A 118,473-nucleotide genomic window follows, 5' to 3' on the forward strand; every position below is an offset into this window, starting at 1 on the left:
ATATTTCAAGTGTGTCACACCTTTAGACATGCCCCTGGCACAGAGTTCCTGAGACAAGATTGCGTTTCACCTGGTTGTTACAGGTAACCAAATCAAGACACATGAGAGAAACACACACACACATTGACTAAAACCACTTGTCCCAAGCAGGGTCACAGTGAGCCGGGGCCTAGCCTGGCAATGCAGGGTGCAGGGCTGGAGGGGGAGGGGACACACCCAGGACAGGATGCCAGTCTGTCACAGGCACCCCTAGCGGGACTTGAACCCCAGACCCACAGGAGAGCAGGCACAGGCCAAAGCTGCCGTGGCATCGCACCGCCCTCATAAGAGAAACCACCAGATATAAAATGAAATGCATTGTAACGGAGCTAGTGAGAACTGATTTATTTCAGTATAAATAGTTGTAATTTATGTCTATTTTTGTGCCTAGTTTGGTGTTCCATGCTGATTGATTGTTTTGTTGTTCATTGCACAGTTTGTCATGAGGGGAGCTCCGCGGAGTTCTAGGGGTGGTCCCTTAACCATTGGGCGTGGTAGGGGGGCTGAGAGTGACTTGGGGGGGCTCTCCATCATGAGAGTGAATTGTACTGTCTGAAAAGTCTTTGTCAAGACTGCTGCCGAAAGACATGTACTCTGTAAATAAGAGTACATTCCTTTTACCCTGACTCCCGCGCCTGTTTTTAGTGGCTCTGTAGGGCCGGGGTACTCGAGAGACGGCCCGTCGGCATTAATTCTGTGGCCTGCGTCATGCTGAAGATTAATGCATTTTTCTTATAATTTGCGCTCAAAAGTAGCGCAAATATTAGGCAGTGTGACTTTATGTTTGCCTCATTTAAATGCGGTTGATACTCCTGACACTTTGCATTGTGTCAATTGTTAAATATTAAAATATAAAGATAATATTAGCCTATATTTAACGGCGGTCAACATCCCTGGTCATGAATTTAATCAGAAGTCGTGTGAAAACGGTAGTGCACCTTTTAAGGCGATGGCTACGGAAACCGCGAAAGTTAAAATAACGCGATCGGCGACAAATCATCACGACTCCTCATCTGTCATAAACCTTGTGAAAATGTGTGTACGTACTGTACATTATCTAATGATGGCGTCAAAGAAAAGGAAGATTGAGGATGAAAACAGAGTTTTCAACCCTGCGTGGCAAATGGAATTTGCCTTTGCGGAGATACTAGGTGGCAAACCAATGTGTCTCATTTGTCAGCAAACAATTGCTGTATTAAAGCGAGCTAATCTGCAACGCCGCCATGAGCAACTTCTTCATCCCGACTTCACCGTGTGCTGAAAAAAATCCTGACCTGCTTTGGATCTACGTATGTGTGTGAAAGCGCTTTCTCTGCAATGGGAATAATGTAACGACCCGCGTTACTTGTATTTAGCGGGGAAACCCGTCTAATGTGAATAGTTGCATTATGGGGAATAATGTGAAATGAGCGTGTGCAACCACTGGAGGCACGTAGGGGGAAAATAATGGGGTGGCTGTGTTTCGGAAGAGTTTGGGAGTGCTAAACAGGCTAGTAACGCTGGCCGTAAGTGCAGATCTGGGAGAAAAAGGGGTTCTTGACCCGAGAGAATGTGTTCCTGGTGCCAGTGTTCAAATAAACTGTTTACGATAAACATGGTCTCTGTGTTCCTCTTCACCCCATCTGAACCCATGGTGCTGCGTGGCACAATAACAAAGTCAAGGTGATGTCCTCGTCTGACTGACAGACATTTGACAAACTGTTTTAGAGCAGCGACCATTGAGCAACAGCCAGACTTGAAACCGCTTGTGAAAAGAATCATGCAAAGTCAGATTTCCCACTAGGAATAAGGACTTCTTTTCATCAGGGCTTGTGAACTATATTTGGTCAAGAATGTTTTGAGTTTGAGTACAAATGCATTTTTTTTTTATATGCATTAATATAGCAAAACAAACTTAGTTCACTTTTTTGTTCCAGATTGTTTTTTTTTTATTTTCATGTTCAGTACTATTTTAAATAGGACAAGGACAAGCAAGACTTAGATAAGATAAGATCGATAATACTTTGTTTGCACAAAAATTTGTGTTGCTTCACCAGCTCAGCAATCCGTTTACCTCAGACATCACACAAAACAATAAAACGCGCGCGCACGCACACACACACACACACACACACACACACACACACACACACACACACACACACACACACTATCAGAACCGCTTGTCCCATACGGGGTCGCGGGGAACCGGGGCCCAACCCGGTAACACAGGGCGTAAGGCCAGAAGGGGAGGGGACACACCCAGGACGGGACGCCAGTCCATCACAAGGCACCCCAAGCGGGACTCGAACCCCAGACCCACCGGAGAGCAGGACTGTGGTCCAACCCACTGCGCCACCGCACTCCCCTCAATAAAACGCCATTACATAAATACAAATCCATATTTCCATAAGTAATAAACTGCTTTTCTAAATCAGTAAAACTGCAAATGTTGTCTTAAATAAAGTCTTGTGACGCAAATTGTAATTTGCATTTTATGTGGTTTAAATGTGGCCCGCTTGGTCTCTGAACTTGAGTACCCCCTGCTGTAGGGGGAAGCTACAGCATTTTTAACATCAGTATTAGACGTGTGAAAGCGGAGCATAGTTTGGTACCTCGGTGTAATAGCATCCTCTTCTGGCACCAAGCAGGAACGATCTCCGCATGTTCGACGTCTCCACCTGATTGACGGCCGCTGCCATGTCGTAGAGAACAGTTGTAGAGTCGGAAGCAATTTTTGGGTTGCTGGAGTCGGTGAAAATGTTCCGACTTTGACTCCACAGCACTGGTCCAAACAAAGAAACTGACTATAGAAGAAATCATCCCTGCTTATCTAGGTGTACTACTGATGTAGCTAAAAATGTAACAGCAATTCTTCCCACCCAAGTCAGTGCTGGAAAACTTTTCTGCAATGAAAATAGTTACATCAGATTTAAGGGCTTCTGTGAAGGAGGATCTGGCAGAAGCAATTCTGTTTTTAAGAACAAGTTGGTAGTAAATTTTGGATTTGGACTGAGGGGCACGGTGATGCCGCGGGTTTGGCTGGGGCCTGGTAGGGGATCGAGTCTTGCTTGGGGCGCCTTGCAGCAGAGTGGCGTCCCACCTGGGGTGTGTCCCCTCCCCCTTCAGCCTCGCGCCGTGTGTTGCCATGACCGTGCTCAGGACAAGTGGTTGTAGACATCGTATGTGTGGATTTGGATTTTTGATTTGACCCCTATTCTATAGATACAATGTTTCTTTAAAAATTTAGTAGGGATGAACTTTTCAATCTTTTACAATATAATTATTTCATTTAATGTAATCTTTCATGCTACATTCAGTTAAATTTTATATTCAAACAATGCTTTAATCTGGAAAAGGAAAGGTTATGTACCTAATTGAGTTTATTTTAAAATGGTCATTTGTTAAGTTGCTTTAAGTTTTTTTTTTTTTTTTAAGTTTTCACTTTGAAATCTTAGTAGGATGTACTTCAGATTTTTGAACTGGTGAAGAAAGATGTTCCTGATTTTCTTTTATACCCTTTTACTTTATAACCTTTAGATAAAAATATAACCTCTTTTTAGTTTTATGTTTAATATTACTTAATGTTTCTAACTTCTATAATAAATAATATAAAAAAGCCACAATGACATAGCTATAGCCTTTAAACCCAAACAGGTTAGGGTGCTAAAAAGTGGCCTGATTATTCATGCTGGCAGTGATGTGTGCTTTCAGTCAATATAGGAAATAAAATTAGTCTAATTACAAATATAGGAGTCAGAGGTACCATAAACTGAGGAGTTGGAATCTAAGGTTTTGTGTACCAACTCTACAGACCTGTTTCAGTGGCATCAAAATGATCCATTAACAGAGACTCTACTCAGTCACTTTAAATCAAAAGGATATTTTATTCAGTAATACCTTATAACGCAGTTGCATATCTTTGGCAAAAATAAAACTTTATAAACATTTTGTTAACAGAGGCTGGCATAGAAAACTCATAAAACTGGCGCACCGCTTGAGTGCAATGAATTGGCAGCTTTGGGAACAAATAAAAGTCCAAATTAAGCTCTTATAATCAAATCTCAATAATAGGCAAATAACATACAAGCTCTGTCACCGTGAACAACCAAACGGCCCGTAAACATAACTTTGTGAATACTGTGCAGAACTGAATGGAAGACCTGGTGCCTTCGTCCCCGGGATGCGACCCCACCCACAGCGGCCAGCGACGCCCCCTACAGATACCCGCGAAAGGGAGGAATTTGTGAACTCGCCCACGTGAAGCCGCTCCGAGCGTCGCTCCCGCGGTTACTGCACCTCTTTTGCACGTCCCGACTCGCAGACAGGAACAACGAGCGTGTTCACAGCTAAGCGGCCTGACGACCCCCCACTCCACCCCAACAGTTTCTATGGCAACAAACCAGGATGAGATAAATAAATACTGTATGGAAGTGAGCGGTGGCTCTGCTCGATGGCAGTGAGGAAACCTCCAGGGGAGGCGGGCTACATGTGTCGTCGAGGAAGGGATGGGGAGATCTGCGACCAATCACAACCCAAATCACGCGACCTGAGCACAAGCAGGTGCACAAAGTCTGATGTGGGCGTGGCCATCCCCCTCCCCACCCCTCCCTCTTCAGCTGTGCACCTTGCATAGACTCTTAACAGAAACACCCAGAAGCTCTGAACACTTGAGTTTGCAGTGTGGAATTCTGGACAGCCAGCACCACTGACTCCCGGAAACCAAACGTGACCTGAAATCCAAACATGCGGAAGGCATCAGAACCGAATTACCATAAGGACACTAATAAAAACAGAACAAATAGGGGGGAGGAGGGACAGGAGGCTCCGGAGGGTGACTGGATATTTACTGTGGCCATTTTGTACCCTTTCCAGCCTTTCCCTCCTCCGGCCCCTCCAGGTCGCAGGCCTCGTACCCCCAAACCTCACACACCCAGAACAAACCCAGTATCTGCCCCACCGCAGGGCAGATGTGAGCAAAGGAAGAGAAATATCAAACTGTGTCTCCCACAGCTGGGCACCAGTTCAACACCCACCACAGGGTCAACATGCAAACAGCGATACAAAAATAATATATATTTACATGCCTTAAAGGCTGTTATTGCATTTTTTTCCTCCTTTGAATCTCATCACCAAGCTCATAAGGTTTGATTCAATTTCCACCCTGACCAGGGCTTCCGAGAGCTGCAGTAGCAGACTAGAACCTACTTCGTCATCCGTGCCCGACGCCCCCTCCTTCCAGATGGGGACCATGCAACTCCTCATCTCACCAAACACTTTCCAGTTTTTCCACTTCGATCCTCCAGCACCCAATCAGAAACCATGCATCTTTCCTTTTATGGCTTATTCCACCAGTTTGAACAAATATATTGCCACGTGTGTCAGACTCTGGGAAGCATCAGTTTTAACGTATAGAAAAATGAAGACAACACTGCCAGGAGGAGAGGGAGGTCTGGGGGCAAAGGTCAGAGATGTCTACTTCCTGTTGTGCTTGGCGCTCTTGGCACTATAACAGGTGGTCTCGCCTTCGGAGGAGAGGCCGGCCAGGTGCAGCAAGGACCCCGCAGCCTCCTTCAGCTCCTCGTCCACCTCGACTCTGGGCTCGTGCCACACCCTCTTCCCCAGGGTAGGCGTGGCCCTTGGAGGGCAGGAATGCCCCACCCTCTTTGTCACAGCAGCCCCATCCTCCCCCGCATCTGGTTCGGAGTCTTCATCGCTGTGGAAGCCCTCGCTGCCGGCGCGGTGGGCCCGCGGGGAGTGGGAGGGTAGGGGGGCGGAGCCAGAGCGAGGCACCCGCCGCAGCGAAGGGAGGCTGCTGTACGTGTGGTCCTGCTTCGGGTCCCCGCCACTATCCAGAACCAGGTTCCTGCAGGACAGGTCAATGGGGCCATCCTGCTCGTCTGGGACAGGGTGACACAGAGACACAGACGAGGGTATAAACTTAACTAGCAGAAACACTCAGGCTCGCTGTCTTATCGCACTTTTACTATGGCAAGTGTACTGTTATTGTACGCTTCTGGCTTCTTTCTGTTCGTTTACTAAACCTGTACAGAAATATGGCAAAAGGTAATGAATCTCTGTATCTGTTACCACCTAACATACACGCACACAAGAAAGCAGCCTCTCGCCCAATGAGCGTGTGGAGTGCAAGTTAGTTAATGCAGGTAATCTATCGTTCGAAACTAAACAGATTAATGGAAACTTTATTGAACAGAAGCACAGCAATGAACTGGGAAGAGAAAAGTGTAAGAAAACCTCAATGACAGAGAGCCAGGGAACGTATGGCACAGGAAGCAGTGAGGTGCGGCACAGGAAGCTACAAGTTAAGCTCAGGGAGGGATAGAAATCGGGGGTGAGCTGACTCTCTTACATCGGTCAGCATGGAGCTCAGGGGCGGAGTTTAACAGCATCATGGCAGCGGCAGCATCAATGTCAGAGTCTGAAAGGAAAACATGCATGTCACACACAAGGTGTGTGTATGGTACGCAGGTGAGGGTGTGTGCGCGTGTCTTTCTACAACTGACGAGGGACCCGTAAACCAAGCACACCAGAGTGAAAGACTAATGGGAATGAGGGCACAGACAAATGTTAAGAGGATAAAGACACACCTTTTATGGGGCAGGTCTGTTCCCGCAGGACAAGGTGACGGGGAGGCGAAGAGGCGCTGTGGGCAAAACACACTTGAGTCACGACATCGATGAGCCGGCGGAGTCACCCCGACACCACATCACCCAATCATCCTTCAGATCCCACTGCCTGTAGCCCTGCCTGACCACCCTGTCCCCACCTGACCCTCCTGCCGCCATGGGCACATAGCCTTACCTAGGTGGGGAGGCTGGGGGAGTGCGGAAAGCATTGACTGGAGGGAAGTGCTGCTTCTTCAGGGCCTGGAGCAGGTAAGGCCGGTGCTCGGGATCCACACACCACAGGGACCCCTTTCCGCTTGGCTGAGGGGGTTGGGAAGGGAGGGAGGTTACAAAAAGTCAGAGTCTACACGTCTGTGTGCGTTGGGGGGGGGCGAGAGCAGCATTGAAGGAAACAGTTTGTGTAACACCAGGACTCTGCCCTGTCTGAACCACTTGCCAATGAAAAATCTTTACTGGTTGGCTGTCACTTATCAGTTGAACTGATTGAATTAACACACACAGCAGGTTACACAGAGGGGACATGTAATTCAAAAGATTCATTAGGGATCCAGCTGTAGGACCTTTGAGGATGCTGCTTAACTGAACTGCTTCAGTAAAATATCGAGAGAGACAAACTGGTAACAATGTTAAGCTGCTGTGAACAGACTCAGACACAAGTGATGTTCTTTTAAGCCTCAATCATTTCTACAAAGGTGGCCCTTATATTATGACATACGTGAGTTATGACAACATGGACTTACAAAGGCTGATCCATCGGCATTTTCATATTATATCAGAGTCCCGAATTTGGTCATAACGCCTAACACTGACCGCTCCACCTACCGTACGACACGACTGACTGTGCACGGCGCGAGGAACCGTATTTCTTTAAGACTTGGTGCGTCTACCAGCGACTGCATTTTATTTTCATAAATGTGTAATTTCCATAATGTTTTGCTTGCAATTCCATTCAAAGTTTTTTCTGAAATATCTAGCAAATGGTGGTGCAGAAAAGAAAAATTCAGAAAAACAAAAACAGCATAGATGAAACTACTATACTAAATGTATTACTATTCTTTATTACTGTTATTTTAACAAGAGAAATGTATGAAATTGGTGAAAAAAGATAAAGCCTTGCCGGACAACGAATAATTTGGGCATGTTAATATTTTACATATCCTTATGATTTATTTCCTTATGGTTTATATAATACGGCATAAGGGGGTTTTCAACTTACGACAATCATTGGATCAGAACCATGTTGTGAGCTGAAGACCACCTGAGGCCTGGTTTAATTGGCTCGCGGACCACTGCACGGAGGAATAAACATCACCTTGACTCGACTGCCAGTGATCTTGAACAGGACGGAGGATATGCGGACGTGTGTCGCTATGGCAACGGAAACCAGGTCGCGTGACTGGAGAGTTAGAGGAGGAGCCGAGAAACCATTAGTCGACATCTCCATAAGAGACTCCGAAGCAATACTGACCTTACCCATACCCTTACTATAGTAACTTAATCCATACATAGAGAGATTAATAACTACAAAAACAACCTGCAAGACAGCCACAGGAAACACCATCCATACACAACACACCACACACAGCCCTGCTGCACACTATTCACTGCAGTTCTACAGAACTGTGCAAATGAACAAGAAAAAGTGTTTTTATTAATTCTGCATGAATCTGTAAAAATCCAAGATGAGTCACCACATTGCAAACTGAACCTCCAGTTGCCCCAATTGGGAACGAGGCAGAAAGGAAGGAAGGAAGGAAGCGGGGAATGCGCCCTTGGGCTTTTCTAACGGCCCCTCTGGAGCAGTAAATCTGCTAAAACTCCCGAGGCAGAGGCTAAATTTAGGAGGGGGAGCCATGTAAACACGGTACTCGGCACTGGGCCCTATGGACCTCACCACTAGGTGGAGATGTTTGCGTGCACTGCTGTCCTCCACATCACTAGATGGAGCTCTGTCCTTGCACCCTTCTCTTCCAGATACCTGGGAGACAGGATCTCAGCTGAAACACAGCCATGCTAATAAGAGGTGTGTATGAAAAAGAGGTGATGTGTATCTTACATGCTCATTGTGTCAGACAGCATCTGTCATTTAACCCATTCCTCATATGCCTCTAATTATTCACATTGCTGACATTAAAACCTCACATCTCACCTTGGCCAGGCTCTTGTCCACCTTGCGGAAGCACTTGTTGAGGGAGAGGTTGTGCCGTACTGAGTTCTTCCAACCAGCAGGGGCGTTGGAGAAGTACGGGAAATGCTTCTGAATCCAGCCGTAAATATCCTTGACGGGGAGGGACTTGCCGGGTGACTGCTCGATGGCCATGTAGATGAGTAAGGAGAAGGAGAAGGGAGGTTTGGACTTGAGCAGGTCCTTGCCCTTGTCATGGCCCCCCAGTAGCAAGGAGGATGGAGAGACGGACGAGGAAGACGCCGCGGATGCAAGGACGCGTGGAGACCTGGACTCGCCCTCAATGTCGAACAGGGAGCCGCTGGCAGCTGATGCCTCGACTCCGCCCAGGGGGAACTTCTGCAGCAGGTTCTCATTGAGCCAGTTGAGGTTGGTGAGCTCCTCATCATCACTGTTGGCCCCGCCCACCCCATCCAGACTGGTGGGACAGGGGCTGGCAGCGGCGCTCCGCGCCTCGGGGAGTGTGACTGGCCCTAAGGCCAGGCCCCCGCGTGCCACCCGCTCCTCCTGCGCCGTTCCCGCTTTCTTATCTGGCGACATCCCGATGCTCGGGCCCATCAAACCAAGAGGGGCTGTGGAGGGGGGGTGGAGACAAATGCCAGTAAATTAGCATGAGAGTCATGGAGAAGAGCACCCCACCATCCCGCTAGAACACTTCCACCAGGAGAGCCGGGCTACCGATCCACGGAGCCTGTCTGTCAAGCGTCTGAGCGATCGGGAGAGCAGCGAGCACCCAGGGTCCGACACACATCTCTAGCATTCCGTGGCGGCTTGTTTCTGTGCGGGATGGTGAGGGGGAGGGCAGATTTACTTAGAGGAGCTGCCGCCATGGCAACCGAGCACAGCTAAACCAGTCGCCATGAGCGCAAGGATGATTCATCACATCCGAAACGGGAACGATGGAATATGTGAGCAGCGGGGAGACCTCCGTACACACAGCGCACACTGATGTGGGCCTCAGCGTGTGTGTGTGTGTGTGTGTGTATATCCGTGCATGTGGTCACACGGGGCTCGCCCTGTGTAAGTAGGACACTCTGAATAATGATCCACTCAGTGCATCTTCATCTCCATCGCCACCACCTGTTCACACACACATACGACAGATGGATTACCCAAACCCCCGAAACACTACACACTTGACACGAAGGATACAAGGACTGCGCGAACATTCAGCCCCACATACACACCATCAGCTCGACCCACATCAGCCACGCAAACCTAAGCTGCTCCGAGTGCTTTTAATCAGCTGCCTGTGAAAATTAATTTGGGCTGCTCAGTGTGTAGCGCTGGTGCCTTGCCACACCCAGGCTGTGCATTTGGACACAGGTTCGCATCCCTCCCAATCTCTGCGGAGTTTGCATTGTCAGCCACATAGCAAATGCACTGGGTGCTCAATGGGGGACCAGAGTGTTATTAGAGATGAACTTGTGCCCTTTTGGTGTTTTCTCTACACAAGGATGGAGTAGTAAGGAACCAGAACCTCAGCAAGGGTCCAGAACAAGGCGTCAGTTCATTATCTCTATCGCCCACACGCGAGGAAAAAGATGCGGCGGTGTAACTTTTAAAGTGACCTTCTGCTGCAGAGAGCGAGTTCGCCAATATTGAAAAGCCTGACAGGTCTAACCGAAAACAACAAAATAAACAGAGACCAAAAAGGCAGATGCAAGTTCAGCAGAGCGCAGTAAACGTATTTAAAAAAAAAAAAAAAAAAAATTCTAAAGCATAATAATCCTGAAACTGGAGTGTGAGTCACCGCAAAGACAGCCATGGCATTGTGGGGTGGGGGGATGTTCGTCATTGTGACGTCACCGCTGCTGGAGCAGGTGCCCCACGTGTGGCTCTGCGGCTCAATGGTGCGTTGCCGTGACAACGGAAGCCCTGCCCCCTGAGAGCAGCTGACACGCCGCAACGCCGAGGGAAAGAGGAAGTGGCTGTTGTGCTCCTTTGGCAAGCGAATAAAAAAGAAGGTCTTGGCACGGTGCGGACGGGGGCCTCCAGCCGCAGCCGCGCCATGGGGCGGAACCCGTTTCCCCAGACGGTGCACAGAGGAAACAGGACAAATCGAGTGTTGTTCCTGATCTCAGCTTTCCTCCCACTCTGTGACACCAGTCTCCTCCTGTAAAACGACAGGAAGGAGGAGAAGATGCAGAGGAAAACACTGTTTGCTGGAGGTTGAGTGGCTCATTGCTGTCCTAGAGGAACAACACCCCCCCCCCAACACACACACACACACACAGATACATGGCCACACAGCATTCCCTGCTTTAAAAAAAAAAAAAAAAAAAAAAAAAAAACCATTTGTTGAGGCCAGAAAGGCTGACAAAAAGAAGCAGCGTTGCCCAGCATATCCTCCAGCAAAGACCACGATGCCATCAGCAGGGCCTTTGGGGAGGTGGGGTGCGACCCCACATCCTACTGCAACAGGGGTGAGCTCAAACACAGCACCCAAAAACATGATGCCAACCTGGGAGCTGCTTATTTGCCAGCCCGATTGTAAAAGGTCCGACTCTTCATCACCACCCTGGGTTGTAGTGTTACCAAGGCAACCAGGGGTAACGACCCCCTTGGGAAATGTAACCCCCCCCCATCAGTCAATTCTACTGTTCCTGGACATGAGTTGGGAGGGGGGACAGTAGAAAAAGTGTACAGCCGGAGAAGAGGAACGAGTGATTGCTGAACACGGGTCACACGGTCAATGAAGCCTGTGTGCGAGTGTGCGTGCACGTGTGTGTGCACACGTGCCTGTATGTGAGCGCATGTCAAGGCTCCAACACCACAGCCTCTTCTTCACCAGACTCTTGATTCTGCATCATCCCAAGGACCCTGTTGCCTTAGACGTGACCCTATGACCCGTTACCCTTATGGTCACTCCTGCACACACCACCTTGAAACACACACCTGCTCCACGGCAGCCGCAGTGCAACTCCCTCCCACAGACCAGGTAACTCCAGGAAGACCCGCGGGGGCCACCTTCACCGCCATGTTGCCCATGGCAACCAATTTGCTTCCAGAGGGAGGGGGCAGTTGGAGCCTCTGCAAGTTGGTGGTCTCGATCGACGGCATAGAGGAGCAAACGGTGTGCTTTTACACCGCACTACAGCTATTGGGGTCCCTCGGAACAGGCCGATTCACGCCGAGCGCGTGCACACGCACACACAACTAATCAAACAATGTATCTAAATGTGTGGATTGCTTGGCTCAGGTTCAAGAACACCCCGACTAATTGTGCATGCCATACACCGGGCCCAGCACTTCCTGCTAGTACCCGTCAGTCAAAAAACCACCCCCCCACCACACTCACACAGCTCAAAGTCGAGGCATGGGACACCCCCCAGCAGGTGGAGGGAACACAGCCCCTTCGGGCAACATACTGTATTAACAGCCATCCATCTCGCACACGCTGCCAATTACAACTACGGCCCTTTACCACGTTCACTGGTGTGAGTGCACGCGTGCGTGCATGTGTTCCCTCTCCAATAAACAACATCTGTGAAGGACTACCTCGGGCTACAGCACTACCGCGGTAGAGGGACGCGAACACAAAACACAGATATCGTTTCCCCTACAACGGCAGCCTGCCTGGGAAGCGTTCATGTGATCACAGTGGAAACCGCTGCTGCCCTTCATGGTAAATTTAAACTGAAACTGGTAAATTTCACAAATGCTGAGTAGGTCATAAAAAGTGATGCTCTTGCGGAACAAGGGACCCACGATGCGAAGCGGTGAGACACTCGCTGCAGGGCGTGTCCTCGCTGTCCACCGTCACCGTCCACCGTGAGAGCTGCGGTGTAGCCACACCCCCCGTGCAACGCCCGCAACCCACTGCATGTTCAAAGTAACCTGTTTTACACCATCATAACTTTGTTTACACGTTTGAATACAAGGTGCAGGCTAAGCGCTCAGATTTTTGATGTGCCAGTGCTGTGGGGACGGAGGACAGTCCGCCTGCAGCAATGCATCACAGAGGTGACCTCCTCACTGGACCACTGAGAAGAGGCGGGGCTCCTGCCACTGAGAATAAGCCCCGCCCACCGACTCAGGCGGTACACAGTAATCGGTTCGAGGTGGAGCGTAGCTAGAGGTCCCGACAGAGTACTGGGTAACACACGTCCACTTGATACACCTGCAGGACGACACCTCCTCTCCCTCTCATTGTCTCTCTACAGCAGTGCAGCACATCAGCTGGACCAGGATAGAGAAGCTGAACGTCAGAGTGGACATTCGGATGCTGCGTGACCTCCAGTTAGCCCCTGTGTGTGTGTGCGTGAGGGAGAAAGAGTGTGTATGTATGTGAGAGCGACAGAAAGAGAGTGTGTGTAAGAGAAGGAGAGAGTGCGTATGTGTGTGAGGAAGAGAAAGAGAGTGCGTGTGTGAGAGAGAGTGTGTGTGAGAAGCAGAGAGTGTGTATGTCTATGTGTGTGAAAAAGAGAAAGAGTGTGTGAGAGAGAGGACCACAGTGGGGACGGCTACCACGTGTCCGAGTCACTCACAAAAACAATGAATCTCGCGCAGATGTTGCTGAAGCGAAGCCGCAACGGTAGCTGTACCACGCGGTAAAACCCCTGCGCACTGTGGACACACTGACTGAGGTGAGAGGAAACGGGAGTGAAACGGCTCTCACATTTCTACACATTTACAGCGATGTTCATCTTCAGGAGGAGAAGAGAACCGGGAGCGCGAGCGCGCACACAGATACACAGACACACACACACAGGCACGACTGGGTATTTTACACAATTCAATTCGGAATTCCTCCCCCCCTACACACACACACACACACACTGAGGTAGCAAGCCAAGGTTCAACGGGCACATCAGCCTTCCTGTGTGTGACACAGCGAACGACTCTTACTTCACTTCAGGCGCCTGAAGAGCCCCGCGCGCGAGCCGCCACACAACACAACAAGAAAATACCTGTTAAACGGCGCAGTCCGACCGCATGGCCAACTGAGCTCCGGTGACACACACGACAACTGGAGTCGCTCGCGCCACAGCGACGCGGACGAGCGAGAGGACAACGAACGAGACGACTTTTCCGCGTGCCCGAAACGCGCGCTCCTCGCGCTGTCACACGCAGTTCCGCGAGCTCGTGTACTCACGCTCGTGCATGGCATGCCCGTTCCGGAGCGCCGCTGGGACCCGTCCGCGCAGCTGCCCGCCTCGCTCCACTGTCACAAAGCAGCGCCGCGAGGACCACCCCCTTCCTCCCGCCGCCGTCGCCAGGGCAACGCTGCCACGTCAGCCAATCGCAGCGCGGCGATGCACCGACGTTCAGGAAGTGCGAAGGGTCGCGCGCCACGCGTTCGCCATTTCGGCTCAGGAGCGACTTGTTTACTCAAGAGTGGCGGGGCCGCGCACTGGCCACGTGATGACGTGTAACGTCCGTTTCCTCTTTTGACTCCTTTTTTTTTTTTCTTTTTTTAGTTCTTCGACACTTCTACCCCTCTGATCCTGTTCTTGGTGCACAGAAATGCGTTGACTTACTGTGTGTCTTCCGTTAAAACCCGTTCAAAGTTACCGTGTCGCTGACGGGGACCGGAGAGTCAGCGTCAGGCACGTGCGGCGCGTGCTGGACTCTGAGCCAATGAAAGAAGGGCAGGATGCCTCATGGAGGACCCGGGGGGGGAGCGGGTGTATCCACGAGCTCTGCAGTCCGATTGACTTCACGAGCAGATGACCCGTGTCAATTAAACACACGCTGCTCACACAAGGGCGCTGTTATCTGATACAGCTATCTCTCACACACTACTTGTTTTATATAACCAAAGTTTGACACAGATCGGTTGCGTAAACCGGCTGGTGCCCTTTTTCAGAACAGAATTTGCACAGAGTCGTATCAGAAACGGGAATCAATAATAAGAGACTGGACTGCCTTAAAAAAGTACTTCAGTCAAATGTTAAACGTTATTTGATGATTCTAAATGACACACATCATACTTGCATTGTTGTGTCTAAAAGAATATGTACAGTAAAAAAAACAGCATGATTCCACTTACAGACCTTCAGTCCTAAGTTCTCCGTTTCCTGGGTGTGTATCACAGCGACCACATCACACACAGTTCGCGTCTTGTTTTGTTCTTGTCCTGCTTATCAGTGTGTATGCTGAAGCTAATGAGATACAGGGCAGTGTGTGTGTGTCACCTCAATCATGGCTAAGGGCACTGTCTGTCTGTCTGTGACTGAGTGGGGGCGGGGCTAAACCTGAGCTCTGGCTCCGCCCACAGTCACCACTTACGATTTTCCCTTGCGGTTTCAGTAATGGAAATGTTGAGTCGTGTCGTGCTTTGTGCCTGAAGGAGGTACGGGGACTGGGCTTCGATCGGGGTCGCTCGAAGCCCATGAAGGTCACCCTTCGGACATCCATCAGGACTCGTCCTGGGCAGTGTCCATCGGTGTCCTTCTGGACCCAAGTCCAGTTCTCCAAGCCAAGGTGAAGAGCTGCAGCTCCTGTCCTGAGGGCATTTGAGGACCCCGCCACATGTCCCAGCAAGTGTGTGCCTTCTGAGTATCATCTCACATGACACAGATGGCTTTTTTGCGAGGGACAGTAAGACCATTGTGTCCAGTGAGGCCGTCTGGTCCCACAGCATCCTCAGCCTTTGGCTCGGGCCACTTTTCAGGACAGCTGAGGCTCTGCCCAGGGGATCCACATCTTTAACCCACTTTACTCACTCAACCACTCTTTATGTCTTATGATTTTAGTAATAACTGCAACAACTTTTTCCTCTGTTAAACAGCTCTCTTCATCTCATTGCTTGACCTTTGACCCGGGGACATGTTTTTCTCCTACTGACCAGCTCTCATTTTCCTGTGCAAACCAGATCTCATTTCATGTAAAATGTTTCAGCTGCTGTCTTTAATTTACGCTGATTTATTTAACACTTTTCTCTAAAGCAACTTACAGCGTGAAGCTTCTCACGCTGATTTACCCACTTATTGTAGCTGAGTAATTCAGGGTAAGCCTCGAGATCAAGGGTACTACAGCAGAAGGTGGGATTCAAACCCAGGTCTGTCCAGTCCAGAGGCAACAGAACTGCAATTACACCACCTGTTGTGTTGGTTTATGGTTCAACTTCACCTGAACTCAGATAACACACCTGTCTCAGGTGTGCGAGACCAGCCAACCCCACCTTGGTCTGCTTCTGTTTAGTTGCCCTTGGAGACCAGCTTCCTGACCATTCCTGTTACCGTGTTTATTAGGAATCATAGTCAGGCGTGGTCTCGGTAAAGCCACCATGGCCCTCTGGCCGCAGTTCTGAGAGGAAGGTAGGGCTACACAGGAGGTGGGGCTATGCAGGGGGGTGGGGCTAAGTGGAGGCAGGACCTCCCAGGGCTGTCTAGGACTTTTGATAGGAAAGTTCTTTTTAATGTTTATTTTTTTATAGTCTATTATTTGATTTTTTGAACAGCACAGGGTCAAAAGAGCATACGGAAAGACAGCACACTGAGAAAATATGTCCATGTACATAGAGTGAGGACTCCAGTATATCACAGCTATGATCAGGTAGTAAGGGGGTGCGGTGGCGCAGTGGGTTGGACCAGGTCCTGCTCTCCAGTGGGTCTGGGGTTCAAGTCCCGCTTGGGGTGCCTTGTGATGGACTGGTGTCCCGTCCTGGGTGTGTCCCCTCCGGCCTTATGCCCTGTGTTGCCGGGTAGGCTCTGATTCCCCGCGACCCCGTATGGGACAAGCAGTTCTGAAAGTGTGTGTGTGTGTGTGTGTGTGATCATGTAGTACTTTGTAATAAACTCTGGAAGGGTGTCCAGATATTCCAGAATTCATTAGAATTGTCATGTAGATCAAATGTTGATTTTTCAAGATCAATAGATTTAAACACTTGAGTCTTTCACATTTTCAGAGGAAATTTCTGGTATTGACCACAAGATTAAAATGCATTTTTGTGACAAATATGTACAAGTAGTTAGTCTATGTACCATAACATCATCAAGAAGTGAGTTTGGATTGTGATTTAATGAGAGAATATTTGGAGGGAACTCAAGTTTTCTGTTAGAAGTTTCTTGGATGGTTGTGTAAAACCCAGTGCAGTAAACTTGTATCTGACCGCATTCCCAGAATAAATACACCAAAATGCCTGGAGAGGCTTTGCATTTAAAACACAGCAGAGATGAACATACTGTGAAGGTGCACAGCAGTGAGGTAGATTTTACAGATGAACTTGAAGTTTTGTTCCTGGATACTAAGGGAGGTGCAGGCAGGGAAGACTTTAGCACATATATATGACCATTCATGGTCACTAAAAGACTTATCAAGGTCCTGTTCCAAAATCTCCCTCGGTGTATCAAAAGAGCCAGTACCAGTGCTTGGTAAAATGGTATATAATGGTAAACAATGGTCAACAGTGGTATACGGTATAATGCAGAAATCATAGTCCTGGAGTTATTTGGTGTAATGAGCTGTTTCTCATCTTTTGTTAATTCTGTCTATATTCTGTTCTCTTCTTCTAAAGGAACAATATAGTGATGTAGTTGTAGATATTTATACAAATTTGTCTTCGGTACATTGACATTATTTCTTAAAGGGTTGAAGCTCACCAGCGATTGGTCTGCAAATGGAAATGAAAAGTCCACAAACACCCCTTTAGGGAGCCATTTTTGGAGCCAAATTTGGCGAGTAGTTGGGGGCGATTCTGGGTCGGTTGAAAACTTGTAGTAAGAATCACTGACCTTGACATTTGCTCTTCAGTCAGTTTCTTACTTTTGATATTTTAGATTATTTTACTGTTTATGTATTCATGTCCGCAAAGGGAGGAGGGGTCTGGACCCGACAGCAAGGAGGGCCGTGTTCCTAGAGAGCAGAGCCTTTCAGCTGGACTCCTGGGTACTAATCCAGTCATGGTGATGATGATCTCCAGCCATCTGCCCTGCCTCTGGACCCCGGGGTACCAGTCAGCTGACCTGGGGGGGGGAGGGGTGTGCTCTGGGTGCTCTGGGTGCTCTTGTCTCGCTCTCCCACTGACTTATCTCCTTGCGTCCCGTATGACAAACGCAATGAAAAAAATTTAAAAAACAGCAGTTATATTTAGAAGCTGCTTTGCATTGAAAACAACAACATCAGAGTGAAGCAGGTTATATTTTCCTGTGGTCTGTCCTGCCCAGACACTGTTCCTGTTGGGGCATTTAACGGTTGTCTTGTGGCCAAGTGCTGCACAGCAGCTATTCTGTAAAAACGCACATACTAGGGAATGAAGAGGGTTTTCATTTTATCTCCTTATTTTATTTATTTATTTATTTATTTATTTTTTAACACACCAGCCTGTTTTAACTTTCAGTTCAAAGATCATATCCTCCCTCCCACACAGACAGACACCACTGATGTTTGACCCGAAATACACATAATTCCCATTTCCTGTCAATGAAAAAAAGCTCCACCCACTCTACTCCAAAAAAGAAAAAAACTCCCATAGCTAAATAAATTTTAAAAAGCACACGTCATAAATAGAGTTCGACACTCCCGGTTTAGAGAACGTAAGTAACGCAATATCCCATGATGCATCGCATGACGCCTGTTCGGCGAATGACGCAATCACGTCCGTCACGCTTTGCGGATATGTACGGTGGCAACGAGACGAATGACAGTTTTTTTTTGCGCACCACGATGGCGCCCCCTGCTGGACACAGAGGGAGGTGAGATTTTCTGTTTATCTACTGAATTTATTTCAATGAATGAGTTTTTATTTATTATTTTTCGTTACAAAATGTTCTTGCTCATAAAACTGATGTTAGCTGAGGTATCAGTTTGTTAGACTGTCTATGAGTTTGGCTTTCTACTGTATATGTTTTTGCAATATTTCATTCAATCATCGATCAATATTCTTATTAATAAAATTGTTCAATTGCTCTAGCAATTCGGCTGTATACAGTTTTTCATGCCAGGAAAAATAGAAGAAATGAGAGCGATCAGTTGGTATTTCTACCCCTGCGTCTTTGGCACTCAGTGATTTGGCGCCCCCTGCAGGAGACTGCGGGAGGAGCAGAGCGGAGACGCGCCGAGCGGTGGGCGGGGGTTCGTGCGCCGTGATTCCTTCTCACTCCGTCGCTGCGAGTAAATGGCTCCTCCTGCAGGAGAGTTGCGGAGCTGAGCGGAGGCAGTGAAGGGGGGAGCGGGCAGAAAGCGACGTAAATAAGACGGTGAAAGAGCGCAGGTCGCCTCTTGCTCCGCCACGACTCGCTGCGACTGTTCATGTGGAAACGGCCTGACTGAACGGTTCCGCTTCGCCTTTCCGACCACGACACGACTGAAGCCGCAAATGAACTCGCTGCGAGCCGCCAGCAGGAGACCCAGGCGAGTGTCGAGGCCGCGCCCGCTGCAGCCGGACAGGAACAACGGGGAAAGAGGTAAAAAAAAAAAAAAAACCACACACACAACTTGTTGAATAGAAACCTCGAAACAACGGGCGTGTGACGTGGTTTGAGAAACCAGCTGGTTTTAGCAACGCTGTCCGCGCACTGTAGACGTCCACGGTTCTGTGTGAGGTGCGGGGGAACTCGGGGCCTCGGAGCTGGGCGTGAGGAAGCAGGAAACCCCGAGGCTGCTCGCGTAGCAGCCGGACAAGCAGGCCGCGCTTTGTTCGGCTTCCCTCCCTCCCCCAAGCGCGGGGCCGCTCTTACGGCTCGGTGCGAGAGGGCGGGAAACACCGAGGCTTCCGGTGAAGCAGTGGAACAGAAAAGCTGCGCCGTGGCCGAATTCTTTAACTCCGTTAATCCCAGGGCAGTCAATTTGTAGCGCGGCTCGGAGGGCAGGAAACACCGAGGCTGCTCTTGTAGCAGCAGAGCACAGAGGCCGCGCTTTGTTCGGTTCCTCTGACCCCTCGAAAGCCGCGCTCCTCTGGCCCCTGGCCGTGTTTGCAGCCCCCCTCGGACTACCGGCTCCCTCCCCGCTCTGGACCCGGTCCGTGCAGGCCGCCCGCCGGTGTCTCTTCGACTTCGGGCCGCCGAAACCCCAACTGCGTTGTTGTCGCTGGCCGGAGCCGGGCTGCCATGTTCGGCGGTGGCTTTCGTTGCCCTTTACGGCGTGAAAAGCGCCGCCGCCGCCCGACCGCAGACATTTATTCGCTCTAAGGACGAAGAGCCGCCGCGGTTCCGGTGTCTCAGGCGCGTTTTTGCGCGGAACCGCGGCGGCGGGAAGAAGCTGCGCAGTTGGGGCTCGAGCGGGCCGCGGCTGGGTGTCTTGAATCAGTCCGCCCTGTCTTTTGTACTCTCTCTGTTTTTACTGCGTTATTACTGCGCTCTCCCTGTGAATGTGATTCAGTCACTGAATGATTCAGTTCGGTGTCATCACTGAGTTATCACTGTATGGTTACTCTGTCTGTTTTCGGACTGACTCGTTCCCCGCACTGAAAAGCCAGCGGCCCCCCGGCAGCTCCGCCGACCCCGTTTCTCGGGCTTTGTCCGCAGGCAGCGGTGTTCCGTCTCCGGGGCACGGAACCATGTTACAACATGGCATGTAAATCAGTGTAAATTACCCGGTTCGCCGGGGTTCAGACTCTCGCCGATAAAAAGATGGAGTCGGTTTGTAAAGGCGACGAGAATCAGTAGGATGAAGAGACACTATCATATCATGTGTTGTCCGTTTGTCTTGTGATCAGTTCGGTTGTCAAATCGCTTCAAGTTCATGTCAGCAGCTGATCCCACTGTTACCTGCTTGGTTAACTAGTCTCTCTTTACCAGCGAGTGTGTTGACAGACTGACTGTACCTGCCTGGTTAACGAGTCTTTGGTTACCAGTTGGTCAGTCAACACAATTGTTGCTATATCAACCTAGTTGAGTCACTGGTTACCAGCTGATCTGTCAACACACTCGCTGTACCTGCTTGGTTAACTAGTCTCTGGTTACCAGTTGGTCAGTCAACACAATTGTTGCTATATCAACCTAGTTGAGTCACTGGTTACCAGCTGATCTGTCAACACACTCGCTGTACCTGCTTGGTTAACTAGTCTCTGGTTACCAGTTGGTCTGTCAACACACTCGCTGTACCTGCTTGGTTAACTAGTCTCTGGTTACCAGTTGGTCAGTCAACACAATTGTTGCTATATCAACCTAGTTGAGTCACTGGTTACCAGCTGATCTGTCAACACACTCGCTGTACCTGCTTGGTTAACTAGTCTCTGGTTACCAGTTGGTCAGTCAACACAATTGTTGCTATATCAACCTAGTTGAGTCACTGGTTACCAGCTGATCTGTCAACACACTCGCTGTACCTGCTTGGTTAACTAGTCTCTGGTTACCAGTTGGTCTGTCAACACACTCGCTGTACCTGCTTGGTTAACTAGTCTCTGGTTACCAGTTGGTCAGTCAACACAATTGTTGCTATATCAACCTAGTTGAGTCACTGGTTACCAGCTGATCTGTCAACACACTCGCTGTACCTGCTTGGTTAACTAGTCTCTGGTTACCAGTTGGTCAGTCAACACAATTGTTGCTATATCAGCCTGGTTGAGTCACTGGTTACCAGCTGGTCTGTCAGCACAGTGAGTGCAGTATACCAAGCTGGTTAACTGATCATTGGTAACAAGCTGAACTGTAAATGCATGTAACATTCTGTACCAGGTTGGGTGACCAAGATCACTGATGTCACGTATGGAAAAGGGGTACTTAGTTTAGCATTGGGGTGAAATACTGTAAAAGTAATAACATGGTAATTAGTAGGATGGTGGGTCGTGAAATAAACGGGGGACTGTGTTCACTCAGCTCTTGATGTGTTGTTGCACCTATAATAAAATCGTTTTTATTATAAAAATATAACTGGTCGCGTAATGGTTAGAGCTTCTGCCTTTGGACCTGCAGGTCATACGTTTGAATCCCATCTCCAGCTGTCATACCCTTGAGCAAGGTACTTACCCTAAATTGCTCCAGTAAAATTATCCAGCTGTATAAATGGGTAAATAATTGTCAAAGTGATTAACGTTGTAAGTCGCTTTGGGGAAAAGCATCAGCTAAATGAGGAAATGTAAATATGCTGCTGCAGAAACACTTTTTCCACACATTTTACATCGTCATTGTTATTGTACAGTAATTTTTCACTGCTGCAGATCAATGAATTATTTACTAAACCAGTCAGCACCTCTGTCCATGTCCACACGTTTTTGGTTTTTTCTGTAGCTATACTAATAATAAAGGTAACAAGCTACTTTGTGTAATTTACACTGCTGTCTAAATGGGTAGATTATTGGAAGTAGCTTTGGAGAAAAGCATCAGCTAAATGAATAAATGAATGTAATGACAGTATAACTAGTGTTGTTACAGTGACCCCAAGTTAAACTGAAACCTTCTTTGAAACATTACGTTGTGCATTTAAGTTTCCTCTGAAAAAGACCAAAGGTTATAGTTTACATCAGTTCCTCAGTGAAGGTATATGCTTAGTAGGAACACTTGAGTACAGTGATCCCTTCCAGATGCTTTCAAATACAGATTGTTTTGGAGCTTGGAAAATTTTTAAATTTGTATGATTAATGAATAGAACAGTATGTATTAGTTTGACGTAAATAAAGGTCTGTACTCTCTTAATAGTTCTGGGATAACAGACCGTAATTCATTAGGCCTTTGAATATTCCAGTATCACACTTTCATCAGCCTTTGTATTTAAAGAAAGATATGAAAATACCTGTACACTGTTTTTAAGAAGTCAGAAATGCAATGAATCCTTTTACTGTGGTTAAGGTAAGTTACATGAATTTGAAACGACATTAATTCTAAGATGCTCGCTTTTGGTTCCTAACGTCATGGGAAACTTAAGTGGGGTAATATTGTTTGTACAGGAGTGTATAGTGTGGCAGGTGTGTGATGCGATGAAGTGACTTCATGTGCTGTGTGCGCTGACCTGGGAGGTGTGAGATGAAAGGTGTTCTGGAGGAGCGTGGTCTTCAGGTGTGACCTGTAATGTTTTATTGACATTTTAAATGACACCACAGATGACTGTATCAATAATGTACAGCTTCCTCTTCAACCTTTTCATGACATATGGTCATAAACCATGTTTTTGATTACCATCATTCTGGTGGAGCTCCTTGCTTGTGTGTGTAACTGCAGGTCTCCCTGAAACAGAGCAGGTAACCTTCTGGTCAGAAGTCTAATGCTTTGAACATGAAACCAGCTGATGCACGTACCATATTTCACTGCACCGTTTGCATTGAGGGGCAAAAACTCGGCTGACTTGACATGAATTGGGAAAATGGGTCAGTGCCCAAGGCCAGTCTACATGTCTTTTATCCCAAAAGGTTCTATCCTGCTCTGATCCTGTTCTGGTATCGTTTTAAAGCACATGCAGCGGTAGCCTGGAGGTTGCTGGTTCTGAGAGGGTTCCTTATGTGTTACAATAAATAATCACATCTGTAAATGTGCAAACTATTTGAAAGATAAAATTGCTGCTCTCCTACTGTGTCAGCCTGTTATATTTGTTTCTTTCAGATCATAATAAAGATGAGTTTTTAATAATGAGGTTGTTGAAATATTGCACACACATCTTTCTGCCCTTATGGTTCTTGTAATAAAGGTCTTCAGCTGAAGTCACGGATGGTTATTGTGCTTCTTGTAGTTTTTACAGCGGAAGAGATCCGGAATCGAGTCCCGATCTGGAGCGATTCCTTGTGTGGAAACTGTTCTCTTGTCATGCATTAACAAGCAAGGATCCTGAGCTGGTAGTAAGAAGATGGACAGTTGCGTAGTTAACCTAGGAAAATGGTCAGGTTAATCTAACCAAATGTTTCATTGATGCTTAAGTTGTTTGAGTGAAACACATTTTAATGAAGTTCCGCTGTACAAACACATTAATTTTCCATCTTTACAGACTAATGTACTTTGATTTAACCCTTTGACTTTAAAGACTTCAATAGAAACAATTCTGATGGGTGTTAAAATATTTATCTCCCAGAGGGGACACCCCAGGAATGAGGTGGTATGTGTATAACACCAGTGGTGCTTTGACATGAAATGAGGTGTAATTAAAAATGAAGATATGAGTTCATTGAAAGGTCTTGAGGAAATGATGATGATGATGATGGCAGCCCTGTAAAGATCTTTCTCCTCCTCATACATAATTAGTAGCTTCCGCTTTTCAACTACATGCTGATAGAATTTCTATGGTTTTCTTTACCATCATTCTTTCTCCAAGCGTTTTGTGTTCACTGGAATTGACGTTAGTGCAGTGGGTAATGCCAGAACCTCACAGCTCCCAAGCTCGTTCAGGTGTCGTTCGAGTCTGAGTGCGGAGTTGACGTGTGCACATCCCGAAGACGCGTGGAAGGAGGCGATCGCTAACCTCTTCTGTACCCTTCTTTAACAAGAAAACCGCAACTGGTCGCTGTGGGTTGAACTTGGCTCAGCGGCGCTTACCTTACTGCTGCTGGACTGGGAGGAGTCAATGGGAGTAAATGTGATGTTACTTTTATTAGTGTTTAATGTAACAGTGTGTGCAGGTTGGGCAGGGTTTGAGATAAAGTCAACAAACACAACACAGGTTTTATCATTTTGTCTGCTTTGTATGGATCATTGCCTCTTGAACCATGTGTGCTTTTTTTTTTTCAGTTAAATTCATTTATATTTTTTAGTGGGGTTTTATTTTTGTATTTTAGCAATTGATTGAGAAAATGACACAAAACAAATACTTTACTCAAGGATTTAGTTTGATTTTTCAGCAATGAATCAAAGAAAATTGAGGTGATTCCTGAATAAGTGATTGAAATTAATGTAAAGGTATGTGACTAAAAAGGTTACGCAGATACAGTATGAAATTAATACAATTCCTGTTATAAAAATTATTGAATTTTTTTTGCTTGCTGATATTTTCACTGTCAGTCTGCTTGAATACAAATAAAAAATTTGGTCTCCACATAATGCGTTCAGGTGTTTAATACTGTATCTTTTGATGCTTTCAGCCAACAGCTCCATCAATAATAAGAACTGTTTGCCAGGTTTCCAACCTCAGTCTGACCACCTTTTGTGTATCCTTTAGGGTACCTGGGGTAAAATGCAGTTCTCTGTCTTTAGTCTGAGACCGGCTGATTTTCCTCCCTTTGTGTGTGGCAGTCTGTGATTTGGAAGAAATGTAGAAGCTCGCTGTCCTCTCAATAGAGGAAACATCGTTTTTACTTTATGGTTCTATATAGTCATTTGAATAATAGAATTAACCTTAAGTATGTTGGGATTCAACTGCTTGTCTTTAAATCTTTCAGTTTAGCCAGACTTAACTTGGGTTCAAAGTTATACCAGAACATTGAACTGATGCAATCATGTTGGTAAGAGCCCCTGGTAGCATAGTGGTTGGAACTACTGCCTTTGAACCCAAAGGCTGTAGGTTCAAATCCCACCTGTAGTACCCTTGAGCAAGGTTCTTACCCTAAAAATGCTCTATTAAATTACCAAGCTCTTTAAATGGGTGAATAAGTGTATGTAACTTAACATTTTAAGTGGTTTTGGAAAAAAGCGTCAGCTAAATATAGTGTAAATATTGGAAAAGTCCAATTTGAGGGAGTTTACACTGGAGATGACAGGACATTATCATATCATCCATCTTTGGTTCATGGAACTATACAGTCAGAGGTGTAAACAAGCTGTCAAAGCTTGTTGGGTGGTTAGTTTAGTTTGCACATGCTTTTTACCAAACTAGGGTTACTGCCATGTATTTAGATATTTTACACTGTTTAATGATTGATAAATATTTTAGAGGCAGTTTATTATGCATATTTTGCTCTGGTTTATACTAGTTGACATTTTACTGAAGACTTTCATGCTGTTTGCTCGGTGGTCCTACCGCATGGCTGAACCTGGCAGCACTTCTTAAACGTGGCTCCTCAACCGTTTATTCTGCTTGTTCCCTGGTGCTTTATAACCTCCATCGCCTGCCAGTTTGAGGGGTGCACCCCCAGGCACCGATTTTAGTAATCATACAGCGCTTCGCCGCCTGTTAATGTAAGAAGCTAAGTGAAGTAAATTCAGTGGAATGTGAGGCAGGGATTGTGCTTGTTTTTAAAATAAATAATGGAGTGGAAACCTCAGCTCCTAATGAGGTTTCTGGGGGGAATCCCTACATGCAACTGCTTGAAACTAAGTGCCGTGTTTGCATTTTGATTGTTTTGGCTCTGTGTGAAATCTTCATAATTACAAGCATAAATAGCTCTGAAAATAGCAACAAGTTGCGCTGGAGTATTTGTTCCAGTAATTGTAGCAAGGGGGTGGAGGGGCTCCTTGTTGACACAGCTGGTGCTGTGGATGTTCTGGACTGCTGCTCCTGTACTGCGAGTGGCAAAAGTGGGGGCTGTGGATCCTACAGCTGGTGTCTGCAATGGACTCAGTCCTCATGTTCTTACTTCGTCGATTGGCTGGACCCCCGGAAAGTTCCCTGGAGTTGAGGAAGCTTGAGGGGGGAGGTACGATTTGGTGTTTCCGTCACTATGCTTCAGCTCATTTCAAGGTTTCTTTCTGAAGTTGTGAAGAGGACTTGGTGGATGTGTACCGCCTTTGACAGCGATTTCATTTGACAGTGTGTTGTTCCACTGGTAGATTCCTTCATGCGGGAAGTTTCTTCTTGCCCTGCCCATTGCCAGTTTTTCAACCAGTAGGAGTAGCACTTGAATGGCTGGATGTCTTTGATTGGCCTGCTCTTTCTTCCTTTTATTTCTTTCTTTATCGTTTTTCATCTTGATGCTGATGAAAGAAAAAATATTGTCATAATCTTATTTCCAGTTTTTTACAGGTGTAATTGGAAATTAGTTAATTTGAATAATAAACATCAGTGATGTTAATGCTATCCACAGTTGTAAACAATGCTCCTCTGCCTCCTTTCTCCCCAGCACTGTGGTCTGTGGTTCTTGTTGTGTCTCATTGTTTGAATTAATCCCGAGGGCCTTTTGACACACGCTGTGTCAGACCTGTTCACATCTCTGTCTAGAACACCTTCAGTATATGACCTGAAGTCATGGTGGTAAAAACTGAATTTGTGATATGTGTGAATGACACACAGGGGTTACACTTTTCTGTTGTCATTTACTGCTAAACCCTCTAAGGTCTGCCAGTCATTCGGCCTCCTTGACACCACGCTATGACCGCAGAGTTGGAGTATAACACTGTAACAGTCAAAGCTCTCTGAGTCACTTTATGGAGGAAGATGGTGAGATGAGGAGGCTTTAAGTAGAGGAGATGTCAGAAGGGGAAATTACTCAGAGCCGAGGACAGATTCAGTGATGTCTCAGTGACCCCTGCCAAAGGGGATGGCCATCAGTTTTTTTTTTTTTTTTTTTTTTGCTGAGCAAAATATCACAATCTGCTTGATGTGCCACAGTCTGAGACTTTGTATCTCAGATGTGACCAGGAACTTGTAGGTGAGAGAACATCCTCCTGGCTCGAGTAGGTGTTTCCTTTCTAGGATGGTGCCAGCGTGAGCTGCTTACTCGGACTGCTTGGGGATGCAGAGGTGGGGCATCACAGCAAGGTAGTCTACAATGGATGCTTTTTAAGACACAGATTAGAGACAGTCTACTTCCAGTTGTTCAATTCTCTGGTTAACGCTGCCTTCAACTGCTTCTCTTGTGGTTTTGTATGAATTGGATTGTTTGCTGGCTTCTATGTATGCTTTTCTCCAGCAAAAGGGTAGGTGTACAATTTTGTAAAGGAATGTGATCGAAGGGTCAATTCTTTTTGTCAAGGGGTTTATGTCATTCTCTTACTCGATGCTTGTCAGGCTGCGAGGCCTGTTCTGGTGCTGACTATGTTGGCCATGTGTTCTGCCCACAGAAGATGATGTTCCTGCAGACATGGTTGCAGAAGAATCCGGTCCAGGAGCTCAGAACAGTCCCTACCAGCTGCGAAGAAAGTCTGTGTTGTCCAAGAGAACTGCGTGTCCAGCAAAAAGTCCCATGGAGGTACGGTCTGTCTTTTTGGTCCTTTGCCTGCCTGTATGTCCTCTACTGCAGTCCCACCATCCTACTGTTTACCCTGGTTTTTAGTCTAGCTGAGCTCTGAATTATTATTGTTGCTTGATTGAGCTGTTCATTGAATAAGTGGCCTGATTTGAATAATGTTAAACTGAATGTTAGAAGAGATTTTTTAGTTTGTGGTGCTCAGGGAATATCAAATGGTATAAAGACCAGCTGTTTTCTGTTTTTCTGCTTTGAAATGAATAATGTGATGGTGACTTGGGATTTGTCTTTACGGTGCTGTCATGTAAACCTTCCTGGTGTAAAATATGGGTTGACTAGATATCAAGAGAGGTGCAGGATGGACACTGAACATCAGCTGATTGAGACCCTCTCATCGTTGTTGATACACGATGGCTGCCGGAGCTCAACACGTTTACCTTTTCTTGCTCTTTGCAGGGTGCTTCCACTTCCACGACAGAGAGCTTCGGCCCACGTGCCAAGCGTCCCCGTCTCTCTGGGAAGCCTCTGGACCTCCCAGGTGAACGATGCATCTGAATGTGGTATTGTACAGTGTGTATGGAGTGGTCGTGATTGAGGATGACCTCGAATGCTTCTCTCATCCAGCCGCCCCAGCTGAACAGTATCTTCAGGAGAAGTTACCTGATGAGGTGGTCCTAAAGATCTTCTCCTACCTGCTTGAGCAGGACCTTTGCCAGGTCGCCCGTGTGTGCAAGCGCTTCAGTGAGCTTGCAAATGACCCCATTCTCTGGTGAGTCCTCCATCTCCCTGATCCAAACCTCTATTCCACTGGTAGATATTGTCCTATGGCCTGTCCAGATCTAAAACCTGGTTTATCATCTCAAGGTTTTGGTGAAGATCCTGTGCCTCCTGATTAATGCTGTGTGTTTTGCAGGAAGAGGCTGTACATGGAGGTGTTTGAATACACGCGACCCATGATGCACCCTGAGCCCGGAAAGTTTTACCAGATAAACCCCGAGGAGTACGAGCAGCCCAACCCTTGGAAGGAGAGCTTTCAGCAACTGGTGCGTGTGTGTAGGCTGGAAGTCACAGTCTCTGCTTTCTACTATTCTTGCGTTCACATGAGATCTTGAAGCTCAGCCTGTTCACCCGACTGTGTTGTGTACTTTCGTTTGCAGTGTAAAGGGGCACACGTGAAGCCCGGCTTTGCCGAACACTTCTACAGCAATCCTGCCAGGTACAAGGGACGGGAGAACATGCTGGTGAGTGCCCATCTGTGTGATTGTACTGTTCTTCACCTGACTTCTGCTCAATCCCACTTGTAACCTACATGCCCAAAATGCATTAAAGTGGTCTGGGAACTGGAACTGCTTCTAGAAACTGTTAATTCGGTCGATTCTATTAATGCAGTGCTAGGACACAGCAATAAAAAGTAATCGGGGAAGGAAACATATAAATATGCAAACACAACCTCTTGACAGTAGGCTGTTATGTTTTCTGTTACGCCATATTGAGCTGCTTTGTGAATTGTCTCCCCTCAGTACTATGACACAATCGAAGATGCCCTTGGTGGGGTACAAGAGGCCCACTTTGAAGGGCTAATATTTGTGCACTCTGGAATTTACACTGATGAATGGATCTACATCGAATCGCCTATTACCATGATTGGTGCCGGTACGTGTTTTCACCATCCTGGCTTATAGTCTCCTGCATTTTCACAGAAAAGACCAAAAGACAATTCTGGGTAAATTCACTGCAAGTCATTAAAGCTTTTGGTTACACTTCACCCTGGTCTTTGTGTCAGAAATGGAATCGCTTGTTGAAAGTGGCCTCGTTACATGAGCACAATTTTAGTCTCGCATTTTTGCCGCTTTTTTGTAGCACCGGGAAAAGTGTCAGACAAGGTGATCATCGAGAACACCAGGGACTCCACGTTCGTGTTCATGGAAGGATCTGAAGATGCCTATGTGGGCTACATGACCATCAGGGTAGGTTCCTCACAAACTTCTCTGTATTACCAAGCTTCTACTCATCGGTCTGAGGGTAAGAATTCAGTGCAGTGCCTCAGTTTTCAGGCTGGAGGGACTGTCCACTAATGTCCGGTATGATTAGGGAAGAAGGCTCCTCCTAAAGGTTTGGGGTGGTAATGCTTCTATTTACCTGCGTTTCCTTTTCTGCAGTTCAACCCTGATGATAAGTCTGCTCAGCATCACAATGCTCACCACTGCCTGGAGATTACAGTCAACTGCAGTCCCATCATAGACTATTGTACAATCCGCAGTACCTGCACAGGTAAGTGCTTTTCCTTCATAAATGGACCATCTGGTCAGGAACCCAGTCCATAAGTAGTTCAACCTTATCTCCTTACTCTATGTTTACTATGCTGAGTTGGGCAAAAGCATTTACTAAGTGAGTAAATATAATGTAAATGCTTAGCTTTCTCTTTTGAAGTGGAAACCAGCAAAGTGTGTTTGCTGTAGCCACATGCCTGTGGAGCATGCTGGGAGTTGTAGATCCTAACTGTGTGCATGCTGTCCTCTCCTCAGTGGGCTCAGCAGTCTGTGTGAGTGGCCAGGGGGCATGTCCCACCATCAAGCACTGCAACATCAGTGACTGCGAGAACGTAGGCCTTTATATCACGGACCACGCACAGGTAAGGTCCAGTTGTGCCGTGTGCACTAGGAAGCACAGCTTTGCAGGTAACCTTAACCGTCTTTGTGGAAAGAGGGGAAGCGATAGGTGGTAGTTAGGTGCACAGCGAGTGTGCTTCTCCCGACCAACCTATCCGTTGAGATGGTCGTTGTACTCGTTCACAGGGCGTGTATGAGGACAATGAGATCTCAAACAACGCGCTGGCAGGGATCTGGGTGAAGAACCATGGAAACCCCATCATTCGACGGAACCACATCCACCACGGCAGGGACGTCGGCGTGTTCACGTTTGACCACGGAATGGTAAGCCAGAGCTCATCACGCTCAGCAGAGCTTCCTGGTGTATGGTGGAGCCCTGTGTACGCGTGTATGAAATTTCTAACTCTGTTGCTCCCTGCAGGGCTACTTTGAGAGCTGCAACATCCACCGGAATCGGATAGCAGGCTTCGAGGTGAAGGCGTACGCCAACCCCACAGTGGTGCGCTGCGAGATCCATCACGGTCAGACGGGTGGCATTTACGTGCACGAGAAAGGTCGTGGTCAGTTCATCGAGAACAAGATATATGCCAACAACTTTGCTGGCGTGTGGATCACCTCCAACAGTGACCCTACAATCAGGTGCGTTGCTTCTTTCATTTTGATCTCTGGTTGTCCATTAAGCAATTAGGGGTTACTGGTAATGTTAACAACTTTGAATTTGCACTTTTACGGATCATTTAGGTTAGTACAGCTGAACTTTATAAGTGGAAAGGTCCACTTTAACTTGCAAAACTGAACTGCTCGTGTTTTCTCTGGACTGTTCTCCGGTTGTCATTTGTGCTATTCGTACTCTGGCCTTAATTTTTTTTTTTTTTTTATGTGGATATAGGGGGAATGCCATCTACAACGGTAACCAGGGTGGTGTTTACATATTCGGTGATGGGCGGGGCCTGATCGAGGGGAACGACATCCACGGCAACGCTTTAGCAGGCATTCAGATCCGGACAAACAGCTGTCCTATTGTCCGGCACAACAAGATTCACGACGGGCAGCACGGCGGCATCTATGTGGTGAGTCCTAAGTGCACTGTGGGATTCAGCATGGCTGCACTACAGAATCAGGGTGGGATTTATAGTTCAAAATGTTCCACAAATTTGTAGTCTAGGATATTTTGTGAATACACAGATTTTGCTCCTCCATCTCCGCAGCATGAGAAAGGACAAGGTGTGATCGAGGAGAATGAGGTTTACAGCAACACACTGGCGGGTGTCTGGGTGACGACCGGCAGCACTCCTGTGTTGCGGCGGAACCGGATACACAGCGGAAAACAGGTGAGGATGCTGGGTGATGTGTGGTATGCAAGTGACCATAACCGTTTCATCAGCAGTTTGGCAGTTCTGCAGCAATAACCAACTAATCCCTATTGCCAGTTACATTTTTGTTAGGCTTTTTTTACACTGTGTGTTTCATACAGGTGGGGGTGTATTTCTATGACAATGGCCATGGGGTGTTGGAGGACAACGACATCTACAATCACATGTACTCTGGTGTGCAGATCAGGTGAGGCCTATTGACGACTTCATGGGAGGAGCAGAACCCTGCAGCCATATTTAGTCACACCACTGACTGTCAGTATCTTTGTATTGTTGGACGCATGAATTAGGAGAGACATTATAAATGTCCGTAACTGTGGAACATGGTTCTGAGGACAAAACATTTGTTTTTGACCTGCAGAACTGGCAGCAACCCCAAGATCAGACGGAACAAGATCTGGGGAGGCCAGAATGGTGGAATCCTGGTCTACAACTCGGGTGAGAGGCTTAATTCTGGGCTCAGTCTTCACAACTGTGTCCCTTGCCTCCTTGGTTCTTTTCTCCTGTGTCTGTATTGTGGTGACAGTCTCAGGTGTATGATTTCTTGGTGTCTTGCCTGTCAGGATGATGGTTTTCCCCCCCCTCTCTCCAGGTTTGGGCTTCATCGAGGACAATGAGATCTTCGACAATGCCATGGCCGGCGTGTGGATAAAGACGGACAGCAACCCCACACTGCGCAGGAACAAGATCCACGATGGCAGAGACGGCGGGATCTGTATTTTCAACGGCGGGCGAGGTTTGGGAACCCTCTGCCTGTTTGCTGTGGGCCACTGTGTTGAAGGAGTGCCTTTTAAACGCTTGTGCTCTTTGTCCGTCCGTGCAGGGCTGTTGGAGGAGAATGACATTTTCCGCAACGCCCAGGCCGGTGTCCTCATCAGCACCAACAGTCACCCAGTCCTGCGCAAGAACAGAATATTTGATGGCTTTGCTGCTGGTGGGTGTGGACCTGGGGGAGTTTTGCATTTACCGTGTACAGTTTGTGGGGTGTGAAGCAGCTGTTACTGACTTTGACGCATGGCTGAGGTTGCATTTGTGGGAGGTTGTCTCAGTGTTGCACATATTTCCATTTTGATTTCCTCTGAATTTGGCAAGCTGATTGAAATCTATCTCCCTTCAGGCATTGAGATCACAAACCACGCCACTGCAACTCTGGAGGGCAATCAGATCTTTAACAACCGCTTTGGGGGACTGTTCTTGGCGTCCGGGGTCAATGTCACTATGAAAGGTAGTGTAGGGGTCGCCTTTCTGTCTGAGGGAGAGACTGCCAAACGCTACTCACCGTTGGACCCCTTTTTCCACAGATAACAAGATCATGAACAACCAAGATGCCATTGAAAAGGCTGTGAGCAGAGGCCAGTGTCTCTACAAGATCTCCAGCTACACCAGCTACCCCATGCATGACTTTTACAGGTAACTGGTCACCGTTCACCATTCACATCACCAAGAGACACTTATCAAATGTCATTATCAAATATCACCTTTTCCCATAGGTGTCACACCTGCAACACCACAGACCGTAATGCCATCTGCCTCAACTGCATCAAGAAGTGCCATCAAGGCCACGACGTAGAGTTTATACGGCACGACAGGTAAGTGCATCTTGTCCCTCTTGCCACTGTCACGGTCCCACCATGGACCTCCTGTGCAGTCTGAGCAGCGTTTATGTAGAAGGAGCAGTTAGGGTGACGCAAACTAAGAACTAATGTGACTGTTTACAACGGGTAGCAATTTTAAATGAAAAAATATTGTTTTGGCCAAAGGGCTGGTGTGGACCTTTTAAATAAATGTGGAGTTATAGTAATTTTTTTTTTTTCCCCTTTCCTTTCCCGCTACAGGTTTTTCTGTGACTGCGGTGCAGGAACCTTGTCAAACCCATGTACGCTCGCCGGGGAGCCAACCCATGATACAGACACACTGTATGACTCGGCTCCCCCTATAGAATCAAACACATTACAGCACAACTGAACTACGCCCCCCGCTTTGGCCACCCTCCTGGCCATGCCCACTGAACCCCCCCACCACAGACTCCATGTAGGGCTGATGACTCCCTGCACCAGACGGGGTGGGTCTGCTGCTCTGGACCCACAAGGACTCCATGTATGAAGTGGAGCAGGACCTGCACACTAGGATTTAAAAATGAAATCTCTATAAAAAAAACACACTTGGACAAAGATCTGCCCCAGCTTCTTATGGAAGAAGATAACTTTTATATATATATATGTATAGATATACATATATATAAAAAGAAACAAAACATTAAAAAAAAAAACTGTGGATGTGAAGCTTTTCTGACTCTTCAGTTCTTGCAAACATTTGGAAGAGAAGGAGAGAGGAACGATGAGGAGAAGCAATATGTCGACTCAGGATTCTGGGGAGGCGGGGGTCACGGTCAACACCAGGGGGTTTGTGAAAGAGACTTCTTCAGCCTTCCTGCCCCCTGCACCCTCAACCCACCCCGGGGACGTGGATGTCGATGTGGGGAGTGTTCAGAAACACGAGGAGCCATAGCCCCTCCCCCTGCAAGAGGGGGAGGAGTCCAGCACAGTGATGGGGCACGCCCCCAGGCTGCCTGGCAACTGTCTCTAGGCAACAGTCAGAAAGGAGAAAAGTGGTGCGAGGTTTAGCACTTCTGCTTTTTTTTTTTTTTTTTTAAATGTCATTCTGATTGACACATATGATTTTAATGCTTTCTCATGTAGTTTTGTATTTTCCAGCAAAAATCTTACCTGTACTTGAATGTCTCTTATTTTATTATATAATTATTGTTGTTATTATAATTATAATTATTTTTTGTTGGCACACTTTATGCTTGCTGTATCTGTCCTCAAGCCCCAGTATCTACGTTCTTTCTATGAAAGAGAATAACCGAAAACGATACAAATAATTTGATTTTCAAACACTAAAATTTGCTCCAGCAATGTTTAAATACTTGGTGGAATAGATGAGCACTGAGGGCGGGGAAAGTGCTTTAAATGTCAAAGCAGAAGGGTGTTTTCTTGAGACAGAGAGGTGTGTGTGAGTTGCTGATCAGTTGACCTGTCAAATGGCATGAAGTGTTCTAGTCTTCACTGTGGTCATGCTTGCATACTCTTTAACGTGCGGTCAGGTTGGGGGACACGAGGTCGCTTCATCAAGCACAAAAAGTCAAAGGGTAAAGGTCAGCGGAGACCAGAAGAAGCCCTATTTTCTTTTTCTGCATATTCTTTGTTACAATTTACAAAAGATTAGTAAAGCAAACAATGAGTTGATCTGTCTCATGAAAACAGTCCTCTGGTGCTGAAGCTGTGACGATGCTACAGCGCTGCAGGAGCGTCTTCTCCACCAGGCCCGGCAGTGCAGGTTTAGCGCGAGCTATTTTTCATGAGAGGAAGGAAACATTGCTGGAGTTGAACCCTGAATCCAGCTGCTGTGTAGGAGCTGAGAGGCTTGTCTACACTGCGCTGAGTTGTTTCACGCCTTGTTTTCGTGTTGGGGGGGAGTTGTTTTTCTTTTTTGTTGTGTATTGGTGACTGTGGGTTCATACAGCTTGGATTGTATGCATGTATCATAACATCTCAACTTAATATATTGTGGAGTATTCAATAACCATTATGTAGACGCTAGTATGAATTAAAAGGGTATAATTTCCTATAAAGAAGGAAACTGGTCATTTTTATGGAAATAAACTTTATTAGATCATTTCAGTAGTGCTGAGTATTTGGGTGGAGGGGTTGCATTGGGGAACTGAGAACAGAACAAACACACTTCAAATGATGGTCTGAAGGCTGAGACCAAACTAGGCTGAAGAGGCCCTGGTAGATCTTGGAGTCAATCATTAAAGATGAGGGTCTTGTTGGTTTTGTTTCCTTTCCACTGCTGCTGGAGTTTCATCTTGGGCTCCCTATGAATCTCACAATTTTCTTGCAGAAGGAAGCATCAAGCAGGTGATCCTTTCCCACAGATGGCTCAGTGAGGTGGACAGAAACAGTGCGGTGTGGAAAGGTGTCTAGAGCAGCAGTGTGTTGTGATAGGAGAAAAAGGAGCTCTTTGGGTAGTAAATGTGCACATTTGTTGCAGGGCACACAAATAAGAGCTGATGGTGCGAAAACAATAAATACCACAGTGCAGGGTGAGCCCTCTTGATGGAGCTTTTTTCAAGGAGGATCCTGCTGTTGACAAATTGCTAATATGTCCACATACATAGAGTGAGGGTTCAAAGGTTATAATATATCACAGGTATGATCATGTAACACTTACTAGTAACTCCCAAAACTGTGTCAAGAAATTGCAGAGTTTATTAGAATTGTCGTGTAAATCGTGTTGGTTTTTTTTTTTCTCCCTCCCCCCTCTCCAAGCAGCAGAGATTGAAACACTTCAGTTTTCCACATATTTTCAGAAGGAATTTCTGGTGTCGACCATATTAAAACACATTTCTTTGCAAATATCAAAGTTAACTTTGTCACTTCCACAATATGTTCAGAACATACAGTGGTGTGAAAGTGTTTCTCCTATTATGTAAGAGTCTTTAGTCTAGAAATATGTATATTTAGTCTATGTTTAATAACATCATCAAGAAGGGAGTTTGGGTTGTGATGTAATGAGAGAAAATTTGGGGGTAACTCAAGTTTACTGTTAAACGTTTTTTGGATGGTTGTGTGAACCCCAGTCCAGTAAACTTGTATCTGACTACATTCCCAGAATAAATGTACCAAAGTACCTGGAGAGGCTTTGCATTTAAAGCACAGCTTAGATGAACATCCTGTGAAGGTGCACAGCAGTGAGGTAAATTCCACAGATGAACTTGAATTTTTGTTCCTGGATGCTGAGGGACGTACAGGAAGGGAAGACTTTAGCACATATAGATGACCATTCATGGTCACTAAAAGACGCGTCAACTCCTGTTCCATAATCTCCTTCAGTGCGTCAAAAGAGCCACTACCAGTGCTGTAGCTGTACATTTTTATAGATGTTTCTGTTCAACAGGTTGAAACAATTTCTTAAAAGGTTGAAGTTCTCTAATGTTGATATGCAAATAAAAATGAAATGTTCAGCACCCCTGTAGGGAGCATTCCTAGAGCCCAATTTGGCAACTAGTTGAAGGGAGGTTTGAGTTAAGAGTGTCTCAACATCTTATCAAACTAGAGATGTTGACTATGGCAACATTTTTGGATAAAGATGAGATCTTGTGGAATTTCAGATTGAAAGGAAGAGGTCTTGAGTCTTGGGTGGCATGAAGAACATGTCAAACAACCCACAGAGAGTCTGGTCTAGTCTGGAACCCATTAGTCATTTGTTTAATTTATACAGCCCAGTAGTGAAATCTCATTTGGTATACAAATCCCCCACTTTTGTTTTTTGGTTTGCAAAGTTTTGGTCTTTTGTTGTTCCAGATAAATCTAGAGATCAGGGTCTCCAATTACAAAAAAAAACAGTTGTTTTAAGAAACACAGAATCATCAAAAAAAGTTTGCTAGCAGAGCACCTGGTAGCAAAGTGGTTAGTGCTCTTACCTTTGGATCTTGACTGCAGGATCAAATCCCCCCTACTGCTGTAGTACTCTGAAGCAAAATACTTAGTTTAAAATACTTCAGTAATATTGGCCAGCTGTATAAACAGATAAATATTTATAGTTAATTTAACATAGTAAGTTGCTTTAGAGAAAACGGTGAAATAAAAATCTCAAAAGATAAAGGTCAGCAATGGCTGGAAGGAGAACCTAACTGTGCTCTTCTAAAATTCTTCATAAGTTTAGAAAACCATTTTACTACATCGGTAATCAATGTTGGTGAGTATTTGGTAGGAGAGGTAGAATTTATTGATTTATTTCCTGAATAAAAGTTTATGTACTGAGCCTATTAGGGGTTTTTAAGGTAAGCTGTAGGACGTGACGAGACCTGAATTTCAGTGGTTACGCTGTCATGAACAGGTTAGTTCCGATTTCCTTGCAAAGGTGTTTTCTGGTCTGGGTGGAAAGTGAAAGTAAACCTTCGGGAGAAAGATCTCAGAACTGGAGAGGCTGGAAGCAACAGTGTCTGGAAGATGGCAACTACAAGTTTATCTCTGCATGAGGAGCTCAATTGCTCTGTTTGCTGTGAGATCTTCAAGGATCCTATTGTACTACCATGTAGTCACAGCTTCTGTAGATCCTGTGTGCAGCAGTACTGGGAACAGAAGAACTTCAGAGAGTGTCCTTTGTGTAGGAAGAGGTCTTGTGTGGAAAAGCCTCCACAAAACCTGGCTCTACGGAATGTTGTGGAGTCCTACTTACAGAAGATAAATGATGCTGAAGCTGCAGAGAAGAGTGAAGGTCGCTGCAGTGTCCATGGAGAGAAGCTTCTTCTTTTCTGCCTTGAAGACGAGGAGCCAATTTGCTTGGTGTGTCAGACGTCAAAAAAACACAGAAACCACCAGCTCTGTCCAGTGGAGGAGGCTGCAGGGGACATGAAGGTATTTTATTTTCTGTTTCAGTGTAAAAATCTTGAAGTTTCCTGTGCTGAAATGTATCGATATGAAACTAAGAACATGAGATGTTTTCAGTCCCGTACCAGAGATCAGTGTCTACCACAGTAACTGGAATTATTTACAGTAGTACTTTATCAGTACAAAAGTGACTACATAACTGAACAGTTAATCTGTTGACAATACTCAGAATATTCAATAATTATAAAATGTTTATAACACTTTGCAACAGACAGAGGCCGGCTCAGGTGAGTGCTCGTGCTCCTTTCATTCACTCAGGTGCAATGACAGAAGACGGGGGGGGGGGAACGGGGGCACCGGGAACGGGTATTCGGGGACAGGACTTCAGGGTCTGCGGCGTTGTCGTTGGGCTCGGGAACGAAGGCGCGGGCGTGTACGGGGTTTGGAAATGGTGATCGGGCGTGCGTCTGCAGTGCTCTTCCTCCTCTCTCGTCTCGCTCTCCTCTCACTGGGGGCCCCCGGGGGAAGAAATAGAGGCGGCAATTAGTCTCAGCTGTGGGCGGCTGCCCTCGGGCTCCGCCCCCTTTGCTCGTCGCCTCGGCGTGCTACACACTTATATTGCACTTTATTATAGAGTTTGGAGATAATTGGCTTCAAACAGTGTAAGGTGTCAAACCAGTGTAAAAGAGTAGTATGCTGAGATTGTTAAACTTACAGATAAATGAATGAACCTTTTACTCATGAACTGTCTCATTCGGAAGAGCTTATGAAACGTATTTAAAATTTTAATTTACCAATTTATAAAACTTATTGAAAAGACACTTGAATCCCTTGTGTAAAACATTGCACTCTACGCTAATAGTGACTCTTTGTCGAGAAAATGGTCTCGTAAGAATCAGGACTAACAGGGTGGCAACTTGAGATGTTTTCATCAAGCAAAGAACATAAAACAGAACTGGAACAACATGAAACACCTGAAAACACACAATGTCACCAGAAGTAACTACACCAATTTTTAAAAAGTGTTCAATAATAGTATATAACAGTATGGTTATATATTAGTGCTGGAATTCATCTTTTCCAGTTTTCCATCAGGTAGATGCACACATTTGAAGCTCATCCCCACAGAACATTTTTGTTGCGTCTTTTAACACAGACTGATACTTAGCAGTTTGTTCATGAACTGTGCATGTAGTTCACAGTAATAACTAAAGGAAAAGAATACAAAAGATATAATGAATAATACAGTGAAGACTAAATAATAAGGTAAAATAAAAAGTATGAACACTCCAACAATTCTCTTTCAAGAATCCAACTGTGCATTTAATTCCAGGCAAAACTCAAGACTGCATTGAAACGAATAAAGGAAAAACGGAAAAAGTTCAATGAAGCTAAAAAACTGTGTGAGGACACAATGAAACATGTAAAGGTAAATGGATGATTTATTAAGTCTTTAAATGAGTCAGTGAGTGAAGAGATCTTTCCCATCAGCACACTGATCCTACAGCTTGGAAACGAAATGTTGTGTTGTTTGTGTTGTTGTTTCTATGAGAGACACTAACTGGTATCACTGTCATGATGATCATCTACCTGACCTGACAGCTGTATTGACTCCTCCTACAAACCCATGAAGCACTTTAGGTCACAAGGAGCCACCAGTGAGAGATGAAGATCCTCACATGAGCAGTAGATCGCCTACACGGTGTGTCGTGTGTAGTGTGTAAAGAAAGCAGTGTGTTTGGCAGGGAGTGTATCAGACGAGCTTCTCTTTTGAATGGATCCACACAGACATGGGGAGGACTGGTGATGATTAGATGTCACACAAAACTGGAAGCAGCTATTAAATGTCCATATGAGGAGGACTGAAGAGTTAAGAGTGATACTAAACTGTACAGTTTGTGTTAAATGTGACTGTAATTTTCAGAATCAGGCTCAACACACAAAGAAACTGATAAAGGAGGAGTTTGAGAAGCTCCACCGGTTCCTGCGAGATGAAGAGGAGGCCAGATTGGCTGCACTGAGGGAGGAAGAGGAGCAGAAAAGTCAGAGGATGAAGGAGAAGATAGAAAACATCTCCAAACACGTCTCCATCCTGTCAGACAGAATCAGAGACACTGAGGAAGATATGAACAATGAAGACACCAAATTCCTGATGGTAGGATGATGGTTTATAACTATTTCTTCTTTAACACTGATTGAGTGAACACACTGACTTATTTTTATTTGTCTTTTCCAGTCCTACAAGAGCACCAAACAAAGGTATTTATTTAAATTTTCATTTTTGTTTAATTCCCTTCAAATCCCACATCATCATTCAGTCCTACTTGTCCTTGTAGAGCCCAGTGTGAAGTGCAGGATCCAAAGGTGCTTTCAGGGGCGCTGATAGATGTGGCCAAACATCTGGGTTCTCTGAGCTTCAGAGTCTGGGAGAAGATGCTGCACAATGTCACATACAGTGAGTGCTGGGCACCCGGTAGAAGCCCTTTTATATACAAAACGACCGTATCTGAAAAGCAGCTCGTGTTGGGTCCCTACTCAACATGTGTCACTGCTGATTTTTGTGATAAAATTCTTTGATATTGGATCCAATCTGTATTTCTAATAATTCTACTGAGATGTAACTGTAAAGTAATCCGTGTTTCAAAACAAGCTGTTAAAAAGTACCAAAGTGGAAAAAGTTCAAATATCAGATGCAAAAAAATCGATATACAGTATTTTTAACACACCTTGATAAACTGACTCAAAGTTAAAAGGTTTTTACAGTAAATGAAATAAAATGGGATTCTGACATCAGACTTAAACTGAACAACATGCATTGTTTTGTATATAAGTTTCATATTGTATTTAATGGGAACTTTTATATTTTATTAAATAACTGATCTGAACATAGTGAAACTTCTTTCTGTTACTGAAGGGAACTGAAGCTGTAATGAACATTTTGCTTATAATTTCAAGTATTCAGTCAAGATTTTTTCTGGCAAACTTCTACAAACTATACATTTTTATACTTTACATTTCAAGAGCAAAACTATTGAAAAATGTGAAACAATAAAATAATTTAAATCAAGTTAGTGTATTAAAAAATTCTGCCCTTTTAAATAAAATTTTTAATTATAGTTTTATATTCTCTGTGGATCCCTCAGCTCCTGTGACTCTGGACCCCAACACTGCTCGCTCCACCCTCTTTCTGTCTGATGATCTGACCTTTGTGAGATACACTGGAATCAAGCATGAGCTTCCTGACAACACAGAGAGGTTTGACTCCTGTGTGTGTGTGTTGGGCTCTGAGGGGTTTACTTCAGGAAAACACAGCTGGGAGGTGGAGGTGGGAAACAAAACTGAGTGGGATGTTGGAGTGATGAAGGAGTCCATCAGCAGGAAGGGGAAGATTACACTGAGTCCAAAGAATGGATTCTGGGTTATAAATTCAAGGAATGATGATAAATACAAAACATTAAAAGTTACTGATGTCTCACTGGAGAAGAAACCCCAGAAGATCCGGGTTCAGCTGGACTATGACAGGGGGAAGGTGTCCTTCTTCAACCCCACTGACATGTCACACATCTACACTTTTACAGACACCTTCACTGAGAAACTGTTTCCATATTTCTCTCCTCGTTTAACTGATGGCAGAATCTCTGGAGCTCTGAAGATCTGTCCAGTGAAGGTGTCTATAACTGTGAATAAAGTGTAATGAAATTTGTTCAAGCATCAAAACTATGAAATCACTCCAACCTCTCCTTTTGTTGCCACAATAAATGGCTTTTGTTAGATTTCAGTTATAACAGAACCAGTGGTCAGTAGACATAAATCTTTTAGGAAGATGATTCATTTTTTGGGTTCAAGTAATACAAACATATAATCTGTCTCCTGTGTTTTTATCTCTTTTGCATAATGACTCTTTTCAGTCTATTTCACAGTCTTGTGGACAGATTGAACAGAGGGAATAGGTGGCAATGGGGACTGTGATCATGATGTTCATTTTTTGGGTTTTGCAGAAATTGGTTCTTACTCACTAGTTTGAGTGTGAGCCCATTTTTTTAATGATTTAACACACACAGAGGAGTTCCTCAAACCAGCTCGTACATTATTCGGCCACCACATCCTCGTACCCGACGGGAACGCAGGGAGCTCTTGCGCAAGTTGCAAGGCTACCAATTAACACTCATTCAAACAGAGCGGTATCTATAGCTTCATTGAGGAATCTAAAATTACCAGTTGTGTCAACGAAAGGAGTGTGCATGTGAGAGTGTGTACCCTGCAAAGGACCGGCATCCTGTCCAAGGTATATCTTTGGCTAGCCTTGCACCCTGAGATTCTGCGTTTTATAGAGAGACATGGTCACAGATAAGAAGGGAAACATATATTTGCCAAATAGTGTATTGCATGGGAAATCTATAACATTCCAGCACACCTGATACCAGTCAGGTGGTGGTTCCGTCCAGCAGCCTGGACTGTAAAGAGAACCTGGAAGCAATCAGGTTGCTGATTTCTACACAGCTCATACCTTTGTAACTGTCTGTTGGAGTAGCTTTGTCTTGTATTAACCATGCTTGTCTTACAGCTTCCTGCTCTCAGGACCTCACCTCTGTTGTTCATACATTTGTATATGCACTGTCCTCACATCCTGAGAGTCCTCTAGTCTACATGTTCTTTTGCAATGAAGTCTCCCCAGCTCTGAATCTAGACCAAATACCTTCAGCACTTTGCAGTTGTAAATAAGCCGGACACTTGAGTTCGCAATGATCCACGTCTTGGAGTGCTCCTGATGCAGACTGTACTTTGTATCTCTTTACGGTGTTGGCAGTGCTGTTTCAATATTCATTGTCTACATTGTGATTTCTTTTTCTGTCTTTAATAAACACTGAGATCTCACCTGCAGCTCCTCACCTGTATTTACAAAAGATTCACAACCAATGTCATGATGCCACTGGTGGCTCCAAGTGCAGTTTTCTTTACAGTGACAAAGTGATGAAATTAACACCACGACTAAAACACAGTTGGCAGGGAGACTGTTTGTTCACAACACTATTGATTAATAATCATTCAAACAGAGTAGTATCAGGAGTAGAGTAAACAGGACTGAGGCACAGTCGGGTCCTTCTCCACGCAGAGACTTAGACAGGTGACAGGTGACAGGTGTGTTCCGGCTCATAGTGCCCTCTGGTGGTGACCTGTGTGCCTGCAGCCCTGTTCAGAACACTGCAGAGTGAAGGAGGTGCAGTGACTCCTCTGTGCCACAAGGGGGCAGCAGGAGAGACTGTGGAGGGGCTCACAGAACTCCTCTGGTTCTTTTATTATCGCTTCATCATCTGATATGAACTGTATATATCATCCAGGACACAATTAAGAAGAAATAACTGAAACTTGTTTTAACACATAAACTATTATTTGATGTGAATGATTCAAATAGCAATAAACTGGCAATGAAACAGTTTGAATAACATTTTCCATATTTAGCATGTAATATTTCAAACTTTTTTTATATACATAAACTTCGCAGTTCGCACGAGTGTTAAGACTAGGAAAACAAATCGCACCCCCGAGAGGGACAAGGCAGGTCGCCACTAACTAGATGACGTCATCACGGTAAAGTGAAGAATGGGAGACGGAGAACGAGTTTATGGCGAACTGTAATTTAAACTTTGTTTGTATGAAAGATGCAGGGGGTGCGGTGGCGCAGTGGGTTGGACCGCAGTCCTGCTCTCCGGTGGGTCTGGGGTTCGAGTCCCGCTTGGGGTGTGTCCCCTTCCCCCTCCGGCCTTACGCCCTGTGTTACCGGGTAGGCTCCGGTTCCCCGTGACCCCGTAAGGGACAAGCGGTTCTGAAAATGTGTGTGTGTGTGTATTTCAAACTTAGAGGGGAGTGCAGTGGGTTGGACCGGGTCGGACCGGGTCCTGCTCTCTGGTGGGTCTGGGGTTCGAGTCCCGCTTGGGGTGCCTTGTGACGGACTGGTGTCCCGTCCTGGGTGTGTCCCCTCCCCCTCCAGCCTTACGCCCTGTGTTGCCGGGTTGGCTCCGGTTCCCCGCGACCCTGTATGGGACAAGCGGTTCTGAAAATGTGTGTGTGTGTGTGTGTATTTCAAACTTCATATAAAGGTTTTACTGGTGAAACATTTATGTGTTTGTATTTTTAGAGTATTCATGATTCAGGTCAATTTAGAATATTTACTCACTCACATGGGTTAGGGTCACGGTGGGCCAAAGCCTATTCTGGAAGCACAGGGCACCAGGTTAATTAGGGTAGACCCTGGAATGTCATTCCATCGTAGCATTTAGAATATCAGTAAGATGTTATGAGTATTAGAATATCATTTTTGTGACAGAAATTAATATTATGTATTATTTATATCATTAGTGGGGTCCACAGCGAAGAGTCGAACACCGACAGCTGACAGAGAACCTAAGGAGCGATGGAATCCCTGTTTGATGGAAGTTTCATCCTGAATGTTTTGTCAGATGGCGCACCTATGTGCTGTGTATCGTGTAATATGTACTGCTTAGTTGCACCTGCTGATGTTGTCAAACATTTCATCTGCTAGAAATGGGTGACAAAAAGTGATTTGATGTGGAAAGTCCGTGATTGAGACGGGTGCTTTAAGAATCTGATTTTTATTCATGAGACAGAGAGCTGGCTGAGCTCGGTGTGTTCTGATACTTCCGTAGTGTCAAACTTGGCATCGACACTTACAAGGCCCCAGTACAGGTAATAAGACACCTGGTACCCTGGACCACTCTCAGAGTGACTTGGTTACCGTTTGGAGCAGGTTGAGTACAGCAAAGCTGAAGCTACAGGTTCCTGGTTCTGGTTCTTCCTTCAGAACTCTAAAATAGATATTTGGCTCTTAGCAGGCTGACTGCTGAGCTTGGAAATAATGTGCTTGTTTTGGGAGATTCAGCAGTGCATGTAAATTATCTGCACTGTCTGGTTCTCCTCCCTGCCAGATTAACAAGTCCCTTAAAACCCTTGTATAAAAGTCCAGCTGTTGTTCATCGCAGAGGAAACTCCGTTACTCAGCACCACCAGCTACTCGTTCCATGGACTGACTTGTTCCAAAACAAATCCGTGGTCCTGTTGCTACGGTCCAAACAAAAACATCAGCATTGCTTTTGAAGAAATTATGTGTGTAGTAGAAACACAGAGTAGTGCAGGTGTAAAAATAGGTGAAGCCCAAGTTGCACTGGTTAACCCAAGTAGATGAGTAGAATCAGGTGTGTGTGTAAATCAAACTCTATGAAACTCCTAGTTGAGGCCATGGTAATATCCCTCCTAGGCTATTGCAACTCTCTCCTGTGCAGCCATCAAACCTGTAGCATCAAACTTCTCCAGCTGATACAGAACACTGCTGTGCGAGTGGTGTTTGACTTGTCGAAGCGTTCCCATGTATCACCCCTCCTCACCTCTCTGCATTGGCTTCCTACAGCTTCCTCGATCAAATTCAAGACTCTGGTTACGACCTACAAAACCATAAACAGATCTGCTTCCCAATATCTGCAAGACCCGATCATTCACTACATCCCAACCACACTGCTACACTCCTCTACCACTGCCTGCCTGGTGGTACCACATACGAAAGGTCCAGAATCAAAAAGCACAAAAGTTTTCAGTTCTGGCTTCAGTATGGTAGATTGACCTCGCCAATTCACTCAGAACTGCTGAATCTTCACATTTAAGAATGGTCTCAAAGCTCACCTCTTTTGGACTCACTTCTTAGCAGATCTCTTAACAAGATAAACATGTAATTTTTTTTCAACTTTATTTACTCCAATTAAAAACGGACTATACAAATACACCATTTAACATTTGCAAATAAAACAACCACAGTACCAACACAACTCAATATACTGAAAAAATACAAAATCATAGAAAGTTCAGTACAAAGCAAACATTAAATAACAGTTAAAACATCAGATAACATAACAACCTTGCTTCAATTTCTCACAATCATCATCCGACTACTAAAAATTCCACAACTGGTGTCATTAAGTATCAGTACTCCAAGACATCATCAGACTCCAACAAAGTACTCATGACTTTCAGTATCTGCTATAAATATACACACACACACACACACATTGTCAGAACCGCTTGTCCCTTACGGGGTCACGGGGAACCGGAGCCTACCCGGTAACACAGGGCATAAGGCCGGAGGGGGAGGGGACACACCCAGGACAGGACACCAGTCCGTCACAAGGCATCCCAAGTGGGACTTGAACCCCAGACCTACCGGAAAGCAGGACCGTGGTCCAACCCACTGCGCCACTGTACCCCACACTATAAATAAAGAATAGCAAAATTAAATCCAACAAACATTATCATTAAACAGCAACAATACTAAAAACTTCAATAGAATCCAAATAAAATCACTTATTAAATAATCGTTCCAGATAATAGTCCCCCTTCTCCCCAGGTCCCAAGTAGGACCCCTCACTGGAGCTTGAAAAACTGAACTTAGGAGGGGACCCTACCTGGGACAAATCAATAACCAAAACACCTGAATGATCCGGTCCTAAAAGGGAGGGGCAATAATCTTCTTGGCCTTTTTGTGGGGTACCCATCAAAACAGGTACCCCCAGTGTAGTACCGGTGACGTACCCAGCCTCCCTCTTTCGTCTCTTCTTCCTTCTCATTAACTTCAAACTAAATTACAATTAAAACTCTCTTAAGATGACTGAAAATTGAAAATATATTATCACCCCTCTCTTCGGTGACTCTGACCAGGTAATGACAGAAGCACAGCCTGGGGTTCAATCAGCTCTGTTGGGGTCTTCTGGGGGGGATATGTGATATTTTACGAACAAAAATACACAGTGACCACAGGTTACATTACTGGTGATGTGTCCAGGTGCTTCATGACATGTGCCATATAAATGGGGACATGAGGCCACTTCATCAAGCACAAGAAGTTGACCAATGAAAAATGTACCAGTAGGGCAGCTGATAAAGAAGTGGTGAGTGCTCTTACCTTTGGATCTTGACTGCTGGTTCAAGTCCCACCTACTGCTGTAGTACCTTTGAACAAAGTACTTACTTTAAATTACTCCAGTAAAATTTACCAGCTGTTTAAATGGGTAAAGAGTTGTAGGGAGATTAATGCTGTAAGTCACTTGGAGAAAAGAGTCAGTAAAATAAATGTCAAAGGATAAAGGTGAGTAGAGGCTGGAAGGACCCTGACTGTGCTTTTCTTCTCAAAATTCTTTCTTATTATTATAAAAACAATTGTACTACATCAGTAAACTGAGTTAGGGAGTATTTGGTAGGAGCAGCAGCATTTAATGATTCATTTCCCGAATAGAAGCTATTCAGTTGTATTTCTATGTACTGAGTCTATTAGTGGTTTTAAAGGTAAGGTGTAGGACTGTGACTGCAGACCTGAACTTCAGTGGTTATGCTGTCATGAAGAGGTTAGTTCTGGTTTCCCTGCAAAGGTGTCTGGTCTGAGTGCAAAGTGAAAGTGAAACTTTAATAGAAGGATTACACAACCAGAAATATAGGACGTCAGAGAACCTGTAAAATGGCAGCGAAAGTTTCTTTTCTGGATGAGGAGCTCATTTGTTCTATTTGCTGTGAGATTTTCAAGGATCCTGTTATTCTACTATGTAGTCACAGCTTCTGTAGATCCTGTCTTCAGCAGTACTGGGACCAGAAGAGCTCTAGAGAGTGTCCCTTGTGCAGGAGGAGGTCCTCTATAAAAAAGCCTGCACCGAACCTAGTTTTACAGAATGTTATAGAGTCCTACTTAAAGCAGAAAAGTCAGTCAGAGGCTGCAGAGAAACGTGAACTTTACTGCGGTGTCCATGGAGAGAAGCTTTTGTTCTTCTGTGAGGATGACCAAGAAGTTCTCTGTGTCGTGTGTCAGACTTCAAAAAAGCACAGAAACCACCAGCTCTGTCCAGTGGAAGAGGCTGCACTGGATATAAAGGTATTTTATTTCATATTTCAGTATAAAAATGGTTAAGTTGAAGGTACTGAAATCTATCAACATGAACGTGAGAACATGAGAGGTTTCCACTCTGGTACCAGAGGAGCCTCTACCAAGTATCTCAGTAACACAGTACTTTTAAAAAGTGACCAATTACTATATCACTGGAAGGTAGTTTAACGTGTTTCTAATGCTTTGAATATTTAATAACCACAATAGGTTTAAAACAAATTACATTTTATTATAAACCAGTGTGTTATAGAGATAGGGGGTGCAGTGGCGCAGTGGCGCAGTGGGTTGGACCAGGTCCTGCTCTCTGGTAGGTCTGGGGTTTGAGTCCTGCTTGGGATGCCTTGCGATGGACTGGTGTCCTGTCCTTGGTGTGTCCCCTCCCCCTCCAGCCTTACGCCCTGTGTTGCTGGGTAGGCTCCGGTTCCCCGTGACCCCGTATGGGACAAGCGGTTCAGAAAATGTGTGTGTGTGTGTGTGTGTGTGTGTGTGTGTGTATATATTTTCTTATCTTTCTTCTGTTACAAAGTTTTTTTACTAGAAAAATTTGGTTGAAAATTATTCAGGGTCTGGCTAAATACTATACACTGCTTCTGGGGAAGGGAAAATTACTCTATAAACTATCCCCTCTTCAAGATCAATACAAACTGTAAGACTGAAATTAATTTGCCAATTGATAAAAATTTAAAAATTGAAAAGACAGTTGAATTGAACAAACGAATCCTTGTGTAAATCACGGTACTGTATACCTGTAATACCACTTTTTTAAATAATGGTCACATGAGAGCCAAGACTCATAAGGTGCAAATTTAAAATCTTTTATTAAGTATACAACATAAAATCAGAACTGCAACAACATGAAACACACACACACACACACACACACACACACACACACACATTTTCAGAACCGCTTGTCCCATACAGGGTCACGGGGAACCGGAGCCTACCCGGCAACACAGGGCGTAAGGCTGGAGAGAGGGAGGAGACACACCCAGGACGGGACGCCAGTCCGTCACAAGGCACCCCAAGCGGGACATGAACCCCAGACCCACCGGAGAGCAGGACTGCGGTCCAACCCACTGCGCCACCGCACCCCTCCAACATGAAACAAAGATCATATATTAGTTCTTGCTCAGATATCAATCTTTCCATGTGATTCCAGGAACAACTCAAGACTGCATTGAAACCAGTAAAGGAAAAACTGAAAAAGTTCAATGATGCTAAAAAACTGTGTGAGGAAGCAGTGAAACACATAAAGGTAAATGGCTTGTTCATTAAACTCTTTATGAATCAGTGAGTGAAGAGGTCTTTCCCATCAGCACACTGATCCTACAACTTGGAAATGACACGTTGTGTTATTTGTGTTGTTCTTTCTATGAGAGACACTAACTGGTATCACTGTCATGATGATCATCTACCTGAAATGACAGCTGTATTGACTCCTCCTACAAACCCATGAAGCACTTTAGGTCACCAGGAGTCACCAGTAAGAGATGAAGATCCTCACATGAGCAGTAGATCGCCTACACGGTGTGTCGTGTGTAGTGTGTAAAGGAAGCAGTGTGTTTGGCAGGGAGTGTATCAGGGGAGCTTCTCTTTTGAATGGATCCACACAGACAGGGAGAGGACTGGTGATGATTAGATGTCACACAGAACTGGAAGCAACTATTAAATGTGCATATGAGGAGGATACGAAGGATGAAGAGTTAAGAGTGATACTGAACTGTACAGTTTGTGTTAGATGTGACTGTAACTTTCAGAATCAGGCTCAACACACAGAGAAACAGATAAAGGAGGAGTTTGAGAAGCTCCACCAGTTCCTGCGAGATGAAGAGGAGGCCAGATTGGCTGCACTGAGAGAGGAAGAGGAGCAGAAGAGTGAGAGGATGAAGGAGAAGATAGAAAACATCTCCAAAAACATCTCCACCCTGTCAGACAGAATCAGAGACATTGAGGAAGATCTGAACAATGAAGACACCAAATTCCTGATGGTAGGATGATGGTTTATAACTATTTCTTCTTTAACACTGATTGAGTGAACACACTGACTTATTTTTATTTGTCTTTTCCAGTCCTACAAGAGCACCAAACAAAGGTATTTATTTAAATTTTCATTTTTGTTTAATTCCCTTCAAATCCCACATCATCATTCAGTCCTACTTGTCCTTGTAGAGCCCAGTGTGAAGTGCAGGATCCAAAGGTGCTTTCAGGGGCGCTGATAGATGTGGCCAAACACCTGGGTTCTCTGAGCTTCAGAGTCTGGGAGAAGATGCTGCACATTGTTTCATACAGTGAGTACTGGGCACCAAATAGAAGCCCTTTTATATACAAAACAGCCGTGTTTGAAAAGCAGCGCCAGTGTTGGGGTCCCTACTCAACATGTGTCACTGTAGATTTACTATGTTTTTTACCTGTTTTGCAATAGGGATTTATTTTTTTTTATTATAGAGGGTTACGGTAGGTGGGCTCTGTCAGCACTACAAGGTTTATTCAGGTGTTTGTTCTTTAGATAATTTTTGTGAGCTGCAATTTTCACCCCTGATGGAAGGTTTGGGTTTCAAATTTAGTAAATTACCTGTAAGACTGGATATTGACTCTAAACTGTGTTTCGAAGTAGCTGGTGAAAAGTACTTTAAGTTTTACTGCCTGTTTCTTTACCCTTGTGTGTGTGTGTGTGTGTTTTCTTGAGAAGAATGTAATAAAACAGGGTGCTTGTCAGATTGTAGGATAAGCTGAAGATAACTATAGACAGTCTGAAACATTTACATTTACATTTATTCAATTAGCAGATGCTTCTTTCCAAGGCAACGTACATCAAACGTACATAGAAAATACGAAGTGTTTACATTCCATTAGCAGAAAGAGGGACTGAGACTCTGACACTTCTCTTGAAACAGATTCAGATCCTCCACTGGACCTGTTCAAATGTGTAAATATCAATATATCAATATTTGTAACACACTTTGATAAAAAGACTAAAATTTAAAAAGGTTTTACTTGGAAACGAAATCATGAGATGGGATTTCAACACCAACTTAATTTTAAAATCATCACTTCTCATAGATCGGATTGAAATCACACATTTTTTAAACATTCAGAAAAACTTTTTCCGTTCTTAAAGCAAAGTGAAGCTGCAATATTTTGTTTGTAATTTCACTCCCCTTTTTGTTGTTAGAGGATCCTGAAGCTCTAATAACCAATTTCTTTCTAATTTCAATCTATTGACTCAGTCAAGACTGTCAAAATTTTAACTATATATTTTTAATGTAAAACTGTTGACAAATGTCAAATAATATTTAAATCAAGTTAGTGTATCATAAAATCCTGCCTTTGTTAGTACAGTGTTTAATGATTTATATTCTCTCTGTATCCCACAGCTCCTGTGACTCTGGACCCCAACACTGCTCACCTAAAACTCTCCGTGTCTGATGATCTGACCTGTGTGAGATACACTGGAGTAAAACAGCAGCTTCCTGACAACACAGAGAGGTTTTACCCCTGTGTGTCTGTATTGGGCTCTGAGGGGTTTACTTCAGGAAAACACAGCTGGGAGGTGGAGGTGGGAAACAAAACTGACTGGACTATAGGAGTGATGAAAGAGTCCATCAACAGGAAGAAGAGCTTTACACTGAGTCCAAAGAATGGATTCTGGGTTCTAGTTCTGAGGAATGGAGATGAGTATATAGCCTGTAGCTCACCACTAACATGTCTCACACTGGAGAAGAAACCCCAGAGGATTCGGGTTCAGCTGGACTATGACAGGGGGGAGGTGTCCTTCTTCAACCCCACTGACATGTCAGACATCTGCACTTTTCAAGACACTTTCACTGAGAAACTGGTTCCATTTTTCTCTCCTTGTGGAAGTGAGGGCAGAAACTATGGAATTCTGAAGACCTGTCCAGTGAAGGTCTTTGTAACTGATCTACTCACATGTCTGTGATTTATTATTCTTTCATCGACAAGTTTGTTGACACTTAGTATTTAAGGGATTTAGAGAATGGATTCAGTAAATTAAAAAAAAAAAAAAAACATTATGTCCTATGCATGTCTTGATCTGTCTCTCCAATAGTACTAGGAGTATTGATTTTACCATCAGTTGTACAGTTGAAGTATTTTTATATGAAGAAACTCCAAGACCCAGGTCAATACAAAACACAGTCATATCAGAGAAGTTGCAGAAAACAAAGCTACAATGTGTGCTCAGTCACAATGAAAGTCCCCTGACTGCAGCATCATGAACTGTTTACTACCTTCACCATATAGGACAATGTCCCCTGTAATTGATAAGGCCCCAAGCTGAAGACATCCTACCGATACACACAAGATCAGTCCCTGTGTTTCTCCTGTGAAAAATGAACTGGAACTTAGTCTGCGCTCATGTTCGACAGTGAACCTTCCAGTGAGGCTCTCACTGACACCTCATACACCAGGTGAGGCTACACATGAGTTCCAGTAAGAAGTGAAAGCAGCTGTTAGCTGAGAGAAATGTAAAGCTGGTGCTGGAGCAGAGTTACTGTTTGGATTCACTCAATTTGACCGCATTGTGCTGAAGATCTTCTCTCTCTCAGACTGTTGACTGGGACACGATATCGTTCACAAAGCTGTTGTTCTTGGCCACAACTTGTGCTTTCAGCTTCTTCAGCTCCTCCTTGATGTCCTGGAGGGACATGTCGCTGGTAGGCAGAGCCTTCACTTTGGTCAAGAAGTCCTCGATGAAAAAAGAATTTGTACTTAGTTTTCTTTCCCTCTCATTACTTACACACACACACTCTGAACCGCTTGTCCCATACGGGGTCGCAGGGAACCAGAGCCTACCCAGCAACACAGGGCGTAAGGCCAGAGGGGGAGGGGTCACACCCAGGACAGGACACCAGTCCATCACAAGGCACTCCAAGCGGGACTCAAACCCCAGACCCACTGGAGAGCAGGACCCGGTCCAACCCACTGCACCACCGCACCCCCCTGTCCCTCTCATTACTTTTACTCTAATTATACCTCAGCAAATTTAAAAAAAAAAAGAAAAGAGATTCTTCTGGAACTGGTGACACTTTTTGCAAAGTCATTCAAGATACAGGAGAAGATGTTATATCCCATGTGTATTTATCAGCAGCTGTAAACAAAGACCCAGTCTAACCACCATGAAACCACAGAGAACATCAAGCGTAGCCAACAGACATCTACATGACCCGAGACCAAGAAGCTTAGTGTCATGGTGTCGCACCGGGAGGAAGCCATTGGACCCAAGCGCGGAGCATCATGGTTCAAAAGGGGAATCCAAAAACTGTGGTCACAAAACAAAACGAGGGTCTCCGAGTCACAAACGTAATCAAAGGGACAAACCGAAAGCCGTATTCCGTGAGTCAGGCATGAGATCATAGAAACCGTGAGATCCAACAGGAGAACTCAGGCTGAGCAAGGTTCCGCATTTGAGTGTGCTCCGGACCGCCCTTTTATGCAGTCGCTCCCTGATCAGCCGCAGGTGATCCTCATTGTGTGAAGGAGGGCGTGACACTTAGCTACCTTCTCCAACAAACCCACCAAATTAATAAATCCACCAAACCAACACACCGCATCCATTAAACCAACAAATCCACCAAACAAACCAAAGTAACAAATCCAAACCAACAAATCCACCAAACTAGCCAAACCAACAAATCCACCAATACACCAAACCAACAAATCCAAACCAACACACTGAACCCACCAAACTAACAAACCAAAACCACCAAATCCACCAAGCCAAACCAAGACACCGAACCCACCAAACCCAACACACCAAACTAACAAATCCATCAAACCAACACACCCACCAACCAACCAAATCAGCAGGGTACCAACATCTGGGAATGTGTTTGCAAACTAAAGGCTTCTAAGAAGGGCTTCTCAACATGTTATACTAAGCACTTTCTCACCTCCTACTGCATGTTTACATGGTATTTACACGATAGTGCGCTTATAATGACATATTCATCTTCTGCATGTTTGATTAAAGTAAACAAAATGTCTGTATACTGTTGGTATTGGTAAATAATACTTAATATAGATTAAATGCATTTCTTATATTTTTCTGATCATTTAAATTTTCATTCCAGGAAAAACCTGTAGGTGATGCTTTGGATTTTGGATTTCATTCACTACATGTGATTTAGTAAAAATCACTTTTGTTTATTCTGTGGGAAGATAAACTTCTTGACTGGTGTTATTTCTAGTTAGAAATTTACCAAGGTTAGATTATGTTCGTAGACCAGAAGTTCAGAATTCAGAAGCAATAATGGCAATGATGGTGGCAGGTAGTGACAGGAGGAGGGTCACAAGAGGACGACCACGGCATCTCTCACCTGTCTCTCCAAACACCTCCTCTTGGCATCCAGGCCACTGTCCTCATCATTGTCTCCCACCCATGCAACATCCTGAAACTCTTCTAGCTCGAAGGTCTTTTACCGGGTGCTGGCAATCACGTGCTTTGGGAAGTTTGCCAGTTCAGCTACATAGTTCCTAAAGCTCTGGACACACACGTCTGGTCCAGTGAGAGCCAGGACACTTTGAGGGACAAAAAGTGAATTAAGTTAAAAAGTGGAAACCATCAGCTCAAATGTATTTCATTAACATTTCCAGTTTTCTCATTTTTAACAGCATTTTCTTCATTGATCTATTCTGTAACTTTTCACTTTGCGGTGGAGAGACATTTACCTACCATGTCAACAGATGACAGTAAATACCACCAAAATGAATGTGGAACCCCCTTAATTTACCTCATTTACACAGTGTTTACACAGTGTTTCCTAAAATTGTTGGTTTTTTCACTATATTTGACTTTTTCTTTTTACAGAACTTAACCAGCAAATAAATTGAAAAATATCTTCTTTATTAACCTTTTACTCACTGGGACTTAGTGGGAAAAGTGACTTTGGAGTTATGAAGAACACCAATTACAAATGCACCTTGGGTTCCAGATTTGTGTGAGTTGAGGATCTGCTGTACAGGCATGAAACTGTGATCACACGTGAGACCGAGTGTCTGGCTGTGGGTGGTCGAGGGTGCGGCCCCACTTTCTGCACCTTGTACAGCATGGTCAGGGTGTGGTTGGCCGTCAATACCGTGATTTGCAGGTTGCACACAGTCGGCACCTGCTTGGCCAGGGCAGTCAGCGTGTGGAAGTGCATGGTGAACAGGCAGAAGGAGCACGTGGTGATGTGCTCCAAGATGGCCCATGCCATGCCAAAGCCGTCATAGGCAGAGGTGCTGCGACCCAGTTCATTGATGATGATGAGCGAGTCCTCCGTGACTGAGTTGGCTGAAGAGCCCGACAGAGAGAGAGATGAAGGCAAAGTGACTGAAGGGAAACAGAGCTGCTTTCACACCCAAGAGTCCCTCTCTGAACTCAGACATTAAAGTGCTGTCATAATTATACTGTGACCTTTGACCCCATATGCCGAAGAATGGCGGCCGTCTCCAGCATCTCAGCCATAAAGGTGGGCATGCCGTTGACCTGGCTGTCTCTAGCATCGACCTGGGCCAGGATGCTGTCGACCATGCTCACTTCAGCTGTAGTCACAGGGCATGAAGCAGCCCACCTGGGCCATCAGCACCATCATGCCCACCTGTCGGATGTAGGTGGACTTCCCCCCCCATGTTAGGATCTGAAGAATTGCAAAGGTCACATGGGAAGGGTCATGGGCGCATCTTTCCAGGATAAAGACTCAATTATGGGGAAGGAAGCCTCACCAGTGATGGGAGCAGAGACCAGAGACCAGTGATGATGTGGAACATCTCCTGGCCTCGTATGAAGGACATGTCGTTAGGGATGAAAGCTACGTCAACCTGGGCTTCGAAGCAAGGATGTCAGGCCGCCTTCTGCACCAGCCGCCTGGAGCCCTTCTCCGTCACCGTGGGATGTATGTAGGGTACAGGGGCCAAGTGGGATACCACGGTGAAGCTCACCAAAGCATCCAGTTGGGCGATGATCTTGCTTAGGGTTTGCAGGGGCTCCACACCACCTGGGCAGGGGGACAGGATGAAGGTCACAGAAATGGTCTGATTGTAAACAACCTGAACGTTTCTTCCACAGATGCCCCCCAGAGACTACAGTTCGAAGGCTTTCAGAAGTGAGCTGCTTACCTGAAGCGATGCTGATGATCTCCTTGACGACGGCATTTTGGGCCTCCTCGTACTCCTCCCAGCTTTTGGTGTCCTCCTTTTTCCAGGAGCTCAGCTTGCTACCAAACAGAGGAACCTACTATGCAGTCAGCAGAATCACCCCCCTACACACTCACACAAGGTAACCATGAACTGCTAACCCTCACCGCCACAAACCTTCTTCGAGTGGCCCAGCTCTTGGTGAATTGAATTCTATTCTTCTGGATGTCCAGATGCCGTCTTTTGGGTTTCAAACTTCTCGTTGTTGCGTAGGTTCTTCTCCTCTTTGTGGGTGACGCTGAAGAAGTAACCCAGCTGGGCATTGGACTCCAGTTTCACTGTCTTCCTGGTGTCCAGCTCTGGGGGGGATCCGAGACCTGTGCGCTGTGCAAGTACACACCCACAGTGCATGTGAAAATGCATTACTGAAAACATACACGTTGCTTTGGATACAACAGCATTTCTCTCATCTTTAAGCCAGAAGTTCAGGTCCTTAGCTATACCATGTGCTCCCCAGGTGTTCTGAGTGGTTGAGGGGTCAAAGGTCAGAATCACAGAGACTCACCCAGCTCTCAAGCAGCTACACTGAGCGAGACCTGCATGTCCTTCTCCAGCCGGTCCATGGTGTCTCGGAGCATACTAAGTGTTGGATCGAAGGATGGCTTCACCAGGAACTTGTGTTTCTCGATCTGCAGGGGGCACCATGGTCATCAAAGATCCTTTTCCAGCTTCATCAGTAGCACATACAGAGGTGTGAGGATAGGAAAGGTGAGGAAGATGGGGAAAACTGGCAAAGACTGGAGCAGGGGAAGGAAGGCAAAGGTGTCACAGTCCTTGATAGGACTGCAATGCCAAATGACAGAGATGGTTCATGTCTAGCGTCGTTTCAATTATCTCTTGGTATTTGTAGAATTCCAAGGTCAGGTCACTGAGCTGTGAGATGAATGCCACATTTAAGCAGGCCCGATGACGTCCTGTACAAATTGGAAAGGAAAAAACTTGTTACACAACTTCCAGTTCATGGGGTTGGGGGGGTTGGGGGCGTGATAATTAAACCAATGAAAATGCAACAATTATTTAATTTCATTAGAGAAAATAGACTCCAGTAACATTTATTAGCAAAAGGGATTTGAAATTAAAAAAATGTTAGCAAGTGATCTATCCATCCATCTATCCATTGTCAATAACCGCTTCTCCTGACATCAAAAATGCATACAGTGTATACATACTGTATTATACTTTCAGAAGGTGCAATATAACAGATTACAGTGGTGTATCACCATATAAACCCTTTATAATTTGTATATCTTATAATATTTAAAAAAAAAAAAAATTGGTGGGAGGGTCTTGGGATTTGTCCATCCTGTGTTTTATACACCTACTCGAACGATGAACCTCGGTGCAGCAAAAGGTAGGTAACAAACTAGGTTTGCTTGAGACTTTCATGTCTGCAGCAATGTCTCCTTCTCTTAATGTAATGCATAAATTGTACTTTTGCTGAGATGTACGTCGCTTTGGACAAAAGCGTCTGCTAAATGAATAAATGTAAATGTTATAATACAACAGGCTTGAGTAGAACAACATTTTTACCCATTACATAATTATTTTACTACCACAGCAGGTGGAAAGTAAATTTCCTTGCTGCTAATGCAGTTGGGTTTACTGAGCTGAATGTTAATCTGGAGAACAGAATATATGACATTAATAAATGTAAATGTAAAGCACTTCACAGTGGACCATGTGGTACAAATCACTGAGGGGTATCATGTACTGCTGTATCTCTCCAGCGCCTCAGTCAAGCCTGTCAGTTGAGCCACAGCTTGGTACACATAGCAGCAATCCTGGTATCCATCAGGTGTTCATCAGCAATGCACGGCACCCATTGCAGCTCTATGACAGTATATCAAAAGTGGATCAGATGTTCATTAAAAAATAAATATATTTGTTGGTCTAATTGTAATATATTTGTCATGATCGCCGAGGCAAGGAGGTGACGGACTCAAGCGCAGGGCTATGAACTGGGGTTTTATTTACACAAAGGGGCAAGTTAAAGAGTAGTCATTGTAACAGGCAAGGGTCGGGCGATCGCTGAACATCAGTAACAGAGACAGGAATCAGAATAGTCAGTAGCCGGGTAAGAGGTTGGGGAGTTCGATATGAAGAGCACAGAAAGCACCAGGTGAGTGGGAACAGCGGTTGCTCCTTTCAGAGGTTCCGCAACGAGGAATCTTCTGATGCTACCTTTTATCTTCTGTTCCATCTGCGGGCAACAGGTGTAATCGATGAGCTGGCTGGCGAGGACACAACAGAACCCCCCCGCAACGGCCGGCTCTTGATGCCCTAAGTTGAGAAGGAGGACACCCCTGCAGAAGGGATAATGAGTGCTGGACCCATGGGAGCCCGAACTCGGGAAAATTGTGTCCCAACTGCATCAACGGAGACCACAGGTAAGTGGGCATGTATTCCTTACCACTGGTTTCCCTGGTGGCTCCATCTTGGTGATCTGTGCCACAAGTAGGTCCTGGAGAAGTTGCCAATGCACGGGGGCCATGATGAAGTCCTGGGGCAGTATTCCCTCTGGTTTATTTGGTGTGGGCTCGGGGTCATGGATCCGAGACAGGGCATCGACCTTAGTATTCTTAGACCCTGGTTGATATGAAACATGAAGTGAAACCTCATGAAAAATGGGACCCAAAGGGCCTGTCGGGTGTTCAGAGGACAAACTTTTTCCAGATATTCTAGATTGTGGTCCGTGAGTACCAGGAATGGATGTTTCTCCCCCTCAAGCCAGTGTCACCACTCCTCTAGTGCCAGTTTAATGGCCAGGAGTTCCCGGTTCCCAATATCATAATTGCGTTAGGCCGGCATCAGCTTACGGGAAAAGTAGGCACAGGGAAAGAGCTTTGGCAGGTCCCCTTGTCATTGTGACAACACCGCTCCTATCCCCAAGAGAGAGGCGTTGACCTTGACCACGAAAGGTAGAGAGGAGTCAGGATGCTTGAGCACCGGCGCCAAGGTGAAGCATGCTTTCAGGGTCTGGAAAGCCCTCTCGGCGGCCTCACTCCAGGGCAGTCGGGGCCTTTTGCAGGGGTGAGGGCTGTGAGTGGGGCTTCCAGGGTGCTGAACCCTCGAATGAAGTGGCGGTAGAAGTTAGTGGAGCCTAGGAAGCATTGGAGCGCCTTCAATGTTGTGGGTCTAAGCCAGGTAGTTACCGCACTGACCTTTTTGAGATCCAAGGCCACCGCCTCTGGGCTCAAGATATACCCCAGAAAGGAGACCTGGGTCTGGTGGAAGAGACACTTTTCACCTTTTACGTACGACCGGTGGCGGAGTAGCTGCCGTAAAATGGTCCGTACCTGGTCAACGTGTTCCTCTCATGTCCTGTAGAAGACCAGAAGGTCGTCCAGGTAGACTAGCACGAAGCGGTTGACAAAATCCCCTAGAATGTGGTTGACAAAAGCCTGGAAGACTGAGGGAGCATTCAATAAACCAAACGGCATGACCCAATACTCACGGTGGCCCAGGGAGGTGCTAAATGCCATTTTCCATTCGTCCCCTTTGCAAATGCAGATGAGGTTGTAAGTGCTTCTGAAATCTAATTTCATGAAAATAGTTGCCCCGTGTATTCTCTCTAAGGCGGAGGTGATTAGTGGCAAGGATGTGGATAACAGACACACATTTGCAGAACCGCTTGTCCCATACGGGGTCACGGGGGACCGGAGCCTACCCGGTAACACAGGGCGTAAGGCCAGAGGAGGAGGGGACACACCCAGGACGGGACGCCAGTCCGTCGCAAGGCACCCCAAGCAGGACTCGAACCCCAGACCCACGGGAGAGCAGGACTGCGGTCCAACCCACTGCACCACCGCACCCCCCGCTGGATAACAGACCGTTATGGAATTTAAACCTCGGTAGTCTATACAGGGACGAAGTCTCCTATCCTTCATAGCCACGAAGAAGAAACCGGCGGAGGCATGTGAGGTGGAGGGCCTGATGAGGCCAGCCTGCAGTGCTTCCTTGATGTAATCCTGCATGGCCTACTGCTCCAGCAGTGACGGGGGGTACACCTGACCCCGAGGGGCATTGTTCCTGGCATCAGACATTTCCGTACACATCGCTGCCTGCCTGTTAGACATTTCTGCATGGATGTCTGATCACCACCTACAATTCAACCTCTCCAAAACAGAGATCCTACACCTCCCAGCTGCCTTGTCTTCCTGTCATCATCTCTCAATCAAACTGGACAACTCACTCATTTTACCAAGCTCCTAGGCTAAGAGTCTCAGAGTAATAATTGACTCAAGTCTATTTTTCTCTCAGCACATTGAAGCCACAACCCGGGCCTGCAGATACATCCTACATACCATCCACAGGATCCATCCGTACCTCACAACTGACTCTGCGTAACTACTTGTCCAGGCCATGGTGAGATCCCGTCTGGACTACTGTCTCTTGTCTGGCCTTCCTGCTACTGCCATCAAATCTCCACAGATAATACAGTACGCTGCTGCATGAGTTGTGTTTACTTGCTGAAGTGTTCCCATATATCTCCTCTATTCATTTCTTTGCACTGGCTTCCCATAGCTGTCCATATCAAATTTAAGACCCTGGTTATGGCCTACAAATACATCAATTGAACTGCTCCAAGCTATTTACAAGACTTGATCATTTGCTACACCCCAACCAGTCTGCTAGGCTCTTCCATATCTGCCTGCTTGGTGAACCCACGCATGAAAGGTAAAGCATGAAGATTCTCAGTTCTGGCTCCGTTGTGGTGGAACAATCCCCCCCTCTCATTTAGAACTGTTGAATCTCTGTCCGCATTTAAAAAGGTCTTAAAACTTACCTCTTCCAAACTCACTTTGCCCATGATCTCTTAAGTTCATGTAAGGTGTAAATGTTTATGGATATTACACGATATAAATTTCATAGTGTCACTGGGAAATGTGAGTGAGTTACTGATTATTCAGTGTTCGGGATTCTGTTAGATTCCAACAATTTTGGTGTTGAGTCTGATTCTAATTCCAAGTGTTTGGAACTGATGAAGTTGATTTCAAAAAGTTAAAAATGAAGGGAAAAGCAATATTGTAAAACAGACAATTCAGTGTATTGTCAATGACAAGGGGTCTTGACAGCTTTCGAAAAATCGAATTTATGAACTTGTACTGCCTCTAAATATATACCATTGAGAATTTTATGCATACATGCTGAACACCGTCATAGAAAGTGTAGTTAAAAAAAAAATATTTAAAGTGATCCTGCTGAATTTTTAAACTTATTTCTAAGTTCTGAATGTGCAGCACACTGTCGATAAGAAGAGGACCCTGACTGGTGAACTCACAGACTCTTAAACACCTATGATGGAAACTAATGTACAAGGAAGCAGTCAAAATTATTGTCTGTTCTTATCAATAGTGTGCTGCAGGTGCAGATACTTTAAACAGAATTACAAATTACAATGCAAGAACAAGATAGGTTTGACATCTGAGCTCTTCAGAAAAGTGTGTCTTTTTGATAGAAGATCACCAGCTTTGGAAATGAGTCACTCGCTCTGGACGGATGTTTTTTATTATGGACTGGACCTCTGTCCTCATGTTCAGCCCAGCAGTGATTTGACAAAATGTCCTGTGTGCTCAATCCATGTCTGAATTCAGACGACAGCAGCACTATCGTTTTAGTTAAACTTTCCAAATTACTTGGTATGAATCACAGATTCACATAAACAAATTTAAACATTAATGGTAGACTGCAAATTTATTTGGAAATATAATTTGGAGAGCTGCTGAAATGAGCTGGATAACAAGGGCTAAACTTGAACCTCACTTTTCTCTGTCAGCTCCTTGGGATGGGAAGCCTTTAGATATTTTATCATTGGTGATGCTCTTTTATTATATGTCAGCATTTTGTTACAAATGCTACAATTCACTTTTCAACTTGTCTAAAGAACAACCAGTCAAGTCTGAAATAAAGTTCTTTTACTTCTCTGTTCTCATGTTGTCTGTGCTGGCGGGAATAGGCCGGCACAGCTTTTGTTGGACACATGCTCATGCAGAATTAATTTTATTGTGACAGATCGACTGCAGAACTTTGCAATGGAGTCTTTTCGGGATCGACTCTCAGCCCTAGCTGTTGCACTTCTTAATTTTTGTACCTTGAAGCAGAAGTATTAATATTTACTAGGGGCTCTGCAGGAATGGAATTTGAGTCTTTTATTAATTTTGTGGGGTTGAGTCTGTATCTTTCCATGCTGAGAATATTAATATTTTTAGAAGTAAACAACACCTGCATCTGGGGAGTTGAACTTCCATGGTTGAACTGTCATGAAGAGGTTAATTCTGGTTGAACTGCAAAACTAGTTTGACCTGCCTGCAGAACGAGAGTGAAACTAACAGAAAAAATTCAGAACTGGAAAGAGGTAAAGAAACAATCTGTCAAGTGACATCTAGAGGTTTGTCTCTGGATGAAGAGCTCATTTGCTCTGTGTGCTGTGAGATCTTCAAGGATCCTGTTCTACTACTATGTAGTCACAGCTTCTGTAGATCCTGTGTGCAGCAGTAGTGGGAACAGAGGAGCTCCAGAGAGTGTCCATTGTGTAGGAGAAGGTCCTCTATTGAAGATCCCCCACCAAATGTAGTTCTAAAGAATATTGTGGAAACATACCTGAAGAGAAAGAGTGAGGCTGAAGCTGTAGAGAAGAGCAATAGTTGCTGCAATGTTCATGGACAGAAACTTCTTCTCTTCTGTGTTAAAGACCAGGAGCCCATTTGCTTTGTGTGTCAGATGTCAAAAAAACACAGAAACCATCAGCTCTGTCCAGTGGAAGAGGCTGCGGCAGATATGACGGTATTTTACTACATATTTCAATATTAAAATGGTGAAATATTTTCTTTTGAAATCTATTGATCTGAAACCTGGGTACATGAGAGATGTATCCATTCTTGTACTTGAGGAGATCAGCCTGTACCAGAGTAACTTGAATTATTCACAGTACAAATGTGTCTATAGTGTCTGTCCAAACCACTCGCCCCATACGGGACACGGGGAACCGGAGCCCAACCCAGCACACAGGGCGTAAGGCCGGAGGGGAAGGGGACACACCCAGGATGGGACACCAGTCCGTCGCAAGGCACCCCAAGCGGGACTCAAACCCCAGACTGACCAGAGAGCAGGACCCGGTCCAACCCACTGCGCCACCGCGCCCCCCATAGAATGTTTAATAATCATAACAAATCAGTTTATTTTACACCTGGATGACTGACTTCAGAGAGAGTAAAAACAGTGTTGTCATGGCGATAGACAGGATTAAACAATGGATTCAAGTGGTGCTCGTATTGCTTTATTGATGGTCCGGCGAAAGAATGGTCAGAGAACAGGCGAGGGTCCGTTGATGAACATATGTTGTCCAAAGGAGAGTACCAACAATCGTCGTCAGCAAGGCAAGGCAAAAAGATAATAAACCGGGAAAGCAAGAATGCAGGGAATTAGGAAACAAACAGGAATGTAGCATTGTGGTTTCTCTTTGAGAGGTTCTGCACTGACGAGCTTCTGGGGTGCTCTTTTATGCTGGGCCCTCTTGATCGGCAGCAGGGGATGCTGGGGGACGGGTGGATGAGGGCATGACAAGTGTGAAACAGTAGTGTGAAAATACAGTATATGTCTACTTTTCCAATTTATAAAAATTTAAAAGATACTTGAATTCCTTCTGTAAAACATTGTACTGTACACCTATACTGGTAATTCACTGAAATAATGGTCATAAAAGAGTCAGGACTCACAGAGTGGAAATTTTTTATTAAGCATAAAACACAGAACTGGAACAAAATGAAACAATCACATATTAGTTTGTTTCTCAAGTGTCGATCTGTACATTTTATTCCAGGAACAACTCAAGACTGCACTGAAACAGTAAAGGAAAAACTGAAAAAGTTCAATGAAGCTAAAAAACTGTGTGAAAAAACAGTGAAACACATAAAGGTAAAAAGATGATTTATTAAAGTCTTTATATGAATCAGTGAGTGAAGAGGTCTTTCCCATCAGCACACTGATTCTACAGTTTGGAAAGGACATGTTCTGTTGTGTTGTTCTTTCTGTGAGAGACACTAACTGGTATCATTGTCATGATGATGATCTACCTGAACTGACAGCTGTATTGACTTCTCCTACAAACCCATGAAGCACTTTAGGGAGACACCAGTAAGAGATGAAGATCCTCAGATCAGCAGGAGATCTCCTACATGGTGTCATGTGTATAGTGTAAAGAAAGCAGTGTGTTTGGCAGGGGGGTGTATCAGGGGAGCTTCTCTTTTGAATGGATCCACACAGACATGGGGAGGACTGGTGATGATTAGATGTCACACAGAATTGGAACCAACTACTAAATGTCCATATGAGGAGGACTGAAGAGTTAAGAGTGATACTGAACTGTACAGTTTGTATTAAATGTGACTGTAATTTTCAGAATCAGGCTCAACACACAGAGAAACAGATAAAGGAGGAGTTTGAGAAGCTCCACCGGTTCCTGCAAGATGAACAGGAGGCCAGATTGGCTGCACTGAGGGAGGAAGAGGAGCAGAAGAGTCAGAGGATGAAGGAGAAGATAGAAAACATTTCCAAACACATCTCCATCCTGTCAGACAGAATCAGAAAGGTTGAGGAAGATCTGAACAATGAAGATACCAAATTCCTGATGGTACGATGATGGTTTATTACTACTTTTTTCTTTGACACTGATTGAGTGAACACACTGAATTATTTTTATTTCTGTCTTTTCCAGACCTACAACAGCACAAAGCAAAGGTAATCATTTTAATTAGTATTTTTAAAAATTTTATTCAATTCCCTTTAAATCCCACATCATCATTCAGTCCTGCTTGTCCTTGTAGAGCCCAGAGTGAAGTGCAGGATCCAGAGGTGCTTTCACGGGCGCTGATAGATGTGGCCAAACATCTGGGTTCTCTGAGCTTCAGAGTCTGGGAGAAGATGCTGCACATTGTCACATACAGTGAGTGCTGGGCACCCAGTAGAAGCCCTTTTATATACTAAATGGTTGTGTTTAAAAAGCAGCACTAGTGGGGTTTATTTTTTTTTATTATTTTATAGAAGGTTACAGTAGGTGGGCTCTGTCAGCATTACAAGGTTTATTCAGGTGTTTGTTCTTTAGATAATTTTTGTGAGCTGCAATTTTCACCCCTGATGGAAGGTTTGGGTTTCAAATTTAGTAAATTACCTGTAAGACTGGATATTGACTCTAAACTGTGTTTCGAAGTAGCTGGTGAAAAGTACTTTAAGTTTTACTGCCTGTTTCTTTACCCTTGTGTGTGTGTGTGTGTGTTTTCTTGAGAAGAATGTAATAAAACAGGGTGCTTGTCAGATTGTAGGATAAGCTGAAGATAACTATAGACAGTCTGAAACATTTACATTTACATTTATTCAATTAGCAGATGCTTCTTTCCAAGGCAACGTACATCAAACGTACATAGAAAATACAAAGTGTTTACATTCCATTAGCAGAAAGAGGGACTGAGACTCTGACACTTCTCTTGAAACAGATTCAGATCCTCCACTGGACCTGTTCAAATGCGTAAATATCAATATATCAATATTTGTGACACTTTGACAAAAAGACTAAAATTTAAAAAGGTTTTGCTTGGAAACGAAATCATGAGATGGGATTTCAACACCAACTTAAATTTAAAATTATTACTTCTCACAGAGGGGGGTGCAGTGGCGCAGTGGGTTGGACTGGGTCCTGCTCTCCGGTGGGTCTGGGATTCGAGTCCCATTTGGGGTGCCTTGCGATGGACTTGTGTCCCGCCCTGGGTGTGTCCCCTCCCTCTCCAGCCTTACGCTCTGAGTTGCCGGGTTAGGCTCCGGTTCCCCACAACCCCCTATGGGACAAGCAGTTCAGACAGTGTGTGTGTGTGTGTGTGTGTACTTCTCATAGATTGGATTGAAGTCACACATTTTTTGAACATCCAGAAAAACTTTTTCTATTCTTAAAGCAGAGTGAAGCTTCAATAATTTGTTTCTAATTTCACTCTATGTGCTCAGTCAAACCGGGGGTGCAGGTGGAGCGGGTTTGCCCGGGTCCCGCACTCTGGTGGTTCTGGTGTTCAAGTCCTGCTTCAGCTGCCTTGTGACGAACTGGTGTCCTGTCCTGGGTGTGTTCCCTCCCCCCTCAAGCCTTGTGACCTGTGTTGCCAGGCTGGGCTCCGGTTTGCCGTGACCCCACTCGGGACAAGCGGCTTCAGCCAATGTGTGTGTGTGTGTGTGCACGCACTCAGTCAAGACAGTTTGTTTATAAACTTCAATGATATGTTTTAACTACTGACAAATGTCAAACTGAATATCACACACACACACACACACACACACACACACACACACACACACACACACACACACACACACACACACATTGTCAGAACCGCTCGTCCCATACGGGGTCACGGGGAACCGGAGCCTACCCGGCAACACAGGGCGTAAGGCCGGAGGGGGAGGGGACATACCCAGGACGGGACGCCAGTCCGTCACAAGGCACCCCAAGCGGGACTCGAACCCCAGACCCACCGGAGAGCAGGACTGCGGTCCAACCCACTGCGCCACTGAACCCCCCTACTTTAATGTATCATAAAATCTTAAATTTATTAATAAAATGTTTAACTAATGTTTTTAAATTCTGTGTGGATCCCACAGGTCCTGTGACTCTGGACCCCAACACTTCATCCCCCTACCTCTCTGTGTCCAATGATCTGACCTGTGTGAGATACACTGGAGTCAAACAGCAGCTTCCTGACAACACAGAGAGGTTGGACTAGTCTGTGAATGTGTTGGGTTCTGAGGGGTTTACTTCAGGAAAACACAGGTGGGAAGCGGAGGTGGGAAACAAAAACGGCTGGGATGTTGGAGTGGTGAAAGGGTCCATCAACAGGAAGGGGGAGATCACATATGGGCCAAAGAATGGATTCTGGGTTGTTGCTCTGAGGAATGGAGATCAGTATGTGGCATCCACCTCACCACCAACATGTCTCACACTGAAGAAGAAACCCCAGAGGGTCCGGGTTCAGCTAGACTATGACGGGGGGAGGTGTCCTTCTTCAATCCCACTGACATGTCACACATCTACACTTTTACAGACACTTTCACTGAGAAACTGTTTCCATATTTCTCTCCTTATTTAAATAAAGATGGAACAAACCCTGGAGCTCTGAAGATCTGTCCAGTGAAGGTGTCTGTAACTGTTAACTGACTGTAATGAAGGTGTTCAAGTTTCTGAACTGATATATTGTAAATTTTTCATTTAGTTTTGTTGAATTTCGCTTATAATGAAACCAGTCAATGTAAATGTGCAGAGAATAGGAATGATGAGCTGGAGATGTTGTGAAGGTGAAACAAAATCTCAAGAAATTGAAAAACTTGACAGTATTTGTTTGGAATGTGTTTTTGGGTGTGACACAGTGGTGCAGCAGGTAGTGCTTCAGTCTCAGCTAGGCTGTATGGTGTGGGTTTGAATCTGTGTTTAGTTTATATGTTCTTCTTAATTGGTATCTTTCCTCCCCAATGCCCAGTGACATGTTTCAGCTCAACTGGTGACTGAAGTGTGTGTGTTTATGCCCATTCTTCTCAGTTCGTGTGTCACATCCCACGGGGTCACTGCCCCTCCTGGTCAGAGGCGGCGCCACTCAGTGCCGCTAGCTAACGCTCACCTATCACCTCACAGTCTCGTAGGACATGGAGGTATAAAAGGAGCCAGCGGAGCAGAACTAGTCGCGGATTCTTAATCAGCAGTTCTCTTGTGCTTCGTTGGCGATTGGTAGTCTCTTGTTCCCTCAGTTTGTTTTCTAGGTGTGCATGTTCCAGTCCCGAGTGCCCGTCCCGTCAGTTCCTGCCTCTTGTTCTTCAGTCCTGGTCCATCGTTCCTGTCCGGTATTTCGTCACGTCTCAGGGTTGCGGTCAGACTCACAGATTAGCGTTTCACTGTTCACCGTAGTTCCAACACCGTGTGTGTTTCCTGGTCTCGTGTTTCTTGTTTCACTTCCACCGAGTGTCTTACAATACTCACCGTACACGTCTAACCTCACACTGCACGTGAAGTCATTATATATTTCGTCTGTGTTTGGACGTAATAGCAACGCGCGTCCGTGTCGGACTCCCGTCCGGACGCAACAGAAGAATCCGCCTGCTAATATGACTTCAGCGGAATGGCGTGAGCTGGCGGATCTGACAGAGGCGAACCAAGAACGGCTCCTGGTTTGCGCAAACGCCGCTAGCCGCCTCACAGATCAGTTGGAGCAGTTGACACGACTCCTCAGTCACGGTGGGCGGGGCGCCGATCCGACCAGTTCGCAAACGCATGATGATTGGCGGACATGTCTTTTTGATCGTCTTTATGCTTCCTCGGGTCCTCGCGCGGAGCCCACGAGCCCTGTGCAGACCAATGGGATCAGCGCTACTGAGCAGCTGTCCGTTCCCTTCCCGGAGGCTTTGCAAGGTAGTAGAGGTGAGAACCAGAATTACACAGAATACTCAATCTCCAGTCCAGCCTCTCTGTTCCCAGGGCCCTACTCTCCAGAGTCACCCCCTAGCCCAGACAGAAAGACAGAGAGACAGTTCTTCCCCAGCACCAAGAGTTTTCAGGTGCGTTCCAGGTCTCCAGTGGAGAAGACATCCAGCCCCCGATTGTCAAGACCACCCTCTCAGGAGTTCTCGCCGGATTACCGGAGCAACTCCGGGTCCAGCCGGACCCCGACGCCGCCAGGGCAGCAGGTGCCCTACAGCCCTGTGGACAGTGAGCCGGCTCAAGCACGCAACCTTGTCAGCTGTGCAGGGCTCGAAGAACAGTGCGTCAGACAGGGAATAATACGACTCAGTAACGGGCGTTTGACAGAGGAGGAAAGGAGGCGCCGTTTTCTGCAACGCTTGTGCTTTTACTGTGGAGCTGCGGATCACGTGCAGGTTTCCTGTCCAGTGCGGCCACCCCGTGGATCCCAACGGACCGACTTACTGGTGAGTGATGTATCTCTCCATACCTCCCTGTTGACATTACCAGTTACAGTATCCTGGGGTTTCCAGCAGCAGCAGACGGAAGCTATGGTAGACAGTGGCGCTGCAGGGAATTTCATGGATCATGATATGGCCGCGTCCTGGGGCTTGCCCTGTGCCCGATGCCCCAAACCCCTGGCTGTTAAAGCTATTGATGGCGCTCCAATCGGGTCGGGGCGTGTAGAGCAGCGCACAGAGCCCGTTACTATGCAGGTAGGGCCACTCCATAAGGAACAGATATGGTTCTATCTGATTAAGTCCCCTGATAACCCCATTATTTTGGGATATCCATGGTTATGCACCCATGACCCTATTATCTCTTGGAGGGAGGGGAAACTGCTGTCTTGGGGACAGCAGTGTCCCGAACACCTGGAGACGTCTTGTAACTCCACATCCATAGAGAGCCCTAATGCAGATCTGCCCCTGCAGCTTCCAAGGGAGTATGCAGATCTAGTGGCAGTGTTTAGCAAACACAAGGCTGCAGAACTGCCTCCTCATAGACCTTGGGATTGTGCTATAGATCTTTTTTCGGGCACTACACCCCCTAGGGGGCGGGTATACCCTCTTTCTCAACCTGAACATCAGGCAATGGAGGCTTATATAACGGAGGCACTAGAAGCCGGATTCATCCGGCCGTCTACCTCTCCAGCTTCCGCTGGCTTTTTCTTTGTTGAGAAAAAGGACGGGGGTTTGCGCCCCTGTATTGATTATCGGGGGCTAAATGCCATTACTGTGAAGTACCCGCACCCCTTGCCTCTTATCACGTCGGCCCTCGAACAGGTTTCCGGTGCTACCATCTTTACTAAACTGGACCTTAGGAGCGCATATAACCTGATTCGCGTTAGGGAAGGGGATGAGTGGAAGACCGCCTTTAGCACCGCCCTCGGCCATTATGAGTACCTGGTCATGCCTTTTGGCCTGGCGAATGCACCTTCCGTATTCCAGGCTTTTGTTAATGAAGTACTCAGAGAACTAATTAATCGCTCAGTATTAGTGTATCTGGATGATATCCTGATCTTTTCTCGGTCCCGTGAGGAGCATATTGGACATGTCAGGGAGGTGTTGCAAAAGCTGGCAGCACATAAGCTGTACGTGAAAGGGGAGAAGTGCCAGTTCCATGTGCACTCTGTGGATTTCCTGGGGTACATCCTAACACCCAACGGGGTCACGATGGATCCACAGAAGGTCTCGGCAGTTCTGTCATGGCCCCAGCCAAAGACAGTAAAGGACCTGCAACGGTTCCTAGGTTTTGCGAATTTCTATAGGCGCTTCATAAGGAACTTCAGTTCCGTTGCAGCCCCGTTGACTGCTCTGTTAAAAGGAGCCCCTAGGCGCCTGACCTGGACTCCTGAGGCGAGTCAGGCCTTTGAAGACCTAAAGAAGCGTTTTACTTCTGCCCCAATCCTGAAGCACCCTGATCCCAAACTGCCCTTTATTGTGGAGGTTGATGCATCTGAGGCCGGGGTAGGGGCAGTGCTCTCACAGCGCCAGGGAAGTCCCCTGAAGCTCTATCCATGTGCGTATTTCTCACACAAGATGTCGCCTACTGAACAGAATTATGATGTAGGAAACAGGGAGCTCTTAGCCATAAAGATGGCCTTAGAAGAGTGGAGACATTGGTTAGAGGGGGCTACGCACCCATTCTTAGTGTTAACTGATCATCGGAACCTGGAGTATCTGCAGAAGGCAAAGAGGCTCAATTCCAGACAGGCGCGGTGGGCCATGTTCTTCACCAGGTTCCGTTTCACGGTGACCTATCGTCCTGGCTCCAAGAACGGCAAGGCCGATGCCCTGTCCCGTTTGTTCGAGGTATCGCCTCAGCTCTCCCCACCAGACACCATCTTGTCCCCGACGCAGTTTGTGGCTCCTATCCGTTGGGCTTTATTGGACGATATCCAAGCAGCCCAACGTCAAGAACCCGGTCCCAACGAGCAGCCCCAAGACAAAGAATACGTCCCGTCCACTGTTCGGTCCGAGCTCCTACACTGGGCCCATGATGGTCCAAGTACAGGACACCCAGGGGTCAACCGAACCTTGAAGCTTCTCGCTGAACGCTTCTGGTGGCCATCCATGAAACAGGACGTACGAGACTTTGTCCTTGCCTGCACCACATGTGCCCAGGCCAAGGTCCCACGGCAGCTGCCAGCAGGGCTTTTAGAGCCACTCCCGATTCCCAACCGTCCATGGTCCCATATAGCGGTGGACTTCCTTACTGATCTTCCGTGTTCTGATGGAAACACCACCATATTGGTCGTCATAGATCGCTTTTCCAAGGCCTGTCGACTGATTCCTCTGAAAGGTCTACCTACAGCCCTGGAGACCGCGGAACTGCTGTTCCAACATGTCTTCCGGCTGTATGGCCTGCCAGAGGATGTCGTCTCGGACAGGGGACCCCAGTTCACCTCAAGAGTCTGGAAGGCCTTCTTTGCCCGCTTAGGAGTCTCAGTCAGCCTCTCCTCTGGTTATCATCCACAGTCTAATGGGCAAGTGGAACGCCTCAACCAGGAGGTTGGACGTTACCTGCGGAGTTACTGTGCTCAGAATCAAGCGGATTGGAGCAGATACCTCCCCTGGGCAGAGTACGCCCAGAACTCCCTGGTCCATTCGTCCACAAACTTAACTCCTTTCCAGTGTGTGCTCGGTTACCAGCCTCCGCTGTTCCCGTGGACGATGGAGACCAGTGGGTTGCCAGCTGTGGACGACTGGTACAAGAGGAGTGAGTCGGTGTGGGAATCCGCACATGTCCGTCTCCAGGAGGTGGTATCCCACCAAAAGGAGAAGGCCGACAAAAGGCGTAGGACTGTATTGTACCAGCCAGGGCAGAGAGTATGGTTGTCCACCCAGGATCTCAAACTGCATTTGCCCTCGAGGAAGCTTGCCCCCCGTTTCATCGGCCCCTTCAAGATCCTGAAGAGGATCAACCCGGTTTCTTACCGTCTTCAGTTGCCCTCGCATTATCGTATCTGTCCCACGTTTCATGTTTCGCGCCTCAAGCCCCATTGTGTTTCCGCCCTGCAGAGCCCAGCAGTTGCTCCACCTCCACCGTTGGATGTGGATGGTTCTCCTGCCTACTCCGTCAGGGCCCTCCTGGACTCCAAACGGAGACGGGGTACGCTGTACTATCTGGTCGACTGGGAGGGCTATGGGCCGGAGGAGCAGTCTTGGGTACCAGCACGGGACATCTTGGACCCAGCTCTTATTGAGGACTTCCATGAGTGTCATCCAGATCGGCCTGCTCCGCGACGGCGGGGGCGACCGCCTACCCGCCGGCGTTCTGCGGCTGGAGCCGCCCCTGGAGGGGGGGGTACTGTCACATCCCACGGGGTCACTGCCCCTCCTGGTCAGAGGCGGCGCCACTCAGTGCCGCTAGCTAACGCTCACCTATCACCTCACAGTCTCGTAGGACATGGAGGTATAAAAGGAGCCAGCGGAGCAGAACTAGTCGCGGATTCTTAATCAGCAGTTCTCTTGTGCTTCGTTGGCGATTGGTAGTCTCTTGTTCCCTCAGTTTGTTTTCTAGGTGTGCATGTTCCAGTCCCGAGTGCCCGTCCCGTCAGTTCCTGCCTCTTGTTCTTCAGTCCTGGTCCATCGTTCCTGTCCGGTATTTCGTCACGTCTCAGGGTTGCGGTCAGACTCACAGATTAGCGTTTCACTGTTCACCGTAGTTCCAACACCGTGTGTGTTTCCTGGTCTCGTGTTTCTTGTTTCACTTCCACCGAGTGTCTTACAATACTCACCGTACACGTCTAACCTCACACTGCACGTGAAGTCATTATATATTTCGTCTGTGTTTGGACGTAATAGCAACGCGCGTCCGTGTCGGACTCCCGTCCGGACGCAACATCGTGTAAAAGATGATGGCAGTAACTGTGGAGTTCTGAAGATCTTTCCTGTGAAATTCTTTGTAACTTATCTACTCTCATCTCAGTGATTTATTATTTTTTAATTGACAGATTTGTTGACACTAAAAAACAAATATTTAGGTATTTAGAGAATGGGTTCAGTAATTTTGTAAAATAAAATTAAAAACATTGTTGAAGCCTCACTTGTTTCCTGATCTGTCTCCACAAGAGCACAAGGAGTATTTACCATTAGTGCCATGTCGGGGTTCCAGAAGGAAGTAGTCGGACTCAAGTGCGGAGTACACGGGGCTTCCATCCATCCATCCATCTTCCTCTGCTTATCCGGGACCGGGTTGCAGGGGCAGTAGTCTGAGTAGAGCCCCCCAGACTTCCCTCTCCCTGCACACCTCCTCCAGTTCCTCTGGGGGAACCCCAAGGCGTTCCCAGGCCAGCCGGGAGACATAGTCTCTCCAACGTGTCCTGGGTCTGCCCCGAGGCCTCCTCCCAGTGGGACAAGCCCGGAACACCTCCCCAGGGAGACGTCCAGGAGGCATCCAGAACAGATGCCCGAGCCACCTCAACTGGCTCCTCTCAATGCGGAGGAGCAGCAGCTGTACTCCGAGCTCATCCTGGGTGACTGAGCTCCTCACCCTAATCCTAAGGGTGCGCCCAGCCACCCTGTGGAGGAAACTCATTTCTGCCGCTTGTATCCGCGATCTCATTCTTTCAGTCATGATCCAGAGTTCATGCCCATAGGTGAGGGTAGGAACGTAGATTGACCGGTAAATTGAGAGCTTCGCCTTACAACTCAGCTCCTTCTTCACCACAACAAACTGGTACAATGACCGCATTACGGCTGACGCCGCATCGATCCGTCTGTCGACCTGCCGCTCCATTTTTCCCTCACTCGTGAACAAGACCCCGAGATACTTAAACTCCTCCACTTGAGGGAGCAACTCCCCCCTAACCCGGAGGGGGCAATCCACCTTTCTCCGACTGAGAACCATGGCCTCGGATTTGGAGGTGCTGATTCTCATCCCCGCCGCTTCGCACTCGGCTGCAAACCTCTCCAGTGCACGCTGTAAGTCTTGATTCGATGAAGCCAACAGGACCACATCGTCCGCAAAAAGCAGAAAAGAGATCCTGCGGCCACCAAAACAGACACCCTCCATTCCCTGGCTGTGCCTAGAAATTCTGTCCATGAAGATAATGAACAGAATCGGTGACAAAGGGCAGCCCTGGCGGAGTCCAACACGCACCGGGAACAGGTCTGACTTACTGTCGGCAATGCGAACCAAGCTCCTTCTCCGGTCATACAGGGAACGAACAGCCCATAGCAGCGAGCCCTGAACCCCATAATCCCAAAGTATCTCCCACAGGATGCCACGAGGGACACGGTTGAATGCCTTCTCCAGGTCCACAAAACACATATGGACTGGTTGGGCAAACTCCCATGAACCTTCCAACACCCTAGTGAGGGTATACAGCTGGTCCAGTGTTCCACGGCCAGGGCGAAAACCGCATTGCTCCTCCTGAATCCGAGGTTCCACTATCGGTCGGATTCTCCTCTCCAGTACCCCCGGCATAGACTTTCCCAGGGAGGCTAAGGAGTGTGATCCCCCTATAGTTGGAACACAATCTCTGGTCCCCCTTCTTAAAAAGAGGGACCACCACCCCGGTCTGCCAGTCCAGAGGCACCATTCCTGAGCTCCACGCGATGCTGCAGAGGCATGTCAGCCAAGACAGCCCCACAACATCCAGAGACTTGAGAAACTCGGGGGCGGATCTCATCCACTCCCGGAGCCTTGCCACCAAGGAGTTTTTTGACTACCTCAGCAACTTCAGCCAGGGTAATGGACGAGTCCCCCTCCGAGTCCCCAGCCTCAGCTTCCTTTACGGAAGGCGTGTCGGAGGGATTGAGAAGATCCTCAAAGTACTCCTTCCACCACCCGAGAACATCCTCAGCTGAGGTCAGCAGCGCACCACTTCCACTGTAAACAGTGTTCGTGGAACACCGCTTCCCCCCTCTGAGTCGCCGGACGGTTTGCCAGAATCTCTTTGAGGCCGACCGAAAGTCTTCCTCCATGGCCTCACCGAACTCCTCCCAAGCCCGAGTTTTTGCCGCGGCGACTGCCAGAGCCGCGCTCCGTTTGGCCCGTCGGTACCTGTCAGTTGCTTCAGGAGTCCCATGAGCCAGCCAGGCCCGATAGAACTCCTTCTTCAGCTTGACGGCATCCCTTACTTCCGGTGTCCGCCACCGTGTTCGGGGATTGCCGCCGCGACAGGCGCCGGAGACCTTATGGCCGCAGCTCCGAACCGCCGCCCCGACAATGGAGGCGCGGAACATAGTCCATTCAGACTCAATGTCCCCCACCTCCCTCGGGACCTGGTTGAAGCTCTGTCGGAGGTGGGAGTTGAAGACCTCTCTGACAGGGGCCTCCGCCAAACGTTCCCAACAGACCCTCACTATGCGTTTGGGCCTGCCAGGTCTGTCCAGCTTTTTCCCCTGCCATCGAATCCAACTCACCACCAGGTGGTGATCAGTTGACAGCTCAGCCCCTCTCTTCACCCGAGTGTCCAAGACATATGGCCGAAGGTCAGAAGAAACGACTACAAAGTCGATCATCGACCTCCGACCTAGGGTGTCCTGGTGCCAAGTGCACTGATGGACACCCTTATGCATGAACATGGTGTTCGTTATGGATAAACCGCGACTAGCACAGAAATCCAATAACAACTCACCGCTCGGGTTCAGATCAGGGAGGCCGTTCCTCCCAATCACGCCCCTCCAGGTATCACTGTCGCTGCCCACGTGGGCGTTAAAGTCCCCCAGTAGAACGACAGAGTCCCCAGTGGGAGCGCTTTCCAGCACGCCCCCCAGGGACTCTAAAAAGGCCGGGTACTCTACACTGCCGCTAGGCGCATAAGCACAAACGACAGTGAGAGACCGTTCCCTGACCCGAAGGCGTAGGGAGACGACCCTCTCATTCACCGGGGTAGACTCCAACACATGGCGGCTGAACTGGGGGGCTATTAATAAGCCCACACCAGCCCGCCGCCTCTCACCTTGGGCAACGCCAGAATAGTGGAGCGTCCACCCCCGATCGAGGAGAGTGGTTCCAGAACCCAAGCTGTGAGTGGAAGTGAGCCCGACTATATCTAGACGGTATCTCTCGACTTCCCGCACCAGCTCAGGCTCCTTCCCCGCCAGTGAGGTGACATTCCAAGTCCCAAAAACCAGAGTTGGCGCCCGAGGTTTGGGTCGGCCGGGCACTCGGCCCCGACCACCGCCCAAAACACAATGCACCGGCCCCTTACGGTTTCTCCGGCAAGTGGTGAGCCCACCGAAGAGCGGCTCCACGTCATGGCTTCGGGCTGAGCCCGGCCAGGCCCCGTGGGCATAGACCTGGCCACCAGGCGCTCGCATGCGAGCCCCCCCCCCAGGCCTGGCTCCAGGGTGGGGCCCCGGTGACCCCATACCGGGCGGGGTAAACGAAAGCCTTGATTTTTCCTTCATAAGGGGTTTTTGAACCGCGCTTTGTCTCATCTGTCATCCAGGACCTGTCTGCCATGGGAGACCCTACCAGGGGCATATAGCCCCAGACAACATAGCTCCTGGACTCATTCAGGCACTCAAACCCCTCCACCACGGTAAGGTGGCGGTTCACGGAGGAGAGCAAACTCCCATGTCGCCTCAATTATCTGTGAGAGGGTAAAAAGTTGGTCCATTTTTTCCACGGTTAGGATGGTATTCGCATTATTCCTCTTCAATCCAAGGTTCAAATGTCGGCCAGAGCCTCCTTTCCAGCACCCTGGCATATACTTTTCCAGGGAGGCTGAGAAGTGTAATACCCCGATAGTTGGCACACCCTCTCCAGTCCCCTTTCTTGAAGACAGGGACTCAGCTTGCCAATCTAAAGGCACTGTCCCCGAGGTCCATGCAACATTGCAGAGGCGTGTCAGCCATGACAGCCTCACAACATCCAGGGTCTTAAGCAATTTCAGGCGAATCTCATCCACCCCTGGTGCTTTGCCACTGTGGAGTTTTCCAACTACCTCAGTGACTTCCACCAGGGAAATGAACTCTAATACCCTGGAAGCCTCTTGCCCTGACTCCTGTAAGGGAGGCATATCTCTCAGGTTTAGGAATTCCTCAGAGTGCTCCTTCCACCTCCCAGCAATATCTTCATTTCAGGTCAGAGTTTCTCCACCGTTGCTGAGCACTACTTGGGTGAAGTCATTCTCAGCATACCCTCACTATGCGCTTGGGTCTACCGGGTACTGTATGTCCGTCAGTTTTCCCTGCCATCTAATCTAGCTCACCACCAGATGGCAAGCAGTTGATAGCTCAGCACCTCTCTTCACCCAAGTGTCCAGAACATAAGGCCTCAAGTCAGCTGAAAGGACTACAAAGTCAGTTATTGACCTTTGGCCCAAGGAGCTCTGGTACCAAGTACACTTATGAGCATCCTTGTGTTCAAACATGGTGTTTGTTATGGACAAAATATGGCTAGCACAGAAGTCCAATAGATTGGGCAAGCCATTCTTCCTAATCAACCCACTCCAGATTTCCAAGTCATTGCCAATATGAACACTGAAGTCCCCCAGCAGGACTATGGAGTCTGTTGGTAGGCCCCTGTTCAGAACCCCACCCACTCTCTCCAGGAAGGTTGAATACCCTGAGCTGCTGTTTGGTACATAAGCACACACAACAGTCAAAATTTTCCTTTCTACGACCTTAAGTCGCAATGCGACGACCATCTTGTCCACTGAGACAAACTCGAAGTGTATGGCAGCCAGCCCGGGGCTTTTGAGTATCCCGACACCCGCCTAGCACCTCTCACCCTGTGCAGTTCCTGAGAAGGAGAGACCATCCCATATCGAGGAGTTTCGTTCCAGATCCAACACTGTGAGTAGAGATGAGCCCAACTATATCTAGTTGGTATCTCTCAACCTCCTGCACCAGTTCTGGCTCCTTCCCTGCCAGTGAGTTACGTTTCACATGCCAAGAGCCAGTTTCTGCTACAAGGGGCCATGACGTCACGCACCGCCCCACCCCCTCCTGCTGCCTGAAAGGCATTGCACCAGACCACCGGCCAGCCAGGTGTAGCCAGGAGTCTTTTGATACTTTCTGGGGTTGGGTTTGTATCTTTCTATGCTGAGAATATTAGTAGGTTTAAAAGTATAGAATACCTGTATCTGGGGACTTGAACTTCCGCGGTTCAATTGTCATGAAGAGGTTAATTCTGGTTGAAGTGCAAAACGTGTTTGACCTGCCTGCAGAACAAGAGTGACACTTTGACAAAAAAATTCAGAACTGGAAAGACGTGAAGAAACAGAGTCTGTAAAATGGCGGCTAAAATTTCTTTTCTGGATGAGGACCTCATTTGCTCTGTGTGCTGTGAGATCTTCAAGGATCCTGTTGTCCTGAAGTGCAGCCACAGCTTCTGTAAATCCTGTGTGCAGCAGTACTGGGAACAGAAGAGCTCCAGAGAGTGCCCCTTGTGTAGGAGAAGGTCCTCTGCTGAAGATCCTCCACCAAATCTGGTTTTAAAGAACATTGTGGAAACATACCTGAAGAAAAAGAGTGAGGTTGAAGCTGTAGAGAAAACTGAACCTCACTGCAGTGTCCATGGACAGAAACTCTTGTTTTTCTGCGAGGACGACCATGAAGTTCTCTGTGTCGTGTGTCAGACTTCAAAAAAACACAGAAACCATCAGCTCTGTCCAGTGGAAGAAGCTGCAGCAGAAATGAAGGTATTTTACCCCATATTTCAATATTAAAACGCATTCTATTGAAATCTATTGATCTTAAACCTGGGAACACGACAGATGTTTCCATTCCTGTACCTGATGAGATCAGAGTAACTCAAATTACTTACAATACAGAAGTGTCTAAGTACTACATATTTGGAAAGGCAATGAAAATACTGTTAAAAAACTCTGAATATTTAATAATCCTAACAAATGATTATACACCAGGATAACTGACTTCAGAGAGAGTATAAACAGTGTAAAGCAGTGTGTGATCATCAACAATATCATTTTCAAAATCTATAATAAGTTAACATTGTTAAAAGTAAAGTTTACTTTTCAAATTTGTAAAAAATTAAAAGACACTTAAGTTCTGAAAACTGTACAGTAACCCTAGTGGCAACTGATTGAAATACTGGAGATATAAGAGCCAAGACTCACATGCTGGGAATTTAAAATGTTTCGATTAAGCATAAAACAGAGAAGTGGAACAACATGAACCAACAATCACATATTAGTTTGTCTCTCATGTGTCAATCTGTGCATTTAATTCCAGGAAAAACTCAAGACTGCATTGAAACCAATAAAGGAAAAACTGAAAAAGTTCAATGAAGCTAAAAAACTGTGTGAGGACACAATGAAACATGTAAAGGTAAATGGATGATTTATTAAGTCTTTAAATGAGTCAGTGAGTGAAGAGATCTTTCCCATCAGCAAACTGATCCTACAGCTTGGAAACGACACGTTATGTTATTTGTGTTGTTCTTTCTATGAGAGACACTAACTGGTATCACTGTCATGATGATGATCTACCTGAACTGACAGCTGTATTGACTCCTCCTACAAACCCATGAAGCACTTTAGGTCACAAGGAGCCACCAGTGAGAGATGAAGATCCTCACATGAGCAGTAGATCGCCTACACGGTGTCATGTGTGGTGTGTAAAGAAAGCAGTGTGTTTGTCAGGGAGTGTATCAGGGGAGCTTCTCTTTTGAATGGATCCACACAGACAGGGAGAGGACTGGTGATGATTAGATGTCACACAGAATTCGAACCAACTATTAAATGTCCATATGAGGAGGACATAAGAGTTAAGAGTGATACTGAACGGTACAGTTTGTGTTAAATTTGACTGTAATTTTCAGAATCAAGCCCAACACACAGAGAAACAGATAAAGGAGGAGTTTGAGAAGCTCCACCAGTTCCTGCGAGATGAAGAGGAGGCTAGATTGGCTGCACTGAGAGAGGAAGAGGAGCAGAAGAGTCAGAGGATGAAGAACAAGATAGAAAACATGTCCAAACACATCTCCATCCTGTCAGACAGAATCAGAGAGGTTGAGGAAGATCTGAACAATGAAGACACCAAATTCCTGATGGTAGGATGATGGTTTATAACTATTTCTTCTTTAACACTGATTGAGTGAACACAATGACTTATTTTTACTTCTGTTTTTCAGACCTTAATGAGCACACAACAAAGGTATTTGTTTTAATTAGTATTTTTAAATTTTATTCAGTTCCCTTTAAATCCCACATCATCATTCAGTCCTACTTGTCCTTGCAGATCCCAGTGTGAAGTGAAGGATCCAGAGGTGCTTTCAGGAGCGCTGATAGATGTGGCCAAACACCTGGGTTCTCTGAGCTTCAGAGTCTGGGAGAAGATGCTGCACATTGTCACATACAGTGAGTACTGGGCACCAAATAAAAGCCCTTTTATATACTAAATGGTTGTGTTTAAAAAGCAGCACTAGTGTTGGGGTCCCTACTCAACATGTATCGCTGTTGATTTACTGTGTTTTTTTACCTGTTTTGCAATAAGGGTTTATTTTTTTTTTTTTATTATAGAGGGTTACACTAGGTGGGCTCTGTCAATACTACAAGGGTTATTCAGGTATTGGTTCAGTAGATCATCTTTGTGTCCTGTTATTTACAACTTGAGGATTTAGACTTATTTTCTAAACTTATTATACTTCCAGTTGGTCTGGGGTTCGAGTCCCACTTGGGGGGCCTTGCGACGGACTGGCACCCTGTCCTGGGTGTGTCCCCTCTCCCTCCAGCCTTACGCCCTGTGTTGCTGGATTAGGCTCCGGCTCCCCGCGACCCCGTATGGGACAAGCGGTTCAGACAATGTGTGTGTGTGTGTGTGTGTGTGTGTGTGTTTAAAAGTATTTGGTGAAACATGCTTCAAGAAATTTTTTCTTCTTGTTTGCCTTCAGCCTCAGTGTTTGTGGTTGTGTTGTTGAGAAACATCATAAAACAGGGTGTTTGTTAAATTGTAGGATAATGTGAAGGTGACTGTAGAGAGTGTGAAACAGATTCAGATCCTCCACTGGACCTGTTCAAATGTATAAATATCAATATATCTGACACACTTTGATAAACAGACTGAAAGTTAAAAGGATTTTTACTTTAATTGAAATCATGAGGGGGGGGTGCGGTGGTGCGGTGGGTTGGACCGGGTCCTGCTCTCCAGTGGGTCTGGGGTTCAAGTCCCACTCGGGGTGCCTTGCGACAGACTGGCGTCCCGTCTTGGGTGTGTCCCCTCCCCCTCCGGCCTTACGCCCTGTGTTGCCGGGTAGGCTCCGGTTCCCCGCGACCCCGTATGGGACAAACGGTTCAGACAGTGTGTGTTTGTGTGTGTGAGAAATCATGAGATGGGATTTTAACACCAACTTAAATTTAACATAATTTATCGCTACAGGTTGGATTAAAATAACAGATTTTCTGAACACTGAGAAAAACTACATTTTGTTGTTAGAGGAAACAAACTGTAATAATTTGTTTATAATTTCAGTCTACTAAGTTGAGACAGTCTGTTGGTGAACTTCAATTGCATATTTTTAATGCAAAACTGTTGAGAAATGTCAAACAGAATATTTAAATCAAGTTAGTGTATGATAAAATCCTGCCTTTATTAATAAAATGTCTAATGATTGATATTCTCTGTGGATCCCACAGCTCCTGTGACTCTGGACCCCAACACTGCAGTCCCCTGGCTCTTTCTGTCTGATGATTTGACCTGTGTGAGAAACACTCGAGTCAAACAGCAGCTTCCTGACAACAAAGAGAGGTTTGATCGCTGTGTCAATGTGTTGGGCTCTGAGGGGTTTATTTCAGGAAAACACAGCTGGGAGGTGGAGGTGGGAAACACACCTGAGTGGGATGTAGGAGTGATGAAGGAGTCCATCAACAGGAAGGGTGAGATTACATGTAGCCCTGAGGATGGATTCTGGGTTGTTGCTCTGAGGAATGGAGACCAGTATAAAGCATACACCTCACCATCAACAAGCCTCACACTGGAGAAGAAACCCCAGAGGATCCGGGTTCAGCTGGACTATGACAAGGGGAAGGTGTCCTTCTTCAACTCCACTGACATGTCACACATCTACACTTTTACAGACACTTTCACTGAGAAATTGTTTCCATTTTTCTCTCCTTGTGTAAATGTTGATGGGAGTAACTCTGGAGCTCTAAAGATGTGTCCAGTGAAGGTGTCTGTAACTGTCAACTGACTGTAATCAAGGTGTTGAGGCTTCTGAATTGAAATCTTGTAAACTTTCATTTAGTTTTGTTGAATGTCACATAATCAAACCAGTTGATGGAAACGTGCAGAGATTAGGAATGGTGAACTGGAGATGTTGTGAAGGTAAAGCAAAAAAAAAAAAAAAATTAAAATATATTAAAACCTCAAGAGGGTCCGGTTTGAGACGCTGTGTGTGTGTTTGTAAAACCTCAAGAGCAGTCGTTTGGAATGCATTTTTAGGTGCGACACAGTGGTGCAACAGGTAGCACTTCTGTCTCACAGCACCTGGGCTGTCTGGGTGTGGATTTGAATCTATCAGTCTGTGTGCAGTTCACATGTTCTCCATATTTGTGTGTCTTTCCTTCCACAATGCAATGATACATACATATCAGCTCAACAGCTCGTGACTAAATTGTGTGTATGTGTGTGCCCATTTTCCTCACCCGGTGTAAATTATGATGGCAGTTAGTGGAGCTCTGAAGATCTGTCCAGTCAGTGTTCCTGGAATTAATCTACTCTCCTGTCTGGGAATTTTGATTTTATTATCTATACATTTGTCCAATACCTAAGCCAAAAAGAATGTTCTCTTTATCGATAATTGGAGACCTGTTACTTTAATTAACAGTGATTATAAAATGAAATTTTGCTGTTGTGTTTGCCAAAAGATTTAAATGACTTTCAGATTCAAGTGGATTTGTGAGTTACTTCTGCAGTGCAGTGAAAACCCTCTGCACAAATGGTAATAGTTTAGTGAAAGTAAATCATAGCACCACCAGGTTCTGTCTCAAAACAGGTATTAGGCAGGATTGTGCAGTTTTTGTCTACTTTTCCCTGCTTGTTGTTGCTCAAACATTGTTTTGTCGTGCTCCAAATTCTTTTTGTCACCCAGACTGTGGCCAGCCTTTTTCTTACACTGTTATTACACCAAAAAAAAACTATGGAGAGATGTCTCTAAGCTTATTACTGAAAACTGGATTTGCTTTTGCTCAGTTTGGATTCTTCTTGTTATCGTTAGAGAAGCACTGCGTAACCGACATATTATCAGTTTAATGATCTTAGTCAAATACCAGAAACAGAGGGGTCCAAATTTGCTAAAATCTCTTTTCTCTTACGTGTCTGTTAGCCACAGTAATTACTGAAATGTTGTTTTATTTTAAATTAATATTCATTAGGGTCATTGGTTGGAGTGACTTGTAATCGTAACCGAGCATTCGTGTAGGGTTCGGCCAGACACTTAGAGGTAAAGAAAAGAACAACTGATACCCGTCAAGGTTCATTCCAAACATTTTATTTTAATTGATCCAACACAAGTGAAATTTAAGCTACTGATGTGCTCCACTGCGCATGTACAAAATCCCCCCTACGGGAAGTCCCGAGGGGACAAAATACTCAGCACACACGCACAACTAATGAACAGTCTCCTAGTGTCACCACGTCCAAACAATATCCAAAATTAAATATTTTACATAATTTATCTTCTTTTTCTTCGTTTGCTTCTTTACTCCCCCCTGCTGGGTTGGGATGTTCTTTATTGAATTCCAAGAGAATCTGTGACCGCTCCTGGAATCACCAACTTCTCCTCGAAGATGGACAAGTCCTGAACCAATGAGGCGCAGACGAGTCCTAATGACGTTAAATAATGAGCCAATCAGGTGACAGGATGATCCGCCAACTGAGGACACGTGGGCATCGTGTCTATATAGAATTGAGTCTTGCTTCTCTACTTGTTGATGCACTGTAATGATTTGTGTCTTTTGTATGTTTACGTAAGTTGAGGGAAAAAATAAATAAATTTTACATTTCAAAATGTAATTATTGGTTGTTTACTTGTTAGCTTCTTTCTTAATCATTTTAATGTTATGTTAATATTTTCATTATCATTTTTTGACACTGTTTCTAAGTGGTTGTAGGGTGTTTAGAAGAAGCAAGAAGGTGTTGGAAATGTTTAGGCATCCATAAAATCCTGGAATGCATAATTTGTTTGTGAGAGGCATGTCGCTTTGCAGAAAAGAGTCTGCTAATGTAATATATATGTAAAATAATGATGGGAAAGGACTTCCTAGTTTCTGGACTTACAACAGGCCGTTTTCAGGAGCGAATTAGGTTTGGGGATACCTAGTGTGATGTAGGGTTTGGGAATGAGAAGTGAAGGAGATTTCAGTCTTTTCTGTTGTATTTTAAGGACGGTCGACATTATGGGATATAAATACAATAATATTTGGACAGCTTGTAGTGGTTACATTTATTCATTTAGTTGACACTTTTCTCCAAAGCAACTTACAATGTTAAGCTACTTACAGTACTTATCTTGCTCAGAGATACTACAGCCAGAGGCAAGATTCAAAACTTCAAAGGTCATAGCACTAACCACTATGCTACTTGCACTCTGCTCATTAGAGTTGCAGCCTTTGTACCTAAAGGTCACAGGTTTGATTCCCACCTTCAGCTGTAGTACCCTTGAGGAAGATACTTACCTGAAATTGCTCTGGTAAAAATTACCCTCCTGTATAAATGGGTAAATGACTGTAAGTACCTGAACATGGTAAGTCTCTTTGGAGAAAAGCACCAGATAAATGCATCACTGCACACAGATTCATCTATCAGTGCTTGAATTTAATGTTGAATGCACATGATTCCAGTCAGTCAGTGGTTTCATCCAGCAGCCTGGGATGTAAAAAGGAGGTCTGGAAGCAGTCAGGTTGCTGATTCCTACACAGCTCTTACCCCTGTAACCACCTGTTTGAGCAGTTCTGTTGCGTTAACCGCTCTTGTGTTCCTGCTTCCTGGTCCCAGGACCTCATCCCTGTGTCGCGCCTTCAATATATTCACTGTCCTCCAAGCCTGAGTCTCTGTGTTCTCTGAGTGCTCCAGTTTACGTGTTCCTTCACACTCAAGTATCCCCAACCCAGATTCTGCACCAAACACCTTCAGCACTTTGCACTTATAAATAACTGGTCTTGAGTTCACAATCATTCATGTCTTGGTGCATCTGATGAGGATTGGGCTTTGTATGTCATGCTGGCGCACTGGAAGGAAGCCGTCGGACCCAAGCATGAAGCGTCGGAGTGTTACAGGGAAATCCAAAGTATCGTAGTCAAAAAACAAGCCAAGGGTCGCCGATGTACTGACAAAACCAAAGGGAGAATCCAAAAGCCGTAATCCGAAAGACAAGCAAGAGATCGTGGAATCCGTGAAGTCAAGAGGAGGGCAGGAGAGGAGGTGGGAGAATAGGGTAGGGCTCGGGAGGACCGAGGACGAGAGGTAAGGCAATGAGTATATGGAAAGAGCAAGGCTGAAGCAAGGTTCCGCGTGTGACTGACCTCTGGACCACCCTTTGAACCGGTTGTCCCCCGATCCGCCGCAGGTGATCCCTGTTGCGCCGAGGGGGCGAGACATTGTATCTCATTACCATGTTGTCAGTTCAGTTTTACTCATCCAGTGAAAGGGTTAATGGTTTGGCATAAACTGAAAGTGAAAGTAAATTTTCGAAGTTCGAACACAAGCTCCGTTACAGAGTGTGGAGAAATACTAACATTTCAGCCATGGCAGAGAAATTCTCTGTAAAAGACTTGAAACAGTATCTTAGTTGCCATGTCTGTTCTGAGACCTTCAGAGATCCAGTGTCTCTTCACTGCAACCACAGCTTCTGTAAAAGTTGTGTGGAACAATTCTGGGAGAAAACGAAAACCAGGAACTGTCCCATTTGTAAGAGAAAATCATCTTTGGATAATCTTCATGTGAATTTCAGCCTGAAAGATCTTGCAGACTCCTACAGTGGGAGGAAGAGAGCTGATCCAGAGGAGAAAACCAAGGTGGAGAGCAGTACGAGAGACCAAGAAGAAGAGAGGGAGCTGATCTGCTGTAAACACACTGCGAGACCCAAGTGGTTCTGTGTGGATGAGGAAAAGGCCATCTGTCCTCTCTGTGTAGAGTCTGTAGACCACTCTGGACACAAGGTGATCCCTGTAGAGGATGCTGTCTCACAGCTGAAGGTGAGAACATGGTAACTTCAGAGAGAAATCAGGACTTTTCACTGCAAAACTCTACATGGAGGAGGAAAACATCCCAGAGACACAGTGGAGCTGTATACTGGGCCACCACACTGGGCTTCGCTGTGTAGATTAGTGTTCGCTGTGGTCCTCATTTCATATTACTAAAGCAGTCATTTATTGTGCTGCTTTAGTAATATTTCATTAAAGGTTCTGCTCTTTTACAGGAAAAACTGAAAACAAACCTTGAGTCTGTGCAGGAACAGCTGAAAAGATACAAAAAAATTAGAAGGCAGTATGAGGACCTAGTCCAACACCAGAAGGTCAGTGTAACAGTGCTTATTATTGGTGTGTTCTGGAAATTTCTGATGTAATATCATTGAAGGCCTGGTTTATGTACTGATTTATCAACAAGTCACAGAGTATCAGCCTTAAGTGTTCAGAGAGCTTATTTGGGCCAATAACTTTCAAAAAGTGTTGTTATATTCTGCTGCAATTCAGCCAGGTGCTCTGAAATCCCTGCAAAGAAGCGTAAATTGTGCCCTGAGTGTCATGGTGGAATAGTTGGTAGCGCTGGTGCCACACAAGTCCTGGGTCGTGAGTTTGGATACAGTCTGTCTCAGTCTGCATGAAGCTTGCTTGTTCTTCCATGTTCACAGGGATGTCCTCCAGGTGCTCTGGTTTCCTCTCACAGTCCAGAGACACACTGGTGAACTGGAGATTCTAAATTGCCACAGCACTGTGTGTTTGTGTCTGTGTGTGTGTGTGTGTGTTTGTGTCTGTGTGTGAGAGACAGAGAGAGAGATGCTCTACCCTGTGCTTCTGAGACAGGCTCCAGGACAGTCTGAGATAGGCTCCAGATAACCATGGCCCTGGATTGGTTGATGAATTATAGGGGGAAATGCAATCACTTGTATAAGGTAAAGATGTAAGAAAACAGTGATGTGTGATAACTTGTTGCTTCTTGTTAAATCACATACTATTGCATTTCCAATAAGCTGCACATTATAAACCTACAAGAGAAATATATGTATATTATATATTATAGAGTCCACTACATAAACTTCCTTTTCAGCTCATATGATCTTCAGGTTTCTAAAAATCCATTTTGCTATTGCAGAAACAGTTTGTTTCCACAGAGAGGCAGATAAAGGAGGAGTTTGAGAAGCTCCACCAGTTCCTGAGAGATGAAGAAGAGGCCAGATTGGCTGCACTGAGGGAGGAAGAGGAGCAGAAGAGTGAAACCATCAGCAGAGAGATGAAGGCCATTCAGGATCAGATCTCTTCTCTCTCAGACAGAATCAGGGCAGTGGAGCAGAACCTAGAGGAGGATCATGTACCTTTTCTCAAGGTAAGCAGAGCAAACATCTGGATCACACCATATTGCACTACATCTTATGCCTCACAAATTTTTATAATTAGATATTTATATATTTTGGTCTGACATATGCATAAATAGATTGTGTATATTTTTTCTTTAGATTTTAGTACCTGTTGTTTGTCTTTCTAGATTGTTATGTTGGACAGCTGCATAAAAGCATTTCACTGCACGTCATACTGTGTATGCTTGTGTATGTGACAAATAAAATTTGAATTTGATTTAATTTAATTTAATTTGATTTGAATAGTGGGGGGGGGGATACACTTTTACTCTGCTCTACATATATAAGTTGAGTCTATTAAATAGTACATTTAATAAATAAAAATAACCAGAACACACAATCAATGTGAAAAATACACACACACACACACACACACACACACACACACACACATTTTCAGAACCACTTGTCCCATACGGGGTCACGGGGGAACCGGAGCCTACCCGGTAACACAGGGTGTAAGGCCGGAAGGGGAGGGGACACACCCAGGACGGGACGCCAGTCCATCGCAAGGCACCCCAAGCGGGACTCAAACCCCAGACCCACCGGAGAGCAGGACTGCGGTCCAACCCACTGCGACACCGCACCCCCCATGTGAAAAATAATGAATAAATAATATTAGAGGAAAAAATAATGCTTATACCTCCTTTTCCCTTTCTTTTCAGAACTACATTTTGGCCAAGAAGAGGTTCGTAAGACTCAGTTCATCCATCACTGATAAAGTAAATTAAGTCTCTTCATCCACATAATGATTGAATCCTATTGTCCTTGCAGAGCCCAAAGTGAAGTGCAGGATCCAGAGGTGCTTTCAGGGACGCTGATAGATGTGGCCAAACACCTGGGTTCTCTGAGCTTCAAAGTCTGGGAGAAGATGCTGCACATTGTCACATACAGTGAGTACCGGGCACCCGGTAGAAGCCCTTTTATATTCAAAACTGTCGTGTTTGAAAAACAGAACCAGTGTTGGGGTCCCTACTCAGCGTGTGTCACTGTTGATCTACTATGTTTTTTAGCTGTTTTGAAATTGGGGTTTATTTTATATTATTTATCTTCTTATAGAGGGTTACCATAGGTGGGCTCTGTCAGCACTACAAGGTTTATTCACGTGTTGATTCATTAGATCAGCTTTGTATTTTACAATTGGCACCCCTGATGGAACTTAAAGGTTTGGGCTTCAGATTTAGTAAATGACCTCTCAGACTGGATATTGACTGGACACTGTGGATGTCCTGTAGTGTAAAAAGGTTTTCCTGTCAGCTTCTTTACCCTCGGTGTCAGAGTGTGTGTGTTTGGTCTTGAGCAGAACATCATAGAATGTGTTTGTCAGATGGAAGGTCTGATAAAGATTAACATCGTCCACTGGACCTATTCAAATGTATAAAGATTAATACATCCGTGACACCCTTCCTGGATCAGAGCCTTGGCATGGCAGAAGGGCTTGCGTGATCTAGGGATCTCCAGAGCTATGTCGTCAGGAGCAGTATGCTCCTGGTAAGGTCTCCCAAGGCAAACAGGTCTGGAGTGAAGATCCAGACTAACATGATTCAAAAAACCCCTATGGCAAATAGGAATAAAAGAACGTTTTCCCTGCCTGGAATAGGGTCACCGGGACCTACCCTTGGAACCAGGCCTGGGGGTAGTGTTCCTAGTCAAGTGCCTGTTGGCCAGGCAGCCCACATAACCCGGTCTGGCTCAGCCTGAAAAGGCATCGTGGGGGGGCCATATGGGCCCACCACCCGCAAGGTGCAACATGGGGGTTGGGTGCAATGTGTACCAGGCGGTGGGAGAGGGCGGGGTGGCGCATGGCGCCGTGGCCCCTTGAGACAGAAACTGGCTCTTGGCACATGGAACATAACCTCATTGGGGGAAGGAGCTGGAACTGGTGCGGGAGGTTGAGAAATACCAACTAGATATAGTTGGGTTCACCTCCACTCACAGTGTTGGCTCTGGAATCAAACTCCTCAATAGGGGGTGGTCCCTCTCCTACTCAGGAGTTGCACGGAGTGAGAGGTGCTGGGCAGATGTGGGGATACTCACAAGCCCCCGGCTGGCTGCCATACAGTTGGAGTTTATCCCCGGTGGACAAGAGGGTTGCAGAGAGGAAAACTTTGTTGTGTGTGCTTATGCACCAAACAGCAGTTCAGAGTATTCAACCTTCTTGGAGAGGGTGGGTAGGGTTCTGGACAGGGCCCCACCTACAGACTCCATAGTCCTGCTGGGGGACTTCAAAGCTCACATTGGCAATGACTGAGAAATCTGACGGGGGGTGATTGGGAAGAACGGCCTGCCTGATCTGAACCTGAATGGTGAAATATTATTGGACTTCTACGGTACTCATGGTTTGTCCATAACAAACACCATTTTCGAACACAAGGATGCTCATAAGTGTACTTGGTACCAGAGCTCCTTGGGCCAAAGGTCAATGATCGACTTTGTAGTCGTTTCTTCTGACTTGAGGCCACATGTTTTGGACATTCGGGTGAAGAGAGGTGCTGAGCTGTCAACTGATCACCATTTGGTGGTGAGTTGGATCAGATGGTGGGGAAGACTGATGGACAGACCCGGTAGGCCCAGACGTTTAATGAGGGTGTGCTGGGAACGACTGTCGAAGGACCTTGTCTGGAATGATTTTAACTCGCACCTCCGGGAGAGCTTCTCCCATGTCCTGGAGGAGGTAGGGGACATGGAGTCTGAATGGACCCTGTTCAAAACCTCAATTGTGGAAGCAGCCTGGCACAGCTCTGACCAAAAGCTTGTTGGTGCCAGCCAGGGTGGCAAACCAAGAACCCGCTGGTGGAGACCGGTGGTGAGGGAAGCCGTCAAGCTGATTAAGGAGGCCTTTAGGGCCTGGTTTGCTCTGGGGTCTCCTGACTCAGCAGACAGGTACCGGCAGGCAAAAAAGGCAGCAGCGGCTGCAGTTGCAGAAGCAAAATCCAAGGGATGGGAGGAGTTTGGAGAGGCCAGGGAAAACGACTATCGGTCGGCTTGAAAGAGGTTCTGGAGAACCATCCGGCAGCTCAGAAGGGGTCGGAGGAGCTTTGCTCAGGCTGTGCTCAGCAAGAGTGGAAAAACTCTGACCTTTGATGAGGACATTGTCGGGAGGTGGAAGGAGTACTTTGAGGAACTCTTAAACTGGAGTGATATGCCTCCCTTACAGGAATCAGGTCCAGAGGCTTCCGGGGTATCAGAGTCCATTTTCCTGGTGGAAGTCACTGAGGTAGTTGGTAAGCTCCACGGTGGCAAAGCACCAGGGGTGGATAAGATCCACCCGGAATTACTTAAGGCCCTGGATGTTGCAGGGCTGTCATGGCTGACATGCCTCTGCAGTGTCGCATGGACCTCGGGGACAGTGCCTTTGGATTGGCAAACTGGGGTGGTGGTCCCTATCTTTAAGAAAGGGGACCAGAGAATGTGTGCCAACTATCGCGATATCACACTTCTCAGCCTCCCTGGAAAAGTCTATGCCGGGGTGCTGGAAAGGAGGCTCTGGCCGATAGTTGAACCTCGAATTGAAGAGGAACAATGTGGATTCCGCTCTGACCATGGAACAGTGGACCAGCTTTTTACCCTCTCACAGATAATTGAAGGGGCATGGGAGTTCATTAATCCAGTCTACATGTCTTTTGTAGACTTGGAATTTCCCCCGGAAATTCTGTGGGAGTATGGGGTCACTTTGAGGAACTCCGGAGCCACAGACTGGGAGCTGCGGCAGCAGTAATGCGGTCACTGTACCGGACTGTAGTGATGAAGGGGGAGCTGAGCCATAAGGCAAAGCTCTCCATTTACCGGTCGATCTATGTCCCTACCCTCACCTTTGGTCATGAACTCTGGGTAATGACCGAAAGAATAAGATCGCGGATACAAGCGGCCAAAATGAGTTTTCTCCGCAGGGTGTTGGGACTCACTCTTCGTGATAGGGTGAGGAGTTAGGACATTCGGGAGGAATTCAGAGTAGAGCCGCTGCTCCTCCACATTGAGAGGAGCCAGTTGAGGTGGTTCGGGCATCCGATAAGGATGCCCCTGGGCGCCTCCTTTTGGGGGTATATCAGGCACGGCCAACTGGGACGAGGCCCCGAGGTCAGCTCAGTACCCACTGGAGGGATTGTATCTCACAGTTAGCCTGGGAATGGCTGGGGATCCCCCAGGCTGAGCTGGAGGAGGTTGTGGGGGACAGGGGCGGCTGGACCCCTCTGCTCTCCCTACTGCCACTGCAACCCTACTAGGACAAGCGGGATAGAAAATGGATGAATGGATGGATGGATGGATGGATCTGTGACACACTTTGATAAAAAGACTAAAAGTTAAAATGGTTTCAAGTGCAAATGAAATCATGAGATGAAATTTCAACTCCAACTTAAATTTTAAACCATTTATCATTTTAGACTGGATGAAAATATTTTCTAACAATCAAAAAAATGGGAAATGTCTGGGAAATGTCAAACAAGATTTAAATCTTGTTAAGTGTATCATCATATCCTAAATTTATGAATAAAATGTTTTTAATTAATCTCCGGTTCCCCGCGACTCCGTCTGGGACAAGCGGTTTAGAAAATGTGTGTGTGTGTGTTTTTAAATTCTTTGTGGACCCCACAGCTCCTGTGACTCTGGACCCCAACACTGCAAACCCCTGGCTTTCTATGTCTGATGATCTGACCTGTGTGAGGTTCACTGGAGTGAAACAGCAGCTTCCTGACAACACAGAGAGGTTTAGTCAGTATTTAATAGTGTTGGGCTCTGAGGGGTTTACTTCAGGACAACACAGCTGGGAGGTGGAGGTGGGAAACAAAACTGACTGGATTGTAGGAGTGATAACAGAGTCCATCAACAGGAAGGGGGAGATTATATACAGTCCAGAGAAAGGACTCTGGGTTCTACTTCTGAAGAATGGAGACCAGTATAAAGCATACACCGCACCACCAACACTTCTCATGCTGAAGAGCAAACCCCAGAGGATCTGGGTTCAGGTGGACTATGACAGGGGGGAGGTGTCCTTCTTCAGCTCCACTGACATGTCACACATCTATACTTTTAAAGACACTTTCACTGAGAAACTGTTTCCATTTTTCTCTCCTTGTTTAAATAAAGACGGAACAAACCCTGGAGCTCTGAAGATCTGTCCAGTGAAGGTATCTTAACTGATCTGTCATGTCTGTGAATTGTGATGTTTTTAATCGAAAAATTTGTCGACACTAAAAACCAAATATTTAGGGATTTAGAGAAGTGATTTAGTAAATTTGTAAAAGAAAAAAATAAAAACATTTTTGAAGCCTCACACGTGTCCTGATTTGTCTCCACAAGAGCACAAGGAATATTGATTTTACCATTAGTTGTAAGTTGAGGTATTTTTTATGAAGAAACTCTGAGACCCAGGTCAATACAAAACACAGTCATGACAGAGAAGTTGCAGAAAACAAAGGTTCAACGTGTGCTCAGTGACAATGAAAGTCCCCTGATTGCAGCATCATAGACTTTTTACTACCTTCACTATGTAGGACAATGTCCCCTATAAATGGTGAGGCCCCAAACTGAACAGATCCTATTGATACACACAAGATCAGTCCCTGTGCTTCTCATGTGAACAATGAACTGGAACTTGGTCTGCACTCATATTCCACAGTGAACCTTCCAGTGAGGCTCTCATTGATATCTCATACACCAGGTGAGGCTACACATGAGTCCCAGTAAGAAGTGAAAGCAGCCGTTAGCTTCTCCCTTGGTCAGGAAGTCCGATGAGCTTCTCTCTGGAACAGAGCTTCTGGTTGGATTCACTCAGTTTGACCTCACTGTGCTGAAGATCTTCTCTCTCAGACTGTTCCTGTGGATCCGGGACACTATCTCGTTCACAAAGCTGTTGTTCTTGGCCACAACTTGTACTTTCACCTTCTTCAGCTCCTCCTTGATGTCCTGGTCTGACATGTTGCTGGTGGGCAGAGCCTTCAGCTTGGTCAGGAAGTCTTTGATGATATTCTCTGCCTCCTTTAGGGATCAAAAAAAAAGTTTTGTTTTTTTTTTTTTTAAAAAAAAAACCCCACATTTTATCTAGTTCCACCCCAACAACAACACAGAATTTTGAAGAAAAAAGAGATCCTTCTGGAACTCGTTACACTTTTTGCAAAGTCTGGGAATCTGGTTCCAAAGCAAAGGCTTCAAGAAAGGACTTCTAAACATGTTATACTAAACATTTTCTCACCTCTTACTGTATGTTTACATGGTATTTTACATGACAGAGCACTTTTGACATTTTCATCTTCTGCATGTTTGAATTAAGTAAACAACGTGTCTATACTTTTGGTACTGGTAAATAATACTTAATATGTATAAAATGTATTTTTAATATTGCGACGGACTGGCGTCCCGTCCTGGGTGTGTCCCCTCCCTCTCCGGCCTTACGCCCTGTGTTACCGGGTTGGGCTCCGGTTCCCTGTGACCCTGTATGGGACAAGCAGTTCTGAAAATGTGTGTGTGTGTGTGTGTGTATTTTTAATATTGCGACGGACTGGCGTCCCGTCCTGGGTGTGTCCCCTCCCTCTCCGGCCTTACGCCCTGTGTTACCGGGTTGCTCCGGTTCCCCGTGACCCCCGTATGGGACACGCGGTTCAGAAAATGTGTGTGTGTGTGTGTGTGTGTGTGTGTGTGTGTGTGTGTGTGTGTGTGTGTGTGTGTGTGTGTGTGTATTTTTAATATTTTTCTGATCATTGAAATTTTCATGTCAGAAAAAAGCTGTCAATACTTTGGATTCCGGATTTCATTCTTGAATTCACTGCATGTGATTTTGAAAAAAATCACCTATTGAGTCTGTGGGAAGCTAAACTTGTTGACTGGTGTTATTTATAGTTCCAAATTTATGGAGGTTAGATTACATCCACAGAGTAGAAGTAAAGTTCTGAAGTCAAAAGCTACAACAGCAATGATGAGGACAGATAGAGACAGAAGGAAGGTCACAAGAGGACGACCACAGCATCTCTCACCTGTCTCTCCAAACGCCTCCTCTTGGCCTCAGGGCTGCTGTCCTCGTCTCCCACCCGCACGACATCTTGAAACTCCTCCAGCTCAAGAGACTTCTGCCGAGTACTGGCGATCGCGTGCTTCAGGAAGTTGACCAGTTCAGCTACATGGATCCCGAACCTCTGGTCACAGACGCCTGATCCAGGGAGAGTCAGGATACATCGAGGGGCAAAAAATGAATTGCTAACAGAGTAGAAACAATCAACTCCAATGTGATTTGTTTATTTTTAACTGCATTTCCTTCACTGATCTATTTTCTAATATTTCACTTTGCAGTCGAGAGACATTTACCCACCAAGGCAATAGATGGCAGTAAAGAGCACCGAAACTAATGTGTCATGGTGTCCACCTGGAGCGGAAGCACCAGACCCAAGTGAGGAGCACAGGAAGGTTTCATGAGGGGAAATCCAAAAGATGTGGTCACAAGACAAGCAAAGGGTCACCAATGAACATACGTTGTTGAAGGGATAATCCGAAAGCCGTAATCTGAAGATACAAGCGAGAGGTTGAGGAGTACCAAGAATGGAGATGTAGGGATTCAGGAGAAGGCGCTGGGGAACAGGGACTAGGAAGGGCAGGACAGGAAAGGTAAGCAGGTAGATGCACAGGAGCCACGCGAGTAACAAGGCTGAACAAGATTCCGCATCTGACTGTGCTCCGAACCTTCCTTTTATGTGCCCATCCCCTGATCCGCTGTAGGTGATGCTTGTTGCGCCGAGGTGGAGGGCGTGACAAAATGTCTGGGTTTCCTGAGTGTCATGATGACAAATGCTGCAAATTTTTATACGAGTTTATGGGATATGCGTTGATTAAACAAATTAATGAATAATATTAATTAATACAATTGTCGTGTTTTTGCTCTATTTAATTTTTTATTTTTACAGAACCTAACCATCAAATAAACTGAAAAACTTCTTAATAATTAAGTCCTTTTGTTGACTGGGACTCCATAATACAACAGGCTTCAGTAGAGAAGGATTTTTACCCATTACATGGTTATTTTACTATCACAGCAGCTGGAAAATAAAGCTCTTTGCTGCTGATCCACTTTTATTTACTGAGCTGAATGTCAAACTGGAGAACACCATATATGACATTAGAATAAAATAGAATAGCGTAGAATAGAATAGAATAGGCTTTATTGTCCAATTTCTGAGAAATTTGTCTGGGACAACCATGACACGGCCAGTTCACAACATTGGACTCACATAAAACAATACATACCATAACATATAGTTAATAAGAAATAAAAGAACAATCAAAATATATTAAAAACTTACTGCATACCAGTCTAAAATCTGTTTTGGAATTCTCTATTCAATAATTTAACCGCAGTTGGCACAAAAGAATTTTTGTAACGATTTGATTTACACATGGGGTGCGGTGGCGCAGTGGGTTGGACCACAGTCCTGCTGTCCGGTGGGTCTGGGGTTCAAGTCACGCTTGGGGTGTCTTGCGACGGACTGGCGTCCCGTCCTGGGTGTGTTCCCTCCCCCTCTGGCCTTACGCCCCTGTGTTCCCGGGTAGGCTCCGGTTCCCCGTGACCCCGTATGGGACAAGCGGTTCTGAAAATGTGTGTGTGTGTGTGTGTGTGTGTGATTTACACATCAAAATCCTAAATCGTCTCCCTGAGGGTAACATGTTAAAGTTCTCATGTAGAATATGTGTGTCATCAGTAGCAATTTTCTTAGCTTGTTTTAAAATAGATACTTCGTACAACTCCTGCATGGGTCGTTTCTCTTCTCACCCTATAATTTTTACAGGAGTATGTACTAGTCGTGCAAGTTTCGATTTTAATTGGGCAGTCAAGTTTCCATACCATGCTGTAATACCATATCTTATCAAACTCCCAAAAATAGACTGATTAAACAGAAACAGACTTTTCTGGTTTACCCCAGGTTCTTTTAACCTTCACAAAAAATGTAGTCTCTGCTGCAATCTAGAACACAAGACTGTTTATGTGAGAAGACCAGCATAACAAATTAGCTATATAAACACCCAAGTATTTATATGAAGAAACTTGTTCAATAATATTACCATGTATTATTACAGGACTATGATCCCCCACAGATCTGGGGTCAAAGATCATTTCAACAGTCTTCATTTCATTTAAAATCAAGGAATTATTGTCACACCACCCCACAAACCTGGCAACTTCAGAAAAGTACTGCGAAGGTGTGGTGTTTCTGTTCAATAAACTCAATATTACTGTATCATAAGAAAATTTGATGAAAAAAGTATTATCCTGACTAGTAACAGACTCATTAGTGTATAATGTAAATAAAATGGGTGAGCTAACATAACCTTGCGGGGCCCCCATATTAGTAGTTTTCACCTCAGAATAAAAATTTTTGACCCTGACTTGTTGTGCTCGAGTTGTTAAAAACGAATGAAACTACTTAAGGGATTCACTTTTAACTCTGTCAGCTTCCTAATTAGTAGTTGGGTTGAAGTGTGTTAAAAGCCATACTAAAATCTATAAAAAGTAAATGTGCATATGCTTGGGTATCTTCTAAATGCCTATTCACCAAATGAGTGATACAATTAATGGCGTCCTCAGTGCCCCGTTCAGTCTTATAAGCGAACTGAAACGGGTCAAGGGATAATTTAACCTCGTCCTTTAGAACGGTTACTACAAGTCTTTCAAAACATTTCATAACATTTGAAGTCAAAGCCACAGGTCTAAAATCACAATTCTCAACTGGGCAATTTTTCTTGGGAACCGGCATAATTATGGTTTTTTCCACAAAGACGAAAAAATGATATGCAAGTCTGATGATCTCTGGAAAATAGGGCAGAATGCTGAAGTAAGTTCATTGGCACAAGTTTTTAGCAAAAAAGCAGAAATTCCATCAGTACCCGTGGATTTTTTGGTTCGTATGCCTCTAAATAACGAACTGCCTACGTGTGGGGCTACCTCTAATCTCTGATCTGAATTATATATAATAGAGTCCTGATCTACCATTTGCTCTGAAGTTGACTCAAGCCTAAGGAAAAAGTAATTTAAGTCATATGCTCTTTGTTGGTCATTGCTAGTTATAAGCCTTTTTCAGGGGGGTTCCATATTAATTACTACTTTCATAGCATCCCAAAGTTTTTTGGAGTCCCCTGAGCTAAAATTTTATTCTATAATATCTCTGTGTTTTTTCCTTGCCCCCTTCAACAAAGCATTTAATTCATTTTGGACTAATTTTAATTCCATTTTATCTTAATTGATAAAAGCCAACTCCTTCCTGTTTAAACACTCCTTGACCTCCCTTGTTATATAACTTTTGTTATTAGGAAATAGTTACAGTTTTCTTCTCAACAACTGTGTCCACACAAGCGGCGACGCGTGTACAACGCGAGGCTCCGCGTCTCCCGAGATTTTGCAATTTAGTAGTCATTTCTTTACTACTTGCAAGCTTATTCATGCAGAATAGTCTTGCACTTAAGTCATACAGCTGAGAAACATCGTTAGACATCAGCCTCTGCTGCACAGACGATACTTTAACACACTTTCACCCCCGGGAAATCGCCAGAACACCATGGACTGCTGATCCAGCTCGCCCGGCAGCGAGGACCCAGCGTCGGCGCCGTGACCGTAAATAAAGACGGGGGAAGCGAGGCGGCATTAGAGCTAGGCTGAAACTAAACCCGCATCGACCATCGCTCCAAAAGCATCTTTCTTGCAAATGTACGGTCTCTGGTGAACAAAATGGACGAACTGCAGCTCCGGATAACAACAAACAAATGGCTTGAGGAATGCAATGTCATGATTTTTACGGAAACATGGCTTAACACCAACATCCCCAGTAGCGCCAGTGAGCTGGAGGGTCGCAGTGTTTTCCCGGCAGACAGAACTGCAGGGGACTCTGATAAGCGCAACGGTGGAGGACTTGGCATTTACATTAACAAATCATGGTGCACAGACTCTACTGTAGCTGAAAGTCATTGCTCGGCTCATTTAGAGCACTTGATGATTAAGTGCAGACCCTTCTATTTACCAAGAAAATTCTCAGCCATTCTTTTGACTGCAGCGTACATCCCTCCGGATGCTAATGCTAAGTTAGCTATGGAAGAACTGCATGCAGCAATAAACAAACAACAGTCTGTACACCCCGATGGAGCTTTTATTATTGCTGCAGACTTTAACCACTCCAACTTAAAAACTGTATTTCTCAAATTTCATCAGCATGTCTTCTGTTCTACTAGAGGGGACAACACACTGGACCATGTATATACAAACATTGCTGAAGCGTACAAGGCCATTCCTCTCCCTCATCTCGGTCAGTCTGATCATTTCTCTTTGTTCATGCTAGCCAAATACACACCACTCATCAAATGTGTGAAGCCATCGGTGATGACAGTGAAGGTATGGCCAGAGGGGGCCATTTCTTCACTACAGCAACCGTTTCAGGACACTAACTGGAATATGTTTGCCTCACAGCCCACCTTGGGCTCACACACAGACATCGATATTTATACATCCTCTGTACTGGATCTTATCAACATGTGTATTGACACCGTCACTACCGTTAAACACGTGAAAAACTTTCCTAATCAGAAACCGTGGATGAACTTTGAGGTCCGCCTCCTGCTGAAAGCAAGAGATGCTGCTTTTAAATCCGACGATGCAGAGGCCTACAGCAGAGCCAGGGCTAACCTGAAAAGGGGTACTAGGAAAGCCAAGCATTCATATAAACTTCGCATTGAGGAGCACTTCCACAACAACTCCGACCCCAGACGCATGTGGAAAGACATCCAATCTATTACCAACCACAAACCAACAATACAGTCTCTACCAACCAGCGATGCCTTCCTCCCAGATGAGCTCAACCACTTCTTTGCTCGTTTTGACCAGGGTATCAAACATCACACCACAAATGCTAACTCCTCCTCTGTTGACCCCCCATTATCACTCTCCACAGCTGAGGTGTACTCAGCACTAAGCAGAGTAGATGCACGTAAGTCAGCTGGCCCTGATGCCATACCCGGGCGTGTGCTCAGGGCATGTGCTGGTCAGCTGGCACAGGTCTTCACTGACATTTTCAACCTGTCGTTGGCCCAGGCCTCTGTTCCCACATGTCTGATTTCCGTCCTGCTGCGCTCACCCCCATTGTTATGAAGTGCCTTGAGAAACTGGTACTGAGTCACCTCATAGCGGGCCTCCCACCTACACTGGACCTACACCAGTTTGCCTACCGCCCAAACAGGTCGACAGAGGATGCCATTTCCACTGCCCTTCATTCACCCCTCACCCACCTGGATAACAAGAACACATACATAAGGATGCTGTTCATTGACTTTAGCTCATTTAACACGGTCATTCCTACAAAACTGATCACAAAGCTCAGTGACCTGGGTATCTGCACACCCATATGCAGATGGATTCTGGACTTTCTATTCAACAGACTTCAGGCTGTAAGGTTGGGCAATTGCATGTCCTCAACCCTCATTTTGAACACTGTATTCCCACAAGGTTGCATATTGAGCCCGCTGCTTTACTCCCTGTTTACCCAAGACTGTGTTCCTCTGCATAACTCCAACATCTTCATCAAGTATGCAGATGATACCACAGTGGTTGGCCAGATCAGTAATAACGATGAAACGGTCTACAGGGAGGAGATACAATGCCTGTCAGCATGGTGCTCCACCAACAACCTCACCCTCAATGCCATGAAGACCAAAGAGTTCATTGTGGACTTCAGGAAATTGAACAGCAGCAGACACCCCCCTATCTACATCAACGGTACTGAAGTAGAGTGTGTCTCCAGCTTTAAGCTCCTGGGTGTCCACATCTCTGAGGATCTGTCCTGGCATCAGAACACCTCAGTTCTGGTTAGGAAGGCGCAACAGCATCTTTACTTCCTGACGACACTGAAGACAGCTCATCTGCCCCGTGAGATTTTAACTAACTTTTACCGCTGCATCGAGAGCATCCTGACCAACTCCTTCACAGTGTGGTATAGCAGCTGTACAATGTGCGAAAGAAAAGCCCTTCAAAGGGTGTTGAAAACTACCTGCCATTGATCTTCTTCACCATAGCAGATGTTTGCACAGAGCACACAAAATCATCAAGGACTCCACATCCCAGTCACAAACTGTTCAACCTCCTTCCATCCAGGAAAAAATACAGGGCCATTCACACCAGAACCAGCAGGTTCAGGGCCAGTTTCTTCCCTACAGTCATCACCCTACTGAACTCTACACTTAACTTTTAGGTCACTGAGGTCTCACTGACGCTTTACTGTTTTTTAACTGCCTATAATCATTATGCGGTTCTGCTCTACCTTGTACTTCCGGTGTTATCTCTATATAATAATAATAATTATAATTGTAAATAATTGATAATTCATAGCATGTCCTAGTTATCTTTGTGTATATGTATATATGTATGTGTATGTATTTATGTGTATATAATATGGATAAAGGGGGTGCGGTGGCGCAGTGGGTTGGACCACAGTCCTGCTGTCCGGTGGGTCTGGGGTTCGAGTCCCGCTTGGGGTACCTTGCGACGGACTGGCGTCCCGTCCTGGGTGTGTCCCCTCCCCCTCCGGCCTTACGCCCTGTGTTGCCGGGTAGGCTCCGGTTCCCCCGTGACCCCGTATGGGACAAGCGGCTCTGAAAATGTGTGTGTGTGTAATATGGATAAATGTATATATTTATATTTCTTTATTTAGATATATGTATAATATAGATATATATAATATGTATATTATCTATACATACACAGTGCATTATCCTTGCTACTGTTGTACATACTCTATAGATATTTGTATATATACATTCCTACTGCTACCTGCTAAATAGCTTCTGTACATAATCTCTGCCATATTCTATTTATTTACTTGTTGTACATACATTTCTTAAATTTAACTGCACTTGTTCATTTCCACAAATCTACTATTTGCACTTCTGGTAGATGCTAAACTGCATTTTGTTGCTGTGTACTTGTACTATGCAATGACAATAAAGTTGTATCTATCTATCTATCTATCTATCTATAGACTGAAATAAGTTCCATGCATCATATAGCAGACACCCCTTCAGCTTTTCTCGCGATCTGCCAGCATTATTTATTTTCTTGTTTTCCAGTTTCAGCCAGTGTCAATTACCCCTTACAGTTGGGGGTACAGTTTTAATACACTCTGCTTCTCGCAAATGTGTTTTCTGCAGCAGTTACAGAACACATGAGTTTTACATTAAATGCAAACCATCATTTGTAGTGCATTGTCTTATTTTTCCCTCACACTCTACAGCGCCATCTGTTGGTGACCTGTCTGCCTGCAGGTTGAGTATGTGACACTAGAAGCTTCTATCAAACCCTATAAATCTGGTGCTTAGAGTCCTATAAATCCCCAAAATACTAACAAAATACTCTGCACTGTGAAAAACTGAAAGCTTCTACTGTTCGGGTTTATTTTATTATAATTACAGTGAGGATAAGCAGCATGGTGGTGCAACAGGTGGCGATACTGCCTCATTGGGGAGTCTAAAATTGCCAGTTGTGTCAGTGAGTAAGTGTGAACCCTGTTGTCACTGGTGTTCCTGATGACCGCGTGCCTGACGACCACCACGACTCCCCCGTGACGACCCTGGAGATGCGGTATAAAAGCACCCATTCTGACGCACCTGGCCGTGGAACCTCGTACTGAGAGACTTTCTCCAGAAGGTCAGTGTAGCAGTGCTTATTATTGGTGTGTTCTGGAAATTTCTGACGTAGTATCACTGAAAGCTTGGTTTGTGTATCGATTTATCAACAAGTCACAGAGTATCAGCCTTAAGTGTTCAGAGAGCTTATTTGGGCCGAAAACTTGCAAAAAGTTTGGTTATATTCTGCTGCAATTTAACTAAGTGCTCTGAAATCCCTGTAAAGAAGCGTAAATTGTGCCCTGAGTGTCATGGTGGATTAGCAGGTAGCGCTGGTGCCTCACAACTCCTGATTCATGAGTTTGGATCCAACCTGTCTCAGTCTGCATGAAGTTTGCTTGTTCTCCCATGTTCACAGTGATGTCCTCCAGGTGCTCTGGTTTCCTCTCACAGTCCAGAGACACACTGGTGAACTGGAGATTCTAAATTGCCACAGCACTGTGTGTGTGTTCTTTGGCAGAACATCATAAAACAGGGTTTTTGTCAGACTGTAGGATAATGTGAAGGTGACTGTAGACAGTGTGAAACAGATTCAGATCCTCCACTGGACCTGTTGAAATGGATAAATATTAATATATCTGACACACTTTGATAAACAGACTAAAACTTAAAAGGGTTTTGACTGTAAATAAAATTGATATGGGATTTCAGCTCCAGTTTAAATTTAATATCATTTATCACATCAGATTGGATTAAAATAACTGATTTTCTGAACACTGAAAAAGACTACTTTTTTTGTTCTTAAAGGAAACTGAAGCTGTAATAAATTTTTCTAATTTTGTTCCATTTACTCAGTGAAGACTGAATTTCAGCTGGATATTTTTAATGTAAAACTTGACAAGTGTCAGACACAACATTTACATCAAGTTACTGTATCATCAAATCCTACTTTTATTAATAAAATGTTAACGTTTTTAAAATTTTCTGTGGATCCCACAGCTCCTGTGACTCTGGACCCCAACAATGCATCCCCCTATCTCTCTGTGTCTGATGATCTGACCTGTGTGAGAAACACTGGAGTCAGACAGCAGCTTCCTGACAACACAGAGAGGTTTTATCACTGTGTGTGTGTGTTGGGCTCTGAGGTGTTTACTTCAGAAAAACATAGCTAGGAGGTGGAGGTGGGAAACAAACCTGAGTGGGATCTAGGAGTGATGAAAGAGCCCGTCAACAGGAAGGGGAGGATTGCATACGGTCCAAAGAATGGATTATGGGTTTTACTTCTGAGGAATAGTGATAAATATAGAGCAGCTGGAGTTACTGATCTCACACTGGAGAAGAAACCCCAGAGGATCCAAGTTCAGCTGGACAATGACAGGGGGAAGGTGTCCTTCTTCAACCCCACTGACATGTCACACATCTACACTTTTACAGACACTTTCACTGAGAAACTGTTTCCATATTTCTCTCCCTCTGTAAATGTTGATAGGAGTAACTCTGGACCTCTGAAGATCTGTCCAGTGAAGGTGTCTGTAACTGTTAAGTGACTAATGAAGGTGTTTAAGCTTCTGAACTGAAATCTTGTAAACTTTTGTGTATTTTTATTGAATGTCTCTTATAATGAAACCAGTCAATGTAAATATGCAGAGAACAGAAATGATGTGCTTGAGATGTTGTGAAGGTGAAACAAAATCTCAAGAAGATGAAATGCATTAAAAACTCAAAAGCAGTTGTTTGGAATGTGTTTTTGGGCATGACACAGTGGTGCAGCAGGTAGCGCTTCTGTCTCACAGCAGCAGGACTGTTTGGGTGTGTGTTTGAATTCATCAGTCTATGTGCAGTTCACATGTTCTCAATAATTATGTGTCTTTCCTCCCACAATCCAATGATACATTTCAGTTCAACTGGTGACAAATGTGTGTCCATTTTTCTCACCTGGTGCAAATAATGATAGCAATAACTGTGGACCTCTGAAGATCTTCCCAGTGAAGGTCTCCATAATGCATCTGATTTTCTTTTTTTTTTTTTTTTTTTTAAATCAAAGATTTGTTGACACAAACATATCAAGTTAGAGAAGAGATTGAGTAAATTCGTAAAAAAAATTAAAAACATGGTTGAAGTTCCACAAGTGTGTCCTGATCTGTCTCCACAAGAGCACAAGGAATATTAATTTTATCATGAGTTGTACAGTTGAGGTACTTTAATAAGAAACTCCAAGACCCAGGTCAATACAAAACTCTCATGTCAGAGAAGTTGCACAAAACAAAGGTACAACATGTGCTCAGTGATGAAGTCCCCTTATTGCAGAATCATGGACTGTTCACTGCCTTCACCATGAAGAACAATGTCCCCTATAAACAGTGAGACCCCAAACTGAACATGTCTTACTTATACACACACAAGATCAGTCCCTGTGTTTCTCATATGAACAATGAACTGGAACTTGGTCTGCACTCATGTTCTACAGTGAACCTTCCAGAACCTTCCAGTGAGGCTCTCATTGACACCTCATACACCAGCTGAAGCTACACGAGTCCCAGTAAGAAATGAAAGCAGCTGTTGGTTGAGAGAAACATAAAGCTGGTTCTGGAGCAGAGCTACTGGTTGGATTTACTCAGTTTGACCGCACTGTGCTGAAGATCTTCTCTCTCAGACTGTGGACCGGGACACGATCTCATTCACAAAGCTGTTGTTCTTGGCCACTACTTGTGCTTTCAGCTTCTTCAGCTCCTCCTTGATGTCCTGGTCTGACATGTGGCTGGTGGGCAGAGCCTTCACCTTGGTCAGGAAATCCTCGATGATCTTCTCTCCCTCCTTGAGGGACCCAAAAAAAAAAAAAAAAAACTACAGTATGAATTTTTTTAAACCACTTCTACTCTACAGTTACACCACAGCAACAACAGTGAATTTTGAAGGAAAAAAAGATTCTTCTGGAACTGGTTATGCTTTTTGCAAAGTCTGGGAATTTGGTTCCAAACTAAAGGCTTCTAGGAAGGACTTCTAAACATGTTATCCTAAGCACTTTCTGACCTCTTACTGCATTTTTACATGGTATTTTACATGACAGAGCACTTTCAGTGACATATTCATCTCCTGCATGTTTGCATTAAATAAAGAACATATTTGTATACTTTTGGTACTGGTAAATTTTTTTTTTTTTTTTTGATCATTTGAATTTTTATTCCAGGAAAATAGCAGTCAATTTTTTGGATTTTGGATTTCATTCTTGAATTCACTATATGCGATTTAGTAAAAATCACTTCTATTTATTCTGTGGGAAGATAAACTTGTTGACTGGTGACATTCATAGCTAGAAATTTCCAAGGTTAGATTATGTTCGTAGACTAGAAGTTCAGAGATAAAATGTTCTAATGGCAATAATGAGGACAGGTGGTAACAGGAAGAGGGCCACAAGAGAACGACCACAGCATCTCACCTGTCTCTCCAAACACCTCCTCTTGGCATCAGGGCCACTGTCCTCGTTCCCCACCCATGTGACGTCCTGAAACTCCTCCAGCTCGAGAGCCTTCTGCTGGGCGCTGGCGATCACGTGTTTCGGGAAGTTGGCCAGTTCAGCTACATGGATCCCAAAACTCTGGTCACAGACGCCTTTTCCAGGGAGAGTCAGGAGACATCGAGAGACAAAAAAAAAAAAAATGAATTAAGTTAAAGTACAAACCATCAACTCCATTGCATTTCATAAAAATGAGCAAACTGGAAATGTTTTAACTACATCTTCTTCACTGATCTATTTTCTAACATTTCACTTTGCAGTGGAGAGACATTTACCCAACAAGGCAATAGATTGCAGTAAAACGAATGTGGGACCACCTTAATTCACCTCACTTACACAGCGTTTACAGCTCGTGTTTGGGGTTCCTTACTGTCATGACGACCAAAGCGGCAAATTTTTTGCAGGTTATAGGATATGTCTATGAGACTGGCTAATAAATAAAATAAGTAAAGTTGTTGGGGGTTTTTTGGCTACATTTGACTTTCATTTTACAGAACCCAACCAGTAAATAAACAAAAACATCCTCATTATTAACCTTTTATTGACTGGGATTTAGCAGTGAAAGTGACTTCGGTTATGAACAAAACCAGTTACAAACGAACCTCGGGGTCCAGATGTGTGTCAGTTGAGGAGCTGCTGTACAGGTGTGATGCTGTGATCATACATTTGAGACTCAATGTTTTTAGGTGGTCGAGGGTGGGGCCCCACCTTTTTGCACCTTGTACAGCATGGTCAGGGTGTGGTCGGTCGTCAGTGCCGTAACGTGCAGGTTGTGTACGGTCGGCACCTGCTGGGCCAAGGCGGTCAGCTCGTGGAAGTGTGTGGCAAACAGGCAGAAGGAGCGGCAGCGTGTAGCGATGTGCTCCGAGATGGCCCACGCCAGGCCGAAGCCATCGTAGGTGGAGGTGCCGCGACCAAGTTCGTCGATGATGATGAGGGAGTCCTCCGTGGCCGAGCTGGATGAGGAGCAGGTGAGGGAGAGAGAGGAGGCGGCAAAGTGAACCGAAGGGAAACAGAGCTGCTTTCACACCCTACAGTGCCTCTCTGAGCTCAAATATTAAACTGCTGTCGTAACATACCATGACCTTTGACCCAACATACCGAAGAATGGCGGCCGTCTCCAGCATCTCGGCCATGAAGGTGGACACACCCTTGATCTGGCTGTCTCCGGCACCGACCCGGGCCAGGATGCAGTCGACCACGCTCACCTCAGCTGAGTCGCAGGGCACGAAGCAGCCCACCTGGGCCATCAGCACGATGACGCCCACCTGTCGGATGTAGGTGGACTTACCTCCCATGTTGGGGCCTGAAGAATTGCAAAGATCAAACGTCACATGGGAAGGGTCATGGGAACATCTTTCCAGGATAAAGATGCACTAATGGGGAAGGAGAGCCTCACCAGTGATAATGTGGAACATCTCCTGGCCTCGTATGAAGGACACGTCATTGGGGATGAAGGCCACATCATCCTGGGCCTCGATGCAGGGATGTCGGGCTGCAGTCAGCACCAGCCGCCCAGAGCCCTTCTCCAGCACTGTGGGACGTACGTAGGGTACAGGAGCCGAGTGGGACACCACTGCGAAGCTCACCACTGCATCCATCTGGGCGATGACCTCATTCAGGGTCTGCAGGGGCTCCACGTAACCTGGGCGAAGGGTTGGGACAGAGACCACATAAAGCCTCTGGTTTTAGACAACCTGAACATTTCTTCCACAGACGCCCCCAAGTTGAGTTCAAATGATGTTACAGAGTAAGTCACTCACCTGAAGCGATGCTGATGATCTCCTTGACGATGGCATTCTGGGCCTCCTCATACTCCTCCCGGCTCTTGGTGTACTCCTCGTTCAAGGAGCTCAGCTTGCTGTCAGACACAGGAACCCACCATGCAGTCAGCAAACTCCCCACACTGATCACACCCCCCATACACACCCACACAAGGTGGCCATGAACCATTAACCCTAACCGCCGCGAGCCTTCTTCCCAAAGCGCGGCCCACCTGTTGGTGAATCGGACCCCGTTCTTCTGGACGTCCAGGGTCGTGAACTTCTTGTTGTTGCGTAGGCTCTTCTCCTCCTTGCAGGTGACCCTGAAGTAGTAACCCAGCTGGGCGTTGGACTCTAGTTTCACCGTCTTCCCGGCATCCAGCCCTGAGGGGTCCGAAACCCGTGGGAGTGCAGACACACAGCGCATGTGAAGATGCGTTACTGAAGACACACGTTGGTTCGGATAGAACAGCATTTCTCATCTTTAAGGTTAGAAGTTCAGGTCTTTACGTCATGTGGTAGCCAAACATTCTGAGCAGTTGGGGGTCAAAGATCAAAACCAGGGAGACTCACCCAGCTCTCGAGCGGCTACGTTGAGCGAGACCTGCATGTCCTTCTCCAGCCGGTCCATGGTGTCCCGGAGTTCAGTGAGCGTCGGGTCGAAGGACGGCTTCACCAGGAATTCATGGTTCTCAATCTACAGGGGGCACCATGGTCAAAGACCCTTTTTAAGCTTCATCAATAATATGTATACACGGGTGAGGGTGGGGAAGGTGAGGAAGACAGGGAAAATGGACAAAGGCTGAAGCAGGGAAAGGAGTCAAGGCATGATGGGTCTGCAACACCAAATGACTGACCTGGTTCATATCCAGCGTTGTCTCAATCATCTCCTGGTATTTGGAGAAGTCTGTGTTCAGATCACTGAGAGGTGAGATGAACGCTGCGTTTAAGAGGACCTGATGACTTCCTGTATAGATTGGAAGGGAGAACGCTTTAGGCTTGACATCGACTAGTCACTGATCACGTGATTGACACTAACATGGATGCCTTCCAGAAGGCAACAGGTGAGGAGCCTGGTGGGTCATTGCAGCAAACCAGCAGCGGTTCATCAAGTGTGTGGAAATACTTCACTAAAGATGAAGCCTGTGCCTGTGCTGCTGTCACTTGCAAAATTTGGAAGTCTGTCCTGAAGTACAACAGAAGTACAAGTGCAATGCACACGGGAATCCGCTAACACGACTAGCAGATCGGTCCGTGTACGTTGCGTTCATTAGTTTTTTTTTTTTTTTAATTCAAAATCGAAAAACAAAATGCAAATTACGATGCTTTCATTCATTTTTTTGCTTTAGGAATGAAAAACAATGAATTAACTAAAAGAAAAAAACTGCCTTTTATATTGTTTCTGAGGACACACAAAAAAAGAAAGGACTTCGGTATTAATTTCCTCTTTTCATTTAATCATAAAAAGTATGGTAATTAAGATCTCAATACAAAATATGATGAATGCCCTAAAGTGCATGATATTTCCAGTAACAGCAAGATGGCACTGCAAGTAGCGCTGCTGTCTCACAGTGCCTGGGAGGTGCAAGAGGACTTGGGCTCGATCCCCGCTCAGCCTGTATGGGTTTCCTCCAGGTGCTCTGGTTTCCTCCCACAGTCCAAATACATGCATTTCAGGTTCCCCCATAGTGTGTGAGTGACAGAGAGAGTGTTCCACTGATGTATGCAAGTAGTGTATCTAGCAGTGTAAGCCACCGCAGTGAATAAGGCGTGTGGACTGATAAGAGTTCATTAGAAGTTGCTTTGGAGAAAAGCGCCTGTCAAAAAAAAAAAAAACCAAACACCTAACAAATAGCCTAACCTGGATGTAAAAGTGAGCTTCACTAGCAATCTTCTCTTCTGAAAAAATGTCCACTCTGGAGCCACTTGCACCAATGACAATATGAAAAAAAACTAGAGCAACGTATTCAGAGATTGCAGACCATCTAGTACAACCTGGTTCTGCGTGGGGTTGTTCTACAATGAGCGTCCGAAGATTTTGCGCGCGGCTCAACATCGTAAGGACACTTTCTGCCCTTAAAAAGCACCTAAGTGATCCACATTAACTTATGAGGAGTAACTCGGAGCGAAGCCAGCATGTTCGCTGAAGCCACTGATGGATTATGTGTGCTTTCAATTCGTTTACATGCGGGTTGTTCAAGAATACCACAAAATAACTCAAAGTCAAAAAAACAAGATGGCAAAAACCTATAAATGAGGCATATTGAATATTTTACATTTTGAGCAAAAAATATTAGCAGTTAATTCATAATTTGTTTTTCATTTTTAAAACAAAAAACATTTAACCCAGCTACAATGTCCCGTCATACATATATATATATATATATATATAGCCTACATATGAGCTGTCCGTTTTCAGCATAAGCTTTCAGTTGTGAGAATACAGACTGTGGGTTGTGCCTTCCCTTTTGTGTTTTTATTCATGACATCATCGGCTTAACTTTCATCACATAACTGTCGACTTTAAAAAATCTGGAGTCATGCAACTCCTACTAGCAAATGAGGTTTGAAATGAAAACGTTAGGAACTCAGAATATATAGAAAATATACATAATGTTCTGTGCTGCACTGTGGTCTCCAGAGAAATGACATTTCGTTCCACTGTATACAACCTATGTAGAGGAATGACAAAGCCACTTTAATGTATAAATCCTCTATTATTTATATATAAATAATATGCTGTACAACAGGTTACAGGGCACATGAACATATAAACTCTTTATAATACAACAGGCTTCAGCAGAAAAGCATTTTTACCCATTACATGGTTATTTTACTTCCACAGCAGGTGGAAAGTGAAGTTCTTTACTGATGCACTTGTGTTTGAGCTGAATTTCAAACTGAAACCGGACAACAGAATATATGACATTAATAAATGTAAAGTGCTTCACAGTGGACCATGTGGTACAGATCACCGAGGGGCGTCACGTACCGCTGTGTCTCTCCAGCGCCTCAATCAAGCCCGTCAGCTGAGCCACAGCCTGGTACACACGGTAACAATCCTGCAATGTGCAGCTCTGCCTGTGGAACTTCTTGGCCAGGCGGTTGAGGTCCGGGAAACGGCGCAGGAGGTCCTCGTGGCAGATCTGCCTGAGCTCGGCATCCTCCACGAAGCTCTCCACCAGGTCCAACCTGGTCCAGCGACAGATCGGAAAAGGGGTGGAAAAAACAGAGATGAGTTAAAGGAAAACAAAGACATCACTGTGCTGTTTAATCAAGTGAAAACGTTGAGGAGCAGAAAGGAATAACAAGAGGACACAGAAAAGAGCCCGTGTAGTACCGTAAGTGACCACAAGGGGTCAGCAATACACAGCACTCATTGCTGCACTGTGACAGTCTATCAAAAGTGGATCACTAATAAAATATTTTATAAAAAAATAAGCACATTTTATGATGTGAACGTGATTAAAAACTACAACCTTAGTCTGATTGTGCTACGTTGATGCACATGTAGTATCAATGACCCCAGCCGAAGTGAATCAGGCTTGGAAGATGAATCATTCATTCTTGCCTCTTTCTAATTTGTGAACTTGTGCTCTTTATCCCAGAATACACTGGTGACAGTTTCCTGAGTACATGGTAAAACCACTGAAGGGTAAGTTCTGCCAGACAGGTGAGAGCACACTTGGGGATTGCTCACTGAGGGCCCTTTGTTTACCACTAAGGTCACGTGACCTCACTGGGACGTAGAAGCACAAACTGGTTCCTCTGTTACCGTGTCCACTGTTGCCTTGACGACAGTTAAGAGATTCAAGTGCAGGTGGCAAATGAGAGAAAAAGTGCTGGAGGTCCAGAGGAGCTCACCACTTGGTGAAATTCAATTGAACTGATCGTAATTTCACTATGAATTACTACTATAAATTCTATAATATATTGCACAGAAACTGATCATTTATGACCCGTTCTGTGGATGTGAAAAATCTAGTCACTGCATATCTGTGCATCAGATTCAACGATTAGAAAACGAGGACAGTCACTAACAAAGAGTGCCTCTTGGCCCCGTTCAATGACTCATTCGGACCCGAGTCCTGCCCAGGCCTGCCTGCCATTCGCTCCTTCATTCATGTCACTTTACTTTGTTCCTTAGCTCTTGTTTAACCCCCCCCTTCCAGCTGAGTGTCACCAATCTACAAAGATACATTTTCAGAACCACCTCCCCCACATTCCCAGCCTCCCCCAGACTCTGTTCCTTAACCGCTTCACTTCCTAGTCAGCAGCTCACCGGCCAAGTCACCCTAAACCAGCTCACCGCTGTCATCAACTGGCTCACAACCTCTGCGGTACTGCAAACGGGAAGTCTGATGTCCGAGTACGGTGCTGTGGGGGGTGCCAGGTGCTCCGAAAACAGAGAACCTCCCCTCTTTGCATATTTCCTTCCATTACCTCACTTTTACACCAACCTCTGTTGATCATCTACTCTGAGAAACCTGCTCGACCTGTTCGGCTCATCACTACACCCTCTACCAAGTAGCCGGCGCCCCACAAAGCACCACTAGCAGCTGTACAGGAGCTTGATAATCAGGACGAAGGAATTACACAACAACTGGAACACTTGTTTCATGTCCCCCTGTCCTCTATGTCCAGTTAATGTCCACCCAGCTCCAGGGACAGAGTTGCGGTTAATGACCAACTGTCTGGTTAATGGATTTACCCTCTGCGTGACTTCTGCTCACTATGAGTACAGAACCCAGCAGGAGGCCACACTGGGGTGTGATACTTCCTTAGCTGCACCAGCAAGCGCAGCCATGGTCAACTGACCACATCGTGTACTCCGCTCGACCACTTCAGACGAAGCTTCCTGAGCTCAGATCACCGCTGGGGGACGATGGGGCCTAAAAACTCCCAACCGCAGGGCAGACGAGACTGAAATGTTGAAGACGCAACCCTCTGGTCAAATGAAACACACTGCACTTTGCCGACCGCAGAGCAAAGCAAATCTACCATCGGAGCCACAATGGCTGCTGTGGTGAGACAGAGAAATGCGGTTTCACTCTCCCCCATTGTCTGAGAAGCCCAGGCACTGAAACTGGTCACTCGCTGTGGCTCCTGACTGCCCTGAAATCTGTTGTTTGGTCACAGGACAGGTAGAGCGTGGGGGAAGTGGCACCACCCAGTCAGTGACCCGTGTGACACGAATAGTGTGGGGAGGAAGGGAAAATCAAAATGAGGATTAATGAAATCTGTATCTGGACCAATAAACGCCTATAAATAACGAAGTCTGGTCTGAAATTGAGCACTGTGGGCCACCCTACAAAACACACACACACACACACACACACACACACACAGAGAAAGCAAAACATTCACAACCTCCACTGCCCAACCCACATCTCTGTGTACATGTGGGTATGTGGCTGGTCCAGAAAAGTCAAAACATCCAACCAGAGCAGAAACTGACACACCTTCATTCCAAACTGGTGCTGGGGGGGGTGCCACACTGGCCTGGACCAGTTTCAGCAGGAAACACCCTGTGGGTTTGAGTCAGCGGAGCATGGAGTCTTGAGCATAAAGAGGTGGTGGGAGGGGGGCATGCCTGTCATCATAACCGGTTTGTTGTCAAACCCCTCCCATCTCGCACCGTCGGTTTTCAGGGCCGACAGGGGATGGAAACGGCAAAAAAGCAAAGATATCAGAGAGAGAGAATCCTCCAGTGGACATGGAGGCCACAGGTACGAGTCAGAGGGGTGACCCCTCCCTGCCCAGGTGGGCTTGTCTCAACATGTGTGAAGGGACAAAACATCTCCACTAGAGATTAGATCACAGCCCCTTCCCCAGCCTCCCCCCACTGCTGATTTCTATCTGCTACATTCCTTCCTGACCTCTGATCTTGGAGTCCCATCACCACGACAACAGCTTCTAAAAATATACCCCTTTTTTCATACAACAGGCTTATTATTCAGTACAGTGGCATTTTTGCCCATTTCACAGCTATTTTCCTTCTGGAGCTGGTATTTTATTGCATATCAGATGTTTGCGGAGAGAAGTACACACTCAGCGCCTCAAACCCAGGTTCTAGTCTCCGTGGTGTCAGTCTGGTGGTTTTCAGACCGTTTATAAACCAAACCAGCGATATGTACACTTTCCCATCACAGAGGGCCTCAACCAATCAGAGCCATCGGTTAAGGTAAATATATCACAAACGTCTAACACTCAATCCTACTATTAACTCATTTTCTTTGATTACTTGGATTTACACGGCAAGGTCAGGGTAAATACTTTGATAAAAGGTTTGAGAGCAGGAACTTCTGACTCGAAAAGCAGCAGCTGAAACCAGTGCACAGCTTCTGCTCCCTGACACCGTTGCTGTGTTCAGCTTCACCTCCCTCAGGTCTACAACATCACAGAGAACCTCCTGCTGGGGGAGCTCGGCCCCGGGTACGAGAGGGATTTCCACTCACCCCGAGCTCGCAAGTGGCGGGGGAGCAAGTTACAGGTTGATGGGGTCGGGAACAAAGTTGCCATCCCTCAGCAATCCAACAGCACACCTGGAGACAGGTGGCAAGAAAAAAAAAAAAAAAGGAAAAGCAGCATCTCCATGGCAACAGGCCACACCTGTGGAAGAGGCTGAACTTCTCCTCCGAGCGCCGCAGTAAAACAGGAGTCGTTTCAGAACCTTAAGTAGTTTCATTTACACGCTTGTATTCATATTTTCACATAAATTCCTAATTTAAAGTCATCTAAGTTATGCTGTTTCAAAAATAATTTAATACTTCTACCTCAAACTGTTTATAGCTGGCATGATGGTTAGAGCCTCTGCCTTGCTATCAAAAGACCCCGGTTCAAGTCCCACTTCCTGATCAAGGTACTTACGGTGAATTACTACTGTAAAAAGTACACTGCTAAATAAATATAGGTATATAAATGCGTAAATCTGTGTCAGTCACCTTTGAGAAAAGATAATAAAAAATAAATGTTTTAAGTGCAATGCAGAAATGCACTTTCCAGCAGCTGGACCATGAAGCTATTACCAGTGTAAGACCTTTCTTTCTGCACCAAACGGACTGTCAAGCCCTAGACACGTGTTTATGCACAAATGTGTATTAATAATAATAATCATCATCGATGAGTCACCTCTCCTCAATCTTGTTCTTGTCCATGAGGGGCTGTTTGAGCCACTGGTTCAGCAGTCGTTGGCCCTGTGGCGTCCGGCACTTGTTGAGCAGCCCGGCCAGCGAGTGTGTGCCTGCGCTGTTGTCATGGGAACCCTAGAAAAACAGACGGAACTACAAATTCACAGGCCAAAACAGAGGCAGACTGACACGACCATCATCCAACGAATTGCCACGCTTGTGACCTCTGACCTGGAAGAGGTTGAGCGCCTGGACAGCAGCGTTATCCAAACGCATGTACTGGCTGAGGTCGAAGGAGGTCAGCTGGAAGGAGCCGAAGTTGGACTCGTCAGACAGGAGCTCCAGGTACTTGATGACAGCGGCAAGGGAGGACATGGCGATCTGGGGGTTGGGGTGCTGAGTTGTTAGAATGGTTGTCATGGTGACCCACATTCTTACAATATATATCACAACATGACTGGGGGGGGGGAGGAAACAGCTCAGGAATAACCCAGCTTTCCTGTCCACTCTAAGGTCCAACAGCAGGTCCCCAGGGGGACATCTGGACCCACCTGTTTCTCCATCTCGGGGAGAGCAGCGCTAGACACGACATCCCCCTTCCGCGTCCGCAGCAGGCGGTTCAAGTCCTGCACAGCATCCTTGGTGGTAAACTCCGTCCTCTTCCTGTCGGAGACGAGGACGCCCCCACGCTGGACCACCTGGAGAACGACATGTCACTCACACACACACACGCACACAAAACACAATTCTGTTTGGCGCAGCGGAGGCAGGCAGGCACCGGTTCGAGTACCTGCCGCAGCTTGGCCACGTCCCCCACGGCGTCCCCCGCAGGCAGCACGCACTCCTTGGGTCCGATCTGCACCAGGAGCGCCTCCAAGTTCGAGAACTGGTCGTTGTCGGGGAATTCGCAGACCCCCAGCTTCCTGAGAGTGGAGTCCACGTAGCCGACGCCCACCACGCGCTGGCTGTCCCCGGAGCCGAGGCGCACGCCGACCACACCTGCCGCCACTGCCCCCGAAGCCCCGCCCCCGCTGAACAGGATCTCCTCAAACTGCGTGAGGTTTCCTGGAGATGCCTGTGAGCAGAGAAAAGCCACCAGGTGACACAGCAGTAAGGGATCAGTGAGGCCGGAGACCACTAGGATGCTGGTTTCAATCCCAGGAGGATTCATCCCAACAGGTAGACCGAATCACAAAGCGGAAGAAGGAAATGAGGGACCATGGAGGAAAGGGTGAAAAGCAGGAAGTGAGAGAGTCAGGCTGAAGCTCTGTGGAAGGTTGCTGGTTCAAGTCCCGAAGACCCAACATCAACACAGCCAACAGCAGAGATCCAAACACACCTTGTAGGCGAGCTGCCAGTCATGCTCCTTGCTGCTCTTGCTGCCGGCCTTGTTCTGGTAGACCTCCACGCGGTACTGCCTCACCAGGAGCAGGTCGCGAACAAACGACTCGAAGTTCATCTTACTGAGGACCACACCCTCCAGTTTCCTGTCCCCTGTGGAGAGGAACATGGGGCCGAGGAGGAGAGGCCGTGAGGACCGTAAGCACGCGTGGAGACGAGTGGACTCATTACTGACTGACGGTCAGTTACGCAGTTGACCGCACAACCTCTCGGCTTCTCAAAGGGCAATAAACTCAACCGCCTCCATCGGTGTCAAACACGAACAGGACAATGTGGTCCAATGTGTGAATCACAAGCAGTTTTCAAATATGTGTAATAAAACTGCCAGGCCATCACATAATATCAAATAAAAAAATATTATGATAGGTAGGAGCTGAAGGTTGCTGGTTCAAGTCCCATTCCTGCTGCAGCAGATCAAGGTATTTGTCTTGAATTAACAAGGTAAAAATACCATGGTGTATACACAGGTAAATGATACCTAATTCCATTATCAATGACCAGTTATATAACAGAGTGGGGATTGATTCCTCATCCAATCAGTTGCATCAATCATCATTCATCAGTTGTTAACTCATTTACCAGTAACCATTGATTACTAATATAAATTAGGGACTAGTTATCAGTGAGCGCAGATCAGTTATACCAGTCCCCATTTACCACTTACAAATACCAACCGATCAGCTGTAACTGACTATTGATTAATTATAAATCCCAAGAGATAAGGTTACATGATTTAGCAATCAGTTTTATCAATCAATACTGATCAGCAGAATTAGAATGGATCACTTCTGGAAGTCACTGCTGCTTAGTTTTCAATCACCCCTAACCAATTCTATCAATCACTACTGATCAGTTTTATCAATCAGAATGAATCAGTTGCAGGAAATCACTGCTTATTAGTTTTCAATCACCCCTAATTAATGCTATAATCCGCCACTACTGATAAATTGTAAAAATGACTGCTCATGGTGTTCAATCGCTCTGATCACTTTTGTCAGGCCGCTCTTCAGTCATGTGACTCGCCGCTCAGTCAGACTATCGATTATCACCTGAGCCCAGGTGCTTGATGACCCCGTTGGTTTTGAACACCTCCCTCGCCGCGAGCAGCGCGTCCTTGCCGTGCACTGTGTAGTACTCATTGCGGTCGAACACGCGCACCGTCGTGTCCGGCTTCTCCGCCATGGACCAGTAGAAGGACAGAAATCCGAGGTCCCCCACGCTATCCGCGCTCACGCTCTGCTTCGGCTGCACCGCCATCTTGGAATCTCCCGCCACGGCCTGCGCGCGCGGGGGTCAAAGGGAACCGCGTTTGTGGCGGGAGTGGGAGGAGCCGACGGGCGTTACCGTGGAAACGGGACGGGGATTGGCCGAAAGAGCCCGCGAAAATAGTTTTATGCAAATACATTATATTTGCATAAACAACTGTTTATAAATATTGAAGGAAATTTTCAGCTTGACGCCGAATGTGAAGCGGCTCAAGATATAGTGTTTTGTGTACGAAAAGAATGGGGGGAAATAGATCAGTGTTTGGTCGCAGAGAAAGTGACGTTGCGACAGTGTAAATCTCACCGGTAGCAGTAAGTAAAAACTGTAGTACTCGTCGTGACTGAGAGTTTTGGTGCAAGTCGCAGTAACAATTTATCGTTCAAATTCGGTGGTCAGTAGCGTTCGTCTCTTAAATTATGCTTGTCATTTATTTGTTTTTAACTTCAACTTTGTTAGAATAAAGTTAAAAACAAATTTAAATTTAACTAAACAAATTTAAAAACATTTTTTTCCTTCTCTTCTTGGTCAAAAAAATTGAGACTACATAAAATACATTGTCACAAAATAAAATCATTTATTTTGTCATATGTGCATGTGTTATGCTAAATCACTTCCCCCAACTTGGTGCTTCTGTTATGGAAAACAAAATGGCATAATTATGATAATACACCATGTTGGTGTAAAGGAACCTGAAAATGTCGCAATTTCAGTCGGAAGACAGGAATTTTGTATAGAACGTTCTTTAATGTATTGGATTCATCTATCCTGCATTTTATGCACCTACTGGAGCGATGAACATGGCCAATGTTGTCATGGGTACATGATCAATACAAGTGGAAAGTAACAAACTAGGTTTACTTAATCATGTCTGTAGCTATATCCCTTTCTCTTAATGTAATGCACAAACTTTTTCCTGAGATGTACATCACTTTGGAGAAAAGCATCTGCTGAATGAAGTGTTTATTGTAATATGTTTTGCCACTTGTTACAAGTGGTCTTATAGGGGGTCTACTTATGGAGATCTGAGGTTAGATTGATGTACATGTTAATGTATCATTTTAATGATTACTAAATATTTATGAATCTCCATCCATCAACAGCCACTTATCCCAAGCAGGGTTGCAGC

The 118,473-nt window shown here is 45.7% G+C and overlaps 6 protein-coding genes and 3 pseudogenes across 10 annotated transcripts; 6 read left to right on the top strand and 3 right to left on the bottom strand.

Annotated features, from left to right (window-relative positions):
* Positions 1-3,910: 3,910 nt before the first annotated feature.
* Positions 3,911-15,005, bottom strand: LOC108930874 (forkhead box protein N2-like). 5 transcript variants are annotated; one of them, XM_018746349.2, is made up of 6 exons: positions 14,850-15,005; positions 8,815-9,422; positions 6,841-6,965; positions 6,627-6,682; positions 6,389-6,457; positions 3,911-5,918 (listed from the first exon to the last, which is right to left on the bottom strand). In XM_018746349.2, the coding sequence occupies exons 2-6, from the start codon at positions 9,406-9,408 to the stop codon at positions 5,494-5,496; spliced, it is 1,269 nt and encodes a 422-aa protein (XP_018601865.1). In that variant the 5' UTR covers positions 9,409-9,422; positions 14,850-15,005; the 3' UTR covers positions 3,911-5,493. The 5 variants fall into 5 exon arrangements, with proteins under 5 accessions (XP_018601865.1, XP_018601866.1, XP_018601864.1 ...); XM_018746350.2 differs by having other exon boundaries at positions 14,846-15,005; XM_018746348.2 differs by lacking the exon at positions 14,850-15,005 and adding an exon at positions 13,949-14,533.
* Positions 15,006-18,820: 3,815 nt separating this feature from the next.
* Positions 18,821-35,654, top strand: LOC108930872 (F-box only protein 11-like). Its single transcript, XM_018746347.2, has 22 exons — positions 18,821-19,202; positions 27,591-27,718; positions 28,172-28,253; positions 28,340-28,484; positions 28,629-28,758; positions 28,873-28,956; positions 29,236-29,368; positions 29,576-29,682; positions 29,875-29,986; positions 30,241-30,347; positions 30,511-30,648; positions 30,746-30,963; positions 31,214-31,394; positions 31,533-31,655; positions 31,799-31,884; positions 32,059-32,135; positions 32,290-32,433; positions 32,521-32,631; positions 32,815-32,922; positions 32,999-33,107; positions 33,188-33,286; positions 33,533-35,654. The coding sequence occupies exons 1-22, from the start codon at positions 19,115-19,117 to the stop codon at positions 33,660-33,662; spliced, it is 2,640 nt and encodes an 879-aa protein (XP_018601863.1). The 5' UTR covers positions 18,821-19,114; the 3' UTR covers positions 33,663-35,654.
* A 2,060-nt stretch (positions 35,655-37,714) lies between these two features.
* LOC108930867 (zinc-binding protein A33-like) lies at positions 37,715-43,688 on the top strand (annotated as a pseudogene).
* Positions 43,689-47,602: 3,914 nt separating this feature from the next.
* LOC108930868 (zinc-binding protein A33-like) lies at positions 47,603-51,969 on the top strand. The gene is made up of 6 exons (XM_018746345.2): positions 47,603-48,017; positions 49,192-49,287; positions 49,790-50,020; positions 50,102-50,124; positions 50,202-50,320; positions 51,407-51,969. The coding sequence occupies exons 1-6, from the start codon at positions 47,610-47,612 to the stop codon at positions 51,967-51,969; spliced, it is 1,440 nt and encodes a 479-aa protein (XP_018601861.2). The 5' UTR covers positions 47,603-47,609.
* A 624-nt stretch (positions 51,970-52,593) lies between these two features.
* LOC108930869 (DNA mismatch repair protein Msh2-like) lies at positions 52,594-60,199 on the bottom strand (annotated as a pseudogene).
* LOC108930870 (E3 ubiquitin-protein ligase TRIM39-like) lies at positions 60,198-67,724 on the top strand (annotated as a pseudogene).
* A 10,595-nt stretch (positions 67,725-78,319) lies between these two features.
* On the top strand, positions 78,320-82,314 carry LOC108930871 (zinc-binding protein A33-like). Its single transcript, XM_029250118.1, has 6 exons — positions 78,320-78,805; positions 79,359-79,454; positions 79,948-80,178; positions 80,260-80,282; positions 80,367-80,485; positions 81,761-82,314. The coding sequence occupies exons 1-6, from the start codon at positions 78,398-78,400 to the stop codon at positions 82,312-82,314; spliced, it is 1,431 nt and encodes a 476-aa protein (XP_029105951.1). The 5' UTR covers positions 78,320-78,397.
* A 3,553-nt stretch (positions 82,315-85,867) lies between these two features.
* LOC108931469 (zinc-binding protein A33-like) lies at positions 85,868-103,820 on the top strand. Its single transcript, XM_029250119.1, has 8 exons — positions 85,868-85,902; positions 86,074-86,317; positions 86,542-86,637; positions 87,435-87,665; positions 88,362-88,384; positions 88,471-88,589; positions 92,290-92,590; positions 103,580-103,820. The coding sequence occupies exons 1-8, from the start codon at positions 85,868-85,870 to the stop codon at positions 103,818-103,820; spliced, it is 1,290 nt and encodes a 429-aa protein (XP_029105952.1).
* Positions 103,821-104,413: 593 nt separating this feature from the next.
* msh2 (mutS homolog 2 (E. coli)) lies at positions 104,414-117,350 on the bottom strand. Its single transcript, XM_029250522.1, has 16 exons — positions 117,131-117,350; positions 116,020-116,174; positions 115,471-115,755; positions 115,232-115,378; positions 114,912-115,061; positions 114,682-114,815; positions 110,543-110,742; positions 108,408-108,517; positions 108,124-108,247; positions 107,784-107,934; positions 107,551-107,648; positions 107,187-107,432; positions 106,889-107,093; positions 106,496-106,743; positions 105,710-105,882; positions 104,414-105,087 (listed from the first exon to the last, which is right to left on the bottom strand). The coding sequence occupies exons 1-16, from the start codon at positions 117,336-117,338 to the stop codon at positions 104,923-104,925; spliced, it is 2,799 nt and encodes a 932-aa protein (XP_029106355.1). The 5' UTR covers positions 117,339-117,350; the 3' UTR covers positions 104,414-104,922.
* Between the last annotated feature and the right edge of the window lie 1,123 nt (positions 117,351-118,473).

The sequence above is a fragment of the Scleropages formosus genome, chromosome 3 (assembly GCF_900964775.1).
Source record: "Scleropages formosus chromosome 3, fSclFor1.1, whole genome shotgun sequence".
Taxonomy (NCBI): domain Eukaryota; kingdom Metazoa; phylum Chordata; class Actinopteri; order Osteoglossiformes; family Osteoglossidae; genus Scleropages; species Scleropages formosus.

Bases quoted from the DNA above. Each gene is read 5' to 3' on its own strand.
- LOC108930874 (XM_018746348.2), bottom strand. The intron at 6,966-8,814 runs GTGAGATGTGAG...CAACCCCCTCAG, and splicing joins TGGACAAGAGCCTGGCCAAG to CCAAGCGGAAAGGGGTCCCT. The intron at 5,919-6,388 runs GTAAGAGAGTCA...ACCCTGTCCCAG, and splicing joins TGAGCTCCATGCTGACCGAT to ACGAGCAGGATGGCCCCATT.
- LOC108930872 (XM_018746347.2), top strand. From the start codon at position 19,115: ATGAACTCGCTGCGAGCCGCCAGCAGGAGACCCAGGCGAGTGTCGAGG. The intron at 32,136-32,289 runs GTGAGAGGCTTA...CCCTCTCTCCAG, and splicing joins AATCCTGGTCTACAACTCGG to GTTTGGGCTTCATCGAGGAC. The intron at 33,108-33,187 runs GTAACTGGTCAC...CTTTTCCCATAG, and splicing joins CCCATGCATGACTTTTACAG to GTGTCACACCTGCAACACCA.
- LOC108930868 (XM_018746345.2), top strand. From the start codon at position 47,610: ATGGCAGCGAAAGTTTCTTTTCTGGATGAGGAGCTCATTTGTTCTATT. The intron at 50,021-50,101 runs GTAGGATGATGG...TGTCTTTTCCAG, and splicing joins AAGACACCAAATTCCTGATG to TCCTACAAGAGCACCAAACA. The intron at 50,321-51,406 runs GTGAGTACTGGG...TGTATCCCACAG, and splicing joins GCTGCACATTGTTTCATACA to CTCCTGTGACTCTGGACCCC.
- LOC108930871 (XM_029250118.1), top strand. From the start codon at position 78,398: ATGGCGGCTAAAATTTCTTTTCTGGATGAGGACCTCATTTGCTCTGTG. The intron at 80,179-80,259 runs GTAGGATGATGG...TCTGTTTTTCAG, and splicing joins AAGACACCAAATTCCTGATG to ACCTTAATGAGCACACAACA. The intron at 80,283-80,366 runs GTATTTGTTTTA...TTGTCCTTGCAG, and splicing joins TTAATGAGCACACAACAAAG to ATCCCAGTGTGAAGTGAAGG.
- LOC108931469 (XM_029250119.1), top strand. From the start codon at position 85,868: ATGGCAGAGAAATTCTCTGTAAAAGACTTGAAACA. The intron at 86,638-87,434 runs GTCAGTGTAACA...TTGCTATTGCAG, and splicing joins ACCTAGTCCAACACCAGAAG to AAACAGTTTGTTTCCACAGA. The intron at 92,591-103,579 runs GTATAAAGCATA...TGATAAATATAG, and splicing joins CTTCTGAAGAATGGAGACCA to AGCAGCTGGAGTTACTGATC.
- msh2 (XM_029250522.1), bottom strand. From the start codon at position 117,338: ATGGCGGTGCAGCCGAAGCAGAGCGTGAGCGCGGATAGCGTGGGGGAC. The intron at 115,756-116,019 runs GTGTGTTTGGAT...CTCTGCTCACAG, and splicing joins ACTGGCAGCTCGCCTACAAG to GCATCTCCAGGAAACCTCAC. The intron at 108,518-110,542 runs GTACGTGACGCC...CAATCTATACAG, and splicing joins GGCGCTGGAGAGACACAGCG to GAAGTCATCAGGTCCTCTTA.